General features: G+C 42.2%; 8 protein-coding genes across 11 annotated transcripts in view; all 8 read left to right on the forward strand.

Annotated features, from left to right (window-relative positions):
• Nucleotides 1–1,996: 1,996 nt before the first annotated feature.
• Nucleotides 1,997–2,407, forward strand: LOC308254309 (uncharacterized protein; the record flags this gene model as incomplete). Its single annotated transcript, XM_080680269.1, has 1 exon — nucleotides 1,997–2,407. The coding sequence occupies one exon, from the start codon at nucleotides 1,997–1,999 to the stop codon at nucleotides 2,405–2,407; it is 411 nt and encodes a 136-aa protein (XP_080536395.1).
• Nucleotides 2,408–13,739: 11,332 nt separating this feature from the next.
• Nucleotides 13,740–14,036, forward strand: KRTAP3-1 (keratin associated protein 3-1; the record flags this gene model as incomplete). The annotated part of the gene is made up of 1 exon (XM_080680273.1): nucleotides 13,740–14,036. The coding sequence occupies one exon, from the start codon at nucleotides 13,740–13,742 to the stop codon at nucleotides 14,034–14,036; it is 297 nt and encodes a 98-aa protein (XP_080536399.1).
• Nucleotides 14,037–21,518: 7,482 nt separating this feature from the next.
• Nucleotides 21,519–21,815, forward strand: LOC308254314 (keratin-associated protein 3-3-like; the record flags this gene model as incomplete). The annotated part of the gene is made up of 1 exon (XM_080680274.1): nucleotides 21,519–21,815. One exon carries the CDS (start codon nucleotides 21,519–21,521, stop codon nucleotides 21,813–21,815), a length of 297 nt encoding a protein of 98 aa, XP_080536400.1.
• A 5,090-nt stretch (nucleotides 21,816–26,905) lies between these two features.
• LOC308254315 (keratin-associated protein 3-3) lies at nucleotides 26,906–27,202 on the forward strand (the record flags this gene model as incomplete). The annotated part of the gene is made up of 1 exon (XM_080680275.1): nucleotides 26,906–27,202. One exon carries the CDS (start codon nucleotides 26,906–26,908, stop codon nucleotides 27,200–27,202), a length of 297 nt encoding a protein of 98 aa, XP_080536401.1.
• Nucleotides 27,203–32,826: 5,624 nt separating this feature from the next.
• On the forward strand, nucleotides 32,827–38,109 carry KRT40 (keratin 40; the record flags this gene model as incomplete). The annotated part of the gene is made up of 7 exons (XM_080680256.1): nucleotides 32,827–33,273; nucleotides 33,967–34,049; nucleotides 34,343–34,499; nucleotides 35,545–35,706; nucleotides 35,785–35,910; nucleotides 37,056–37,276; nucleotides 38,010–38,109. The coding sequence occupies 7 exons, from the start codon at nucleotides 32,827–32,829 to the stop codon at nucleotides 38,107–38,109; spliced, it is 1,296 nt and encodes a 431-aa protein (XP_080536382.1).
• Nucleotides 38,110–44,447: 6,338 nt separating this feature from the next.
• Nucleotides 44,448–52,287, forward strand: KRT39 (keratin 39; the record flags this gene model as incomplete). Of its 2 annotated transcripts, none has more annotated exons than XR_013961210.1 (8): nucleotides 44,448–44,888; nucleotides 45,723–45,805; nucleotides 46,464–46,620; nucleotides 47,265–47,426; nucleotides 47,539–47,664; nucleotides 49,028–49,248; nucleotides 50,618–50,957; nucleotides 51,600–52,104. XR_013961210.1 is itself a non-coding variant. In XM_080680240.1 (8 exons), the coding sequence occupies 7 exons, from the start codon at nucleotides 44,448–44,450 to the stop codon at nucleotides 50,862–50,864; spliced, it is 1,437 nt and encodes a 478-aa protein (XP_080536366.1). In that variant the 3' UTR covers nucleotides 50,865–50,873; nucleotides 51,600–52,287. The 2 variants fall into 2 exon arrangements, 1 of the variants encoding a protein (XP_080536366.1); XM_080680240.1 differs by having other exon boundaries at nucleotides 50,618–50,873; nucleotides 51,600–52,287.
• A 16,620-nt stretch (nucleotides 52,288–68,907) lies between these two features.
• On the forward strand, nucleotides 68,908–81,352 carry KRT23 (keratin 23). Of its 2 annotated transcripts, none has more exons than XM_080680262.1 (9): nucleotides 68,908–68,982; nucleotides 69,360–70,104; nucleotides 74,777–74,859; nucleotides 75,845–76,001; nucleotides 77,742–77,903; nucleotides 77,990–78,112; nucleotides 78,497–78,717; nucleotides 79,759–79,790; nucleotides 81,172–81,352. In XM_080680262.1, the coding sequence occupies exons 2-9, from the start codon at nucleotides 69,709–69,711 to the stop codon at nucleotides 81,264–81,266; spliced, it is 1,269 nt and encodes a 422-aa protein (XP_080536388.1). In that variant the 5' UTR covers nucleotides 68,908–68,982; nucleotides 69,360–69,708; the 3' UTR covers nucleotides 81,267–81,352. The 2 variants fall into 2 exon arrangements, with proteins under 2 accessions (XP_080536388.1, XP_080536387.1); XM_080680261.1 differs by having other exon boundaries at nucleotides 68,918–69,073.
• Nucleotides 81,353–106,054: 24,702 nt separating this feature from the next.
• The window catches only part of KRT20 (keratin 20), a gene marked incomplete at both ends in the record, with an annotated part of 7,992 nt that continues 6,780 nt past the window's right edge, over nucleotides 106,055–107,266 (forward strand). For both annotated transcript variants that reach the window (XM_080680257.1, XM_080680258.1), the window contains one exon: nucleotides 106,055–106,450. In XM_080680257.1, the coding sequence (XP_080536383.1) occupies nucleotides 106,055–106,450 (396 nt within the window). The remainder of the gene's footprint in view (nucleotides 106,451–107,266) is intronic.

Raw genomic sequence — 107,266 nt, forward strand, 5'->3', positions numbered from 1 at the left:
ATCATTGAGCTTGTCCACCTTCAGCTGAAATTCAAGAGAAGTGGATCTGCACTTTAATAATAATCTTAAGGCATAAACATAAAGTCTAAACCAGAAAAATACAAATTATATTACGCTTTCATCCATCAGTTAATGAGATGTTCCATGCATTAAATAATACTTGCAGTTATTAAAAAACTTACATGCTTCAAATCTATTAGGATTAAGTCTAAACTAATAAGGCCACTTTTAGCTAAAATGTTCAGGTTGATCAAAGCTATGGGATTTCTGCCGAAACCAGTTTGGCTCAGTGGTAGAGCGTCGGCCTGCGGACTGAAAGGTCCCAGGTTTGATTCCGGTCAAGGGCATGTACCTTGGTTGCGGGCATGTCCCCAGTAGGGGGTGTGCAGGAGGCAGCTGATCGATGTTTCTCTCTCATCGATGTTTCTAAATCTCTATCCCTCTCCCTTCCTCTCTGTAAAAAATCAATAAAATATATTTTTTAAAAAAAAGCTATGGGATTTCTACCTAGATGTACTTCTACGACTTTTAATCTCCTTCCTTTTAATCTAATAGATGTTCTCCTTCATGTATGCCTAATATCTAAAGATATTGTATTACCGACTAAATAGATTTGAAAGTATCTACCAGATACTATCAGACACTATTTTCCAAGAGTATTTAGGCTTTAATTCCTATGCCTTACCCTAATATATTCTTCCCACTGACCCCTCTCTAAGCTTCAACTCCCAACACTGACCTCCATCTATTATAAGTATGTATAAGGTGCATCACTGGTCTAAATGAAATTAGAATAAACAGCTATGTAGATACCCATTGAGTTCCACCATCACCATTTGTCAGACACATGTATTAGAAAAATGAAACAACTATATATTTTGCACTTTGCAATCCAATTTGAAAGATGTTCTCTTAAGAAGTTAGCACAAATCTAGACCCAAAATACCTTTTACCAATTAATTTTTAAGTATTTGAGTGCAGCATACAAAATACAACCTGACAAAATATCAGCACTTTAAAACATCTTTTCCAAGTTATTTACAAGCTCCCAGCACTTACCTCTACCATTTAATTAGTAGCAGAATAAAGTAAATGGCAGTGTATTCTTCAAAATGCCGTAACTCCCAGATGCTTTTCCTGAGCCTTGGTTCAACTATCAAATGCAGAAAACATTGTCAGCATTTCCTGGCCTCTTTTGACAATAACAAGAACTCCTTCATGAGAGGTACTAAGCTTGCAAGTTCTATTCAATCATTATTAAGTGGTACAGGCATCCATGAATCATTCCTTTTACTCCTCCCATTCAAAATCATATTCAATAAACACGTAGGTACTACCAGTAGGTAAGCACTCTGCCAGATACTTTTATATATACTATGTCATTTGGTTCACACGAAAAGATTTTTGGCCTGAAACACAAATAATATTTGCACATTTCAAGTTGGTTAAAATAAAAGGAACTATAATGGGAATCTGACTTGATGTTGGAGTAAATTACTTGGAAACTAAATTATGCATGGCAGAAGGCATGCTTTCAACTCAGTGGTTGCCCTGATGTCCTAAATTCAAGAGAATTTAGTCTATACATCCGGAGGGGGGGGGGGTAGAAATAGTAGTTTTTTTAAAAAGGAGCACAATTATCCTTAGCCCTAGAGGTCTGGACAGAGTGTCATGTGGAATAAATACCTCTATAAAGCACGTGTGTTGACATGGACAAAAATAGGAGGACTCTGAAAACCACAAACCTATTCGAAAGAGCAAAAGACCAATCCAAGGAGTCCAAATAAACTATAAAACAAAGTAATTTCTAAACTGCTGCTCATAATGTGTCATAAGTATTTATATGTAAGCCAATCAGAGGCCCACTGAGGAGCAAATTTAAACAAAAACAAGGAAGATATGTTAAGAACTGTCTAAATGCCAGCTGGTCAGAATATATAAAAGGCCCAACACAGCAGTCACCACCAAACCTCCAAGCAGCCCAACTCCTGACACCATGGCCTGCTGTCAAACTAGCTTCTGTGGATTTCCCAGCTGCTCCTCTGGGACCTGTGGCCCCAGCTGCTGCCAGACCAGCTGCTGCCAGCCAACCTGCTGCCAGACCAGCTGCTGCCAGCCAACCTGCTGCCAGACCAGCTGCTGTGGCACCGGCTGTGGCACCGGCTGTGGCCAGGATGGTGGCTGTGGAGCTGTGAGCTGCCGCACCAGGTGGTGCCGCCCTGACTGCCGCGTGGAGGACTCCTGCCTGCCCCCCTGCTGTGTGGTGAGCTGCACCCCCCCAACCTGCTGCCAGCTGCACCATGCCCAGGCCGCCTGCTGCCGCCCATCCTACTGTGGACAGTCCTGCTGCCGCCCCGCCTGCTGCTGCTACTGCTGTGAGCCCACCTGCTGTGAGCCCACCTGCTAAAAAGCCAACTTGCTGATTTTTCACTGCCCAGGACACAGTATCTGAATAATGTATCTCCTCAACAACCCGTGGGCCACTAACACGTTCTTAGACTTCTATTTGGGTTTCTGTTATGGGGGCTATCAAGTCGGTGAGTTCTATCAGATTCTACTCTACAGTGAATACCTTGACTCTCCACTGCGGACACAGAAGTGCTGTGAGCCCACCTGCTGATCATCAAATTGCTTTGCATCTACTATTCCCGATTTTCCCGCAGGGTTGAAGATTGCTGCCATATTGTGGATTTTATCTTTGAGAGCTGTCCACAAGTCTATTTTTCCCCTGCTTTGTGATCTATTTTTAGCTTCTATTTACCTAATTTTTTTTCAACATTAAAGGCACCAAAGTATAGCCAAGTGACATTCCTCAGATGTCACCAGAGAGAATGGAAGCTCTTCGCCCAACATTCAGCTTCTAAGAAGTAGACTAGTGTTTCCCATATTTCAACATCTGATTCCACCTCTTTTGGGGGGGATCATAATGATCTTTCCTGTTGGCTATTATATCTGTGATGCAGTGTCTTCTGTCATTTCTTAATAAACGTTATATACTAGGCAAAGAAATCATGGTCGGTGTCTCCACTTGTACATAACTGCTTATAGTTCAAGAATGTCCACTTGTAAGAAATACACTTGTTTCTTTTTAAAAAGAGACTGAAGCCATATGTAGTGTATTCATTCAATAAAAATTTATTGACCACCACTTCCAAAGAAGTGATTATGGAAATCAGAAAGATGAAAAATTAATTCCTTCCCTTGAAGACCTTACTATCCAGAAAGAAAAAGAATGTGTGAAAATAGCTACATACAGTGTGATGAGATAAACTGTATTTTCTTAGAAGTTCATAGAAAAAAACTCCCTCTACCTTAGGGATAGATGCTTTTGTGACCAAGATGCCTCAACAGTTCAATTTAAAATAGGTTCATCCACATGGGACATGCATGTTGGCAACCCCAAAAGCTTAAGAAAAGGGCATTAAACATACACATGAGACAAAGAGAGAAATATTTCCTATTGCAGAAAGGGAGTGAGGAGAGAAAAGAAGAGAGTCATGAATATTACTCTATGAACCCTCCACATTAAGCTGTCACACTCACACAATCTGTGGGTGGTCTATTGTCCTATGTAAGGAGCTGAGTTTCATGTCTGGGTTGATTCAAGGGAATGACAGCTGTTCCGCACCGCCCCAGTTGCTCCGGGCCTCTGGGCAGCATGGGAAGGCAGAAAGGCAGCTCTAGGCCAGAGGAAAAAGGCAGCTCCGGCAGGAGCGAAGGTGGTGCCAGCAGCGAGGATAAGGAAGGCCCATTCTTGCACGAATCTTCGTGCATCGGGCCTCTAGTTCTATGATAAAGAGAAATAATTTCTCAAACCACAAATGGGCATGGAAGAATCTTAAATGCCTATTGTTTAATGTAAGAAGCCAATCTGAAAAGACTTCATACTATATGATTCCAACTGTATGACATTCTGAAAAGGGAAAAATCTATAGAGACAATAAAAGTTGCCAACATGTCCTGTCTACTATTCCCTGCAGATGGCTATAGTAGTATAACACTATATATAAGCTTATGAATTTAAAAAATGACAGAAATAGAGAGATATGGCACTGGCCTATGAAATCTAAACTCTGTGCGTTTCCTTTATTGATAAAAGGAAAACGCATTGCTGGCACTCCCACTTCCTCTTCACCCTGACTCTTCTTTGTACTTTACTTGCAGATATGATTCCTGGAGCTACAAAATCCAAAAGAATGGGAGGGACCCGTGATCTTGACATAGTTGAGTCTGCAAACCAATGCTAGCAACTGTCTACCTATGAAAAGAATAAGTCCTTTGATCAAGTCAATATTTGTTGGCTTTTCCAAAACTGGAAATCTAAAACATTCCTAACTGCTACACTATGCAAAATGGCAACTTCCTACATGTGATACCTAAGAGAATTTCAGATGCATAAACAGTTCAGAGATGAAAAAAGGACATCAATTACAAATACTAGAGCAAAAGTGGTGAGCATTTTTATTGAGGTTCATTGACCATAATATGAGTAAATGGATAACAAAAAAGGATAGGAGAAAATAAGAGGGGGTGGATTTGGGGAATAAAAGATGGAGAAAAGAACATCTGCAAAATCCCTTTTGTTCTGTAATGTGTTCATGGGTGTGAAACCAGGGCTCAGAGTTTATGGGAGTAAACAGTCTGCCTACCACAGTGAGTATTAGACACTGCCTTGACACTGATTCCTAGAGACCCAAAATGTCACTCCAATCCACTGATGAAAGTTGTGCCTTATGGTGTCCAGGTCATGGTTAAAGTCTTGGCCCACATTTTAATCACAGTGGACCCAGTAGGTCTACAGATCAATTCCCCAATCTGTGAACGTATAATTGAAATAATCATGCTCGATAATTGGCAGAATCCCCACCTCAGCACTCTGGCTTAAGGAATAAAGCTCATATGGGTAGAAAGGGCCAAGTAGAAACCCCTGGAAGGTCTCCTTGTTACATGAGTAGTAAACTAAAAATGATACTATATCCATGGAGGAACTTGGAAAATGAGCACCACAATCAGACTTGATTAAAGCCAGGGTGGTGATATCTAGCATCTTCCCACTTACAAAATTGTTTGTCCTATGGAAAGAGTAGACAAATCTTAGAAAAATAACAGAATTACTTATTAATTATTCTTTATTGGTTGTCCTATGGAAAGAGTAGGCAAATCTTAAAGAATAACAGAATAATTATTTATTATTGTAACAAAGAACTACTTATTATTACTTATTGTTTGCCCTATGGAAAGAGTAGGCAAATCTTAGAGAATAACAGCATAATTATTTATTAGCATTCACAGAATACCTACAACATGAAAGCAACCCCATCGACCAATGATGAATAAAGAAAATTTAGGTAGTGGCCCCAATTGAAGCTGATGTTCCAGATGAAGTATCTTTAAGGAAACAAAGCAATGTAGCCCCTGGCACCTGGTATGCATCTTTTGACTGAACAAGGCCTTTTCCTCCATATCAGTTCACAAGGACAATCAGAAGCAATATGCTTTTACCTGGTATGACTAACAGTAACTTTCTGAGTGTTGCCTTGGGGCTATGTCAGCTCTCCTCCTCTATCATAATATACTCAGGAGATACCTTACTCATCCTGACATTCCACACAACATCATATCAGTCCACTACATTGGTGACATCGTGCTAATTGTTTCTGATGAGCAGGAAGTAACAAGTATTTTCCATGTCTTAGTAAAACATACAACCCCAGTGAAGTTTCTTGTAGTCAAATGGTCTAGAACCGTGGTTGGCAAACTGCGGCTCATGAGCCACATGGGGCTTTTTGGCCCCTTGAGTGTGGCTCTTCCACAAAATACCACGGCCTGGGCGAGTCTATTTTGAAGAAGTGGCGTTAGAAGAAGGTTAAGTTTAAAAAAATTTTGCTCTCAAAAGAAATTTCAATTGTTGTACTGTTGATATTTGGCTCTGTTGACTAATGAGTTTGCCGACCACTGGTCTAGAACATGTTGAGATTTCACTTCCAAGGTGAAAGCAATATTGCTGCACTTATGAACTATCTATAGTTAAGAAAGCATGGCTTTGGATGGGCTTTTCAGGATTTTGAAGTCAACATATACTACTTTAACCCACATACTGATAACCTGAAAAAGTCAATACCACTGTGAACTTAGACCTCTCAAGAAAAGATTTAAATCACGCCCAGCAGTAAAGAACCCCAGCCAGCGGAGGTCCTGGCTGAGGGTAAAGAAAACATGAAATGGGTAGTGGGAGAAGAGAGTTTAGGTATTAATTATAGCCTTGTAACCAATTAGAAAAAAATATATAGAAACGATGTATATTTTTCTCCTGGTTATATTCCTCTCTTTTTTTCTTCCCTTGTTTAATGTCATATGCTGTACCACAAGCTAAGTAAACTTCATATGGACCTAATTTCATTTAATACTTACATCAGTCCTGTGAAATAGATATTTTTGTCAATGAGTAAATTAAGACTAAAGGAGGTTCAATGAATTGAAATCAGGGTCTCAAAGAGATATCAGCACTCCTTTGTTCATTGCAACATTATTCACAATACCCAAGACATGAAAGCAACCCAAATATCCATCAACAGATAAAGAAAACGTAGTATTTACACACAGTGCAATATTAGTCAACATTAAAAAAGAAGGAAATCATGCCACTTGTAGCAACATGGATGAACCTAGAGGACATTATGCTAAGTTAAATAAGCCAGACACGGAAGAGTAAACACTACACCATCCCACTTACATAAGGAATCTGAAATCGTCAAACATAGAAGCAGAGAGTAGAATGGTGGTTACCAGGGGCTTGCAGGTGGGGAAAATGGGGAGGTGATAGTCAAAGGCTACAAAGTTTTAGTTATGCAAGGTAAGTCTTAGGGATCTACTCTATATCCTAGTGTCTAAGGTTAACAATACAGTACTGTATGCTTCAATATTTGCTAAAAGGGTAGATATTAAGCATCCTTATCACCAAAAAGAGGGCAGGAAGAAAATTTGGAAGTGACAGGTATGTTGATGGCATTGATTGTGGTGATGGTTTCATGCATGTGTACTTAACCCCAAACTCATCAAATTATATATATTAAATATATACAACTTTTGGTATCTCAATCATATCTCAATCAGGAGTTTTTATGAAGTAAATACTAGACGGATAAGTGAAGTTAAATAGTTTGCTTATAGTCACACAGCTCATAAGTAAACACTAACATATGACTCCAACTCTGACTCCCAAACTCAGGAAGAAACAATGAAGTTAAGGGACTGAAAGGGAAGAACGGTGTGGGCAGGTTCGGCTGGCTTAGCGATGGCTATTTTGGGAGGCTGTGGGTTTCAGAACAAGTTCCTCTTGGTGCCAGTTGTTAGGTTATTATCTCACAGCTCCACACCTGCCCTCCATACAGAGGGCGGCTTTGTGATGCCTCCATGGTGCTCTGCAAACCCTGTGGGAGCTTTGCCCGCTGCACCATGTCGGGTTCTGCCACTAGAGGGTGACAGAGGGAAACGACAAAGCTGGAGGAGGAAGGAGGGACTTGTTTCTTCCTATTTGTTTCCTTCTGTTTAATCGGGGCTTCCTGTACGCTAGGGGGGGGTCCCAGGGATGATCACCCCAGTAACACTTCCTCACACAGCAGATCGAGATATGGAGATAAGTCAATACATTACCAAAAAACCACCTGCTGCCAGGTCTCCTTGGCTTTCCATAGCAACACCTAATGTTAGTTTGTTGTTTTCTCAACACTCATCATTGCGCCTGCCACGGAGTCACAGCAGCACCAACCAGCCAGTTCTCTGGAAAACGCCTGAGTTTCAGCCCCACAGGGCAATCTCCTAGCTAAATTCCTAAGTTTTAATTCCTCCCCTCTTCCCTTTAAAGAAACTCTCACTCTTAGGGCTTTCTGCATTTCCTACATTTATATCTCAGGGTTTTCTTTTTTATCCTTTTAGTTAGTTACCTAGCTAACAACCTAGTTTAAAAGTCTTTGTATAAAATTCACTCCATTCAAATAATGGTATGGCTCTTGTCTCAGGACTGGACCCTAACTATTAAGCTCTTACTGCCTTTTAAAACTCAGATTATTTCATGAACCATTGTTCAGACTTTTCACTCACTCCCTTTAATCACAGCAGCTGATTACCAAGGGGGGAAATCAGTCTCTGAGCTTTGGAGGTGGCCACCAAAGCATGACAACATTTTAGGCCTGATAGAACCAGCTGAGGAACTGGAAACACTGCTCAGCACCATTTAGCTTTGTACTTACGAAAGTTCCATTTCTATTAAAAACCTTCCATATAAAATGAGTTGTGCCAGAAAAATCTGACAGCAGATGGTGTGTGTGTGTGTGTGTGTGTGTTGTTGTTGTTGTTGTTGTTGTTAACTACTGACTTATCCCCAAAACCGTAACTCTGATTTAAGAAACCTGCTTGCCATCATGATTATTCAAATTTTATTGAGCATCTACTTTCTCAACCAGGCTTATTTAAATGAACACATATATTTATACCTCATTTAACTGGGTACAAGTCTCTGCTACTACCTGCATATCCTATAGCTTACAATAAATAATACATGATGTTTAAACTGGAAGCGTAAGATCCCCAAGAGAAAGAGGCAACACGTCCGGCCAGCAGAAGCCAGGCTAAGCTCGCATGTGCCCCGGGAGTTTACATGCTGTGAGACCTGCCCTGGCATATTGGAATGGGAACATATATGTCCAAGTGATGCAGCACCCAAGGGTCACCCCCGTTGGGTCACATACACCCACAAAACTATAGCCAATATCAGCTGTCCTCAAGGGGCAAACCAGCACTACTTTTATTTGAAAGAAATCCAATTTGAGAGTAGTTTTCAGTGGCGGCTAATGTACTATCACCACACACTGGAAAAAAATGTCCTGATGCAACTGTAAAAGGCCCCCAAAGTCTGCCGTTCTACCTAAACCCGGAGTCCTCTGCCCACACACTCAGCCAGGGAGACTTCCTGCAATGAAAGGATTGATGTCGATGGCAGTCCTGATGCCGCCTTTCTTTCTCCCCGTGTGTGTATATCATAAAGGAGTTCACCAGAAATTTAAAAGATGGTGCAATTGAGGAAATAAAGACCAAGTGTGTTTACTTACAGGCATGTTTATTAGGATGACAAATTGAAAAGGTCCCTATGTCCTGCTTTTGTGAGGGGATGAAGCGCTTAAGGAAACTGAGTGCCTTGACGTGTGTAACCTCCCGACACTGACATTGCTGCTGATGTGGGAGGTGCCGTCATGGGAGATTGTCCCGACAGCAGCACCGAAATCCACCGAGCTGTTGGGAGATGGATGTTGGTAAGTCACACAGAGGATCACAACACACTGTGACTAACACACATAAACGTGACCTTTGATCTCAGTCAGGAACTTAGCAGTAAGTACATTTTTATGAGTGCACTGGAGTGTCACAGATCTTCAGCCCTGCTCCCTCTCATGGGCTTCAGGCTGCTCACTCTCTGCAGGCCCCACACCGAACTCATCGTCGGTCCCTTCCCTACTACCCTAGATGGCAGCTTTGGGGCTCAGGTCCCCTCACTCGTGAGTAAACCTGAGACCTAAGCATGGTCCTTGGCCACTCTCTTGATCAGCATGATATACCATCTCTACTTACAAAAATGCCTCCTAAACGCTCCCGCCTTTACCCATTCATCAACTGCTGGCATCCCTGTTCATCCTCTCACCTGAACCACTTACTTGTTATGCCTGTTTCCATTCTGGCCAAACTCACATCTTACCACTCCCTGCCATAAACCATCCAGTGGATTCTCAATGCCCTTAAAATAAAAGCTGAATTCTGCAGAACTACCTACACATCCATACCTGTCCTAGCACCTGCCCACCTCCTTGACCTCATCCGCCTGTCGCACTCCTTCCCTTTCACATACTCCAGCCACCTGGCAAAGACTGTCCCTGACCACCCGAACCGAAGCAGACATGCTCCTGAGGGGCACTGCCTCCCATCACTCTCGGTCACTTTACTCTGTATTACTTTCTTTTGGTACTTGTCACTGTCTGAAGTTCTTATTCACTTGTTTTGTTGTTTTTTTTTGTTTTGTTTTGTTGTGTTTTTTTTTTGTCTCATCCACTAGAATGAGCACCTTGACAACAAGGACCTTAACTGACCTATTTATTTCTATACGAGAGGCCCGGTGCACAGAATTCGTGCACAGGCTGGGGTGGGGGTCCCTCAGCCCGGCCTGCACCCTCTCCAATCCGGGACCTCTCGGGGGACGTCTGACTGCCTCTCACAATCCAGGACCACTGGCTCCTAAGTGCTTGCCTGCCTGCCTGCCTGTCTGATCCCCCCTTACCCCTCTTCCTGCCTGCCTGATCGCCCCTAACCACCTCTGCCTGCCTGATCGCCCCTAACCAGCTCTGCCTGCCTGGTCACCCCTAACCACCTCTGCCTGCCTGCCTGATGGTCCCTAACTGCTCCCCTACTGGCCTGATTGCCCCTTACTGCTTCCCTACTGGCCTGATCGCCCCTAACTGCCTCTGCCTTGCCCCGCACCTGGGACCCGGGCTTCCCTCCCTCTGGCCGGTCGCTGGCACCCAGGACCCGGGCTTCCCTCCCTCTGGCCGGCCACAGGCACCCAGGACCCGGGCCGGCTTCACCTGGGCCAGCCATAGCCACAGGGGACCGTGGGCAGGTGGCTTCGCCCAGGCCACAGTCACAGGCACTGGTGCCCAGAACCACGGGGTGGGTGGCTTGTCCCTTCCCCGGGCCACAAGCGCAGGAGCTGGCACCCGGGACCACGGGTGGGTGGCTTGTCCCTCTCCCGGGCCACAGGTGCAGACACAGCCGCTGGCGCCCGGGACCATGGAGCAGGCAGCTTGTCCCTCTTCCAGGCCACAGCCTGGCTGGTCCCCATTCCTCTCTCACGAGCTCATTTTTACCTGGCTGGTCCCCATTCCTCTCTCCCCAGTGTTGAGTGCCTAAGCCATTACGGGATGGGGTTGTGACGACCATTTGCATATTAGCTCTTTATTATATAGGATGCTTAGCACCCAGCATGGTGCTAGGCATTTTGCTTAATGAATTAATAAATGGGGGGAGGAGGAGAATGAACACAATTTACAATTATATAAAATTTAATTCCACAAAAATACTGAGTTTTATTAGCAAGTGTGAGGTACTGTTGTTAGATGAGCCATCATTCACTAACTGTGTGATTTTAAATCATTATTTAATGTCATTACTCTCAGTTTCACTATCTAGGACGTGGGTATAAGAATATTCTTTATCTCATAAGGTTGTAAGGAATAAGAATGCCTGGCACATGGTACACATTCAATACGTGCTAGCTACTAGTGGAGGAAGATCAGGAGATTCATTACCTTAAAAACAAGAATAGTAATTTTATCGTGGAAACTGATGTGCCATCCAGATAGCGGTCCCCAGAAAACTGAATGATGTGATGAGGAATCCCAGATATGCCCCTCTGCTCTCTTCCCACCCAATCGTGATGCCCTCTAAGAGAGAAATGAGGCCCTCCTCATCACTCCCATGGAATACCCACACAGCTTCCCAAACACTGTCCCTGCCTTCACATTATCTCCATTCTACAGAATAGTACTTTGGTTAAGAAAATGGGCTCTAAAATCAACTCCTCCTATGGTCCCAAGACTTCAATAAGCCAGTCCACCCCTCTCAGCAATCTTACACACAACTAATCATGAGGGTCATCCTCACTCTAGTCAGAACACTGCCCCCAGCATGAGAGGGAAGACACACAGGGGCTAAGAGCGTGGAATCAGCTTTGCTTCAAATACCAGCTCCATCTCTTACTACTTACTTCTTAGCCTCTCTGTGCCTCAGGTTCCTCATCTGTGAAATGGCAAAGGCAGTAACACTGTGTACATCATAAGGCTGTGGTAAGAAATGTGTAATATATATAAAGCACTCAGCACAAGACCTAATACTTAGTAAGTGATGATAATGATGATGATGGGCCTCCATTCAAAAACTGCAGTCATCTTTCTAAAATACAAATCCAATCATGTCCCATACGCATTCAAAACCCTTTCAGTAATGCTCATTGCCAATAGGATGTATTTCAAAATCATGAGTGTGGAATACTACCCACAGTCGAAGTTCTTTCCACCGTGGCACTAACCCACCTTTCCAATGCTGTCTCTCATCATTCTCCTCCGACACCTCCCAAAGAGAGACCCAGAATCTGTACCTTCGCCAACCAACACTTCCGCCATCCCAGGAATATACCAGAGCAGTTTTACTTGCTTCAGCACCCATACAAATGTTTTCTTTTCATGAAGTTCTCCCCAAATCTTTCAGGCAGTGACCCCAGCTCTAAATTCCCACTTCTTACCTAGAAAACCTGAAGGCACAACCCTGTGTTGTCATTGGCAGCTTACTTCTCTGTGTTTTCTTCTCTGTGACCTCCTCAAAGACAAAAACCTCTTTGCTTCCTTCTTGCATGCTGTCTGACTTACAGCAGGTACCCAACCAACGAGTGTTTGGTGGGACAGAGAGATATCTATTGAAGCAACAAGCTAATTTCCAGCAGAGGGATCCCAAACCGCAACATCATTCCAGTAAGAAAATCACTTAAATGAAGGCAGTTTTCATGTTAAGCATCCTTTGCATCCAGCATCTTGTTTATTTGCATGTCCTTTGATTTCTGGCTCCTTTATGTTGAGCAATTTTAAATTATTTTTCAAAGCCTGGACCATTTCATCTGAAGATGGGTCAGAAAATATATACATTTTTAAGACTTTCGAATTAACATACACTTAAAATTTTACCAGTTACTATTTTCCTACTTTAAAGTAATTCTAAAACCTCATACTGTTTTATGTCTTTAAAATTAAGTAATTTTATTTATTTATTTATTTTATATTTGTTAATCCTCACATGAGAATATTTTTCCATTGATTTTTAGAGAGAGTGGGAGAGAGAGGGAAAGACCGAGAGAAGCATCGATGTGAGAGAAACACATTGATTGGTTGCCTCCTAAAGGAGCCAGGACCAGGGTCTGGGCTGGGGAGGAGTCTGCAATCACGGTATGTGCCCTTGACTGGAATCAAATCTGGGACCCTTGGGTCCCCAGACCGCCACTCTATCCAATGAGCCAAACAGGCTAGGGCAATCATTTTATTATTAAGGTCTTAGTGGTTTAGATGTAATTTGGGAATCTCCCAAGAGTGTTCCATTGGACACTAACTTATAAAGCTAATCTATGAAAACTAAAATATAACAATGAATAAATCTAAAAATAAAGACTACGTCTACAAACCTTATCATGCTTAAGCCACAAAGCCAGAAGTATCACATAGTTGCTGGTAGAAAAGCAACCAAAAGGCCTACTTCTCTCTTCGTGTGAAAGAAGACGAAAGACATGGGGGTGCGCATGCCAGGCCGTCATTAACCGATGTGTAATGATTAGAAGACGATCACTTGGTGCCTTTGAAGACTGAAAGGAAATGCTGGTGCTGTGACAAACAGCAACGTTAAGAGTCCCAATTTGACAACAAAACAGACTAACCCCCTTTTACGAGGTGAGGAGTGTGTCTTAGGTAATAAACATTTAAGTAATTAGATGGTTTTTATGGAAATAGCTTTAAGCTGAAACATGGGGAAGAAAACCTAGCTAATAGGGTGACGCCCAGGGAGGTGGGTATATAAGAGCCAGAGCAGAAGAGAGAAGCACAGAAACACTAAGAGACTTCTCTCCTCAACCCAACAAAACCCCAAACCTTCACGCCATGGCTTGCTGTGCTCCCTGCTGCTGCAGCGTCCCCACCGGCCCCGCCACCACCATCTGCTCCTCTGACAAGTGCTGCAGATGCGGAGTCTGCCTGCCCAGCACCTGCCCACATGACATCAGCCTCCTTCAGCCCACCTGCTGTGACACCTGCCCCCCACCCTGCTGTGAGCCTGACACCTACGTGCCAACTTGCTGGCTGCTCAACTCCTGCCACCCAACTCCTGGACTGTACGGGATCAACGTGACGACCTGCGTTCAGCCCTGCTGTGAAAGTCCCTGTGAGCCCTGCTGTTAAGCGGCCACGGCTTTGCACAGGTTCCGTGATGAGCTGCTCAACGTCCTACACATCACCCAGCCTTCAACACGCTACTACCTACAGCGGGCTAACTCCATGCTATTCCCTGGGCCATGTTTTCGTGAATTAGCCCAATTTCCTAATTCTTTCCTCCTTTGGGGAGACTTGGAGACCTTCGTTCTGTCTTTTAGGCTATTTTACTGCTCTTTGAGAAATAACCATTTTGACTATCCATTAATAAACTTCATTCTGGCTTAGCAAATATGGCCTTGTGGTTATTGATTCCATGTTCCCTCTCAGAGAAAGTAGAATGCCTACCTAAACCTGAACAGCAGGTCATCCTACTACCCAAGATTCCCCCCCTGCCCCCCCCCCCTCCAGCAGAATGAGAGCTTTCAGGGTGGAATCACTGAAAATTAGATACTGGCTCTTTGTGGTAGGTTAAAAAGTAAAAACTTCAGTAGGTTATGTTGTAGAATCTTCTTATACGATAAATATTTTTTAAGATAATCACTGCACCAAGCACTATGCTAGAGTCTAGAGATTAATATGTTTTTTAAATATTTTATTTATTTTCATTTCTTTAACCCCTAAAAGTGATTTTTCTTTCTTCCTTAACTAACTAAACAAACTACTCACTTTGCTAGTATGTAGACATAATTTTAATTCCTTTAGTCAGAGTCATCGCTGAAATTCCAAGTTCAAAATGCTATGCAATTTTGGGGAATACACACACACACACACACACACACACACACACACACACATATATATATATATATATATATATATTCATTTCCTTATATATGTTGTCTTCTATGAATATTAGCATTTTTAGAATATTCCTTATTTCCTGAAATTAGGCTTGGCTTCCATTAGTCATAACTATATTTATAAACTTACTCGTCCAAATGACATATAATAGCATGTCATTGAAATAAACTAAAAACATCAGACTAGTGCAGTCTTCTCTATACATCAGAAATAGTCACACAATTATGGGAGTGAAAACATACATTTCCTCCTACAACAAACTTTTATGATGAGCAGTAATTCATCTCCTTGGTTGTCCTGGAAAAATCCAAGTGCAGTAAGGCTTTTGCAGGAAGTATACAGAATGCAGTCTAGTTGTATATTCTCTTGGATTTGCCTTGGGACCTTGGGCCACTCGCTTCTCTCCCAGCCTCTGCTTCCTCGTTATTACAGCAGAAATAATACTCTCTTCTCTGTACGTCCTAGGATTATTGTGAGGATCAAACGACCCAAAGCGTCCACAGCAGCAAAGCAGACACAGGGAGAGGCTCCACCATTACCGCCACACACAGGTTCCCAGCCTTATCACCAAAAGACATCCTTTTATTTGTTTCCTTTGTTTTCTTTTCTTTTTTTTAGTTAATCCTCACCCGAGAATATTTTTCCATTGATTTTTTTTTTCTTTCCAGAGAGTGAAGAGAGAGGGAAAGACAGAGAGAAACATCCATGTGAGAGAAACACATCGATTGGTAGCCTTCTGCACAAGCCCTGACTAGGGCCCGGGCAGGGGAGGAGCCTGCCAAGTTACAAGGGCAAGTTACATGCCCTTGACCAGAATCAAACCTGGGACCCTTTGGTCCGCAGGCCAAGGCTCTATCCACTGAGCCAAACCGGCTAGGGCCATCCTTTTATTTCTTGAAAAATGTTTTCTTTTCCCAAATGGCTTTTAAAAATATTTAGTCATCTTATTCATTTTTGTTCATAAATACATTTATAAGTATCAGTGAGAGAGTTTTAGGATTAATAGAGCTATTATTACTGTGCCAAGTTACCTTTTTTTTTTTCAGTCAAAAGCAAAGAAGTTTGAAGTTATATATCTTTGTAAGGGATAAATACTTAGACTTTATTTTTAATACTGAAAATAACTCTAAGTGTCATGGGACTGCCACTGTGGACCTTCAGGCATTCAGGGCTAGTTAAAGAGCCCACCTGCAAACCAGGAGAAGCGTGTCCTAGTCCTGGCTCTGCCTCGGCTGTCTCTATGACTCTGAGCAAATCACTTGAACTCTTTGGGTCTCAGGTCTTAAACCGGTAAAATGGGTTGGTTGACAAGATTCTCTCTAAATTCACTTTAGTTTTGACATTCTATGGTTCTAGATTATCCAGAGCATTTTAAGTAACAAGTACCCCACACCATTAACCAACCCCATCCCACCTTATTAATTGTACTGCCTTCATTCGTCATAGCTAATATTTGGTGAATCTACTGGGCACTCAAGTAAGTGCTTTATGTGCATATGTCCTTTATTTCTAACAAAAACACTAAGAGGTGCCTACCATTGTTCTCCCCACTTTACAGGTGGGGAAACTGAGGCTGAGAAAGCTACTTGCCAACGTTACACAAACTGTGACGGAGACGGGATTAAACTTAAAACTGCCTGAATCCAAAGTCCCTTCTCTTTCCACTTCACCAAAATATCTGCCTCTTCTGCAGACAGAAATATGATTACACGTGGCTCTCTTTGCTCAGGAGAACATATATGCCCCTTGGCAACATTCTCTACTATCCCTCTGAACTGTGTCTTTGGTTATATATAGTAACTCACCTTTCTCTGTGCCTTAAGACAAAACTAGTGTATACAATGAGTCTAGAAAAAAAACTGTTTTCATTTCTAAGGTGAGAGCAAATCATCTTTTTTTTTTTTAAGTCAGACTTTAAATACTGATTAGCAATGTCAGTACAGGAGAAATACTGGCTGGGTCTTTAACCTTACATTGAAGGTTACTTCGGCAACTCAGACACATTTTCAGTTTTCTGATAAGTTTTAATAACCTAGTTCAAGGTAAAAACAAACTAACCTTAAAGTTAATAATTATTTACCCTTGATAATAGAATAGAAAACCAGTCATTTCATTTTTCTCTCAAACTATTCCTGACATCTTTCCTTCCACCTTCACTGACTCTAGCCTAACCTAGACCCTGACCACCACTCCCCTGATGACAACCAGTCTCCCAGTTGTCCCTGAGTCCAGCATTCTCTGCCCCTTCCTCCTCCCGAACAATATTCCTGTCAGACAAGGCTCCTGTCCCTGATATTGTTTAAACTGAATTGCTCAAAACTCTAGGACGACTCAAGATGTCGGTTTTCACTGAATCAAAGCTAAGTTCTTCAGTGTGTTTCCAAAGCCCTCAATAACCTGATATAGTCATTTTCACAAATCTTCCTGGCTACTAACCTTGGGGAAACCTGCAGCCTACATTTTAGTCAGAGCAATGCTGCATACATACTGGTCAAGAGGGTGGTCTCCAAAACTAGGCTGTCACACCTATCACTTACTAGCTATGGGTCCTTGCTTATGTCATTTAACTTGTCTATGCCTCAGGTTCCTCAACTGTTAAATAAGATTAAAAATAGTATGTACCCTAAAAAACACCTGAGTATACCACAAATCTGCCCAGGTGATGAGAAACAAGACTGAAAAACTAATAAAATATATTAAGCTCTAACCTTGTCACAGACCAGAGAAGACTAATAGATGTGATGACTAATGTAATTGGTGCCTCAGTGAGGGTCCTGGAACAGAAAGGGACATTAGTGAAAAAACTAGTGATATCTGAATAAAGTATGACATTTAATTAATAGCAATATACCAATGTCGGCGTCTTAGTTTTTGACAAACGCACAATGGTATTGTAAGATCCTGTCATTGAGGGAAACTGAGTGCGGGGCGTACAGGAATGCTGTACTATCTAATTACACCAGGTGCCGTCCACAGGACAGTATGTGCTAATTGTCAGCCTCCAAGTCCAACCTGTGATACTCTGTGATGCCTAGGTGAAGACCCTGTTTCTCCTTTGGCTGGTTTTCTACTGGGTTCCACCAATACGGGGTGCTAGAAAGAGACGGCAAGGCTTGAGGAAGAATGAAGGGTCTTGTTGCCCCAGCAACAGTTCTTTCTCTGACTGAAGCAATAGATTCCAGTCTCCAGCTGCTTCCGGCACTCCAAAAAAAAAAAAAAAAAAAAAAAAATGCCATCATTGCATCTCCTCAGAATCACCAGCATCAGCAAGGGAGTGACAACAGTAAGCAAGTTTGAATATAGCAACACCAATAAAACTGCAGGAGAGCTCATCCCATGGCTGATAAATAGCAAGCTCGTGAGTTATCTGTATGGGATTATACAAACAGTAAGAAAACATTCTCATGTTCGGATGGACGGCAGCCATGTTCCCTGACACAAGTGGATGTAAGAGATCCACCGAGGACGACTTTGTAGAACAAAACCTCCCTTTGCAATAAAAATCTACCTGACTCACACTGTCCCCATGTCTTGCTGGAAGCCTTGTCTCCAAGGACGATACGGGTGCTGTCAATTTGGAGACAACCTTCCCAGCAGCTGCCCACATGAGATTAGCCTTCTTCAGCCCACCTGCTGTGACACCTGCCCTCCACCCTGCTGCATTCCTGATTCCTAGCGCCATGGTTAGGCAGTTCCACTGCCGCCACCCTACTCCCAACCTGAGCGTGATCTCTGTCCCAACCGGCATCCAGCCCTGTGAGTGTGAAGCACCTTGTGCCAGCTAAAGATGTTTCAAAGGGCTTGCCCACATTGCCCCCAAGGGACTGCAACAGTCATTAAAGGCTGCTCAGCAAATGGTCTTTAATTCGAAGCTCTGGAAGAAAATGTTCTGACACTGTGCCTTCAGTTTTGCAGAAGTGTTCGTTCTGTGTTTTTGAAAGATGATTTCAAATGAGAAGAGAAAAAATGCTATCATGGACCTCCTTAGTACTTTAAAATAAGTACCACTGCTCCCGAAACCACATACTGTCTCAATGTTTAATGCTATAATGACCCCACAACTCTTGACACATGCATACATCATGAACTATGAATGTGTCCAGCGGAAGTACACTTTCTGATGACATCAACATAAATCTCATCCAGAAAGGAGGCCTCACAGGGATATGTAAATATCTGAAGAAAATTGTATGGATAATAAAATATATTAAGTTCTAACCTTAGAATCATTTTAAATTCTGAGTGGTAGTGCCTACTTTAAATTTTTATTTTCCCCCTGCCTCTTTAAGTAATTTACATACATCCTTAAAGGGGCTGAGACACTGACATAGAGATCAACACTCACAGAAGGGGCCCCAAAGACTGAGCGGAGCCATCTTTTTTCATTGTCTAATTTAGGTGAAGTTTTGAATGTAAAACTGTTTTGACAGTGGTAAAGTACTTCACAAGTGAAATGAATCATTTTGCTGCTGTAAAATCTATAATTGTCCTAGGTACTTGGCAGAGACAAAGAAGATTAAGGCAAGATTCCTACTTTTGAGGAGTATGCATTAGAGTGAGGAGGACAGGCATAAGTGAAAAACTATAATATAGAGCAGCATAAAACAAGGCTACATGAAAAGACAGGCAACACACTTTGTGAGAACACAGAAGAGAATGAAAACAACAAGAAGAACCACCTGAAGTTTCTTTCTGAGATATCTGAGCGGATGCTTGAGGGGTAAGAGTTGAGAAGTAGAGAATTAGGAAAGGACATTTTTAAGAAACATTATGATGAGGATCACAGAAGTGTAAAGTACCTAGGGGACTCCAACCTTCCTTTGTATTTGATGTACTTTATGATAAATACTGATATTTAAGCAAAAATCAAACCAACTTCTGTAACAAGCTCTTTTTCTCATAAAATACATGGGCTTATTTACCAGTGCTATTTAGATTTTCCACTGATTTGGGTTAGCCAGCGTTCTTCCCCCTTAGACAGGCCATGCTGGTGTTCATGAATGTGCCCTCAGAAACAACCCACCAACTAATCTGTACTTTGTGTTTATTCAACCATTTGCCACCCAACAAATTGTGTAATTTAGATTCCGCTATCTGAATAGTTTTGTGCTGACAATGGGAGAGTATGTGAAGACGTTGGAATCATAGACTGTTCCACATTGAGGATGATCCGGGTCCACTTCCCCATCTGCCATCCTGAAGGAAGGCAAACCAAGGCCAGCTGAGGTGAACAATGTTGTTTAGGGCATTCCTCAAAGGAATTTACAACCTAATTGAAGACCCAAGATACAAAAACAAACATGCAAAGTAGGAAGCAAGTCAGTGGAGAAATGACTTGTATGAATGCCAACATTCTAAATCACATTTGATCACATCCCTTTCCAGAACCCACTGTATCTTATGATTTCTCCTTTGTCTTATTTTATTTATTTACTTAAAATATATTTTTATTGATTTCAGAGAGGAAGGGAGCAGGAGAGAGATAGAAACATCAATGATGAGAGAGAATCATTGATTGACTGCCTCCGTATGACCCCCAACTGGGGATCAAGCCCACAACCTGGGCATGTGCCCTGACCAGGAATCAAACTGCGACCTCCTGGTTCATAGGTCGACACTCACAAACTTAGCCACACCGGCTGGGCTGTTTCATCTTACTATAAAGTTAAGTATATTATTCATGTGAAAATAAATGAAGACTGAGGGGCTTTTCTTTTAATGGTACATTTAACGAAAGACAGCAACTGGGTGGATCCTTCCTTCCAGTAAACTTACACTTGACCCACTACAAGACTGACATAACCATGAGAATAGAGACTGTTTAAAAAAAATAAGCCAGTCAGAGAAAGACAAATACTATATGATCGCACATGTGGAATCTAATGAGCAAAATAAACTGATGAACAAAATGGAACCAGAGGCATGGATCCATGGAACAGACTGACAGATATCAGAAGGGAGGAGATGGAGGGGGGATAAAAGGTGAAGAGATTAGCCAAAGAACATATAGGCACAGCCCGTGGATACAAACAACAGTGTGGTGAAGGCCAGGGGAGAGGGAAGGGGTTGGGTGGAGGTGGGCAAAGAGAGGGAAAATGGGGGACATCTGTAATAGTGTCAACAGCAAAAATAATAATAATAAATAATAACAATTAAAAGTACAGTAAAAAAAAATTTGAAACCCATAAAGTAACACCACGTTTGGGAACTCACTATAGATTTATTTAAAATAATAAAAAGAGGTTTCATTTTATTCCATTATGGATGTCACCCTGCTTGCTCAACATAACCTGAATTATGTCATCAATAAATAAGGCAAATATGTCAGATGCCTGTACTCATTACCTCTGAAACTATAGCTGAATTGTCACTTGGTCTGATTATCCATAATTTATGTAAGATTTGCCATGCCAGGACCCAGGGAAGGCAAAATGTAGTCATCTTACGACAAAAATGACAAGTCTATGAGTAAAAAAGATGATTACTTTAATAAGGGTAAGAACTCTTAATGGACAAGTAAATACCAAACTGATTAGGGAATCTTAGTGGAAAAGAGTGGCATAAACAAGACAAGGAAGCCTTCTGGTTGGACCAACACCCTTTTGGGCAGAGTATATAAGAGCCCCAAAGCCAGTGGAGACATTTGCATCTCAGAAACCTCATCTCTCTCTCTCGGAAAAACCAAAAGCACACCAGCTTCCCACCGCCATGGCTTGCTGTGCTCCCTGCTGCTGCAGCGTCCCCACCGGCCCCGCCACCACCATCTGCTCCTCTGACAAATGCTGCCGCTGTGGAGTCTGCCTGCCCAGCACCTGCCCACACACCACCTGGTTACTGGAGCCCACCTGCTGTGACAACTGCCCCCCACCCTGCCATGTTCCTCAGCCCTGCGTGCCCACCTGCTTCCTGCTCAACTCCTGCCAGCCCACCCCATGTCTGGAGACCATCAACCTCACCACCTGCACTCAGCCCTGCTGTGAGCCCTGCCTCCCGAGCTGCTGCTGATGGAGGGCTGCTTTACTCAGCGCCTGATGATGAAGAACCCAGAAGCTGTCTGTTCAGTATTCACTTGCCTCAGTAGTTTATGAGATGTCGAGGCAGACCAGAGGGCACAAATACGGAAAACCTACCTTTCATTTTAATGGAAAGAAAAATTTAAAAATTGCTATGGTTATTTGGCTGGGTTGATCATTTGGTTCATTTGGGCAGGTGAATATCATCTATTATCAAAAGACATTAAAATCTGTGAGACTTCAGACAATCTTTTCTTGGTCATGTTGCTTCCTGGATCCCATTTCTTGTCTTGGATATTTCCATAAAGGGAAAAAAATTCCGTAATGGGTTTTCCAATAAACTTTGTTTCTCTGGCAATATGTGTTCTTTATTTGTGTTTTTGGTATATTTTTTCATGTTGTTAAAAAGGTAAAAGTAAGATGATTATTTTGTTATTTTCAAAAAGAATCTATTAGATAGGAAGGACTAAAACGAGCTTACTAACATGGCTTGCTAACTTTTAATTGGTAATCTTTTATGTTCACCTTCTCTCTCCTCTTACTCAGAAAACTACAATTTTGGGGGTGAGCCAACATTTATTTACCTATCCTTTGCTAGGTAAATTACATGTATTAACTCATGTAATCTTTAAAATAGCACTAACAGATGAGAAAAATGTAGCTTTAAGTTATTCAACATTCTCGAAGTCATAAAGTTGGTTACTAAGAAACCAGAATTCAGTTCCTTGCACGTGTGGTTTTAAAGGCCAATTATTTCTACCACGTCACAGAGCCTCCAGTACTAAAAGAGCCAGAAGCTTAATGAACAGAGTTATGACATTAACTTAAAACATGCACGAGAAATAAAAAGTGTAAGAATCTTAACAAAATCATCATATCCAATTGTAATAGAAAAAGATAGATTGGCTCACAGATTAAAAGTGACAGGTACTCAGTTCTAAGATCTGGGTCATTTAGTGAGCCTACCAATTTTGACTTCATTTTTCCTTAGGAAGATCAAATGGTCCCTCTAGTAGCAGGGCACTAGGAATATATCTCTCTACCTCCCACCATCCTCAGCACAGAGGTCTAATTAGCATATTACCCTTTTATGATTATAGATGTAATATGGCATATTGTATATAATATTATATGTAACATGTAACATATATATAAAAGCACAAGTCAAAATCTGAAAAAGCAGTGAACTAAACCAAAACAGTGCATGTGAAATAGAAAAAGGTAGGGCAAGGGAGGGGGGGAAAGCAAATGCCTTTAAATAAGCATGTTTTTAAATGTCCTTAGTGTGACTTCTGGTCAAGATGGCAGAGTAGGTAAATGCGGTACTACTCACATCTTCCCACAACTACACCAAAATTATAACTGAACCACAGAACACCCATCACTGAGAACCACCCGAAGTCCAGCTGAACAGAAGTCTTATAACTAAGGATATAGAGAAGAAGCCACATGAAAATAGGCAGGAGGGGCTGAGACTTGGAAGGAGCTGGCCCCACACCCATGTGTGGCTGTTTAAAACCAGGGGGAGTATCTCAGTTATAGAGGTCCCCCCGCAAAGTGTGGAGTCCCAGCCCTACACCAAACTCCCCAGCACAGGGAAGAAGGAGGAGGAGGAGAGGCAGAAGGGGGAAGGAGATGGAGAGGAGAAAGAGGGGGAGGGGAAGGGAGGAAGAGGAGGAGGAGGAGGAGAAGAGGAGGAAGAGGAGAGGAGGAGGAGGAGGAGGAGGAGGAGGAGGAGGAGGCAGCAATAAATACATATTTATCAACAATTACTTTGAATGCAAATTGATTAAATGCTCCAATCAAAAGACATAGAGTGGCTCAATGGATAAGAACACAAGATCCACACATATGCTAGCATGTCTACAAGAAACTCACTTCAGATAGAAAGACACACAGACTGAAAGTAAAGGCATGGGAAAAAATATTTCATGAAAATGGGGGGTGCGGGGGTAGCATGGGTAGCAATACTGATACCAGACAAAATAGATTTTAAAACAAAGGCAGCCAAAACCGGTTTGGCTCAGTGGATAGAGTGTCGGCCTGCAGACTGAAGGGTCCCAGGTTCGATTCCGGTCAAGGGCATGTAACTTGGTTGCGGGCACATCCCCAGTGGGAGTGTGCAGGAGGCAGCTGATCGATGTTTCACTCTCATCGATGTTTCTGACTATCTATCCCTCTTCCTTCCTCTCTGTAAAAAATCAATAAAATATATTTTAAAAAAAAAAAAAAAAAACAAAGGCTATAACAAGAGACAAAGAAGGACCCAGCAATTCCACTTCTGGGTATTTATCTGAATAAACCCAAAAACTAATTCAAAAAGACGTAAGCATCCATATGTTCATTACATCATTATTTACAATAGCCAAGATATGGAAGCATCCTAAGTAGCCAGAAATAAATGCATAGATAAAGAAGTGGCACATACATACAATGGAATATTACGAGGCTATAAGAAAGAATGATGAAATCTTGGCATTTGTGACAACATGGATGGACCTAGAGGGTATTATGCTGAGTGAAATAAGTCAGACAGAGAAAGATAAATACCATTATTTCATTCGTATGCCAATCAAAAGAACAAAATAAATGAACCAAACAAAAACAGATTCACAGATACAGAAAACAGTTTGACAGTTGTCAGAGGGGAGGATTTTGGGTGACTGGGTGAAAAAGGTGAAGGAATTAAGAAGTACAAATTGGTAGTTACAAAATGGTCATGAGGATGTATAGTATATAGTCAATAATATTGTAATAACTATGTATGGTGCCAGATGGGCACTAGATTTATTGAGATGATGATTTCGTAAGTTATATAAATGTCTCATTACTTGGTTGTACACCTGAAACTAATACAATATTGTACATCAACTATAATTGAAAAATTTAATAATGTTTTTAAAAGTGAAAAATAAATGTCCTCAGTGTGCCTGTCAGTCTCTCCAGAGAAGAATTTCTCAGAGGATCCCACAGCTTAAGTAGCACATCTTTAAATGAACAGAACTTAGAAGCCAGGAGGTAGATGGGACACAACCCAGGGTGCAAGGCAACAAGGGATTTAGTCCACTTACTCACCCCTTTGGCGAGTATTTCCTGAGTGCTTCCCCTGTGCTAGGAACCATATCCATTCTAGAAGTATGAAGATAAAAAATGTGATTACCTAAGATGCCCTCAAGTTTCTCTCAAATCTGAAGGAGTTATTATAATCATGATTTATGTGCTCTATAGATGTTGAGTGAATATAATTAGAATGCTGTGTGATTTCTGCTGTGACTGAGCTGTGAGCAGCAAGCATGCACACATGCACACAGAGTAACTGCAGCCCAGATGTGGTGATTCAGTGTCAGGGTGGTTATGGAAAGCTCCGAGCTATCCAGGCTGAGCATTACAAGATGACTAGGCAGAGGGGTGGGGAGCAGTTGTTCCAGGCAGAGCAGCAGTTTAGTAACGCATAGATGTATTGACCATGGGGAGAAGAGGATGAGGCGAGCAGGAGAGAAGAAATGCAAAGGCCCTGGGGGGTGATGGCTCCCCAGAGGAAGGGGTCTAGATGAAAAACTCAAAGCAATGAGAGATTTGAAGCAAGAGACTAACAATCATATTTTACTTCTGTTTCTTTTTTATTGTCAATCTTTAATTTTTGCCTTCACTGTCACAGATGCCCCTATTGCTTATAGAATGGCATACTTAAAACTGGGCACGTTCCAGGGTGTGTGTGTGTGTGTGTGTGTGTGTGTGTGTGTGTGTGTGTGTGTGTAGATTTTTAGCACTTTGAAAATCTACCATCTAATCAGGAGTCATCATGGTTTTCCCACATTTACTTAAAGGAAAAAAGATACCCTTTGTTTCTAAAAATAAAGTGTTTAGTATCTCTGACACATACTGTACACTTAATTTTAAACCACATAAAAAGTAGCTCAATCCTTATAGGTCCTATATTTAGTGTTTAACAAGTCAGTCACCAGACTACCTACGGCAAATTATCTCATTTCTCTTTGACTCACTATCCTAATGTGGAAACAGAGGAAAGTAATTCTCAGGTCTCTTGACCACTGCAGAGAGAATAAATTTTAATAAACTATTGCAAGTTTTTTCAATAAAAGAGATGAATTTATTACCATAGACTTATTTTACAACTGTTTCTAATGTGTATCCTTAAGTCAATACTTTACACAGAACAGTAACAATTCCTTTATCCTTACAATTTTGACTCAAAGTCACACTGTATTCTAAATAAGAGATTGATATCCTTCTACCATGAAATTCTAATTGTGGAAGTCTGCAAGCCCCTTTGTAATGTTTTCTTAAAATTTTCTAAATAATTTTCTTCTGCTTACTGTTTTTCTACTCTTAGAATCCAGTCTTCTTTTGTTGTATCAAAATGTGTAACAACAATAATTTATAATAATATATTATGTGTGTGACAGACCTTCTATCAGACTCTAAGTTCCATGAGAACAAGGATGGTGTCTGTTTTTTTTAATTGATTTCGGAGAGTAAGGACCTCAGGAGAGAAAGATAGAAACATCAATGATGAGAGAAAATCTTTGATTGGCTGCTTCTTGCACACCCCACACTGGTGGGGATGGGGCTCACAACCCGGGCATGCGCCCTGACTGGGAATCAAACCCTGATCTCCTGGTTCATAGGTCAACGAACACTTCATCAGATCAACTGATGCAGATAAAGGTGAGGAGAATAAAAACTGACCAGCACTAGACTATAGGGGTACTATGATGCAATATTCCCCAGCAGGGCTGTGTTGGGCTTATAATAGCAGAAGGCTTTGGTGATACCTCATAAAGCTTCTGTTCCCGTGACAAACAGCAAGAGTAATCAGCTCAGAATTAGCCAGGAACTCACATAAAGGTTAATCAGGAGAATAGAAACTATTTACAAGCATCTACATGTCAAAGGATAATGGACACACTAACATAAACAAGCACCAGGAAGGAAGCTTTCTGGTTGGACAACACCCATTGGGGAGGGTATATAAGAACCCCAGAGCATGGAGACATCCGTGTCTCAGAAACCTCATTTGTCTTGAAACCAAACCACTAGAAATCACAGAGTCCCACCGCCATGGCTTGCTGTGCTCCCTGCTGCTGCAGCGTCCCCACCGGCCCCGCCACCACCATCTGCTCCTCTGACAAATGCTGCAGATGCGGAGTCTGCCTGCCCAGCACCTGCCCACACACCACCTGGTTACTGGAGCCCACCTGCTGTGACAACTGCCCCCCACCCTGCCACATTCCTCAGCCCTGCGTGCCCACCTGCTTCCTGCTCAACTCCTGCCAGCCCACCCCATGTCTGGAGACCATCAACCTCACCACCTGCACTCAGCCCTGCTGTGAGCCCTGCCTCCCGAGCTGCTGCTGATGGAGGGCCGCTTCACTCAGCGCCTGGCGTGAAAGAGTCTACCCAGAAGCTCTATTGTCCACTCGTCTCAGTATCTGCAACTAATTGACTTTGCTTTCGAAGTTGGAACAAGGATGGCACTCTTACTGACACACCACCACCACCACCCGCAAAAAAAAAAAAAGAAGAAAGAAGAAGAAACCAAGAGGCTTTCAATGCCATGTAGGGATATCAGTAATCAAGGACAATTTGAGCAGGTAGATGCCTAGGAATTTACCAAAGGTGTTCCATTCCTTCATAGCAAAGCATATCTTTCTTTGGGTGTTTGGGAATTCTATTTTCAGTCTTGGATGGCATCTTCCTAGAAATTGAGCAGCTTCTTCATGATCATTCTAATAAATTTTACGTCTCTGGCATAGCACAAATGTTTACAATTGCTTTGTTTTCTGTTAACTCCTTAAATGTATTTATTAACTACAAAAGTCGGCATTTTAACCAGTTATCTGCCACAATATTTTGAATTGAATTGAAAAAGGTCTGCCACTTGCGTCTATAGATGCTTATAGCGTACAAATGGTTAAGAAAAACTGAGAACATCTGCAAGACTGAAAATGGTGGCAGTACAAATATTTCGTGCTTGTAAAAAAACTAAGTATTCTTGCAGAAGAGATGGTTTATTATACTGGCATACATGAAAGTAGACTTTATCTGACTTGTCCATTCAAAAAATGGTTTAAGATAGGTTGGGAAATACTGAACATAATCTGAAGATCAAATATGATCCTATATAATAAAAGGCTTATATGCAAATCAACCGAATGGCAAAACAACCAGTCACTATGATGCACACTGACCACCAGGGGGCAGACGCTCCACGCAGGAGCTGCCCCCTGGTGGTCAGTGCACTCCCACAGGGGGAGCGCTCCTCATCCAGAAGCCAGGCTCACGGCTGGTGAGTGCAGTGGTGGTGGCGGGAGCCTCTCATGTCTCCGCAGCAGCGCTAAGGATGTTAGACATCCCCCGAGGGCTCCTGGACTGCCAGAGGGCACAACCAGGTGGAGGGATCCCCCCACCCCCCAGCAAGTGCATGATTTTCATGCACCAGGCCTCTAGTATAACATATTAACTCATCCAGGTGACCTGATCTATTTATGGCAAAAATCCTATATAATAAAAGAGTAATATGCAAATTAACCATCACTCTGCTACACTCACAAGCCATGCCCACAAGCCAATCAGGAGCAAATACGCAAATAAACCCAACCAAGATGGCTATGGCCACAGAGAGCAGGAGGGAGGCTTGGGTTTCCCCGGCAATGGAGGAAGTCAAGCTTTCCGCCTGCCCTTGCCGGCCTAGGCCTCCACTCAAGGCTACAAAGTTTCAATGATAGAAGATACATAAATCCAAACAGAAATGGCAGCAGCCACAGAGCTGGAAAGAGCAGGAGGCTAGGGTTGCCCCCAGTGATGGAGGAAGCCAAGCTTTCCGCACACCCTGGCCGGCCCAGGCCTCTGCTTAAGGCTACAAAGTTTCAATTATAGAAGATACATAAATCCCAACAGAAATGGCTGCTGCCATGGAGCAAGGAGAAGGCTTGGCTCCGCTCCAGGCTACAAAGTTTCAATTGTAGAAGATCAATAAATCCCAGATACCAGGGCCTCCGCTTGGGTCGCCAGGGGGCGTGGCCGGCCTGCAAACCACCACAGGCCCCTCGCCCAGGCCACCCCACACCCCAAGGGAACCCCCACCCTGATCCAGGACACCCTTCAGGGCAAACCAGCTGGCCCCCACCCATACACCAGGCCTCTATCCTATCTAATAAAAGAGTAATATGCAGATTGACCATCACGCCAACACACAAGATGGCTGCCCCCATGTGGTCAAAGATCCTTCCCCCATGTGGACACAAGATGGCCACCACAAGATGGCCAGCATGGGAGGGCAGTTGGGAGGGACCAGGCCTGCAAGGGAGGGCAATTGGGGGTTATCAAGCCTGCAGGGGAGGGCAGTTAGGGGTGACCAAGCCGGCAGCGGAGGGAAGTTGGGGGGGACCAGGCCTGCAGGGAAAGGCAGTTGGGAGGGACCCAGGCCTGCAGGGGAGAGCAGTTGGGGGGGACCAGGCCTGCGGGGGAGGGCAGTTAGGGGTGACCAGGCCTGCAGGGGAGGGCAGTGGGGGGGACCCAGGTCTGCAGGGGAGAGCAGTTGGGGGGGACCAGGCCTGTAGGGGAGGGCAGTTAGGGGTGACCAGGCCTGCAGGGGAGGGCAGTTAGGGGAAAACAGGCTGGCAGGGGAGCAGTTAGGCATCAATCAGGCTGGCAGGGGTGTGGTTAGGCCAGCCATGGGCAAACTACGGCCCACGGGCCAGATCCTGCCCGTTCGGCTGTTCTTCCGGCCCGCGGAGCCGAAAGAGCAGAGGGTTCTCTTGCTCTCCCCTCCGCTCCTTTACTTTGAATTTATATTAGTTCACACAAACACTCCATCCGTGCTTTTGTTCTGGCCCTCTGGTCCAGTTTAAGAACCCATTGTGGCCCTCGAGTCAAAAAGTTTGCCCACCCCTGGGTTAGGGGGTGATCAGGCTGGCAGGCAGAAGTGGTTAGGGCCAATCAGGAAGGCAGGCAGGCGAGCAGTTGGGAGCCAGCAGTCCTGGATTGTGAGAGGGATGTCTGACTGCCCGTTTAGGCCTGATTCTACCGGGATCAGGCCTAAATGGGCAGTCGGACATCCCTCGAGAGGCCCCAGATTGGAGAGGGTGCAGGCTGGGCTGAGGGACACTCCCCTCCCCTGCGCACGAATTTCATGCACCGGGCCTCTAGTTAATAATATAATGTCATTATTTAATTTCTATTTTTTGAGTATTTACTGAATGTTTTGCATTTTATTGTCCCTGCTTAAAATGAGCTGACAGTCTGGCAGGTTAGGTATATACATACACAATACCCACTCATTCCTTCAGACAATTAACCATTATTTATTGAATACCAGGCATTGAATTAAAATAAGAAAATACAAGTGATTTACCACTTTAGTAAAGTGCTGTGCTACTATAAAATTGAGAACAATTAAGAAATTAAGTTTGCTGCCATGGTGATGAGGAGGAGAAAGACATAGTCAAAGACAAAATGACTGGAGGTAGGGGTCAAAGGGGTATAGAAAAAAAGAGGGCATCAAAGGAAAACTAGGCAGTGGAGTTATGTCACCAACTGAGCAAAGAGTTGGAGAGAAGGGAGTATAGAAAGAGGAGAAATTTTAAAAAATAAGTACCATGTTCTGCTGTAGACATGTCAAGTTTGAGGCACAAGTGGCATGTCTATAATAGAGTTTAGGCAGCTGGAATTTGCACAATGGCACAAGGAAAGGAAGAAGATGTATGAGAAAGGATGCAGAAGTCTGTGTAAAAGTTTTTAATCAAGTAGTTGCAGAGGGCTGGGTTGCATGGACACAGGGTGCAATTCCATAAGGCTAGCAAAGAGAGCCTGCTGGGGATAAAGAGTTCAATGAAGATACAGAAGTCATTCAGCACTAACTGAATATGCCAGCCCATTCAGAGTACCTCAGGCATTCATTCAATGTTCCAGAAAGATATACCAAAAGAGTAAGGATCACAACCTTGAGTAAAGAACACACAAAATTATACCTGCCCTAGAAAAATCTAAAAAGCCAAACCTGAGAGGATCAAGAGGAACTCCCAGTGACTTAACTTCCTATCAGAATAAGACTAAAACTTTGCAATATAATCAAGACTTCCTAAAAGATATCATCCAGAATGTACAGCATGTAATTAAAAATTGTCAGCCATGTGAATAAGCTGGAAAATGTCTTCCACGATTCAGAGAAAAAAGCAGCCAATAAAAACAGGTCCCTAGATACACAGATGTTAGACTTAGCAGACAAGAATTTTTAAACATGCCTAGCTGGCGTGGCTTGGGGGTTGAGCTTTTACTTACATACCAGGAGGAAACAACCAAAGTGTCCCTCAATAGATGACTGGATAAAGAAAATGTGGTACAAACATACAGTGGAATACTCAGCCATAAGAAAAGATGAAATACTGCCACCTGTGACAGCATGGATGGATCTTGAGAATATCATGTTAAGTGAAATAAGTCAGCCAGAAACATCAAGAACCATATGATTCCACTCAAATGTGTGATATAAAACTGAAAGCAACAAATAAACAAACAACCAAAAACAACCAGGAAAAAAAAGACAACAATATGATAGTTGGGAGAAGTAGTAAAAGGCAAAGGGGGACAAATATATGGTGAAGGAAGAAGGCTTTTTGGGTGGTGAGCACACAATGAAATATACAGATACTGCATCATAGAATTGTACACTTGAAATCTATATAACTTTATTAACCAATGTCACCCAATAATTTTTTAAATGAATGACAACACTTCCATATCTCAGAAGAAAAGCCTCCCATAGCTTGATTGACCCTACTCTGAAGTGTAATCACTGAGGATTTCCAAGAGACTAAAATATTGAAACTTACAATTTATATTTCACTCTTATTAGGAATTCAGGAAAAAAAAATAGTATCCTTGATCTAAACAGAGGCATAGGAAATGTGGAGAAGACATGTTTCAGGGCACTGAAAATCACATCTCCGGGTCTTGATAACCAACAAAAGGTCTGCTGTTTCATTTATATGTTGGCCTGGAGGGCACAAATTATGCCCATCAATCATGTAAAGTGACTTTTTAATTTGCACGCAGACAGATGTCATTTACCCACACACAGACACACAATTTAAACCCAGTACACGTCTCCCTCTTCTACCATGTGAGCACAAGCAAGAGCACAAAGGTTTTGCAAATATTGATAATCACAAAGAACATTTTTATGGTGGTGGCACAAACAATATAAATGGTATTTAATGTGTTGTAATCTATAATAATAAAGCATAATATGCAAATCGACCGAACAGCCGAACAGCAGAATGACCGTCCAGACGACCACGCTATGACACCCACTGGCACCAGGCCAGCCAAGGCAGGTGCCATGCAATTGGTCAGGGGCCCAGCCATCACCCCATGATCGCCCTTCAGAGGGAGGCCCAGGCCACCAACCGGCGGGCTGCAGTGGGTGGGCGGGGCCTTCCTCTTTGGGGCAATCCATCGTGGGACTCCCAGACTGTGAGAGGGAACAGGCCAGGCTGAGGGACACCCGCCCCCCGCCAGTGCATGAATTTCGTGCACCGGGCCTCTAGTCTTAATTATAAAAGGAGACATGAACAATTTTCAATGCACAGCATCAAAATCTGTGGAAATATGATTTTCCTTATTTGTGATCACTTGTATTGGCCAATTTCTTTTCTTTCTTTATTCTGCCAAAAGGACAATGCTTCCTCTGAAGATATTCTAAAAAACAAGTATTTTATCCTACTAGCACATGGAAATGGTGTCCTTATTTAGTAACCTGAAGCTATGCCTCTTTTATGAGGCATAAAACTCTTTCTCAGCAAATAAACAACACTAATGAATGTTTGCATGAAAACTGGTACCAATAGTGATAAAGAAAACATCCCGTGCATTCTGTAAATACCCATTTGGGGGCTATATAAAAGTCCCAGGAGGGAAGGAGTCTTTTGGAGTCAGGCAACTTGAGTTTTGCTGCTGATCTATGTTCCTCGCTTCTTAAGATGACTTCCGACAGTTCCCCCACATCCTGCTCTTCTGAGTCCCCTGCGGGGGTTTCTGACGGTGCAACTGCTTCAACTGGTTCCACGGAAACCACTTGTCTGCCCAACACCTGTGCTACATCCAGATGCCAGACTCCTAGCTTCCTGTCCACGTCTCACTTGCCAACCACTTGCTTCATGCCATGCTACCTCGCTGGGGATTGTAACCTTCCATGTGTGGTGGGGAACTGTGCTTGGTGCAAGGATGGGGTGTTCAACAGCAATGAGAAGGAGACCATGCAGTTCCTGAATGACAGACTCGCCAATTACCTGGAGAGGGTGCACGGCCTGGAGGAGATGAATGCCGAGCTGGAATGCAGGATCCGAGAACAGTGTGGAGGGGACATCCCATTGGTGTGCCCCGATTATCAGTGTTACTTCGACACCATTGAAGATCTCCAACGAAAGGTCTGGTGGCTTCTTGTCCTCATGTTCCACTTTGCCAATCTGTGATCAGCTCTCTCTTTACACTAGAAGAGGCTCCAGAAGGAAACCAGGAAAAAGGGACTTCTGGGTGGCGATGTGATGCAGAGGGAAGGGCACTGGACTAAAGGTCGGGAAACAGCTTACCCCAGGGCCGCCACTAATTACTGAGTGACCACAATAAACTCACGTACCTCTAGGCTTTATCATCTACGGAATGAGGAAAAATTGTGCTATACTTAAAATTACTTCTGTAGGTAACACTGTATATCTGTATTATTTTTAACATAGATATTGAAACGTCATTTTTTAAATCAAATTATTTCACCTAATAATAATTTTATTTTCTTACTGGTGAATTTTTATTATCGTGGGTGGGAATGTAGTCATAATATAGACAACGTATGGAGAAAAATGTAACGGAGTTCAACTGCCAAGGAATATTGTAAAATGTCTTGGGTCATTACAAAACTTAGCCTTTCTTCTCTGTTTCGTTTGTAAACTGGTACTCCTTTTTTCTTCATGCAGTGACATGGTCAATGAGAAAAGCAGGCTAAAAGCTATGTTATACTTTCTTACAAAGACTTTTAAAAGGTAAATCATGGCATAGCTGTTACATGTATAGATATTTATGTTTGTTTCAAAGAACCACTTATTACTTAATAACTTACTTCCCAGATTTTGTGCACAAAGGCAGAGAATTCTAGACTCACTATACAGCTTGACAACTGCAAACTGGCGGCCGATGACTTTAGGTCAAAGTAAGTTTAATTTAAATTTAAATATAATGTACAGTCTCTCTCTCTCTTTCTCTTTCACACACACACACACACACACACACACACACACACACAAACACATCACACATGTTCTCTATATAATATTTTTTAAGCTAAGAATGTTCGCAAAGCTCAAATTTATCGTTATTTGGGATGTAAAAGAAATTACAGCTCGTGGCTTCCTTGAGTCCATATGTCATTTGTCAGTAGGCCCTAGCGCTTGGCACAGTGTCTAGTAAAGTAATCACTGGCTATCCCTTTGTTTCTTGTGAAAGGTATGAGTCGGAGCTGTCTCTTCGCCAGCTGGTAGAGACTGATATTGGTGGCCTACGAGGGATCCTGGACGAGCTGACCCTGTGCAAAGCCGATCTAGAGGCCCAGGTGGAGTCCCTGAAGGAGGATCTCCTTTGCCTTAAGAAACACCACGAAGAGGTGAGGCAAGTGGCAAAATCACTGAAAGAATGTAAGAACGACAAACTAAACTGATCGAGTCCGTGTGTGTCTACAAGCTGAACGTGGATAAATGTTGCTAAAGCTGGAAAAAATTTACTCCAGGCACTGTTACTGTTTGGCCTGATCATTCCTGTGTCTCTCTGAATGTAGCTGTGAAATGACCCCTGGCCAGAGGTAGATGAAGGAACCAAACTCTTCACCTGCCATTGCTTTTGTGGAGAAGGTAACTCCACAAATGGCTTTCCTTAGCAGGGGTCCTCAAACTTTTTAAACAGGGGGCCAGTTCACTGTCCCTCAAACCGTTGGAGGGCCGGACTATAGTTTAAAAAAACAACTATGAACAAATTCCTATGTACACTGCGGGCCCGGGACGAGTCGGTTGCTAAGCAGGACAGGCAGCGGCACCCGGCGGGCCAGATAAATGTCCTCGGCGGGCCGCATGTGGCCCGCGGGCCATAGTTTGAGGACCCTTGCAGAGGCTTTACCCCACGCCTAACTCTAATCCATAAGGTATGAAAACCAGGCTGATAAACACAGCGTGCGAAGGTCATTTCAAAAAGGGGATAAAAACTCATACAACATTTGAACCAATATTTTAAAAATATTCTGCATCTATCAACTTTTTAAAATCATAAAACATAAAGTATATGATTATCCAATATTGATGAAGCCTTCAAGTGAAAAGCTAAATGGTGTAACAAAGTTTATTTTCCCCCTTGAACATCTGTTGATGAAAATAGCAGCTAGCATTTATTGAGATCTTACTATATACCGAGGACTTTTATAAGTGTTTTTACACATATTAACTCATATGTCTCACAATAACTCTCTGGAACAAGTAACATTTTTATACCCATTTTGCAGATGAAGAAACTGCGTGATGAAGAGATTCAACAAAGGCAATCTGAATCTAAATCCCACACTCTTACTCACTACTCTCCAAAACAAAGAAGGGATGCCATGGATGTCGAAGTGATTTTTCCCCACCACTCTGTGACATTCTTTACTTCATTTCCACTCTCAGGAGATCAACTTGCTCCGTGGCCAGCTTGGTGACCGACTCACTGTGGAGCTAGACAGTGCCCCCACCATCGACCTCAACAAGGTCTTGAATGAGATGCGCTGTCAATATGAAACAGTGCTCGCCAACAACCGCAGAGACGTGGAAGAATGGTTCGCTGTTCAGGTCAGCACCTAGAGCGATAAAATGACAGGTTTCCAGACTTCTGCCTACTTGCGTTCTCTAATCCTGCCTGTGTTGCAGACGGAGGAGCTGAATCAGCAGCAGCTGTCCAGTGCAGAGCAGCTGCAGGGCTGCCAGATAGAGATCCTGGAACTGAAACGAACAGCCAACGCTCTGGAAATCGATCTCCAAGCACAGCAAAGCCTGGTGTGTAAGGGAAAGGCTGCTAGCTCTGTTTTGTCACTGAAGAATCAGGCCCTAAGATACTACCCCCTCTCCCATAACCCAGAGGAGAGACCACACAGTTCATGTGGCAGGAAGTCTGAATCTCCAGTGTGCAAGGATTATATTTTCTTGCCTTTCCCAAGTAGCAGCTAGAAGCAGACGTGAAGGGTCAACAGCTTGTACTGTCCCAAGTAGGATGCCCCGACCTTTCCTCTTGGGCTTGAGCATGATCCTGCAGCACCCTCCAGAGACAGAAAGAGAGCAGAAAGGGCGGGAGCAGAACGAGACAAAGGCACTCAAATGTTCCAGTGGGTTTTAACTCTCTTTTGATGAGGGCCAATTTTCCAAGCTCACAATCATATCTAAAACAAAGAATGGAATTCATACTCTGCATTCAACCACTCTCCTAAATTTTCCCAGGATCCACACCTCAACCAGACCCTTCACTACACCCTCCTCCACCAAGAATAGTTGCGTTCAAGATGACAAGAATAGCAACAAGAATAGTTGCGTTCAAGATGACATTAACCAGGTCTAGTCGAACACCACTGTGTGTGTCACGTTAGGTCCTATAGAGAGTATCTTGGTGAAGCCTCACAATAACTTTATGGTGGTAAATCCCTTTCCTAATCCCATTATACAGATGAGGAAAACTGAGACTCAGGTAAGTAACAAGGGGTCATGCAATTTTCTAAGAAACAAGAGTGCAAGTTGAATCCCAGTTGTTCAATCCCAGAGCCTCTTCTCTTCACCACACTCTTCCACCCCTCCCTGCCACAAGCCCATACTCAGTGTTTCCTCCCAGTTGCTGTTGATCCTCCTTAAGTTACACAAATATATTGCAGGTTGTGATGGTCCTAGTGGTGGTAGCAATAACTAACACAAAGCCCTGAAAATTCTTTCAGGTACTGTCCTAGGTGCTTTACACATATTAACCCAGTTAGTCCTCACAACCATTCGGTGATGGTACTTGGCACTGCCCACTTTTTATAGAATAAAACTGAGGCTCAGAGAAGCTAAGTAATTTTCTCCCAGTCACATAGCCAGAAAAGGGACATCAGGGGCTTGAAAAGAGGCAGTCTGTCCCCATAGAATATGCAGCCCTTTTTACATCTTTCTCTCTGCAGGCAGAATCTCTGGAATGCACTGTGGCAGAAACGGAGGCCCAGTACAGCACCCAGTTGGCCCAGATGCAGTGCCTGATTGACAACGTGGAAGAGCAGCTGGCCGAGATCCGCTGCGACCTGGAGCGGCAGAACCAGGAGTACCAGGTGCTGCTGGACACAAAGGCCCGGCTGGAGGGCGAGATCAGCACGTACCAGGGTCTCCTTGAGAGCGAGGACAGCAGGCAAGTTCCACACAATCATTCTCAAAATCACCCCAAGTCACAGAAAGTCTTATGTAGGAGAATCCTCTTTCCCCAAGATCTGGCCAAGGTCAAATGTGTTAAAGAATCTTCTTACAGGAGTGATGAAAAGCAGCTGATGCTAATCACATGACCGTAAAAATGTTCAAAAATATCCTAAAGTCACAAAGCAGAATAAATACCATTATATAACTCTTCATACTGGGGGGTTGGAGGGAATCTGTCTCCCTTTGCTCCTGCCTCCCATTAAAGGGAAATCAGGAATATGCATAAGATGGCATTTTTTTTTAAATATATTTTATTGATTTTTTTACAGAGAGGAAGGGAGAGGGATAGAGAGTTAGAAACATAGATGAGCTGCCTCCTGCACACCCCCTACCGGGGATGTGCCCGCAACCAAGGCACATGCCCTTGACCAGAATCAAACCTGGGACCCTTCAGTCTGCAGGCTGACCCTCTATCCACTGATACAAACGGGTTAGGGCCATAAGATGGCATTTGCAAAGTGAAGAAAATATTTGTTCAACTGCTGCTGCTGCAGTGAAATGAAGTGGCAATACTGGGTCCAGGAATGACAGGTTAAGTCAAACATTATTCTACAAAGAGTGTCCTTCAGAGCATAATCTGCAGGGCAAGTTCTGGCATGATTTTTTCTGAGTTGCCATTTTATCCAGCTTTCCCTTGTGAGGCTTAGTTCCAAATGGATTTCCCACAGGCTTCCCTGTAACCCATGTTCCACGACAAGCGCGTCAAGCAACACGGGAGAGCCGTGCTCGGTGTATGTACTTTGCACAGTCGAAAACTGCTGTGCATGACCGCTGAGCACCCAGCCCAGCAAATGGAGGGACTGAAGCCAGCAGGGTCCTAAAAAGAAGATGGGACTTCAAGCAGGAACATCCAAACTTAAAACTCAAGTCAAGAAGGCTTTCATGTCCTAAAAGTGTCCTCTAAGCATCCTCAGTACATTTCTGCTTTATTGTTTCCTCTCCTGCCTGCTTATTTGTGATATCCTAGGAGTTTGTAAAGCTTTCTTGCTAATGTCCCAATAAAATGCATTTCATTACTTCAGCATGGTAAATATAGCTTTGTGGCTTATTACTGTTGGTATAATAACCATTTGATGCCAAGGTAATTGTCTAAACCAGCCTTGGGCAAACTACGGCCCACGGGCCGGATCCAGCTGTTCTATCCGGTTCTCTTGCTCTCCCCTCCGCTCCTTTACTTTGAATTTATATTAGTTCACACAAACACTCCATCCATGCTTTTGTTCTGGCCCTCCGGTCCAGTTTAAGAACCCATTGTGGCCCTCGAGTCAAAAAGTTTGCCCACCCCTGGTCTAAACCCATGCCAATAGTTTAATATTCCATAAATCCAAGCTGAAAGTATTTTTTAACTCCTCAAATGCAAACAGATTAACTAATCCATGCAAAATGTCAATATCATGGAAGACAGCTGTATGTAACTCTTGAAGAGGAAATTTAGAAATAAAATATAATACATTTTATTTTTAATGATAAAAGTACTAGAGTCCTTTTTTGCAATTTGGCACATGAAGGGAGAGGGGGGACCAGTCATAATTCCATACCCTTAACATTGACTGTAAGTATTTTGGGAACTTCCAAGTTTTTTTTCTTATGTAGGTTTGTCCATATACTGTAGCAGTATCATAGTTATATACACATCTACTTGTGTAACCTTTTTTTTTTTTTTCAATAAGTCATCTAAGCATTTTCAATCCTAATAAATGTATAAGATCATCTTGTGGACCATTATTTTAGTGACTTCACAAAATACCACAAGGTACATTGGTCTGTCATTGGACATTAAGCATATATGAGTAATTATTCTTACACATATAAAAAGCAAAGGGAAGAGCATCCCCTTCCACAAAGATGAAGTAGAGGGACATTTCCCCTTTCCTCTCCCTAAGTATGACTAAAAACTCTGGAAATTATGTAGACAAATATAAGCAGACTCTGAAAGGTGGAAGAAAAGACTAAACCAGCCTTGGGCAAACTATGGCCCGCGGGCCGGATCCGGCTGTTCTATCCGGTTCTCTTGCTCTCCCCTCCACTCCTTTACTTTGAATTTATATTAGTTCACACAAACACTCCATCCATGCTTTTGTTCCGGCCCTCCGGTCCAGTTTAAGAACCCTTTGTGGCCCTCGAGTCAAAAAGTTTGCCCACCCCTGGACTAAACCATCTAGGGTTCTTGATATCCAAGGAACAACATGGTGCTGAGTTTCCTGGGCATTCTTTCTTTTGGGGGGGTGGGGGGGTGGGGGGGTGAGGGGGGTTTCTTTTTGTCTCCTATATCCAGTATTGGGAACTGAAGAAACCAAGAACAGAGAAACAACAGTAGCTGCAGACAAAAAAGAAAAAAAATGCTCCAAGATAAGGCAAGTAAAGGGAGGAAGGGAAGTAAGGTCTCTATACTTCACTTGAAGTGACAAAATGTCAGCACCAGTAGACTGATAAGTTATGTGTATGTAATGTAATGCTTTTTAAGTAACTACGGTACTTGAAAAGCTATCCAAAGAAAACTTTAAAATGCTATCCTATCTAATGAAAGAGTAATATGAAAATTAACCATCACTCTGCTACACCCACAAGTCACGCCCACCAGCCAATCAGGGGCGAGTATGCAAATTAACCCAACCAAGATGGCTATGGCCACAGAGCAAGCAGGAGGCTTGGGTTTCCCCGGCAATGGAGGAAGCCAAGCTTTCCACACACCCTGGCAGGCACAGGCCTCCACTCAAGGCTACAAAGTTTCAATTATAGAAGATAAATAAATCCCAAGAAAAATGGTGGCAGCCACTGAGCTGGAGAGAGCAGGAGGCTTGAGTTGCCCCCGGCAATGGAGGAAGCCAAGCTTCTGCTGCCCTGGCCTGCCTTGGCCTCCTCCGCTCAAGGCTACAAAGTTTCAATTATAGAAGATAAATAAATCCCAGATACCAGTGCCTCCGCTTGGGTCGCTGGGGGGCATAGCTGGCCTGCAAACCACCACAGGCCCCTCGCCCAGGCCGCCCCATGCCCCAAGGGAACCCCTACCCTGATCCAGGACACCCTTCAGGGCAAACCAGCTGGCCCCCACCCATGCACCAGGCCTCTATCTTATCTAATAAAAGAGTAATATGCAAAGTGACCATCACTCCAACATACAAGATGGCTGCCCCCATGTGGTCAAAGATGACTGCCCCCATGTGGACACAAGATGGCCAGCAGGGAAGGGCAGTAGGGAGGAACCAGGCCTACAAAGGAGGGCAGTTGTGGGTGATCAGGCCAGCAGGGGAGGGCAGTTGGGAGGGACCAGGCCCGCAATGGAGGGCAGTTGGGGGCAATCAAGACTGCAAGGGAGGGCAGTTAGGGGTGACCAGGCTGGCAGAGGAGGGCAGTTAGGGGCGACTGGGCTGGCAGGGAAGGGCAGTTAGGGGGGACCGGGCCTGCAGGGGAGGGCAGTTAGGGGTGACCAGGCCTGCAGGGGAGGACAGTTAGGGGTGACCAGGCCTGCAGGGGAGGGAAGTTAGGGGCAAACAGGCTGGCAGGGGAGCAGTTAGACATCAATCAGGCTGTCAGGGAGTGGTTAGCGGGTGATCAGGCTGGCAAGCAGAAGTGGTTAGGGGCAATCAGGAAGACAGGCAGGCGAGCAGTTGGAAACCAGCAGTCCTGGATTGTGAGAGGGATCGGGCCTAAACAGGCAGTCGGACATCCTTCGAGGGGTCTCAGATTAGAGAGGGTGCAGGCGGGGCTGAGGGACACACACCCGCCCCCCCTGCATGAATTTTGTGCACTGGGCCTCTAGTAAATAAATAAAAGTGAAATTCTAAAACATATTCAAGTAACCCACACAAGGCAGGAAGAAGAAAACAAATTAAAAACCAGAGGGAACGAACAGCAAACAAAAAACAAAATGCTGACGTAAGCCCTACTATATCAGTAATTACAGCAACGAGAAATCATCTAAATATATCAATTAAAGGACAGAGATTGGCAGAGTGAATAAAAAACTAAATACTTTCCACAAAAAGTTCACTTCAAATATAGGTAGGTTAAAAGTAATGGGGTTGGGGGGGAAATACATGATTGTTCATAACAGCTTTATTTGTAACAGCCCAAACTGAAAACAATCGAAATGTCCTCAAGATCTGAAGACCACTATGGAGAGTGAAAAAGGGCAATCTTGAAAGATCATATACTGCATGATTCTATTTACATGACATTCTTGAAATGATAACATTATAGAGATGGTGGACAATTAGAGAGCATGAAGGAGATCTTTGTGGTGATTAAATAGTTGTATATATTGATTGCAGTGGTGGTTACATGAATCTACACATGTGGAAAAAACTATGTAGAACTAAACACACATATTGTATCAATTTCCTAGTTTTACAATTGTACTATAGTTGAATGAGATATAATTTGCAACTTCATGGGAATCTATAATTATTATAGATTACTTGCCCCGACCAGGGCTGGGTACTGAACCTGCAACCCAGGTACATGCCTTTGACTGGGAATCAAACCCACGACCCTTTGGTTTGCAGGGCAAGGCTCTAATCACTTAGCAACACCAACTAGGTCTCTCAATGTAGTTTAAATTTGCATTTCCTGCCTAGCCAATATGGCTCAGTAGGTTGAGCATGGTTCCATACACTAGGAGTTCGTGGTTTGATTCCTAGTCAAGGCACATGCCTGGTTTGCACTTCCATCCCCAACAGGGGGCGTACAGGAGGCAGCCAATCAATGCTTCTCTCTCACTGATGTTTCTATCGCTGAAGTCAATTTAAAAAAATATTTGAATTTACATTTCCTTTTATTATGAGTAACAATTAGCATTATTTCTAAGGCACTTTTTAAATTTATTTTTTATTTAAAAATTTTAATGTTGACATTATTGTAGGTGTCCCTCTTCCCTCCCCCTTTGCCCATCTTTTATACTTTCTTTCTGGTCACTGTCTGTGGTGTAATTGCAAATATTATTTTCTAGTTTGGTATCTATCTTCTAATTTTGTAGGCTTATTTTTTTACCCATGCATAAGTTATTTGATGTCGACAAATTGATTTTTTTTATAGTTTCTTAAATTTGAGACATTATTTGAAAGACCTTCTAACTGTACATTTGTAAAGGATTCTCCTATATTTTCCTTTAGCCCATTTTGTAATTTCATTTTCCACATTTGAATCTTCGATCAGTTTGTAATTTGTCTTACTGTAAGGTATGATCCAACATTGCCTGCCCTTACCCCTCCCCAAGTGATACAGAATTATCTCCAGACTATTGATAGTCTATCTTTTCCTCATTGATTTTAAATGTCACATTTATCACATACTAAATCCCAGTCTGCTTGGGAGTCTGTTTCTAAATTGCTTATTCTATACAACAGTCTATTTATGCATCAATATTATTTTAATTACTGAGGTTTTAAAATATATTTTAATATCCAAAAAGACTAGTTTCTCTGTGGCTTTTCTTTTTTAGAATTTTCCTACCTCTTCAAATTTGTTTACTTTTTCTCATAAAACTTCAGAATTATCTTGTCTAGTTGAAAAAAGTCACATTTTGAGAGGACTGCAATAAATTCATTGGGCTCTCAGTTTAATTAATGTAAAAATACTTGGTGTTTTTATAACGATGAATATAGCATTTCAGGTCAAAAATATGATATATCTTTATGTTTTTTCTTTATATCATTTGATATGCAGAACAATGGGTCCCCAAAGATGTTTATGCCCTAATCCCAGAACATTTGAACATGTTAGGCTATATAGCTATGGGGAAGTAAGGTTGCTAATCAGCTGACCTTAAAATAGATTATCCTAGATGATATGAGTAGGCCCTTAAATGTGGAAGACAGAAGCAGAAGGGTCATGTGAGAAAGACTCGACTGGCCATTGCAGGCTTTGAAGATGGGAGGGGGCCATAAGCCAAGGAATGTGGGCGGCCTCTAGAAACTGGAAAAGGCAAAAGAAACTATCCTTTCCTAGTGCCTCTATAAAGGACTAGGAGCTAATAAATTTCTCAATAAAATGCTGAGTAAGTATTCCCGAGAAAGAACACACATATCTTTCAACAGATCATATTTAAACATCAAATATAAACCAAGATGATCACAAATTTTACCTAATGTAATACCACAAGCAAACACTGAGCACAAAAAATGTTATCAAATGTGGGCTTTGGAAAAACCGAAAGGTAACCAGCCTCTTTTTCAAGAAATTTCTTGTTAGCAATAAAAACCTATCTGGAAAGCTATGACAGAATTCTGACAACTGCCTTTAAAAAGAGCCTTAGGGCTGGGGAGTGTTGGGGAGGTGGGGAAAGAGATCAACCAAAGGACTTGTACGCATGCATATAAGCACAACCAATGGACACAAGACACTGGGGGGTGGGATGAGGGCATGTGACAGGGGGTAGGAGAGGCTGGGGGAGGGTCAATGGGGAAAAAAAAGGAGATATATGTACTACTATATGTAATACTTTAAACAATAAAATAATTAAAATAAAATAAAATAGCCTTAGTTAGGAGTGACATTTTAATCCATACTCACAATAAAAATGGGAAAACATTGAGTAGAACAAAGATGAAAAAGAAAACAGGAAAATCGATTGGGCAGAACAAAATAAAATACTGATTTCTAAGTTCACACCAAAAATTATTAGATAATAATAGTTTCCCTTTTCTAGAGAAGAAAGAAAAAATATATGCTCATTCCTGGTCCAGGTGGAGAGGTCAACAAGGACTTAATGAATGCAATATACTCATTCCTACTTAATAATGGATGCTGTTAGACCTGTGGCGACAGTTCCTTTTGAAGAAATAATGTGAAGCTCTGAATCCAATGACAAGTAGTAGTTGTGATGGGTAATAACTTAGTAACAGCCTAAATGCACATTTTTATGAGACCAGGTAACTCTTCTCAGGCAAGTAAAAAGCAGACTAATGAGATGTTCCTATGGGATTGGACATAAGCACCAGACAGGAAAACATCCTGTCTGCTGTGACACTGCCTCGAGGAAAGGCTATATAAGCACTTCAAAGAAGAAAAAGCCACAAAAGGCTCAGAATTTAGACTCAGTCACAGTAGCCTGAGCTTTTGATGCGGGGGAAACACAGACTGAAATAAACCACAGCTGGGCACACACTATGGATACCAAGGACTGCTCAACAACTATTTCTTCTTCAACACCATGCCGAGGCTGCTCTCGGATTACAAATTTTAGGATCCTCTCTTCCAACACCAGCTGCCAACAACTTGAAACCAACAAATGCCAACCAACTGGCCATGTTCTGAGAACTTGGCAGTCCCAGGGCTGCCAACCCACTCCGTGCTTCTGCCCTATGCCCATCTGCTTAGTAAACAACGTCGATTGTGGCTGGTGTGGTGAAGGCATCCACAGCAATGAGAAAGAGACCATGCAAATCCTGAATGACCGCCTTGCTAACTACCTGGAAAAGGTGCGGATGCTGGAACGAGAGAACGCAGAACTGGAGTGTAAAATCCAGGAAGAGTGTAACAAAGAGTTCCCTGTCATATGTCCTGATTACCTGTCCTACTTTGCCACCATCAAGGAACTCCAGCAGAAGGTAAGATTCTTGGCAACCTATATAATCAAGTTTTGAATTTACATTCTCCAGTTTCTTTATTTCCTTTTATGCTGAAAAATATTTTATAGAATAAGAAAATGTCTTGAAGGAAATTGTCATCTTGATGCCATATTCAGAGTTACAGTTATAGATTTTCGTTTTCCAGACATATACTCTGCTATTATTTTAACCGGATAACTCAGGACCAAAATGTGTTAACAACACATTGCTGCCATTTCTTTAACAAAAATAAGAAAACAGGGATCTGAGAAAATCAATTTTGTTTTAATAAGTTCCTAACTAGTTTAATTTTTGTCCATGTTTTCCACCATCACCACTTTTTCTATTTTATGCTCATTTCTTCATCTCCCAATTGTTTAAGTAGTTTCTTCCCACACCAAACCTAACGTTCCTATTCAGAGTGATATGCTGCTAATATATGTACTGGGTTTATTCTGCTTCATTAGTTTTACAAATATTTACTGAGCATAACACCAAGGCACCAGACATTATTCTAGCTTAGGGTACATACTGGTGAATTAAAATGTCCCTGCCCTCATGGAGTTTACATTCTGGTGGATCATGTATGTGACACAAATTTAAGGTAGATTTTATATTTTAATGATAAAACATCTACACACGTTTTTAGTAAAGTAATTTTGCTTAATTTTTAGGAAAATGACAAAAACCTTGATTTTCCCCAGTTGTTCAGGCTTTCTAAGCATAGCTAGGAAAAGCCTTCCCCTGTTAACTGAAATACACACCAGCCCCTTGGTTTTTAAGGAAGGGATCTTGGTGTTTGTCTCATTTGTGTGTACAACTTCTTAATTCTAGATCTTGTGTACCAAGGCTGAGAATTCCAGGCTGGTCTCACAAATTGACAACACCAAACTGGCTGCTGATGACTTGAAAGCCAAGTAAGCCCACCCAGCACGTCCTTCCTGACAGAACTCACCTGCGTCTGGGGCTAATGCCCTCAATAAGATTGCACATAAGTCTACCAACCCTCCCGCACCCACCCTGACGGCACTAGCTCAGAGGAGACCTTCGCATTCAATAAAGCATTACGACTAATAACCACGCATATGTATACAGTGCTTGTATTTTCTAACATATAAACCCGTCTGATTACCTTCCCAATAGTTCAGTAAAATAAGCAGGGCAAATAATACTGTTACACTATTTAAAATGAGAAAACTGTGATTTAGTGGGGTTCAGTTACTTATGCAAAGGCATACAACTAGTAGTACAAGACAGAGCCAAATCTTGGATGCCAGTTCTCTTAAATCCTAATCCAATACTCTGCACTTACACTGCATCACTTCTAGGGGCAGGGAGAGGAGGATAAATGCCCTCATCTCAAAGAAAAGCAATGTAGCATCATTCTGGCAAAATAATCTAGGAATAATAATTAAGTGGTGATGTTTATCTAATGATTCCACCTCTAAAGAGAAGAAAACCCACATGAGAAATGCAGAAAATGAGAGGCCCACGAGGCAGTTAGTTCTGCTTGGCTTGATTAACACCACCTACATGTTAATGTCTTTCACTTCTAAAAATGTCTCATTTTTAAAGGTATGAAGCTGAGTTGTCCCTGCGCCAGCTAGTGGAGGCAGATGCCAATGGCCTACAGCGGATCCTGAATGCACTGACCCTGGGCAAAGCTGACCTGGAGGCACGAGTCCAATCTCTGAAGGAGGAGCTCCTTTGCCTCAAAAGCAACCATGAAGAGGTTAGAGAAAGCCCCAGCTAAGCCTCTAAAAATAGCATCGATCCCTTTGAGTTGAACTTGACAAAAGGTGTCCTCTCTAGATAGTCTTCTGTTTTTTAGTCCTGATCATAACTATTACTATTACCACTGGTTCAATGTATTTCACATCAGTTGCCTGTAATACAGTATCTGAAGCCTCCATTGTCCTCTCCAGCTTTTCTAGAAGAAGGAAGTAGCCCAATTTTATTGTCCTCGCAGGTTTCCTCTATTTTAGTAGACATCCCAACACAGATTCTGGGCACTACTGGTATAGGTCAATATTGGCATAAGCCCATATTGGCATCATAGAAACTACGGCCTCTCATTAAAGTCCACCTCTGTGCTGCTTCACCCCCTTATCCATCCCTGAAAATGATCTAAATCCTTTTAACCCCTGATCTTGCCATCAATTCCTTTTAATGTTGCACTTATTTGAACACACAGTCACATCTGAAATAGCCTTAAGTCATTTTATAGCATCTCAAAAGCACCTATGAATCATGTATTCCTTTATTGTGGGTATAGTTCAGACGTGACTAAGCTACATTATTGCTGTTAGACTGAAACAAGAAAGCAAGGAGGTCATCTCTTCACCAAGTGACTTCACACTCTCTTTCTTTCCATAGGAAACCAATTCCTTACAGAGCCAGCTTGGGGACAGACTCAACATTGAAGTGACTGCTGCCCCCTCTGTTGACCTAAATCGGGTTCTACAAGAAATGAGATGTCAATATGAGTCTATCATGGAGACAAACCGCAGAGATGTGGAACAGTGGTTCAACACGCAGGTGGGGAGGGCAGGAAGGTCAAAACCTGTGAGCAGACGTTGCACTTCCAGGGGCCCTTTAATCAAACTTATGTTCTCCACCATCATATCCATGGTCCTTGACTATGTTTCAGATGGAGGAGCTGAACCAGCAGGTGGGGACCAGCTCTCAACAGCAGCAGTGCTGCCAGAAGGAGATCATCGAGCTGAGACGAACCATGAATGCTCTGGAGGTGGAGCGACAGGCCCAGCACCGAATGGTACCCAACGAACTGACCACGCCTAGCACCATATATGGCAATAGCTCCTGACACGTGTGCTGCAATGTTTCCCAAACTGCGCCCCTCAGAACAATAGTCCCTGTTTGTTAAAGAGTCTACGGCCAAAAAAGGACTCCATGGTCAAGTAAACCTGGTAAATGCTGGATTAAACAAAGGTTAAACAGGAGGCCTTCCTGCGGGCCTTTGATAAGCTGATATGTACCATGAATCTCCAAGAAGGGGATATATGGTACTCAGCATTCCAAAACGTACTTGACCGTGGACTCCTTTTTCAAAGAACATCTCATGGCAATAGTGATCCATGAATGCACTTTGGGAAACACTAAAAAAGAATTTTATTTTATGCAAAGCATTTTTATAAAGTATCAACATTTATAAAATAGTCTTCTGAGGGAGGTGGCATAATTATTAAGCCATTTTGACAGGTGAGAGCTAAGATGATTTTCCCAAGCCAAATCCAATATAAGTTTCATCTCACCAATTTTATAGGTGGAGGAGACACTACGATCCTAAGGCATTAAGTCACAAAAGAATTAAGAGTCTGAGCCAGAACTCAGGTTCCCAAGTTAGAACTGATTCCACCACCTACTAACCCTCTGAAGTAGGAAATATCGAAAAGCTCAGATAGGAAGGGTATTAGGACATTCCCCAAAGCTGCTTTTGTCACCAGCTAGTCATATGTCTGGAGGCAGCTCATTTAACCTCTTGAACCTCAGTTTTCTCATCTATAAAAATGGGGATAATCATGCAAGTAATAGGTTATTAAAATATAAAATGCCATTATCCATAAAACTTACAGAATGATAGAGCAGGAAAGAACTTTAATCATCAAAGTTTCAACTCTCATATTTTACATATAAAAAATTGATTCAATGATCAACTTACAAAGTATCAAAATGTATAAAATAGTTTTCTGAGGGAGGTGGCTAAATGCTGCTCACTTCCTTTTTAAGGTAAAAACACTCTTGAGGTACCATAGTAATGGATTTTTAATTCCTAGGTGTGAAATAAGTTGGAGTACTTTTTTCTCATAGGTAGAAAAGTGTGGTAGGAGATTATCAAGTGATTAAGAAAGAGAAATATAAGTAGCACTTAAAAGAAGGCAAAAAGAGAGAGAGAGAGAGAGAGAGAGAGAGAGAGAGAGAGAGAGAGAGAGAGAGAAGCAAGCTTTAGCATAGTTGATAATTTTGGTTTTGGATTTAGTTGCTTAGGAGATTATAAGAGGGCTTGAAATTCATTAGCACCTGTCACAAAGAAACCACTGTTCAGAATGGTACAGATCACAAAGACCTGGGCTTAAAGGAGTCATCATGCTAAATCCTGCTTTCCTCCCGTGAGGCAGAGAGACTCCCAGGAATGCCTGCTGGCGGAGACGGAGGCCCGCTACACAGCCCTGCTGGCCCAGATGCAGTGTCTGATCGATAACCTTGAGGCTCAGCTGGCGGAGATCCGATGTGCCCTGGAGAGGCAGAACCAAGAATACGAGATTCTGCTGGACGTCAAGTCCCAGCTGGAGTGTGAGATTGCCACCTACCGCAGCCTGCTGGAGAGCTCAGACAGCAAGTGCGTAATGTAACAACATCTTTATGAAAAAGACACTTGCAACATGTATGTATGTATGTATGTATGTATGTATGTATGTATGTACTACCACTGGCAGCAGGGCGACAGTGCTTTAATCTGACCAGTGATGGGGCGCTTTGGATCAAAGGGTCCATACACTGTCTTCAGTTGTGCCATTTGGACATCCACATAGTAACCTAGTTGAGCTGAGCTCAGTTTTTTTGAGGAGTTGGTGCTCCTGGTTACTTCCTTATAGGTTTTTAACTTCTTATACTTTTAAAAATTACTAGGGGAAAAGTGGTTTCTTTAAAGATGAACATTCCTGACTTACAGATTTTCCCCATTGAGATGAACGTCTGAATTTCATGAGATTGAACAGTACAACCCTGCTCCCTTTGGAGGAAGCTGCTCAGGCTGAAACCCTTATCCCTGTCCAGCCACTTTCCCTTGATGCCAACAGCATTATGTACATATGCACTTTTCAGCATATTTTTATAGAAGTTGTAATGTTTTTAAATGATAAGAAGCTTACCAACCTATAAGAAACTGATCTAGAGCATGGACTCTTTGAAGCAACCCAGTACAAAGGCAAATTAGTTAAGGTTGTTAAAAAGACCTCCCTCCCCCAAATAATCAGTGAACTCTGTCCATAGCATTCTTTTAACTGGCACACTCACATTACTAACCAACGTTAACCAATTCTACCACCTTGGGGAGCCATAATATAACAAAGAAAGATGATGCTTTCTAAAAAGAGTTCTGACTGCTTCTAACTCCAATTCTCTAAAGAGTATTCACTTATAAATACACCCCGAAGGCACTTTGGAGCTTGCCAATGAAGCACTGAGAATTCTTCCATAGATGGGGTTCAGGCCACCCACCAGTAGTACATACGGTGATTAACTCCCTGATTTAAAAAAAAAAAAAGTATCTTATTAATTTCCTTTCCTCAGATAATAAGCTCCTTGTCTCTTACCACTGTTGATCCTGTAAGTTTAGTTCCCATTATATCCATTCTGCAGATGGAAAACTAAATCAGGGGGTTATCTGAGGGCACCAGCTGGTAACAGCAGAGCTGGGCCCTCTCCCGTCTGTGACTCCTGGTGTAGTGGTCTTCCACGGTGCTGTGGCATTGCCTGTAACGGAAGCTAACATAATCCAATACTTCTGAACCTAGGATGCTGCTTTCCCATGCACCTGGTCTGATTCTTTTCCTTCCACCAATGATAGTACAAAGTGAAACGACAGTATAAGTATTTTGGAAGTATTTGTTTTGAGTGACACGTGTTGAAAAATTAACCACCGCCATTTTTCTCCAGAGCCAGTGTTGCCTTATCTCAATCACAGGTACAATTCTGTTTTTGTGTAGGCTTTCCTGCAACCCGTGTGCCACTAAGTGTGAGCCTTCAGTTTGCACAACCATGGAATGCACGGTCCCAGTTCACACATCATCTTCAGCTCTCCATGGGATACCCCAGCCCAGCTGCGCCTACAGAGACCTACCCCGACTACTCGCTAAAATCTTGACCATCACCAAGGAGATTAAGGATGGGAAAGTCATTTCTTCTCATGAGCATGTGCAGCCTTGCTTCATCATCAGAGCTGCCAAAGTCTAACATCCCAAGGTGATGAAAGTGACCCTCATTCATGAAAGAGAGGCCAATACTTGCTCCTGCCAGAAAGGTTTAAGAATCCCCCAGTCCCTTCAGGTACTTAGTTTCTTTCTACTACAGGGGGTCCCCATTGACATTCTGCTCCTGTCCCAAGTCTCTGCGGTCAGCGTGATAAAAAAACTGACATTCTCTGGAAGCACATTTCATATTTATCTGAGGAACAAGCACTGCTTTGTAAGTGCCCAGGAAGGTGACCTACATTACTGCCCGCGAGTGATGGGCAGGTTTCTCTTTTGTTTATTCAGGTCTTATTTACTTACGTTGCTCCTTAGAGCCAGTCAGACAAGTTCTGGGCTTGTTTTTGGCTGTGGCACATGAAGGTGAAAAGCTACAACCTTCCCTTCTTAACTCCCTCTTTGGATATAGAAAGCTTTTATGGGCACAGCATGAATAGAGAAAAAGATCCTTAACATTTAGTTTCCTTGAATAGATTGTCATGAGTCTAAATCCTATTGAACTCTGTTGTCTTAATTACTATTTACCCACGCGTATATACTTTATCTTCCCCGAGATATTTTGAAAGATGTCATGTTCTCCACAACTCTGGGAAAACATTAGGCTCTCCAAATATTTTCACTGAAAATTGGGAACAGTTATGGGGAGTGAAGCTAGAGCATTTTGAAGAAATAGCATGGATCGTCTCATTAAATGTTCGCTATTTCTCCTTCTGTTCTTTAGGGAATGGGATTTGGTTCTGATTGCTTTACAAGGGACATGTCGCTGGAACGCTCAAGACATCACCTTGCTCCCCTGTCTCCCCGTGATGGGTCACTATGGAAAAATAACTTAGGGGCCTGCTTCAGCCTATCCACCAGAGAGAATGGGCTTAATATTCACAAACTCTACAGGACAGTAATCAGGAATGATTGCTATGTGCAAGCACGAGGCAGTCCCAGAGTGAGAAGGTTCACTTAGGTCACAGCCATCATCAAAGCTTCTCACAGTCGGGGTCACAGAGCGTGTAGGTCATTCCCTATGAAAGTTACTTGACATTTCCAGAGGTTGGAGTAAATAATTCTGAATCAAACACAGAAAGGGGAGTCAGAAAGCCTGAAGTCCTAAACTTGCCACTTCCCAGGGCAAAACATTCAGCCTTCATCCCATTTAATTTCCTTGTTTGTTAAATGAGGGTCAGGCCTACTTCACACGGGTATTATGATGATCAAATGCAACTGTTTGTTTTCAGCCATGGCTCTAGACCTGTGTCATTATTATGTTAAGTTCAAATACTTTCTCTATGAATTTATCTATCCAGTCACAATTTTGGAGTTTTAACAGTGTTTGGCTTTGGGGGACAAAGAATAGAACAAGCTCCCCTGTGACCAAGCCCGCAATTGTAGTCAATAAAGCATTTTTGAAGTCTTAGGATATGTATCAGGTATCAGTTGATGACTGATGCCCACATCAAAGACAGAAGCATTAACTCACAGCTCAGCAATCCACTCCCTCCACACAAGTAGCAACTTACACTACGCAAGTGGAATGCAGAACTTCCAGGGTGATCTCTTTTCTATCAATAATTTCTCTCTCATCTGAATGCCCAGGTTAGCCCTGGTAGCACTTAATTGCATACTATCTCAAACGGAGGGTGGAAATGTGGACAGAGCATGCGACTTGGACTCAGAAACCTGAGGGCAGAGTCACAACCGAGCCGTTGTGGGTGACCTTGAATAAACGGGACATAACAACTCGGGCCCTGCCTCCCATGCGGCTGGAAGGATTAAATGGGATAATGATGGTGAAAGGGTTTTGTGAGCTGTGAAGTGCCCTGCAGAAGGGAGTTTACTCCCTAATTGGAAAGCCGGGCATATGTCATTTCCTTCCATGCCGTCTTCCTTTGTGTTGGTTCAGTGATGGCACCTGGTGGACCCCATACATAACATCAACAGACTGGAAGACCAACTGGTGAGAGGCCAGAGCTGCTCAGCCTGCTCTGAGTTTTAATTCCAACAGGATTCAGGGTTTCAGAACCTCGCTGGACTCAGATTAACCTCAGGCTGATGCAGCAACGCCACTGTCAATCTATCCCAGAAAGAGGACATTTCCATCCCACTTGGCAAAGTATCCCACATGCCTTCCATGATAAAAAAAAAAAATAAACTACAGACTGCATAGGAAAGAGGGGGGTCTGACCACTCAGGTGTACAGATTCTTTAAGTGTCTTCTCTATGTAAGGAATGTAAAGCCATCTGCTAGATGTTGTGAATGAGTGGTCAAACAATGAGGGGCCCAGATTTTTACCAGGAAGCTAAACCAGTATCCTATGCAGCCACAGGAGGGAGTTAAAGGTGGGTGTTTTGTTTTGTTTTTATATACACAGTTCAGCAAAGGTCAGCAGCTAGAAAAGGAGCTGATGGAGCGGGAAAGGGAGGAGTCAATACAAATATAATTTTAGCACAGAAGACAAGCATGAATCAGGAAACAGCATGGTCCCTGGAGCCTGAGTTCAAATCCCACCACTGCTTCTTCACTGTGAGATCTCAAGTGGGTTACTGAACCTTTCTGAACATGGCTTTCCCCATCGGCAAAATAACTAGCATCAGATCACTGTGAGAATTAAATAAACTACAGCATGTAAAGTACTTAGAGAAGTATCTGGCACACAGCACATATTCAATATATATATTAGTTATTCTTATAAATATTGCCATTATGAATATAAATGTAACACCAATGTGAACCTTCTTGGGAGACAAGTGCTATAGAGTACAATAATGCCATTGTTATTATTAATAATAATAATAATAATAATAATAATGGCTGTGATGTGCTGAGCATCTCCCACGTATCAGGCCCTGTGTGGCAGAGCCTTTCACCTCACAGCCTCTCATCCTCAGCACAGCCCCACAAGGCAGCTCTTTTTATTCCTCTCTCCATACAAGGAAAGTAAACCTTAGACAGAATAAATGGCTTTCCCAGAACTAGATAGTGACAGAGCCAGGACTCCAACCCAGATCTCTCTGACCCCCAGACTCATGCTCTTAACCACTAGGCCAGTGGTCGGCAAACTGCGGCTCACGAGCCACATGCAGCTCTTTGCCCCCTTGAGTGTGGCTCTTCCACAAAATACCACAGCCTGGGCGAGTCTATTTTGAAGAAGTGGCGTTAGAAGAAGTTTAAGTTTAAAAAATGTGGCTCTCAAAAGAAATTTCAATCGTTGTACTGTTGATATTTGGCTCTATTGACTAATGAGTTTGCCGACCACTGCACTAGGCCAAATTACAGACACTTGAAACCAAGGCATCCGTGAGTCCCAGTCCTGGAGGGCAGTTGTGATGCCCGGTTCCTTCCTCCAAGCCCACGAAGTCCCAGTGAGACACTCTCACTGAGCACTGACTCCAAGGAGCCAGGTGGTCTCTTGTTTGCTTGTCTCGGACGGAGAAGGGATATCAGCACCCATTCGTATTTATAAACAAGGGAATATATTTTCTCTACGTTTTGTCTTTTTTCATGTTGACTCCACCTTCATATGAGAGCTAGTTTAAACCCCTTCGTACACAGGGGTAACCTTACTTCGACTTCTCTCCTCCCCTTCATCTCTCACCCATTCACTGCACCTCCACCCTTATACATGGCCCACGACCTCTCCATCCTCATCCTCCAGGATCACTCCATCATTTTCTGCTTAGAAGAGGACGCCCAAAGATTTTTCTCAAGAGTTCGGTCAGGCCGAAACCGGTTTGGCTCAGTGGCTAGAGCGTCGGCCTGCGGACTAAAGGGTCCCGGGTTCGATTCCGGTCAAGGGCATGTACATTGGTTGCGGGCACATCCCCAGTGGGGAGTGTGCAGGAGGCAACTGATCGATGTTTCTCTCTCATCGATGTTTCTAGCTCTCTATCCCTCTCCCTTCCTCTCTGTAAAAAATCAATAAAATATATTTTAAAAAAAAAAGAGTTCGGTCAGTTGTAACCCCTCACACTACTTCCCACCAGAATTTCCCTAACTCAGCCCAGAAACCACCTACATCCAAATCCCCTGGGGAGCTTGTAAAATCCAGATTCTTGAGCCCTACCTCAGACCTCCCTCCCGCACTACAATCTCCAGGTATGGGGCCCGGGAATCCAAGTTTTAACAAAATCCTCAGCTAAAGCATGTGTGCTGTGTTAAAAGCCACTGCTTTCTAATTGGTTTAAAGATCTGGATGACTCGATGTCTTTTTAAGGTTCTTTTAGGTTCTGACATTAGCTTGAGAGATGACCACACTTGGCAGATGATTCTTCCCCTACATGCCTAATCACCTGTTTATAAAGTGGGGTGGTTAATCATTAAGTTAGTAATTATTACAAACTCATTTAATCCTCACAACACCACCATGAAGTAGCTACTATTAATATTCACATTTAAAAGATAAGAAAACTAACAGAGCCCTAACCCAGTGGTCAGCAAACTCATCAGTCAACAGAGCCAAATATCAACAGTACAACGACTGAAATTTCTTTTGAGAGCCAAAAACAGACTTCTGCACATGGGCCACAAAGTTTCAATCGCACTGTACGTGTGCGCCCGCACGTGGTATTTTATGGAAGAGCCACACTCAAGGGGCCAAAGAGCCGCATGTGGCTCACGAGCCGCAGTTTGCCGACCACTGCCCTAACCGGTTTGGCTCAGTGGATGGAGCATCGGCCTGCGGGCTGAAGGATCCCAGGAAACATCGATTCCGGTCAAGGGCATGTACCTTGGTTGCGGGCACATCTCCAGTAGGGAGTGTGCAGGAGACAGCTGAATTGATGTTTCTCTATCATCGATGTTTCTAACCCTCTGTCCCTCTCCCTTCCTCTCTGTGAAAAAATCAATAAAATATTTTTTTAAAAAAAAGAAAACTAACAGAGAAGTTAAATGATTTGCCCAATGCCTCACAAAAATTAGACTGAACTTTCAGTACTTTGATTTCCTTAGCAAGGTCAAAAAATGTACCTGATACACTATATAATCAGTCTCCAAGAACAGAAGCAGTATTTTTATCCATGGTCACAATGCTGTAGAGCAGATCTCTAGAACTTATTCATTTTGCATAACTGAGACTTCAAACCCCTTGATTAGCAACACTTCCTTTTCCCCTCCCTTAAGGCCCCCCACCCCCCCCCACCCCCCCCCCACCCCCCGTTAACCACTACTCTATTCCTTATTTCTATGTGTTTGTATGTTTTTAGATATATTGTGTAAGTGGAATCATGCATTACTGTCTTCCTATAATTGGCTTATTTCACTTAGCATAATAGCCTTAAGGTTCATCCTTATCTACTTGATATCCATGGCCATTAGAGAAGCCACTTAACTCTACTGACCCAGAAGACCTAGAGAGAGAGACCATACTTTGGGCTGAATTTCTCCAAATCCCTATAGTTGGTTGTAGAGAACTGCCTATCCCCAACTTGTATGCAAGAGTAGAAAAGTCTTCTTTCTGCACCCCAATGGGGAATAAGTGTTTGTCAGCTCATGTTCCATTGACCCATCAGATAAAAAATAACTGTGCCTCCCCTTACTGCCACTCTCCGAGAATCTGCCCCCATTCCCACCTGTACCCCCAACAAAACTTTTGTTAGTGCAGAGCGAAGTCTCAAAGTGGAAAGCAAATAAAAATTACAACCCATTTAAGAGGCCTCTATAACTTGAGGGAGAAAAGAAGAGTAGGATGAAAATTCAGAACAAGTGGCCTCTACTAAGGCATTAGGAAGAGCCAGAAAAGAACTTTGGCCATCTCTGGTCAAGAAGCAAAATCACATGCTGATTAAGAACAGATACTTGAAGCTAGACCAGCTGGGTCTGATTCCTGGCCCTGCCTCTTCTTGGTGGGAGATCTTGGGCAAGTTACTGAACCTCTCTATCTCCACTTCCTCATCTTTAAAATGTGGCTATTTATAGCATATACTTCATAAGGTTGAGATGATGACATTAATTAATGCATACAAAGCTCTTAGAGCATGCCTGGCACCCAATAACAATGCAAGTATGATTTCATTGTGCTGCTATGAGAGACTTACATTCCATTGGCAAAACAATCACACTCAAGCTAATGAAGTATTTCACTTGAGGTAACAATGGCCAAGGTCACACTAAGCCATTCTGATAAGAATAGAACATTTCTCTTTTTTTTTACTTCATTAGTTATTTTTTAATAAAAATTGTATATACTTGAGGTATTTTTGATATACACATACACAGTGAAATGATTACCACATATAGGTCCAAATCTTCTCCCATCCAAGCCAACTCTTACATTTTCCAGAGTGTTATGGAATTCGGTTGGAAAAAAACTTCCCCATAATATATCAACCTTCACACTCTTTAGCAGCCAATAGGACAAAGATGGCCCAAGAGAAGTGAGAACAATCTGAAGGCAGACCTTTAAATAGGATCACTTTTGTGGAAAACAAAAATGACAAGGCAGTTCATATAGGACTGGCGGCCCTTCTTCTAGTACAATACCTGTTTCCCTTGTCTCTCATGGCCCCAATGTTCCTGGAGTCGGGAGATGGGCTCAGTAGGGAAAGCATCAAGAAGGCTCCTGCAGAACTCTCAGAGTTAACATAGTACAGCCAACACATAACCAAAGCCATTAGTTATGTGCAGAAACCACAGTACCACCTAGGACCAACAAGTAGAAAGAGAAATGTTTCTTCATTCAATTAAAAATCGATTAACTATTATGCCTCAGACACTATGTAAGTGCTTTACATGACTTACCTGACTCAATTCTCACAACAACCCTATAATACTATTATTATTCCCACTTTACTAATAAGTGAACCAAAGCTTACAGAAGCTGACTAACTTAGCATCATATAGTTAGTAAATGGTCATGTTAAAATTTGAACAAATTCATGTCTTCTGTACTCCAAATGCCCTGGTCTTAATCACTTAAGTGTGACAATATAATATCTGCAGTCCACTCAAAGGCATAAATAGTTAAAGAAATAATTCTTGTCATGGAGTTCAGGAGAAAGTGAGCCCAAAAGCAACTCAACAGTGTTTCTATCCAGCCCAATGCAGGAAGCAGCTTCTGGCTGAGCAGTGCTTCCCCTGTGGGAGTGCACTGACCATCAGGGGGCAGCTCCTGCATTGAGCATCTACCTCCTGGTGGCCAGTGTGCATCATAGCAACTGGTCATTCTGTCGTTTGGTCAATTTACATATTAGGGTTTTACTATCTATATCTATATATATAAAAGCCTAAGTGACTGTTATGACAGAATGACCAGAATGACCGGTCGACCAGTTGCTATGACGTGCACTGACCACCATGGGACAGATGCTCAACGCAGGAGCTGCCCCCTGGTGGTCAGTGTGCTCCCACAGCCAACCTCCCACGGCCCTCCCACCTCCCCATAGGCCCCAATTGGGGGGCTGGCCAGCCAATCTCCCGGGGTCCTTCCCTCCGGCCGGCCGGCCCCCCTGATAGGCCTCAATCACTGGCCAGGCCGAGGGACCCTACCCATGCACGAATTCATGCACCAGGTCTCTAGTATAGGATAAAATTAACAGAAAGAGCCATAGGCTAAGATATGGGAAGCAACTCCCCACCCCCAACACCTTTGCATACAGGCTACAAATTGTTGAAGGGTAGTAATCAGAAGAGACATCATTTGTATTTGGTTTACACAGTAAAATGTATAAGATAGTATGTTTGTGAATTCAGGGGAAAACAGACAAAATAAGAAAAGAGGAAGAAACAAAATAGCTATGCTCCTGTGGCCACCGAGTAAGATGATCCAAGAGGTCACTTGGAGCTCACCCAAACAGAGGAGAATCTAGTTCAGTGGGACTACATTGCAAGCATCATGTTCACTACCCCGGTTACAGCACCATCTCTTCATACTAACGATATGAAGCTTATGTAGTAAACAGCAATTAGTGTGGAGAAGCCCATGGTTCACATAGCTCTACCTGAGAGGAAGGTCAATGGAGGAGTTCAAGAGCTGAGGACAGAGGACGAGATCAGGAAGGAGATAGGCTTGGCTCATAATAAAAGACAAGTATTCACATTGCCCTAACCATGATAACTGTTTGCCCTAGATATTCAAGAAAAGCTTTGTTTTATGTGATTTTATACTTTTCAATAAAAATCACTTGTGAAATGTTTAATTAAATGTGATTTATATTCCACAAATTTGCAAGGTATATTATATAGATTAATTTCCAAATAATAAAAAATCTGCCTACAATTTGATTATACAGGGTTGATAAAATATAGTCACTATAACCATCTTTGCTGTTATGCTGATAATTAAAAATTCATATTAAAATACATATAAATTATTTTTAAATTACATGGAAAATTTTTCTATTCACCATAATTTAATCTGCGGGGGGGGGGGGGTCAATCACTAGAGTTCCTATTTTTATGTCACACACAGACACTTGCTATATTAATTTTCTATTTCCACTGTAATAAATTACTAGGAATTTGGTGGCTCAAAACAAAATAAATTTATTCTCTTACAGTTCTCTATTTCAGAAGCCTGACATGCGTCTCAATGGGCTAAATTAAGGTGTCAGCAAGGTGTCACCTGGAGGTCCCAGTGGAGAATCTGTTTCCTTGCCTTTCCCAGTTTCTGGGGCTGCTCACACCCTTTGGCTTGTGTCCCCCTTCCATCTTCAAAATCAACAATCTCATCACTCCGAACTCTGCCTTCATCTTCTTGCTCCCTAACTCTTCTACCTCTTTCTTCTACTTTTAAAGACACTTGTAATTATATTGGGCCCACATGAGTAATTCAAGCTACTATCCCTACTTTGAGAGCAGTTTATTAGCAACCTTGATTCTCTCTGCAACCTTTATTCTCCTTTGCCATGTAACATACATAGTCAGATTCTAGGTATTAGGAGATGGACATCTTTAAGGGGACATTATTCTGCTTACTATACTCACCTACAATTAAACCAAAGAAAATTAAGAGAGAAGGGTCATGAATTATCGCCATAAAACACCAAAACCAAAACTGGAGATTGATGCATACATAATGAAGTCATGAGTATTTAAGTCCACCAACCAATCAGGTTTCCCTGTTGTACTTCAAGCCTCAGGGAACTCAACTGATGTAAAGATAATATATATTAAGGCTTACACCTTAACTAGTAGTTTGAAGATGTAAACATACCCCACCACCTTCTGGGGGCCATCTTTTTATAGCAACAATAATAACAATTAATGTTTACCGAGGACTTCCAAAAGGCCAAAGTGTTCAATGCTCTCTGTGTGCATTTTCTGCACAACCGCTCATTTTACCAATGCAGAACCTGAGGCATGAGCCACTCAGACATACCCAAGCCGCATGGATATTTAGGGTCGGAGCCACAGAGCAAAGCCAGGACTGTGCGACTTGAGACCCTGCACTTTTAACCATCATGCAAAACTGCCTCTTCCTTTTTTAACCAATATACACTTTGCAGGAATTTATTCCCTAATTGAGAGAAAGTTATAAATAGGAAATTAAGTCAGAAGAATATCACACAAATATAGAAAGGAGGAACCTAGAAATAAATCTGAAAAGCTACTGTAAATACACATTAAGTCACCATAAACCCCATGGATAAAATGTGAAGCCAATGTTACGTAGGGCTGGGCTCCATGGACCTCTGCTATTGACTCACTGGACAACCTTAGGCAAGTACTTCTCCTTTCACTGCTTTAATTCTTTCATCTATAAAACAGTGTCCATCATAGTAGTTACTTGTTCATAAAACAAGTTAAGAGCCGTGAACAAGAGATGATGTTAGCAAAATATATGATTACTCCTGTCTACGTGCATATTCATTAGGATATGCATCAAACACGTGCAGTTTCAGACAGCATAATAAACACTGTGTTTATGATATAATCCTGTAGAATAGACAAATGTGACATATACGTAACATGGATGCCATAAAAATAAATTTGATTTTATTACAATGTCTTCTTTTTCTTGGCAGAAGAGTAATGCTGTGCTTTTCCTCTAATATCCCTGCATATTTTACTAAATCATTCTTCTACAAAAAATAACTTAAAAAAACATCACAGTCTGTCACCTGGACAGGTGCAGTAACCTCCCAGCTGATCCCCACGTTTACTCTTTCTCTCACATATTCCTCACAAGCCAGCCAGGGTTATCTTTTTAAAACACAAATACAATCACGGCACAGCAATCCACTGCTTAAAATCTTTCTGTGGTCTCCCATGGCTCTTATGTTGAAGATCAAAATACTTAGCAGAGTTGAGAAAGCCTGGGACACCCAGCACCTAAATGCATTACCTGATTCATCTCATCCTATTTCCCCCCTTGCTCTCTAGGCTGTGGCCACTTAGATTAAGTATTCAATAAGTATTTGAACCGATGGATGGATGGATGGATGGATGGATGGATGGATGGATGGATGGAAGACTAAATGAATGAATGAAAAGGTGAACAATACATTAAGGTGTTGTTGTTTTTTTAAATAGGAAGCAATATTTTGGTGAACCAAGAAAATAAATGGTTAGATTTTAGACACCAACAACTGTCAAGTGGGTAAGACCCCTGGAGTATAAAATCTTCCCATTCGCTGACCCAGACGCCACATGAACGACACTGGGCTAAAGGTAAAACCTCCAAAAACAAGATTTCAGCAAATTGCATGAGATGATGTCTCAGCAAACCAAAACCAGTTACTCAAAATGTCTCCCTAAATGGCAAAAGAAAGCAACACCAGAGAGCACTGAAGCTAACGTGTGGTTAATTCAAGGATTATCAGTGACAACAGCCCTTTCATAAAGGATTTACTTTATTACCTATCATGTTATTCGGATTAAGATGATAATGAGGAGGGGGAAAAGGAGTGAGATCATTGCAGTCTTGCACTAGCACTCCCCACCCACGCATGGGGATCGGTTTTTCTTGTGTAGGCTCAAATGAACAAGATCACCCCAACAGGCCTGGTGATGTGCCAAAGGTAGTGCAAAAGGACCTAAAGCATCTGTCTAGTAGAACCACACTGTCCTGGCAACTCCTTTCAAAGATGATATCTGGCTGGAACATCTACCTTCTCAGAAAGGTTCCGTGTCAGATGGGAAAGAAAACTGGAAAAGGGGAGGAGATGCGGCTCCTTTCTTAGAAGGTGACAGTGATAAACGAGGTTCATTCAACTCCCAGTTTCGTGGGATAGGCCGACCCATTCTTTCCAAGCTTCACACTAAAGTACTGAATGACAAACATGTCACTCAAATGATGATGACTTCATCACCACCAGGTGAAAAGATTCTGACAACCTGGAAAACGAGGTTTTCTCTCTTGGTGATAATGTTAAATTGCCATGTCTGCCTGAGAACTGGCAAGAATTCAAAATAAAAAAAGGTAAAGATCAGTGACTGCTCCTAAGCACCCAGAACAGACTCTCACCTAACTGGTTGTGTCATTTGGCAAAGTACTGAATTAGCTAAATAAATAAATAAATAAATAAATAAATAAATAAATAAATAAATAAAATTAGTATATGTGCTTCCCAAGCATGTACACCAAAAAAAATAATAATAAAATAAAACCTTATGTCCATAGACTGAAGGATCTTTGAAGGCAGGAACTGTGCCTTATTAATCTCTCTAATCACAGAATCAGAGCAGCTCCAAAATACATTGAATTAAATTAGAGGATTTTAACCCTAATTATTTGTGGCTATGGACTTTAGCCAACAATAAAATCAGAGGCAAAATGCATAGTATGGGGGTAGGAGAAAAAAAGTAATAGAAAACATTTGAGACATAGCCAGCCATTTGTAAATGAACATGTATCAGTATCCCACAACTGCAAAATGTTTAGTGAACCTAGAATGTCATCTCTATGGCTTTAAAAATAATAATAGAGAGGCAGTGCCCTCGGGGGTCCTAGATCTGTCTCTTGCTTCAACAGTGTTTGGAGAGAACAGACCCAGGGATGCCCTTCTTCCAGCCTCCGACCACCCTCCCGCATCTTATCCAGTCACCACCTTCAGAACCACCTCAGCCTCCGAGACCAGCCAACACTGTGTGTTTTTTTTCCCTACCTTAATTCTTTATTGCCAAACAACCAAGAGCTCCCAAATTCGTCAGAATTATTCCACCGAGTTGGAGGCTGCAGTCAACCGCCTGGCCAACCTGCATCTGCGGGCCACCCACACCTACCTCTCTCTGGGCTTCTTTTTCCACCATGAGAATGTGGCTCTCGAGGGCGTGGGCCACTTCTTCCGCAAGTTGGCAGAGAAGCAGCAGCACAAGGACACTGAGCGTCTCTCAGAGATGCAAAACCAGTGCGATGGCCGCATTCTCTTCCAGGACGCGCTGATGCCTCCCCAAGGTGAGTGGGCAAAACTCAGGACACCATGGCAGCCGCCTGGCCTTGGAGAGGAGCCTGACCCAGGCCCTTTGGAGCTGCAGGCCCTGGTTCTGCCTGCGCAGTCCCTCAGCTCCGTGACTTCCTGGAGAACCACTTCCGGGGTGAGGAGGTGAAACTCATCAAGAAGATGGGTGACACCTGACTCACCTCCACAGGCTGCCGGCCCCCAGGCTGGGCTGGGCCAGTATCTCTTCCAAAGGCTCCCCCTCAAACAAGACTAGGAGCCTTTGGAGCCCAGAGGCCTTTGAGGGGCCCCTCTGCATCCCCCTGGTGTCTGGCTTTAGCCTGAGTCTCTCTCCAAAACCACCTGCTATTCTTTTAACCACCCTGGAGCCCTCTCCCATGCATTGGACCAAATGGAAACAATAAAGCTCTATGCAGCAAAAAAATAAATAAGTAAATGATAATGATAATGATAATAATAATAATAATAATAATAATAATAGAGATAAGAAGAAACTATACAACAAAGTAATGAAATCTTACTCTCCCATCACCTGGCCATGGGTCTGTCTGTAAAGTTATGAGTATGAGACAGATTATAGTTAATTTCAAAATCTAATATTATGTTCCTATAAAATATGAAAATCCTAAACATTCTAGTGGTAACTAGAGGCCAACAGAGAAAAGGAACCTTTGCAGTTTTACACCACTGGATCCTAACTTTTTCAATATATATACTCCCTCAAAAAGTTAATGAAAGCTGTGACCTCTCCCCAGAAGAGTGAACATATAAACATGCACAGAAAAATTTGCACACAGTTTTAGAGATTTTACCACCTTCCTGAAGTCTGTCCACTGAGTTCCCAGGTACAAAACCTCAGAACTGTCTTGTTTTTTCAGTTGGGAGATTTTCACAAGGGTTACAAAAGCTACAAGAGCTTAAGCATCAAAGGTCAAGTGAGGTGGATATGAGAAATGTTGTTACGGCATGAACATTAAGAAGTACTGCACACAACACTCCCGCTGAAGTGGTCTTGCCAATAATGGCAAACCTAAATCTAATAAAGCCTTTATAGCTACCTTACAAGTAATATGGGAGTCAGAGGAACACATTAAAAATACCCTGGGGATTCAATCAGCAAAATTTAGAATTTGGGAAATTCTACAGGATTTGTGTTTCCTTTCCAGCCACTCTTTCTGACTCTATTAACTAAGACCTCTTCATTTTTGACTGCACTTGCCCACAACCATCTTTCTTTTTCATCTCATTTCTATCTCACTCGGTTTTTCACACAATCCACTAGTGCTATATATTCTTCCCAAGACCGAAGTTAATAACATTGATGGAGGGCCTGCCACGGCACTCTACGAACTGGAAGTAACTGAGGGATTAAAGGTAAGCTGGCCATAGCCTGGCCTTTCAGCTTCCTTACAATTAAGGGCTGGGATAACGTTGCTTGATGTGCAGTCTGTGCAGCAAAGGTGTCTTTCACTTTTTGTATGTTTCAAATTGCTCAGAAATATGCTTCCTGGAGAACCATTCCTGGATGAGGTTCTTAATAAACAGATTAGGATCTCAATAAACATTTACCAACTTGGATTTCTGTCAACACAGATCTTATTTAACTAAAATGTACTTTTTTTTTATTCTGATATATTCTCTTCTTCAAATTTCCTAACTCTTAAGGCCTGAATGCTATTCATTTGTCATCACTTACAGGCTCCATCTACCTCTGCATCCTTACTTAAATCTTAACTGCTTTTAAAAAAATCAGACTAATTTTACTTTTTCTGTCTGACTTATTTCACTTAGCATGATATTCTCAAGATCTATCCATGTCACAAATGGCAGTATTTCATCTTTTCTTATCGCTGAGTAGTATCCATTGTATATATGTACCACATCTCCTCTATCCAATCATCAAGAAGCATATTATTTCAGTCATATGTGGGGTATTAAAACAGAAAGCAACAAATACTAGTAAGTAAATAACACAAACAAAAACTCAGAGACACAGACAACAGTAGGGTGGTTACCAAAGGGCGAGGGGGTGATGGAGAGGTAGGAGAGAGTAAAGAGGGTCAGATACATGATGACAGAAGGAGCTTAACTTTGGGAGGTGAACACACAATGTAATATACAGATGATGTATTATAGAGTTATACAGTGAGAACCTACACAATCTTATTAACCAATGTCACCCCAATAAATTTAAGAAAGTATTTTTTTAAATATATTTTATTGATTTTTTTTACAGAGAGGAAGGGAGAAAGATAGAGAGTTAGAAACATAGATGAGAGAGAAACATTGATCAGCTGCCTCCTGTACACCTCCTACTGGGGATGTGCCCGCAACCAAGGTACATGCCCTTGACTGGAATCGAACCTGGGACCCTTGAGTCCACAGGCCGACACTCTATCCACTGAGCCAAACCGGTTAGGGCAGAAAGTATTTTTTTTAAATCAGATTAAGAAGAGTTTCCAACACAGCCGTCTCATTATCTACCCTTTAAGAGAACTTCTGTGATCTTTTTTTAAGTTAAAATACCTTTTTTTCTTTATTTTATTTTTTCCATCACCAATTATCCCCCTTACAACCTCCTCCACTTCCACTCACCACCTCCCCTCCACAATACTGCACTGTTGTCTGTGTCCATGAGTTCTTTCTTTTTTTTCTTTTTTGCTCAATTCCTCCACCTCCCCCACCACCACCCCTACACCATTGCTATCTGCCTGCTCTCCATCTATCAGTCTGTCTCTATTTTGCTTTTTAGTTCAGTTTGTTCATTAAATTCCACATATGCGTGAAATCATATGGTACTTCTCTTTCTGTGACTGGCTATTTCACTTAGCACAATGCTCTCCAGATCCCTCCAAGGAGGATATACAGATGGCCAATAGATATATGAAAAGATGCTCAACTTCACTAATCATCAGAGAAATGCAAATTAAAACCACAGTGAGATATCATCTCACACCTGTCAGAATGGCTATCATCAATCAATAAACAAGTGCTGGCGAGGATGTGGAGAAGAGGGAACCTGTACACTGTTGGTGGGAATGAGGGTTGGTGCAGACACTGTGGAAAACAGTATAAAGTTTCCTAAAAAAAATTAAAAACGGAACTGCCTTATGACCCACAATTCCACTTTTGGGAATTTATCTGAAGAAACCCAAAACACTCATTTGAAAAAAATATATGCACCTCTATGTTCACAGAAGTGTTATTTATAATAGCCAAGATTTGGAAGCAGCCCAAGTGTCCATCAGCTTGAGCAGTGTATGATGAAACAGCTATGGTACATTTACACAATGAAATACTACCTGGCCATAAAAAGGAAGAAAATTTCACCCTTTGCGACAACATGAATGGACTGTCTGTGATCTTAAAAGTCTTTTTGCCTATGTGTGTTTTTCATTATTTTTCCTTGTATGTCAGTAAATAAATACAAATACTATTTGGAAGCAACTTTAAGTTGACTTGTCTTCCCCTCTGACTCTAAAATACCATACTGAATGCTTCTTAACTTGAACCATCTATATATATTGGCTCCCTTTTCCTGGAAAGACCAAAATATAAGAAAATTGTATTGTTATTTGGCTACAGTATGATAAACTTAGGCACTTAGGAAATGTCTGACCTGGTGTCACTGCAGAAGCTGTGTTTTATTTCTATAAATGGCTAATCTTTTTATGTAACCCTCCAAATCACAGGATAATGACATAGCAATTTTGCCTGGAGACTTACTACTCATCTGTTCTGAAATGTCATGCATAGTAAAATCTATCTGAGGATTGTTTGGCCATTGTTCTCTCACTATAAACAAGAGGGTGCCCTTGGAATGCTTCGGGGATGGGACGATTGTCTTTAAAAGGCACAAACACATTGTGCTCCCAGTTAATGACAGCTAACTGTGGACAGGCCTCCTATCTGATCCCTGACACACCCACAAGCAACCCATTCGTTCAATCCCCAACCAACCTCTCCTGCAAAGTATTACTTCCCTTTTAATGACGGCATCTCAGTTTACCAGAAAGATGAACCAAATGTGAAATGGCGTGCCGCCTGGCCCTTGCACATCCTACAGATGGATGTTCTCACGGATGTGGCCGGATCACTGTGAACACAATCCGATCCTACCCTGAGTCAGGACCCATCCACGTCCATCAGCTCCCTGCTCATAACCACACAGCTCAGTAAGTCTGTTTCTCTCATTTGCTCTTTTTATCTCGTCTCCCTTTTTTCCCTCCTGCTCACAGATGTAAGTGGCTGTGGGACACTGTAAAAGGGCACCCCTTCCAAGCATCCCCAAGGCTTCCTTTAGTCTTGACCAATTTGTCCATCTTGCACACAGCGAGATGAGGAAAGTCCAAGGACGTGAGCAAGGCTTTGTTGCCAGAGCGGACAAGGAGAGCTGGGGTGTGCTGTAGTGATGTTATTTGCAATTCGGGATGATTTTGCCTTTGCGGTTGGCTAGTTCACCCCTGGGAGAGGCTTTTTCTACTCTCTGGTTTTACAGCTCACGCTCCTAAGAAGGGCAGGAAATGATGGTGTTGGAGAACCTGAGTTAAAATCATGATTCTATGGAGGAAGAGGGGAGAGAGAGTATAGGCTGGATAATGGGGATGGGTGGAGACTTGACTTGGTGACACACAATACAGTGTACAGATGATGTGTTGCAGAACTGTGCACCTGAAACCTGGAGAATTGTGTTAACCAGTGTCACCCCAATAACTTCAATTAAAAAAATCATGACTCTAAAAAGTTCAATATTGAGTTAACACACATTTATGAAATGCCTACAAGAAGCCGGACTTTGGTGCTTGAAAGATGGGAGACAGAATCCCTGCGTTCATGCAGCCTGCAGACCCAGCGGGGTGTAACAGACACAGCACAGCATGATCAGTGCAGAGCATTTGAGATCTTGCCTCCTGGCATGTATCATCACTTTGGCTCCAATAAACTCTTATAAAAATTTTTTTAGCCCTACCCAGTTTGGCTCAATGGTTAGGGTGTCAGCCTGCTGACGGAAGGGTAGCAGGTTTGATTCCAGGTCAAGGGCATGTACCTGGGTTGCAGGTTTGATCCCCAGGCCCCAGTCAGGGAGCATGCAGGAGGCAACCAATCGATGTGTCTCTCTCTCACATGATGTCTCTCTCTCTCTCTCTTTCTCTCTCTCTCTCTCTCTTCCCTCTCTCCTCCCTCCTGCCCTCCCTCCCACTCTCTCTAAATATCAATGGAAAAAAAATATCCTCAGGTGAGGATTAACACACACACACACACAAAAAAAAAGAATATCAAAGGGCTATGTAAACTGGGAAGTCCCATTATCACCCTTATGAAAGAGAAGTATTGCATAGGATTCTGTCAAGATTCCACTCAATGATAACAGTGCCACGTGGCAGAAAGGACCCACTCTGGCTTTGCCACTCACCCACCATCTGTCCTCTGACATACCCCCCAAAGACTCAGCTTCCCTGACCTGTAAAATTAGTGGCTTAAACCAAGGAATGAAAGTCCCTTCTGCAGCTGCCATTTTATTTCTAAGTCCTCTTTAAATCTAATTGCCAGTAACCAGCACGTGGCTCCCCGCCCCCAGACTATTTCTTTACTCACTCCTAACCTTTACCTTGGCAGACGAAGCGTACAATTCATCGAGCATGTTAGCCAATCCATGGCATATTTCCTGCCCCCCCTGCCCCACCCCTCTGCGGGTCACAGACACAGAACCCAGCCTTTCTGGGGCTCAGCACGGCTGCTGGCTGGGACAAGGGAGCCAAGGGAAGTCCTGAGCGCAGGTCAGGGTTGTTTGGTTTTGAGGTGTGCTCGGGATGAAAGGCACCTTGAAAGCGGAAGGCTCGGTCATTCATTAATTAATTATAATTGAAGGTTTGTTCTTCAGAATGATTCCTTTGAAACTACTTTCCATCAAACACTGACTGCCACAAAGGCATCAGATACTCAGGGCATTCTTCATTTCCTCAGCATGAGTATTTTCACTCCGAGATTCTGTTCTGATCTGAACAGTCTCTGACCCCCCCCCCCCCACCTTGCTTCAGAGCTGGGATTTATTGGGGGCGGAGGGGTGTCCGTGTGTTTAATGTCTACTTTTTAAAAGAAAAATCTATGCTACATCAAATAACCCTTTTGTGGACTTTAATCTGACCCTTTTCAGATAAATGAACAATGGAAAAATGCCACGGAAAGATTAAAAAGACACCCGAGACAAACATCCACCTAACGTCGTGGCCACTCCTCCGGGTTACAACTGGAAGGGAGAAACAAACTGGTATATCGATGTGGCTCTAAACAACAACAGTGTGTGTGGAGGCCTGGGGCGCTTCGGGGTTGACCAAGAGGAAACACATGTTGCACAATGATACGATCTTGTTGGTACAGTTGTCAAAGAAGGGAACTCCCACAGCAAAGGGCATAAAACCATCCAGGGCAGTCTGGGGCGGCTCAGTTCTGCGGTGCCAGGGAGCAGAGCAGAGCCCAGCCCCGCCCCACACACAAATGGGACCATGAGCTCCAGCCACAGCTTCAGCCAGATCCCCTCTGGCTCCCTCCCTGGCACCAGAGGTGGCTGGGGCAGGCCGGGGGGCTTCCCCCGGGCTCCCAGCGTCCACGGGGGTGCAGGGGGCGTCCGCATCTCCCTTTCCTTCACCTCCCCAAGCTGCCTGCCCCCTGGAAGGTCTTGGGGGTCCAGAAGAGGCAGCTCCCTCCTAGGTGGAAATGGGAAGGTGACGATGCAGAACCTCAATGAGCGCCTGGCCTCCTACCTGGACAAGGTGCGTGCTCTGGAGGAGGCCAACGTGAAGCTCGAGAGTCGCATCCTGAAGTGGCACCAGGAGAGAGATCCTGGCAGTAAGCAAGATTATTCCCAGTATGAGGAGAACATCAGGCGCCTGCAGGAGCAGGTAAGATCCCGGGTGGCCCTGGGAGTCAGGGTGGGTGGTGCATTTCCAGGAAACCCACCATCTGGCCTCTGACATACCCCACGGGAGGAGAAATCAGTGTAAAAGACAACTGCCAGGAAAATGGCAAAAGAGCTTAAAGTAATTGTGAGCAAAGGTATTTGAGGATATGTTTTTATTTTACCTTACATTTGGACTTTGGAAAGTCTATTGTATTTATTTAAACCTGTACATAAATTATGTGGGGAAAAATCTAAAGAGTCTAAGGCAGTGGTCGGCAAACTGCGGCTCGCGAGCCACATGTGGCTCTTTGGCCCCTTGAGTTTTTAGCAAAGGCCAGCTTAGGAGTACCCTAATTAAGTTAATAACAATGTACCTACCTATATAGTTGAAGTTTAAAAAATTTGGCTCTCAAAAGAAATTTCAATCGTTGTACTGTTGATATTTGGCTCTGTTGACTAATGAGTTTGCCAACCACTGGTCTAAGGCAACCAGCTGCTGTCCAGTGTCACCCAGCGATATAATAATAATGACAAAGGCTGGACTTCATGCCTCGTGTTCAGCGCACAAGGCACGAGACAGCCTTTGCTTTCTCATTACATCAGTTCTGCTCCATCTCAAATGGCAATAGTGTGATTATCTGGCAAAGAGAGGCTGAGTTATACTATTTTGGAGATCATATCTAGAAGCCGTCACTCCACAGGCAAATACATAATTGTGACATCCCTGGATACTTCTTCTTGGGGGCTACTAGAGGTTCTGAGTTTCTAGATGCTAGTAGTTCCAAAAATGTCATATTGCTAGAAAAAAAATAATAAAAAGAGAATACTTTTTGGAATCTTAGAGTTAGGATGGGTTATGGAGACTTCTTCAAAAAATAACTTTTCAACCAAATATTTTAAAAGCTAAGCTTATACCTTCAGGGCATCTCATAACATTGGCTAGAGTAGAAGGAATCCAGTCATCTCATAGGTTATTTTTTAGCTATGTAACTTCCCTCTATGTAAAGCAGTCCCCCAAAATGTCCTGCAGGATCATGATTTAACCTACCCTGAAAAGGGCATCACAGGTTTCCAATATGCATATGATGTTACTTCTCAACACTCAGTCATCCTTGCGTGAATGTAGGAAGGACCAATCAAGATAATATAAATCTGTCCTCATAATAAACCCTAATTATTGAATAAGCAACCTAATAACTGACTGTGTAATTACCTTAACTATATAGTACATGGCTGTCTTTACAAAAAAAAACAAAACAAGGTGACTCAACAAACCTCACCATACTTTTTTTTTTCATTAATAAAGTTGCTTTGGTTTTAGAATGGAGAGAATAGAAGATTTTTGCAAATGGACAGCTGAGAATATAACTCCCAAAAGAAATCTGAGGTTAGACCTGGTCAAATAATGTATTAGCTGACAGTGGAGAGGAGGAAAAGTGAGAGAAAGGAGGGAAATATTTGTTGAGCACTTACTATATGCCAGGCATCATGCTGGTTATTTAATACACTTATCAGCACCATCCGAAAGCTTTCTGCAATAATGGAAACGTTCTATAGCATCTGATTTAATTCTCACAACAATCCTGGAAAGAACCGAAGCTCAGGAGGGTGAAATAGCAACCCAAAGGCACTGGAAAGAGCCAGAGATGGGATTCTAACCCAGGTCTGCTTCCAATGGCCTCAATTTCCACATAGTACGGTGCTAACTAGCCTACCTCATACAACAATGATGCTGCTCATTAATAAAGATATTGCATTGCATTTGCATTGTTAATTATACAACACATATTTCATACACATCATTTCATTCTGTAAAGCAGGTACTTTTATCTCCAGTACACAGGTGAGCAGACTGAGACCAAGTGGCTGCCTAAATTCATTACAGCAGAATTGAGAAAAGTGAGTGGGGCCAATGACAGGGAGGGGGCAGCTTGCCCATTGTTCAGGTGTCCCTGGAATCCAAGTTCTGACATTAAATAGGAGTCTTCTTCAGCTTTGAATTACACGCTTTTCTGGATTTCTTACTTCAGTTGTTACATTTTCTCCATGTTGGAAGAAAACAACTCTTTGAAGCTGAGGTTGACTCTCTCCTGTTTGCAGCTGAGAAAACAGAGACCAGACAGGTCCCACAAGTACGCTGACTTCTTCCTGGACCTTGATGAAATGTTCTGAGTAGATATATCATTCTCCCACCCCCACTCTAGGGATATTAAAGGTTATTCAAAAAGTCTATAAGAAATTGTGTTCAAAAATTAATCCACTCCTTTTGAAACACAGAGTTGGACAGAGATATTAGAATAACTCATAACAGAACTCTACTTGGCGCTTTGGATTACAGTAAAATATTCTACGTCCCTCTCCCTGGTAGGAGATTACACGCCCTGGAGCAATGATGCTGTACTACTAATACACCAACTAGATTATTTTAAAAGAATTAACTCAGGGCTTTGGGGAGAATCCAGATGATTAATTATAACACACAATGCCAAACCTATGCCTCATATTATTTCTTAATCCATCCTCATCCATTATTGCAAAGTATGTCTCAGAAATAGTGGCTGTGTCACAATGTTGTATCAGGCAACCCAAACAGTGGGAAATAGTTTCCATTTTTAAATGTGCTCTATATCAAGTGCATTTCAGAGCTCACCACTCATGCACTCTGAGAATACTGGCTGGGAGAATCAGAGTTTTGATGTGGGGGCTTTGCAATTGATAAACTATCAGTTTAATTCACTAAAGATGGTATTTTTATTCTGTGGAGTCTATAGGGAATGGTTTCTCTACATGTCAATCAATACCTCAGTGTACAACTAAGGCTAACCCGAGGGGTCCCCAGGCCTTTTTGGATGGAGCTACTTTTTATTTCCCATGAGCTTAAATAATGCAAAGAATAAAAAGTCTGGGAATTTGGTAAGAAAGTCCCTAAGAAACACTGTAGAGGAAAGACAAGGAAATATCTACAGAATCTTTTTGTAGCGCAAAGGAAGCAGTCATAGTACCATTTGGAATCCATCCACCAAGGGAAGAATGAAGGTGGACAGGGGAAGCCAACCTGGCCATCTCCTACCACAGAGTTTGAGGGTACATCTCAACATATAAATCCTGAGATTTATCCAATGCAGACATTGGCTCTAGTTACAAAAGTGTTAGATTTTAAGGAAGAAAATTTTGAACTAATTTTTCACAGTGTCTACAGTATGCCCAGAAAATGATAAGGATTTTACAACATTATTTTCTCTCTTCTAATCTAATTCTCATAACTTCATTGTCATTTTATGAATGAAGAAACAGACACGTGGCAAGCTCACTCAGCTGGTGGAGTTCAGGCCCACTGTTGTCAGTACCTCTGAATCCTGCTATTGTACATTCATAATACCGAATTCCATCTAACCAGTGAAGCTTTGAATAGGACCAGATTTTTTAAAGGTGCCTTTGTTTTCAAGTATAACTTTGTCCTAAGAAAATCCTTTCTAAAGAAAGGAATTATTTGTATAAATATAATGGGAATGTCACAAGATTGTCTGGTCCCAAATAAATTACAGAAGTTTAAAGCTATGACCTCTAAGGTCACCTGTTTCTAGTACAAACTCCTTATCTATCAAGTGATGGAACTGAAGCCCAAGGAATGGAGTGACTGGCCAAAGTTCATGCTGATGGTCAGCAACAGAAAGGAATCTCCCAATACCTAGTTCAGCACAATATTTGATACAAAAGTAGTATTATACTTTTGACACTGAGACATCTTCCACCCAATTTTCCCGAAGACAGAGACATACAGCAAATGTGGACTACTTCTCTGATTAAAACGTCCTAGAAATGTTTACAAATCCTATATGTATACACAATTGCTCAAGTAGATGAACTTTCAATAACATTTCTCCTTTTAAAGTGAAAAGGTATATAAACATCTAGTGAAAGTGTTTGACAGGAGGCTTTAACACAATTAAAGTTTACTAAGCTGGCAAAGAATCATTTCATTGAATATTTTACTAGTAATAGCTACAATTGGGGCATTCTCATCATGGAATAATTGACAAACACATACCTACATGTTATGTACATGACTATAGTTACTTTGGACAAAAATTACTTATGGTATGTGATGACCATAATAAAATACATTTAAAACTAGTTTCAAAAACTATTATCAGTTGACATTTTGTACCAAGTGATACTTTGCTCAGGAGTCACAGGTCAGAAATATGAATGCTATCATGAGGAAGAATTATGTTCATTTAAAATAATTATTTTACTTTAGGGGAGCCAAACTAATAATCAGAGTAAGAAAAGGATCAGAACCTAAACCACTTTTAACATCTTCAATGTGGGTGCACTTGAGCAAAACAGTAAGATATGTTTATAGTACTAGAAAGTTAGAAGGCATTTTGAATAATTACACTCTTTCCTCTTCCTTTTGGCATTTGCATCAGTCCTAACCTGTCAAAACCCCATGTGAAAAAAGACAATGTAGACCATATCCTTACTATAAAATCATTTTATGCTTTGCACCTAGTAAGTGCTCAATAAATATTTATCGATGTGATGGCTCCACTGCCAGGAAACAAGTCATCTGTTCTAACAAATCATATAACCAGGAGGCTAGAGAACAGAAATGCAGCTTTCCTGTGTCATGTGTCCCACGGAAATGATTCTTGGTGCATCTCTTACAGATAGTGGATGGTAAGCTGACCAATGCTCAGGTGTTTCTTCTCCTTGACAACTCCAGGATGGCAGTGGACGACTTCAACCTCAAGTAAGTCCCTTCCTCAGTGTTGTGGAGGGCCGGGAGAGTATTGTTTGTTGTTCGTTTTGTTTTGTGGGTTGTTCTTGTTCTTGTTCTGCAGAGGAAAACTTATCTCACCATTAGCTACATGTAAAAATCTTACTGAAATATAATTAAAAGGCAAACAAGAATAAATACTTGGCTGGACCCTAATTTAAACAAATCAGATAATAAAACACACTTTTTGTTGTGAGGAAATTTGAATAGAAACCAAGAATTACATGACATTAAAGAGTTGTTGTTTGCCCTAGCTGGTTTGGCTCGGTGGATAGAGCACTGGCCTGCGGACCGAAGGGTCCCGGGTTCGATTCCGGTCAAGGGCACGTACAGAGGTTGCAGGCTTCTCCCTGGCCCGGGCCTTGGTCAGGGCACGTGCAGGAGGCAACCAATCGATGTGTTTCTCTCACATCACTATTTCTCTCTGTCTTTCCCTCTCTCTTCCATTCTCTCTAAAAATCAATGGAAAAATATCTTTGGGTGAGGATTTTAAAAAAATAAATAAATCTTTGCAATAAACCTGGAAGGTGGGGGTGTTTAAAAAAGGGAGTTTTTAATGTTTTAGGTGAGATAATGTTATTATCCTTATTTAGAAAGATGTACTTTTCTTAAAAGATGCATTCAGAAGCATTTAGGGGTAAAATGTTATTTCTAAAATTTACATTAAAATACAAAATGGAATACAGATAAAGCAAATATGGCAAACTGTTAATGACTGCTAAAGCTAGGTGATGATCACATGGCTGTTTATTATTTTATTCTATTTTTTAAAATAACATTGAGTCACTATTATAGAAAAATGTACATGAAATACACATATAAAGAATAAATAGTATGTATTAACTGTTTTTCCATTAAGCCTAAAAAGTATGAGCATCACCTCTAAATGAAGGTGAATCCTCACAAAGACCACAGCCTTCCAACAATGGGTGTACTCTTTACTTTCTTCTAACCAAAGGTATGAAAATGAACACTCGTTCAAGAAAGACTTGGAAATTGAAGTGGAGCGTCTCCGAAAGACCTTGGATGATCTAACCATTGTCACAACAGACCTAGAACAGGAGGTCGAAGGGTTGAGGAAAGAGCTCATCCTCATGAAGAAGCGCCATGAGCAGGTAGGACTCCCCAGCAATCACCAGCACAGCTCTTAATTAGCACATTTTAGGTGATCCAATAGCTACAGAAGAAACTACTACCTCTATGCCAGTTCTATTGTCCTTGAACTTAAATAATCATAAGGAACCACATAAGCATCTAATTTTTCCAATTCCAAGGTTATCTACTCAGATTTCAAATACAACAGCCAAATTACAATCACAATTAACAATAGATGGGTCAACAATTTTAATATGCAATGTTTACCCAGGTTTGTTTGATAATATGATACTGCCCAGCTGGGGTGCTCAGTGGTTGAGCATCAACCCATGTACCAAGAGGTCACTGGTTTGCCCTAACCAGTTTGGCTCAGTGGATAGAGCGTCAGCCTGCAGACTGAAAGGTCCCAGGTTCGATTCTGGTCAAGGGCATGTACCTTGGTTGTGAGCACATCCCCAGTAGGAGGTGTGCAGGAGGCAGCTGATCGATGTTTCTAACTCTCTGTCCCTCACCCTTCCTCTCTGTAAAAAATCAATAAAATATATTTAAAAAAAAAAAAAAAAGAGGTCACTGGTTTGATTCCTGGTCAGAGCACATGCCCCGGTTACCAGTTCAATCCCCAGTACAGGTTGTGCAGGAGGTAGCAGCTGATAGATGTTTCTCTCTCATTGATATTTCTATCTCTCTCCCACTCCCTTCCCCTTTCTCTAAAATCAATAAAAACATTTTAAAAATATTGTAGGAATAAATGTGTGAGACTTATCCTCCTTCATTGATCCAATGTGCAGCAAATTGAGGGCCAACAGAATAAAGAGAATCTGCTACTAACCAAGCTATATATGACTAGTAGCAAAAATTAAGAATCCTAATTTCCAGAAACATTTAACCGACTTTTGAAAAGTTACCATCCATCTAAAGTCCCTGAGACTTTGATAAAATGATAGAAAAACAATCCCTATGTTAGGCAAACAAAATTGATTATGAACATCAAAGCTAGTTAGACAATGATTGTTAAACCTTTCCTGTGGTTCCTTGGTTTTCATGATATCCAGTGGGTTGTCAGCCCTACAGAATCCTAATGCACTGATGAGATTTTAAAAGCCTCTGTACCTTTTGGCTTTGGATTACTGAACTGCTTCCCAAAAGCTTTGGTCTATATCCTGAAATGTTCAACTGCTTAGGTGTGCCATCACTTCACCCCTAAACATTTGCTAAAGAGTACTTTACATACCATGGAAGTGTAATTCTTTTTTTTTTTTAAATATATTTTATTGATTTTTTACAGAGAGGAAGAGAGAGGGATAGAGAGTTAGAAACATCGATGAGAGAGAAACATCGATCAGCTGCCTCCTGCACACCCCCTACTGGGGATGTGCCCGCAACCAAGGTACATGCCCTTGACCGGAATCGAACCTGAGACCCTTCAGTCCGCAGGCCGACGCTCCATCCACTGAGCCAAACCAGTCAGGGCGGAAGTGTAATTCTTGCTGAAATATATTCAATCAGGGATTAAGTCAGTAACCATAGGGACCATACAATTACCTGTCTGGTGCTATTCTTTCTTTTACAAAAGTGTAAGAGGAAAAATTCACATCATGTTTTGTCATCGATAACAAATATCTGAGAAGCCAAACCAAACCAATGAAAGAGCAGCAACCACATGAGCTGAAATTTTTAAAAGATCCATTAACCGCTGCCAATCAACACACTTCCCGCTGATGGTCACAGTCGATTCATTCTCTTTCTCTGTTATTAAACAGGAAATGGAGGGGCAGCATGTGCCAAATGACTTCAAGGTCAATGTGAAGCTGAATACAACTCCAGGGGAAGATCTGGTTAAGATCCTGGAGGACATGAGGCAAGAATACGAGTTTCTGATAAAGAAGAAGCATCGAGACTTGGATGCTTGGTATAAAGAGCAGGTAAAAGGAAAGTGTCCAAACTTCCCAAAGGTTCCGTTTCCGTGTGGTCCCATGCCAATGCCTCTGCTCTCTGCTCGGTCTCACAGTCAGCAGCCATTGCCCAGGAGACCGCCAGTCCCACAGCTGTGCAGAGCAACCAAGGCAACATCCATGAGCTGAAGCGCACTTTCCAGGCCCTGGAGATTGACCTGCAGGCGCAGCGCAGCAGGGTGAGTCTGAGCTAGGACTATCCCGAGTCGGGTAATGTCAGCGTAAGGAGGTAAGGAACAGATCAGGGCAGGCACCTTAGGCCCCATCCCAAATGAGCAGCATCAACAATAAATGCCACGGAGGTGCGGCAGAGTTGCCAGGAGAACCCCGACACAAAGGTTTTATGCCAAATGGGCTTCAAAAGTCCAGACACTGCTCAACTCCTGGCTGCCCACGTCCCAAACCTATGAGTCAGCCTGCCTGCTTCTCCTCTTTGCGTTCCCAGCAGCCACCAAGACACCTCGCAGAGTGGCCGGCGGATTCTAACTACTCAGCGAGCACACGTTACTGAATCAATCAAGCCGTCAGCCAATTAATGTCAGAAACACCATTTCCTCTTTCAGAAATCTGCTTTGGAAAACATGTTATCGGAGACCCAGTCTCGGTACTCCTGCCAACTCCAGGACATGCAACGCATCATCTCCCACTACGAGGAGGAACTGCAGCAGCTGCGCCATGACTTGGAGCGGCAGAACAGCGAATACAAGGTCCTCCTGGGCATCAAAACCCACCTCGAGAAGGAAATCTCCACCTACCGCCAGCTACTGGAGGGCGAGAGCCAAGGGTGAGGCAAAGGCTGGCAGGGGAGGGCGCAAAGGGCACCCAGCTAGCATATGTACCTTCATGTATCCTATGGTTCTGTTTGCAATCGTCACTTTAGCAGGGGTGGGCAAACTTTTTGACTCGAGGGCCACAATGGGTTCTTAAACTGGACCGGAGGGCCGGAACAAAAGCATGGATGGAGTGTTTGTGTGAACTAATATAAATTCAAAGTAAAGGAGTGGAGGGAAGAGCAAGAGAACCCTCCGCTCTTTCAGCTCCGCGGGCCGGATAGAACAGCCAAACGGGCCGGATCTGGCCCGCGGGCCGTAGTTTGCCCACAGCTGCAGCAAAGAGGTTTATGTTGAATTTCTCCTGAAGACACTTAGATCAGATTGTATTTCGTTAAGCGGAAGGTGTGAATTAATCAGGGATTACTCCCAGGACACTGGGATTTGAGGTCAACCATTGAAATTAATATATTAAAATCTCTAGAAAGAAACAATCAAGAAGGTGTTGCTCTAGTGTTTCCCAGTGAGAATACACACAATTCGGGCTCCAAAAAAAAGGGGGAGATTGGGGACATATTTTAGCCTAACAGCAGGAAGAGATTCATAAGAGATTAAGGTCCCTAGATTTTCAATCTGTTATTTCTGACTATCTTGGGAAGTAGCTGTCCCCAAATAGGGCACAGACATTTTATAATCCAAGAGAAGGAGTTATAGTTTTTTAAAAATGCATAAAGTTCTCAAGAAGCCCAGGGTTCTGGGCTTCAGACCCAGACCCTGGAAAGGATCCTGATGAAGGTGAAGCCTGCAGGTGGCTAGAAGGATGGAAGTGGGTCATGAGACTTCTCTGCCCCCAGGGTTAGTGGAAGGCAGCACTCCCTGCCTTCTGGGTCCAGGAGGGTTCTTCCATGACCCCATGACCTTGAGACTAGCTCAGAGAATCATCCTCATTAAACGGGTACAAATTTACAAGCAGGCAAAGGAAGGCGATTCAATGTAAGATGTTTTATGAATATTGCTAATACTAAAATGAGCTTTAATCTTTATTACTTTTATAGAACAGCAGAGGAATCTAAGCTGAGCGCGAGAGGTAAATACATTTCTTCCATTGTTTGAATCTACTTTTTAAAAATAAGTCAACATACTTATCCATTCTGTAGTATTCATCATCTTTAGGGTACTCCCAAATGTTCCGTATTCAATTTTTCTTTTACTCCCAAATTTTGAATTAAATTAACATATTAGATGATGCAAAGTAAGCTCTCAATATTGTCCTCAACAATATATATGAAAGCTCTTTGCAAGTGGTAAAGTAGATAAAAATAATCATTAATGTTATTATGTCTCTATTAACTAATGGAGGCTGTTTATTACACTCCGAAGAGAATACAAGGAAATGGTTTTACATAATTTCCCAAACTGTCTTCTGTTGAGCATTAGTGTCCCATGAGATTTTAATTGTGTATTATGAAAGACGTGTTCTATGACCAGTTAAGATGCATCCTCTTTGTGAAGAGCCATGTTGTGTTTCGGTACATTAAAGATGAAACAGTGTTGGAAAGGCACTTTTCAGGGAAGGAAAGGAACAAGAATGGAAAAGAACGACAAAAGTTCTATTTTGTTTAACCCAGTGGTCCCTAACATCTTTGACCTGGGAACTCTACTTTCTCAGATAGCCTTTAACATCTCACAGAAAAATTCCAAGAAACCAGTCTGGAACAAGTGGCACTTTCTGAGTAGTTTATGGTAAAAATATCCTAAGGCATATTAGAGATTCAGAGAATCAGAGTTCAAGTAACCATTACAGAGCAGGTGGTCGAACGGCTACCCCTCTGCAAGATCTCCATAGATGGTCCCTCAGCCTCTCTCCTTACCCAAACCCAGGGATGCAGAACCCAGTACTGAATGGGGTGGCGCAATTTACTGTTGGAGAGGTTTGATTTTAACCAAGTTCTTCCTGTATCTCTGTTAATGGTTTCAATTCTTCCCTCCCCCAACACCCTGGTTTAGAATCAATTTATTGATGTGTCAACAACTTATTCAAATCAATCGTATTTTTTAATATGGTGAGCAAAATAAAAATCCCTGGCTCTTTGCCATCCCTCACATGGGAATCTTGCTAGATCTTAAAATGAGGTACCCAGAATGGCTTTTAGTACTCTATACACTCACAGAGCCCTGGTACACGTGCTACAAAACCCAGATAAGCAATCGGACTCCTCCAGTGCTGTGGTCAGTGATTAGATTTTGTATCAGGCATGCCTAGATTAAAGGTCTTGACCCCTAGAAGATGGCACTGCCCAGACACCCTCATTCCTTAGAGGGTGGGAAGGATAACATTTTCACTCCAGCAGAGACCGCCATATTGCAATCATTTTGGAAGGCACAGAGAGCCTTAGGGTGCTGAAAAGAGCACAGTTCAGATGGTGGGGGGAACATGGCACTGACCTCTTCTTTGCTCTTTTCCTCAGCGGCCGTAGTGCCCAAGATCAAGGCCATCACACGGGAGAGCATCAATGGAAGAATAATTTATTCTCAAGTGAATGAGATCCAAAAGTATGCATGAGGCTAATAAAAGTTTCTGCCTGTTGTAAAAACTATTTTTCTGCAATGGAAAGTCATTCCTTGCCCAGACACAAACGGGTGAGTCCTAAGAGGTATCCTTGGAGTTATTAAACTCAACGTTTTTCTCTGTAACCATCTCATCAGACATTCCATAATGATCTTAATATACTGCTGTACTTTTGAATCAGAGTATGAGTTCATGAGCTTAAAGCTCTACTTTCCCACTGCAGTCTTCAGAGTCCATCCTTGTGTATCTGTTTTATAGCTAACAAACCTCCATAGCAGCTGCATCATGTCTCTTTTATGTCATAAGGCAAGACAAGACCTCAAGGTTTCCTCCTAACCAGGGATACTCGGAGCATTGTCCATAAAAGACCCACTGGGACCGGAATGCTCTGAACATGTCCGCAGCAGCCAAACACTGGGTAGACCTGTTACCCTGCAGCCATGTGACTTAGGGACAAGATGTGGCTCGTGAGCCTCTCCAGACTTCTGCCAACAAGAAGGACGGAAACAGAGAAAAGGAGGCCCAGAAAGCCTCCCTTGGAATGAGAGAGGACCAAAAATTATTTTAACTCACATAAAAAAGTATTAATTAGTTAGATCAAAGCTTAAGGGCCTAACAGAGAGTTAACGTTAAAAAAGGAAATTCCGGAAAAATAAATTCTTATGACAGATAGAAAGACCCAAAAGGGGAAGTGACTTGTCCAATATTCGAAGTATAAATATCAGGATCCGGAGTATTGTACTGAGGTGTAGCAGGGGATAAAGCACAGAGACTATGCACCTCTGTCCCCTGAAGAAAGTGTTACTTTCTCAAATTGTAGCTGCGAGACCGTTGTTCCAAGGCTGGTTCAGAGGAGGAATGCTGGAGAAAAGGTAGCTAGAAATCCACATTTCCGCTAAGACATCATCAGAATTTGTATATGGAATTACCAATAGTTCAAGGGCCCATAGGCACAGGCTAATCAAAATCTCCCATTTTACAAATAAACTGAGGCCCAGAGCAATAAAGGCATTTACCCCCACACTCACTGGAATGCTGCAGTTGGGTCTAGATCTAGCTCTCTTAGCTCTGTTAATAGTTGTTAAACTAAAAGGGGTATAATTTAATTCCACTGCCATGTGAAACACTGACAATGTGTCCTATATTTTTTGTCTCTACGTTTTAATACTCTTTTAGAAAGGATTGCTGTTGATATTTTCTGAATTGGATATCTGCAAAAACTAGGTTAGTCTTCCCTTTAAGGCAATAATTGGCGTTTCTTATTCTTAATGCCCAAAGGATCTGAAATTAGGCAAAAGGAACCCAGAATAATCACAGCATTGCAAAATATGTTACTGATTTAATTGAAATACTCTAATCCTCTGGGGTAAAATTATAACTTCATCTTTACTGTGTAATTAGTTCAAAGATTCTCAAAAATAACCAATACCCCAACATCTTCAATAAGTTTTCTTTGTGGTGACTTTTGGTGTTTTTTTGGAGTATGGGGAGAATGGATTCATATCAAACATCATTAGTTCTTTTTCTATTTCATTTTACTACGAGAACTTCATGTCAATAAGATACTACAGTTTCAAAGCATATCAAAAAGTATGTTTTTCTCTATTGCAGCACCAATTCACTCTGCCATTTTAATATTATTATCTCTCTCTTGAAATCTAGAAATCATGCTAAAAATATACATATTTTCTCAAGGTAAAGTGTGAGCATTGCTAGCAAAATCTTTTGAAGACTATTCAAAAAGAATGTGACAAGCTGGAGGGTAAGTTATAATACTAGACCCAGGAAATAACCACTAACCTTCCATTGACCATCATAGTTTTGGTAACCTTCCATATGATTTGGTAATAATAAATTTTAACATATAAATAATTTTTCATTTAAGAAGCCAAATGTCCTTAAAGTCTTATTAATTTTCACTGTTTGCCCAGGAAACCCCTCAGTCCCAGGCAAACTGGGTGGCCGGTCAATCTATCAATAAAAATTGCTGTCTTAGTCTATTTGGGCTTAACAGAATACCATAGACTGGGTGGCTTATAAACAACAGAAACGTATTTCTCACAGTTCCGGAGCCTGGGAAATCCAAGACCAAGGCACCAGCACGGCTGTGTTCTGCTGAAGGCCTGCTTCCTGGTCCTCACGTGATGGACAGGGCTGGGGAGCTCTTTTGTAAGAGCATTAATCCCATTCATGAGGGCTGCACCCTCATGACCCAGGCACCCAAAGGCCTCACCTCCTAAAACCATCACCTTTGGGGGGTTAGAATTTTAACATATGAACTTTTCAGACCATGACATCTCTGTTTCACTGAAGAGAGACAAGTAGAGATAAACTAAACCATTTGCCTGAATAAAGAGGCAACTGCATAACATAGATAACCTCTCTCCGCTTCTAAATCTGCCCAAAAATCTTTCAAAATACCCATTACACGCAGAACCAAAACAGACTCATAGATACAGAGAACATTTTGACAGTTGCTAGATGGAAGGAGGGGTGGAGGCTACGTGGAAAAGGTGAAGGAATTAAGAAGTACAAATTGGTAGTTACAGAACAGTCATGAGGGTGTAAAGTACAGCATAGGGAGCATAGTCAATAATACTGTAATAACCATACGGAGTGTCATATGGGTACTAGATTTATCAGGGTGATCGCTTCCTAAGTTATATAAATGTCTAATCATGAAGTTGTACACCTGAAGCTAATATTATACATCCACTGTAATAAGTAAAAAATAAAAATATTTTTTTAAAATACCCATGAAGTTTTCATTTGTATTTGGTTTTAACCAACACACACCTAATCCACATAAAGGAGTTGGTAATAAATTATATTGTTTTTATTACAGAAACATTTTGAGTAAATAGCAGCTACTCAATTACCCAAAACTCAATTAAACAAATAGTGTTGGCTAATCCAGAGAGGTATAAAGTATTACTTTGGAATTTAATATTTATGTCAACGTGTTTTTCAACAGTATTAAGACACTAGAGGCTCAGCGCATGAAAATTCATGCACTTGGATGGGTCCCTCAGCCCGGCCTGCACCCTCTCGCAGTCCAGGTGTCCTCAGGGGATGTCCGACTGACAGCCTCTGTGGGAGGCAACTGGCGTGCCAATCAGGGGACGGTGCCAGCAGCAAGCGGCCGGCCCCGCCCCCCATCGCCCAGCCGCTGCCACCACCAGCCTCCCTCTGCGGGAGACGACCTTGGCGGCCGGTCTGGGGATGGCGCTGGCCGGCCCTGCCCCGAATCGCCCCACCGCCGTCGTGGGTGGCCTCCCTCTGCAGGAGGCAACCCCAGTGGGCCCATCTGGGGACGGCATCAGCCCCACCACCACCACCCCCCTATCACCGTCCCTCCCGCTTGGCCTGACACCACCAGCTCACCGGCCCCACCCCCCCACAGACTGGTTGTTCCACCGTTCGGTCAATTTGCGTATTACCCTTTTATTATATAGGCAACTTAGCCTTTCACAATTGAAAATGAATGCTAAATAATAGTATATTCTGAGTATGCAGTAGTTATTGGTGGGCCCAATGAATCCATACCACCAGGACTCATGCTTTTCAGTATTCTCTCCCACATTTACTCTGGGCTTGGCCATGTGGCTTGATTTGGCCAATGGAATACCAGGAAACATGATACAAGCAGAGGTTTAATAAATGCTTTCACATTGGGGCTTATTTCCTTGGAATGCTCCTGCTAAGAAGCTAGCTACCATGTAAGTTCATTTACCCTGAGACTACCATGCCATCTGAAAGCCCAAGCCAGCCTCCTGGAGGAGCCACATGATGGAAAACTGAGGAACCCAGCCAACAGCCATACTGAAGCTCCAGATTGACTCTGATCAAGCCATTCCAGCTGGTTCCCAGACAGTCAAGCCAACCCAGCTGAAGTCCCACACATCACAGAGCAGAGATAAGCCAGCCCCGGTATTCTAAATCTGAAATTCTGACCAATAGAATTATGAACAAATAAAATATGTTGTTGTTCTAAAACAGTAAGTTTTGGGGATTTTTCATGTGGCAATGGATGAGCAAAACAAAGTATTTAAAATATTAGAGTCTATTATTTGCTCAGTGACAATAGCTGATTTAAGGCTAGTTCACTAGCATCCCACCAAACTTTTGACCAGAATTTTAGTCATTTTAACACTGAAATGGATCTCTACAGAGGTCATGGTCCAATGATCACAGATAAAGCACCAAAGTTTCCAAGAAAAAAAACCCAAAGCCTTCCCTCTTCAAAGATGGCAGAGTAAAGCCATTGCCCATGAATGGTCATAGCTACCCTCTCTGCCTCTTCACAATTGGGAACCAAGCAGTGTAACTACAACCAGGAGAATAGGACATTCCCTGCTCTTCACTAGAGCATGCTGGGAATGGACAGGGCTGGGGAGCTCTTTTGTAAGATGGAGAGTTTTTGTAAAACTCCTTCTTATCTTGGAGTTTCGATTCCTTTTGATTCTGTCTTTAAGTTCCTCATTCCAGGGACATTAACAACTTCTCTATAAATATTTATGCGTACAGTAAGTATCACACATATCAAGAGTTTCACTGAAAGGTGACCTCTTTTCAATGTAGATAAGAAATGCTCTCCTTCGCCAAGAAACTGTAAGGCCTTTACAGAGTAAGACGATCTTGATTATCAGGTAGCTCTTAATTATAATGTTTAAGTTTTTTAAGTCATTAAGACCCTTGACTATTGACCATTCACTCTAGGTATATTTCTTCACAATGGTGTACTTTAAATGCTATCCTCTTACATGGCCTTTAATCAATAAATATTTTTAAGATTTTTGGTGTTTTTATACATCCCCTAGGTGTTTTATTGGTTATTTGTGATCATAATAATGTTGGTTTCTCCATCATACTACATTCCCTTTGTGTGACTCATTCCCCATTTCATGTATTCTATTACAACATCTACATGTCACCACCATCTTTCTGAAAAGGATTCAAGAATTTCTAAAAAATATTTGCAGTTAGGTCATGCAAAAAAAAAAAAAAAAAAGACAGTGTCTCTGACATACTTGACCATCTGATGACCTAACCATACTTAGGAGTCTTACTGAAGAACTGTGCATGTGTGTGTGTGTGTGTGTGTGTGTGTGTGTGTGTGTGTGAGTGAGAGAGAGAGAGATACCAACACATGTACTGTCCTACCCACCAAAACCAGTCTTTGAAATTTAAATTAGGAGCCATCTAATAAAATTATGAGTCATCTAACAAAAACTACAAGTCAATTTATATTAAATTTTGAAGTGTGCATACACAACATAACACTCATGCATGTGATATACATACACACATATACTAGAGGAAATTTTAACAATAACAACTATTGTGGGGTTTTTTTGTTGATTGATTTTAGAGAGGGGCGAGGAAGAGGAAAAGGAGAGAAACATCAACATGTGCCCTGACAGGGGATCAAACCTGAAACCTGGGTATGTGCCCAGACTGGGAAATGAACCCACCACCTTTTGGTATATGGGATGACACTCCAACCAACTGAGTCACACAACAATAACAACTATTCTTGACTGGCATTTGCATTCCTAATCTCATTTAACATTTGTCACAACACCGCAAGGTATTATTATATTCATTTTACAGTTGAGGAACTGAGACTCACATAGAGTGAATTACTTGACCTATGGTCATATAGCTTAAAAATGGTGGAATCAGGATTTGTACCCAATGTACTTGCTCCTTCTACTGTGTCACACAGTTATAAATAGTTGCTAAAGAGTTATGTGAAACCTAAGCATGGGCAACACGTCTTGAAGCACTCTTGCTAATGGCTTTTATCTTAAGGTGAGAGTCCAGGGATGAGAAATCTGAATATACATGTTACTAGAATAATGCACAGGAGTCAGAAATCTGTAAGGACTAGGGAGGGACAGGGTTTTATAAACAAGAGCTATCACCCAAACCCAAGAGTCATCTTCCCATTACCCAAACACAAGCATTCAATCCTCTGTGCACAGAAGTAGTCACTTAACTTGCCATTCCCTTAGCCTAAAATTCTATCAGTTAACACGAGGAAAGGGTTTAGCAAGTTCAAAAACCAGAGGACCTCACCCCTTAATCTTTCCAGTTAGACCTTTCACTCATGCCTAGTTTCTATCAAAATGATCGCTCCCCATGCACTTAGAGAACGAAAAAAGAAGAGAAAGGTAAACGGAAGACAGTAATGATGGACAGGCCATACTTATACAAAATATGTTCGAGTCATCAGTTGGAAATATTTTATCAGTCTCATCACAGAAACATATTGTGAAGATTTCTGTTTACCATTTCCAGCACTCTAGGAAGCAGTAGTTTGGGGTCAACATCTAATTCCATCTTATAAATATATCAGTGCTTCTTAATTTTTAATGTGCATATATATAGACCACACTGAGTAGCAAGATTATAGATGAGTTCAATCCACCGCCATTTGCCATATCCCCTAGAAGATTAAAATTCTTACCTAAAAGCCAGCCTCAGTAGGTTTAATACAGATTGAACTAGGTGAAAAATATAGCAGGTAAGGTGGCATCACTAGAATCCCATTAGCATTGTCTTGCTCAAAGCAAGTGAAACTTGCACGAACACTGATTAAGGAAGGCTTTGAAAGAAGGTGTTTCTTGGTTCTGGTCAAGAGTAGAAAACAGAATGAAGTCTGTAAACTAAAGGGATCGATCACCTTGTCCCAAACTATTCCTGGCTTCAATGCATTGGTATAGCCATGGAAAGTACACCACTGCCAGACTCACTGGAGCTGATGAAAATCACCTGTCCAATGTCATCTATTGTGTTGGGTAACACAGCACTAAAAAGTAGGCCACTATTTACATGTGATTATTCACTTACAAAATTCTAAATTATCTTCAGTTAACTGAACAGTGGTTGAAGTTTTCAGAAAAACAACAATAATTCTGTGAAATTATGTCCTTTTCCACACTAAGCTAATCCAGCTCGGACTGGCGGCTTTCATTAGTGTTACTGATGTTATTCTTACTTTTCAAGAAATTCGCATATGAGTTGGAATTAAGGACCAGTGAAAGAATATTTAGGCTCCTAACATGTGTCTACTATGGAGCCAGTCACTATTAGGAAGACAAAATAAGGAAGTTCATGAAGTCAGAACTTCAGAGAAGGAAATTAAATATACAAAACAGTCCCTTTGCCCAACTGCAATTCCTGTCACCCATAATCATGATAAGTAGTCATGATAATTATTACCTTTGCTGGTGTTATAAGGAAATTGATTTGAGCTGAGAGACAAAAAAGGAAGCATATCCCCTCAGTAAAGCTCTTCCTCCTTGAAATTTTCTCCCACACCCAACAAAAACTTCGTAAAGCCATCCTGAACCTCTTACCCAGTTCTACCACATCAACTCCTAGGACTGGCCTCACACCCTTCTCAAATACCCAGTATTACCACACAGCCTTCCCCTGGGGAGGCCCCAGCTTGTTTTTCCAGAAGGCGGCAGTCATTACCTGAATGGCAGGTTTGCAAGCTGCCTTAATGTGGGGTTTTGTAGACATCACGCCTGGGTTGTCATTAGTGTCCTCTGAAAATAATAATCAGCTGGCAGACCCAAAAAGGGCATTCCAAGAAAACATTAATTCAAGTGTTTGGGGAAGCCATGGAAAATCTAAATTCATTTATGTTTTAGCTATTCAAAGGAAGATCTAACATACACACAAGGACAATCAGCTAAAAGTTTATGAACTATACTTGCTACAGTGCTGAATTGGAAGAGGTTACACACCTATGGGTCGGTAGTTCTGGGGAAGGGGGTAGGGTCTTCAATCATTCCTGCCTGTACAGGGGGCTGAGCCTTATTGTAGGGACATGGGTGATTCCATTTCTCACACTGTCCCTTCTTCGTTCTTCTACAAGCTAGGTGCTTAGAAGGCTTATCTACTAGTATGTCCTCCAGGCATCCTTGCCTCTCTACAGGAGACCAGGCATCATCTGGCTTCCTCCTCTGCCCCCACCTCTAGGTGTGGCTACACCTAAGGTCAATATGGCCCAAGGGACATGACAGCACTCAAGTCTCTCTTCCCACCAGTCAAACTGTCCCTGGGCCAACCAGAGGTTAACGTGCACAGAAAAGGGTTCTGTCAGACCACACTGAAGCTGCCTCTGAATAGCAGATGTCTAGAGTCAGTTCCCTTCCCCATCACAGGAAGCAGAAGGAAGAAATACGCCCCCCAATGACAAGCACAGCCCTGCTAACTACTCGTCCCACAGGCCAAGACAACCACAGCTCCAAAAAGGCTCTTGCAGATGCTTCCAGCACCTGGCGGAAGGAAGCTGGGAGCTTGCACCGCTGGGCAAGACAGAGACCCACCCAGGGGTCCAGACACTAGGCAGGCTGGGTCAGAGGGACCCACAGACACCTGAAGTGGGGGAACAATAGAGGGTGGAGTCCAGGTCAGGGAGTTCAAGGTGGTGATACACAAATATGTTCTTCCAGGATCTTCCTGGTAGTGGTTGGAATTTGGTCCACCCTTCTTCCTCTTCCAGGAGTGTGTAAGGAGGAGAATTCAGAGCTGACTCCTATAATCCTTTGGAAAGAAAACTTTCTAAGTGTTCTCTGCCACACTTAAAGGATCTGACACTATGTGGAAGGTGCTCCTGTGCTTGTTTGGGTTTCCTCGCAGGGAAAGCTTGGGAGCCTCTCAAATTTGCTTCCTACTGGCCCCCAGATTTGTTCTAGTGCCTCCAAGTAACCTCCGACAAGTACATGTTTATATAAAACTAGAGGCCCAGTGTACGAATTCATGCACCAGTGGGCTCCCTCGGCCTGGCCTGCAGGATCAGACCGAAACTGGCTCTCTGACATCCCCAAGGGGGTCCCAGATTGCAAGAGGGCACAGGCCAGGCCAAGGGACCCCACCAGTGCATGACTGGGGTTGGGGAAGAGACGTGGGTGATTGGCAGGCCAGGGAGGGACCAAAGGAGGGCTCCAGGGCCTGTCCAGCCAGTCTCGCTCAGTCCCAATCGGCCAGACCCCAGCAGCAAGCTAATCTACCAGTCGGAGCATCTGCCCCCTGGTGGTCAGTGCACATCATAGCGAGTGGTTGAGTGGCCTTAGCATATCATTAGCATATTACACTTTGATTGGTTCAACGGCTGACCAGTCAACCAGACACTTAGCATATTAGGCTTTTATTATACAGGATTGTCTTGATATAAAAACACCTTCAGTGCTTCTCCTCTTAGTCACTTCTTGTTCCCTCCCCTCTGTAGTCAGCCCCAGCTAAACATTTCTTTGAAGAGAGGGAAAGGAGCAGGTAACCCCTGGCTCTCAGAAGTGGAGAGGGGAAGGGAAAGTAAAGAGGAGATGAAGAGGGACTAAAACTGCAGGCAGCAATTGTTACCTCAGTTTCCCCCAAATCCCCTCAAACTTGGAAGAAACAGAAACCACACACAGAAAAAGTACAAAGGTGGGTTTGAGGTCAGGCCGTAGATAAAATGTTCCAGTTCCTGCTCTTGCAAATATCCCTTCTCGAAGTGCTGGCTCCCTTTACCAGACAACTTGTCGCAGTTTCTTTCGCTATTGGCATCTATGACCTCCAGGCATCCAAGTATCTTGTGTATCTTTCAACAGATCAAAAGGCAGAAAGAAAAATGTTCTTGGATCAACTCCTAGAAAACTCTGAAACCAGATTTTCCAGGGATCTTTCAGGCCAGTCAGTGCCTGTTATATTACACTGTGGCATCTTTCTTTTAAAACGATAAATGAAAAGATGAAAAATTCACAATTCCAGCAGCATCGGTTTCTAAACCGTTCTGTTTCCTACTTAAAAAGGGCTGTGAACTTTCATCATCTGCTCTGCTTCCCGGGCCCCTGCCTTTCTTTCACGGAAAACAGAAAGCCTGAACTCTCCAACCACGGGGCAACGGCGCTTGTGTGGAACACTGTAAGGGGGACAGACATCAATTCCAATAGTAGTGGAACCAGATGGACATTAACATTTAATTATTTTCCTGTTAATTAGAAAGAGTTGTGTTTTTTTTTAAAAAAAAAAAAGGAAAGTATTTGTGTTTATAAAGAATATAAAATAACAGCTATATGGAAGATATTAACTGGTTTTTCAATATTTACAGATAGCTATAGGATAGCCAAATAATAAACTTTCATTAGCACACAGCTACCCCACTTGTTTACATGGTTTCTGCAGCTGCTTTTGGGGTTACAGAAGCAGAGGTGAGTAGTTCTAAGAGTCCCTCTGACCCACAAAGCCTAAAATATTTTCCATCTGGCCTTTTCAGATAAAACAATTGCCAACCCCTTCTATGCATACTAGGGTGGGAGAAAATGAGTTGAAATGACATCAGGAAGAGTAAGGCCCATCTGTATCTACATCTCTGCCAGGGCACGGGGACCGGCCTTTAAACCTTTCCTAGAACTAGAGGGCCTTTGACCCCTTGCCCGCTACTAAACATTAACATGACTAATTTCAAGAATACCTGGGTAGTTCAGGACTGGTGTAACAATTTAAAAGATTGAAAAGTATCTGCTGTTTCCCAGGTGATTCATGCTTATTGCAAAAAATAAAAATCAGATAAAGAATATATTTTGCTTTTTACTTTAAAATTTTAGAGCTTCCCAAATACTTTGGTCAACTGTTGCTCACCAAAAAGTAATGCTGTCCTTTGCAAGATGCCAACTGAACACAGAAAGAAGGATGGTTATGACTCACAAACTTGGGTTTCAATAGGAGAACTGGAAGGGTTGCGTTAGCCTTTATTAGATAGGAAGAGAGTGCCCTCTGCTGCCCAGGAAGGCCACTTGAGCCTGAACCCAGTATTTTTCCGGATCAGGGCTCTCAGGCTGGACAAGGATCAACAGAGCCTTGTGAAGAAATAAAGGAATATCACACATTCACAATTCATGGCCCAAGGCATGACAGCAACTTTAAATCTCAGCACATGGTTTGTAGAACACAGTGGTCGGCAAACTCATTAGTCAACAGAGCCAAATATCAACAGCACAACGATTGAAAATTCTTTTGAGAGCCGAAAACCGACTTCTGCGCATGGGCCACGAAGTTTCAGTCGCACTGTACGTGCGCGCCCGCACGTGGTATTTTGTGGAAGAGCCACACTCAAGGGGCCAAAGAGCCGCATGTGGCTCGCGAGCCACAGTTTGCCACCACTGGTATAACATGTATGGTAGCAAAGAACACCCCCCCAAAATGAAATCACCAGGTTTTTGTTTCTTTCCCTTAAACCTGCCTCCCTACTGAAAATAAAAATAAAACTACATACTGTCTTCTACAACCACTAATTGAACACAAATTCCCTTAACAATGAATAAAGAATTTAATTCCTCATTTTAGAAAGAATACTGGCCAAGGGTTTTGTTCACAATAGGTTGCCAATATTCCACTAATTTGATCCATAGAAACAGTAATTTCATGTGGTTCTACCTGAATATTATGAGCCCATCAACAATTGACAAAGATATAGAGCACAGCCTAAAGGTGTGAAGTCGGGAGCAGGCTTTCCTTTCTGACCGATGGACACGGTGACTGGAAGCTGGGGATACTGTATATAAGCTTTCTGGTCTCACATTTTCCTCTGAATTCCTCTGACCAATAAAAGTAGAGGGTGGGAATTTAAAGTATCTTCTTGTCATTTAGGTAACACTGTTCCATGTTTTAATAAGTTGTAAAATAGTATTTGTTTTCTTTTCAACATAATCATCCTAATAAAAGAGATTCAGGAAAGAGGAGATTTTTAAATCATGACCTCACCATTGCCTCACTCTGACATTCTACTGAACAGGAATGTTTGCTAACAGGTGCAGTAAAAGGCCCATTGACTGTAACTGTGGGACTGCAATGGTTGACTGTGCTATGGAGACCAGTGGTAGTCAAGGACTGGGGCTGGGATAGACACAGACCTTGTCAAAGACCAAGTGCTAAGAGGGCAGGGACTGCTGATTTGAAAGTGGGAGACTCTGGAAAGCAGAACATTTAAAAGTTCTGAATGCTAAACAAACTTACGTGTAGACTTGTAATCCCTTAAAATGTCCATGATGATTTAAGGCAATAGTCCCTAGATTAAAAACACAAAGAATCATGGTGTCTGATTTCTCAGATTTGAAAACACTGGTCAAATGCCCTCCTCCAGGACATAAACACCAAACACAGTAAAAGCCTGAATTATATTCTTAACCTTTAACATCAAGCGCCAACCCCCAAGATGACAATGTGGACCTTAAGGATGGAAACCATGAGTTGAAGTGTTTCTCGTGAGTCTAAGTATAATTCTGTATAATCTTGGGGATTTTTAAGGACAAAAGCAAGAAAAAAAACAAAATCCAACACCTATACAATACATTCAGTATAAGACCAAAACAGAAAGCCAACCTTCCAGCAGAGGGAGCAAGAGGTAAATAAATACTTTTTCTTTCTTTTTTTTTTTTTTTTTTTTTTTTAATATATTTTATTGATTCTTTACAGAGAGGAAGGGAGAGGGATAGAGAGTTAGAAACATCGATGAGAGAGAAACATCGATCAGCTGCCTCCTGCACACCTCCTACTGGGGATGTGCCCGCAACCAAGGTACATGCCCTTGACCGGAATCGAACCTGGGACCCTTTAGTCCGCAAGCCGACGCTCTATCCACTGAGCCAAACCGATTAGGGCAATACTTTTTCTTTTTAGTCAAAACATGGAAGCTTAACAATTCCGAACCCCAGTGGTTCGTTTTATCTTCAATGGTATTATTTCCTGAAGAGTAAATAAACTTGGTCACAGTAACACAGAGAATAAAATCTTCCGTCCCTTGACTCGGGGTTCTATGTTCTTTCCCAGGGCAAAGCTAATATGAAGTGAATTTTTTATGTTAATTGCCCTACAGAAGTACGTATCAAATTCCTTATTTAGATCAAGAACCATGGCAAAGTACATTTTAATTGGTAGCAGACATCATAATAACAGGAAGGATTTTTAAGGAAAGTACAAAGACATCTTCCTCTTTAAAACAGATCCACTGGACCCCTCATTCATTCATTCATTCATTCACTCACTTATCATAGTATCAACTGTGTACTTACTATGTTAGACATTGTGTCCACACTTCACCTAAGATCCCTTTACACTCCTGTATTGAAGTCTGGATTATATGAGCCCCTTCTTCAGGTAGCCCATTTCCTGGGATACACTACTAGGCATTATTGTGCTGTTTCCTATGTGATTGCTGATGTTATACTTGTACAGTTGTATTTAGTGGGTAAGATGGACAGAATATTCCCAGGTGAGTCTTCCAGACTCACTGCACTTTGTACCCTTACTCACTCAGCACATATTGGTTGGCAGAGGTCCAGTGATCAAACTTCATGGTTCAGAAATTTGACTTTATCAGTCCACTCAAGGCTGATCAGGAGCTAAGGAAATGGAATCATATAAACCCCATTAACAAGAGATCCCTATTCATTTACAATGAAAGTGTCGTTGGTGGTGTTTTACCATTATCCAGTACACCTTTGTCTTGTGATTGATATGCCTACAAACTAAACTGAGTATCAAAAATAGTTTGATAATCATGGAATAAACACAAAGATTTGAGAGGCACTTTTCTAAGGAATGGGGAAGCTCCAAATAACAGTATTTTGTGATAAGAATACTATCTCTGCCAGATGGCATCTGTGGCACAATATTCATGCTGCCTGTTCCAGTCTCCACTTATACCGCCTCCTGCACACCCTAAGCCAGCCTCTCCGGCTAGACTGTGAACTCTTGAGGAGAGAACAGACTTACTCATATTTGTACCTAGATGATGCTAGGTTCTTGGAATTTCTAATGATTAGATGGGTGGGTGAAAGGATGGATTGGGTGGATGCATGAACGAAGGCAACTCAGTTACTCAGACTCTTACCAGAGTCCAAAGCTTCTCACTCTGAATCATTATGAGTTTGTTCTTTAGCTTTAATTTCCTTGCATTCAAAATTGTGTATGTTACCACCAACACTACTCTACTTTCTCAAATAACTGTAAGGAAAAATATGCATTTGAAAATGTGTCTTATCATCTATTCTGTGCATTTAAAATCAGTATTTATAAAGTGTGGTCTTTATGTCTCTTTTCAAAAATATAGGGGATTACTTCACAGGCATAGGGGATTAGCTTCCCATATTATATGGATTAAAAGCCAGAGTCCTTGAAGGACAATGCCATCAACACAACATTCCCATTTACCTCTGACCTCCTTTCCTACCACTCTCCCTCCCACTGCTCAGCACCAGCTCTGGGCCCCCCACTGCTCACAGCACCAGACCTTTGCATCTAGAAGGTTCTGCACCCCAGATTTCTACATCACTCTTCCCTCTCCATGAAACTTCTGGTTACCACTCAGATATTGCCCTCACAGTGAGGCCAATATACAAGTGCACCCTCCCTACCCCTACCCCAACCTCAGGCCCCTTCATTTGTCTCCACTGTATGGATCATCCTCCGGCATGCTCTCTTTACTCAGCAGGTCTGAGGTGGAGCCAGGATCTGCATCTCTAACCAGTTCCCAGGTGATGTCAATGCTGCTGATCCACAGACCAAACTTTGAGTCCAAGGCATTACAACTTGTACCCAGTAGATTCACATTAAATTAAATAATCTTCTTAGGTCTCTAAGCTTTGCGTTGGTTCAAAGCATTTGATTTTGGGCCTGAGTACTAAAACTACAAATATACTTTTATACTCTATTAAAATTTCTGACAAAATAGAAGCAAGTTAACATTTCAACTTTTACCCATATGAAACTTCCAACATAAACAGGCCCAGCTGACACCTTGGCGCTGCCCAGATGTAGCCAAGCTCTGTTCAAACAGTGCAGATAATTGTAAACCTGATGGAGATGGTTGGAAGGGTGGGGCTACTTATCCATGCTGATTTAGAAATGTGCTCTTTGTCCTGTGGTGAGTGGAGTTGTGTTGCATAGTTATAGCATTTAGCCTTCATTGACATCTGGCTTTAGAACACCATTATCTAATGCATTATTGAGTCCTGCCCTACCCCTTCTTTCACCACCCCCATCCCCCAAGGCCTGGGTTATCGCTTTTTTATTTTTTATTTCTTAGGCTATAAAAAAGATTGTGGTGATGGGGATGTGAAAGAGAGCATTAGCTCCTCCCAAAACCTACCTAATCCACTTACTCTCTTATAGCTGCACTTAAATAGTAAGTACACTCTTAGTGGAGGGGAAGACAAACTACAAAATTTGCAGGGCCCAGTACAAAGTGAAAATGCAGGACCTCTTGCTCAGAATTATTAAGAATTTCAACACTGTGACAGCAGAGCATTAAACCAAGTGCTAGGCCCTTCTAAGGTCATATGCTCATGAAACCAATCATGGGGGAGAGACTGACATAATGAAAACCCATAAATTAGGAAACTGACCAGACGTCTTTTCACTTTTTCTCCCTTTCAAAACAAATGTCAAAAGAATAGCTATGATGAGATGGTGGTAACATTCGTTAGATTGTTGACATATATATATATATATATATATATATATATATATATCCTATCTAATAAAAGAGTAATATGCAAATTGACCGGCACTCCAACACACAAGATGGCTGCCCCCATGTGGACACAAGATGGCCGCCACAAGATGGCCAGCAGGGGAGAGCAGTTGGGAGGGACCAGGACTGCAAGGGAGGGCAGGTGGGGGCAATCAAGCCTGCAGGGGAGGGCAGTTAGGGGTGACCAGGCCGGCAGAGGAGGGAAGTTGGGGGCAACCAGGCCTGCAGGCGAGGGCAGTTGGGGGGGACCAGGCCTGCAGGGGAGGGCAGTTGTGGGGGGACCAGGCCTGCAGGGGAGGGCAGTTAGGGGTGACCAGGCCTGCAGGGGAGGGCAGTTAGGGGTGACCAGGCCTGCAGGGGAGGGCAGTTAGGGACAATCAGGCTGGCAGGAGAGCAGTTAGGCATCAATCAGGTTGGCAGGGGAGTGGTTAGGGGTTGATCAGACTGGCAGGCAGAAGCGGTTACGGGCAATCAGGAAGGCAGGCAGGCAGGCAGGCGAGCAGTTGGGAGCCAGCAGTCCAGGATTGTGAGAGAGATGTCCAACTGTCCGTTTAGGCCCGATCCTACTGGGATCGGGCCTAAACGGGCAGTTGGACATCCCTCGAGGGGTCCCAGATTGGAGAGGGTGCAGGCTGAGCTGAGGGACACCCCCCACCCCGAGCACGAATTTCATGCACCGGGCCTCTAGTGTGTGTGTGTGTGTGTGTGTGTGTGTGTGTGTGTGTGTGTGTTATCTTTGGCCTGCCTTTCCTTTCCTTTTTGCTAAAATATCTCAACTTTCTGATTAAGAAAAACCTAACTAGATGCTAACTAGATGTCACTGAATCCAACCAGGGTGAAACTGAACTCTACCTTTGGTCTGATTATGATAAAATGGTTTACCTAATCTATGATTTTAAAAAAATGTAACAGCACAAATATAATGGGAGGAGAGGGTGTGTAATCTCAAACAATAAGCTTCTCAAGTCATCAGGCAGCACATCTCAAACTTCAGTGACTCACTAAGGATCTTACCCTGAGACTGAAGACCACACTTGAGAAGCTGAGTGCTAGAACTGCCCTATTCATTAAGGTAGCCACTAACCTCATGGACCTATTGAGCACTTGAAATGTGGCTTGTCCAAATGATGATGTGCTGTGGGATATGCAAACTGCATTTCCAGAACAGTCCAAAAAAAGATAAAATCTCATTAATAATTTTATATCGATTATATTTTTTTGCATATATTGGCTAAAATGCAAAATGATGGAGACAAAATTATCACAACCATAGTGACAAAGCAGTTTAAGAATCATGGTTTTAACACGACAGTGTGACAGGCCAGAAAAATTGGTTTCCATTTTCACTCTTTGATTAACTGGATATTGCTTCTAGGATCAATTTTGCTGAAGTTTTTCCATTTTGACAATGCTAAGGCACTATGTCAGTGTAATCTGAGGGGGTGAGGGATCTGAATTAGAGGTTAAAAGCCTGAACTCTGGTTGAATGTTATACTTATTATGTTCGATAAACATAACTGATGATTGAACACATACCATAGTAAATGCTATGCTTTTAAAAAGCCACCAGGTAAACCTTTAATAAAGCCTCAAATGACTTAGGAACAAAACAAATACTGCAGTAGAAAATAAAGTGAATTATTGGCATAGATCAAATTGCCCAGAAACATCATGTGTCAACATTAACGTCAGTTCCTCAGAACCAATATATTGCTCCTTATTTACTCCAGGCTTCCAAAACCTAGAATCCTTCTGACAGCTCATTCCACAGAGATGCATTTATTTAGAAAAAGTGTGTGTATCTACCAGCCTGTCCACTCTGTCAATGTAAGACTTGCCCATAAAATCCTGTTATATTTTGCTCTGGGCAGCAAATATTAAGTATCCCTAAACACATGTGTCAACACATAAGATATTGCTCCAGGCTCTCTACCTTTTCATGGCTTAAAAAAGCAAAAAACACCAAACAAAGGAGCCTTTGTGGAACTTGAGGCATCAGAAATATTAGTTGTGTTGTGTGAGTCAAAGAGTAGCAATTTATTCTTGATAAATATTAATAAACCAAGTTTCCATTGACACCGAGTAAGTCCCCAGAAAGGTGTAAAGCCCTGAGTTGAGTATAAGGACAGGAAACATCACAGAAACAAAACGCAAAACTGCGAAAAGCTACACTAATGGCAATGGTTACTGTCACTTGCTACAATGACTGGTTCTCTGCCTTCACTTTTCTAAATCAGGTTAAATGGGGCTCCTTGCCATAGGGTTGTATTATATAAGGATTTATTATCTTACTAGAGGCCCAGTGCACGAAATCCGTGCACATTAAAAGGGGGACCCAGAGTCAAGTCCCTGCCTACCCACATGCCCCTCAAAATCATGTGAGACCCAGACCCAGCCACCGCCCCCACCACCGCATTGGTCTAGATCCAGACCTGCCCAGTCCCACCCTTGTCAAGCCCTGCCAGGCAGCAGGGGGGGTAGCCTCAGGTTCCCTGCCCCAGCGCCAGGGTGGGAGGGTGTGGCCTGAGGTCCCCCGTCAAGCCCCGCCCAGTGGGGGGCGTGGCCTGAGATCCCCCAGCCTGACACCAGGGCAGGGGGCATGGCCTGAGGTCCCCTGTCAAGCCTTGCCAGGTGGGGGGCACAGCCTGAGGTCCCCTGTCAAGCCCCACAGGGGCAGGGGAGGGCATAGCCTCAGGTTCCTTAAGGGAACTTGGCCTCAGCTGTGTGTGCAACCATCTTTGTGATGGAGTGATGGTCAATTAGCATATTCCCTCTTTATTAGATAGGATTATAGGCTAGCATCCCACCTCTGTTATTAATACATAACCTGAGCCCCAGAGCCTGCAGACTGACAACTCACCTAATTCTCTATCTTCAGGGTTCCCTGGGTCTCAGTGTTCTGCTCTCACATCTCACACATCCATCGTTCTTATCCACCCACTTGAAAATGAAAATGAAAATCCCTGTCAGTATTTCCTCTGCTAGACCACAAACTCCTTGCAAGCAGTGTCTGACCACCCTTTTTGTTGAATGTAGGCATTCAATGAATACTTGAAGAATACATTATTTTATTCATTTGCCTAATTATTTTTCCACTTTTAAAAGATAGCTGTCGCAACCTCATTTCGTGCTTTGCCAACTGCCTGCTTCAGACAGTGCTAATCTTTATAGGAAGCTTTATTGAAACTTGTAAAAACAATTTGCTGTTAGATCCATTTTGACAGAACTCTAAAATGAACAAAGTCCAAAATTCAACAATAGGAAAAGCTAATTCATTCTCTCTCTCTCTCTCTCTCTCTCTCTCTCTCTCTCTCTCTCTCTCTCTCAAGCATCTAGGGGTTCTCTTTAATCATATTCTGCCTTGTATAGTTCTTTTAACTTAAATGCGTGCACATTAAAAAGTAATGACATAGCACCCAACTGAGATGAAATGAGAACACATCTGCCGTTCATGTTCTGAAAGACGAATTAATAATGCATCTCTTCATCTGGTCTAATGTATCTGTATACACAGTGCCTTGCTCTAGGCATACTCTGAGGCCAGTGATCACTGCCCCATCTTAGAGAATCTATTTCAATGGTGTGTTATAGGAGCAAATGAAGGAAGATATTGAAAGAGTAAGTCTTTAGCCCCCAGAGTGGAAACTAGGATGTGTGGGGCATATACCTTACATTAGCCTTTTAAGCAGTAATTTAATTGGTGAGAGTTTTATTTACACATCGGGGTGGTGTTGGTAAGGCAGCTTTCCTGGGTCAGGCAAACTTACAGGGAATCAATTTAGAGAGCAAACATTATGTTGATTCATCTCAACTTTCTATATTTGTATTGTTGCTACAGGCAAGTCATTCGATTTATGAACCCCTCTGCTTCCTTGTCTATAAAATGAGAAGGATGGCCTGCATGATTTTCACGGTCTCTTCCAGGTAGGAGAGCCTACAGTTCTTTGTGTTGAAAAATAAGCACCATGAAAAATAAAAACACATGGTGAGTAACTGCCACTTGCTTACTTGTCTTCAAAGATACTAAATTTAGGTTGTTCAAATAACACAAAAGTACATCATAAAATGGAAACACTGATCACTTCTTCCCTTAAATTATAATCCAAAAAACTCAATGCTAATTGGTTATTACCATTTAGTTAACTAAATCCAGTCTAGATTTTCTGGATCTTGCACAAATTTCACTCAAGCACCGTAAATCTTTGGTTGTCGCCATGAATGGAAGGCTCGGTTATGTGCTAACGCAGCAGGGCAGTTTGGAGAAAGAGGAACCCTTAGGCAGCGACACTAGGCCAATGCTTCTCCCAGTCACTCTGGTCTGTCCGTGCAGAGCTTTGACTCTGGAGTTCTGAAAGCCACTGAGTAAACAAGAATTACAGTGGTCACTTTATGAGGGATAATGTCACAACCAACAAGAGCGGAGGCAACCTTTCCTGCATCTTATTACACACCTCCAGCCCAGGTCTCTCCAGACCAGAATATACAACATCATCTATAGACCTTCTACATTTGATCTAGTAATGCAGGCAACACAAATGGGGCATGTCCACAAACAAACATGCCATGTACCCCTTTGCAACAATCCCTGCACAGACCTTCTCCTCACCTTGTCCAAGCGCCCCTCCCCCCTTTCAGTAAAGGACACCACCATTGCTACCCAGTCACCCAAGTCAGAACTCCAGGAGTAATCCTTATCTCATCCTATTCCTCATGCTCCACACCCACTCAGCCAACAGAGAACAGAGGAATCAGGGCCGAAGAGTGTGCACATGCTGTACCAAGTAAGAGAAGTGTACAGGAGAGATGAACAGGATGACCAACTGTCCCGGCTGGCCTCGGCGTGTCCAGGTTTGAACAATGAAAGTCTCACATCCCAGAAATCTTCTCAGTCTCAGGCAAACCAAGACAACTGGTCATCTTGGAAAGGAGGAAATTTGGGAAGGCAGGGATGGCTTCCTGGAAGAAATGACGCCCAGAAGAGAATAGGACAGTATGTGCAAAAGTACCAAATGGAGGAGCATCAGTAGCATGTGTTAATGAAGTGTCAAGTTTGAGGCATGGAGGGTGGGAAGGGGACTCTAAAAAGATAGGCAGGAGCTGGGTCTTAAAGAGCGATGTATTGGACTTGACCACTTAAGTGTCACAAGTTTCTCAGAGAGGTAAAATAGTCAGATCTGCATTTGCAGGCAGGTGTTTTGAGACGGAACCTTAACATTTATGAACTGTTGATGGCTTGAAGCCAGGAGCTAAGCTGTTATTTTTCAACTAGAGGCCCAGTGCATGAAATTTGTGCATGGGTAGGGTCCCTAGCAGCTACCGGCCAGAGTGCCTCCCTTCCCCTGGCCGCCTGCTGCTGCCGCCACTGGCCCCACCCCCTGGTCAAACTCCTGGTTGAACTCCCGGTGGAACTCCCAGTCGAGGGGACAATTTGCATATTAGGCTTTTATTATATAGGACTGTCAATTATTTATTAACTGTGGTTTTAAAGACAGAAGCTAGAATTTCTCTTGGGGACAAACTTTTCCTCTGTTTTGGGAGGAAGCTGGTTGGGCTCTCTCTTAGTCAAGTTGATATAAAATAAGTACCCACTTGTCCCTGGTATAATCTCAAACTTGGGTGAAATAATCCAGGGCCAACTACAGGGATGAGGAGGTCCATTCAGTCTGTCAGGCTTCCCAGTAAGAGATTTTGGGTGTTACATTATTTTAGAGAGGATCTGAACTTCCTGCTGCCAGTTGGCTGAGGGCATCACTGATCAGGGACCACTTTAAACTAAATTCTCCATTTAAGGTTTTCAGATTACACACAGACCTGGGTAAATACAACAACAAACTGTGTCAGGCTAGCTGTGGCTACAAATTCTCAGGGAAGCTTTTTTTTCCCTCTGCACAAAGCACCAAGGTTGAGACAGAAAATTTTTCTTAATGGACCCTCCTGCATGGTGGCTTTCTTTATCATGTACCCTTATTCTGAAGGCATAGTTTTTCAGTATACTAAGTTTATGTGGATATTTCCTGTTAATCGTCCCACTTTAGACAAGCCCTAGACTCTCATCTCCTGTACCTTTACAGATACCATAAGGGAAGCTTAATATCTCCATGACTGAGCAGAATCCCACAGGGTGAAAGACAGCTTTCTCACTTACTTCTCTCCTAAGGTTCCTGTTTTCATTTCCTTTTTTATCTCTGAGGAGTCTTTCTTTTCATAATAGGTCTGTAATACGTTTTTAAAAATACATACATACATATATAGACACATAGGGAAGAAGGAAGGAAGGGAGGGATGGAGGAGGGAGGATGGGAGAAAAGAAGGAAGAAAGGAAGGAAGGAAAAAAGGAAGGAAGGAAGGAAGGGAGGGAGGGAGGGAGGGAGGGAGGGAGGGAGGGAGGGAGGGAGGGAGGGAGGGAGGGAGGAAGGAAGCAGATAATGCATTTTAGTTGTTTCCACTAAGAACATCTGGGATAGTGGCATTAGGAGTATCCAGTCTGCCATACTCCATGTCATTGAACTCCTGGGTTGCAACTCTTACTTTCTTAACATGACTAGCAGAAACAGCAGCCAATGGGCACAGAGAACCCCCCCACAAATGCTTCTTCTCTCCTTTAAATTGGGCATCAGCACTTTTATTCATTCACTCATTTGTCATTCATATGGTAAGTGAATATCAAGTGCCTACTATGTCTGAGCCACTCTGAGACAACAAACTACCAACTCACTGAAGTACACCAAATGAGTACAAATCAAAGCTTGAAAGTGCCAGATTAACTATGTAAAATACAATAATGAAAGTTCATTGCACCCGGATCTTAAAATGTCTTATTATAGAAATTTTCAAACAAACACTAGAGTAGTTAGAACAGTATAACAAATCCTCATATACCCATTTTCCAGCTTCAACAAATAACTCATGGCCAAACTTCCTTCATCTATACTTCCCCCCTCCCTCTTCCTCCATCGCATTTTATTTGGAAGCCAATCAAAGACATCATATCCTTTCACTTGTAACTATTTCACTAAGTAAACCAGGTTTTAAAGCACAGAGACCATGACTTTTTTCTGACTTAACTCTGTGTTATGTCAAGTATCTAGAACCACAATGCATACAAACACCCACAGTTTATAGGTGCCACCCTTCTCAACCAATCAGAGCAAGTAGCCTGACTGAGATGTCTGGGAAAGACAACTCTTCCCCACAGACTGCAGATTCTCTATGTGTCACATCTGGGCTGCAATAGCTTATCCATAATGAGGGGGGAAAGTCGAAAGTCCTCTTAAAACGACAGTGCTTATGATAGCTCCCCAAAATCCCGGCCATACTTAACATTAATCATTAACACCCTCAGCAGAGTCTATCTATGAGGTAAAAATGTGCCTCCCATTAGTCATAAGGACGTTTGGATCTGATAAATATTTTGCAGTCATCCAACAGCCTGGAATATCAAGAGCTGTAAATTCATGACTTACGTATAAATAAGAGTCAACAGGATATGTATCTAGTCCTCAAGTGTAATTCAGAAAACATAACTGCTGTGAAATGCTACCCTGATTTCCTGTGATCATATTATAAGATATAAAAACCTACCAAGGCATAAAATTCAACGTGATAGAGAGCCATCAGATTTTTCTGTCTTTACGTAAACATGTAGAAGTCTTCACAACAGAAACTGTTCTACTCAACAAAGGAGTAGATTGGATGACTGAACCCCATAAAATAGTGCTAATGTCCCATATTTAATTTAAATTTGAAATCTCAAAAACCTACAAACACTAGCCAAAAAAACTGGTGGAGTAACACATAGACAAAGTTATTTCTCCAAAATATTCAAAATGATTTTAAGCATCCTAATGAAATTTTAGCTCACTTAAACATAATTGGATCCAGACATAAGGAAGAATTGTGCTAAAGAAGAGCACTTCAAAAATTATTATGTTAAACAACTGCACTTATATTCCTTTTTAGTTATAAAGCTAATTCTTTATTTAAATAATGCTTCTGCACACCTGGATCATATGCCTTAGTGTATGAACCTCTTAGCTGAAACTAAATCACTGTAAAATGTGTGTAATTTAAACAGTACAATTTTCCAGTGACTTTAATCAAATCTCCTTCTCCCCCACTAAGCAATAATACAGATTAATTTTGTGAATACACGTATACAGAACATGTGTTTATAAAAAGTTCTTCACTGCAGGTTTTAACTGTGACATCCATTTTCAGAGTAATTTACAGCTTTTTAATAAGCAGTAAGATCTGCTTATGACGTATCCAGTCATTATTGGTGAGCTCTCAGTGAGTGCTGGCTGATGCATATATATACACATATATATAATGTTCCATAGATATTATATTCCATAAATAGCATATTCTATATTACCATATTCCATATATATATCATATTCCATATATACATGGAGTATCATTCGGCCATAAAAAAGCAGGAAGTCCTGCTATTTGGAACAACATGGTGGACCTTGAGGCATTATGCTAAGTAAATAAGCCAGACAGAGAAAGACCAATACTGCATGGTATCACTTATTCGTGGAATCTGAAAGAGGAGGAGGAGGAGAAGGAGGAGGAGGAGGAGTTGTCAAACTCACAGAAACAGAGAGTAGAAAAGTGGCTGCCAGGGGCTGGGGGGTGGAGGAAATAGGGAAATGTTGGTAAAAGAAGACAAATTTTCGGCTATAAAATGAATAATGTCTGAGTATAAAATGTAAAACATAGTCACTATAGTAGATAACACTGTATCGTATAATTACGTTTTATTAAGAGAATAGAACTTAAATATTCTCGCCTAAAAGAAAAAATAATAATTGAAAAAAATTTTAAGCATTGTTCTTTATTACCACTGTGACTTATTATGTAGCCACATCTGTCTTTTTAGGTACCCAAATTATTCATGGAGATTGTGAATATTCTTCATGGATATATTAGGATGAAAAAATGTGCCAAGGCAGGTGCACCCTTTCTTATTTCCGTTTGTTACCTCTGTTGAAAAAAAGAAGCCACCCCTGAGAAAAGCCTCTGAGAAATGCCTCTAGTGGTAATTTCTAGAAAGGAATTAAACAGATTGCTGTAAAAGCGTTGCGGGGAGCAAGGCAAGGTGGACTGTGGTGTCAGTCCTCAGGTGAGATGTCAGCAGAGGAGGAGTCTCTTTCCTGTGAACACTATAAAAGGCAGTTCACTCCCCACAGAGGGACAGACTCTGCTCCACCCACCCTGAAGCTACAGGTGCTCCCTCCTAGAATCCCCAATGGATTTCACACGCAGAAGCTTGCAAAGAAGCCTGAGTTCCTCCTCGCAGGCCTCTATGGTCAACATGTATAAGACCGGGAGCAGGCAGCTCCTCGGGACGGCACCCAGCGTTTATGGGGGAGCTGGAGGCCACGGCACCCGCATCTCAACCTCCAAAAGCTTGGTGAGCTATGGGAATGATCTCAACAGAGGCGACCTGTTTTTTGGCAATGAGAAGATGGCCATGAGAAACCTCAATGACCGCCTAGCAAGCTACCTAGAAAAAGTGCGGTCCCTGGAGCAGTCCAACCACAAACTTGAGATGCAGATTAAGCAGTGGTATGAATCAAACGCGCCCAGCACCAGTCGGGACTACGGTGCATACTACAAACAAATTGAAGAGCTGCAAGCTCAGGTAAGGGATGATGCTGTGTTTTCTACTCCATTATTTAGCTGCATGATAGATCAAGAGGGCATATACATTAGGTGGGTCCAAATGGATGTTGTAAAGCAAATTAGGCTGAAATGCAACATCTATAAAAATGGTATATTCTATCATCTACCCTGACTACATAATAGGATGACTGTAAATCATACTTCTTAATGTTTTAAAAGCTAATTATATATAAAATATAAAAATTTTATCCTCCAATCTTACACTCTGTATTTTTTGTCATAGTTTACTAAGTCAGGGCTAAGAGAATAGTAAGCCTTTTTTCTGAAAAAGCTAAATTTTTAAGTGATAATAAATCTCTCTTATTTTTTCACCAACAACTCTTGAAACCCCCATCAATTTAGAGAGTTTGCTCCTTTCATTTATATAAATGGTACAATATAAGTATTAGAATGCTGTATCATAGATTTCAATGATAAAGTTATTCAGGGTAGAAATGAGGGGGAGGGAGATGGGTCTTAAAGATACCTGGATTTTTAAATGTCCTATTTAATAATCTGATCAACAGCAAGCAGTGCAGACACGACTTCTATAGTAATAAAATGTTCTATTGCCCCCAATTAAAATTTATGGCAATTGTATCAGAACCATGTCATCCAAGAAAGGTGGAGTTCTCAGTTTTGATTGTGTGGAATAAAAGAAGACTTTGCTCCTAACTGAAGATTTCAGATATGACTCAGAGCACTAGCACTGCTGTAATATTCTTATCTAATCAAGAAAAGTATCCTTTTTCTTTTCCTTTCTATTTTAACATTCGTTTCCCTTTAGAGCAAAGGC

The sequence above is a fragment of the Plecotus auritus genome (genome assembly GCF_963455305.1).
Source record: "Plecotus auritus genome assembly, chromosome: 7".
In the NCBI taxonomy this organism is placed as follows: Eukaryota; Metazoa; Chordata; class Mammalia; order Chiroptera; family Vespertilionidae; genus Plecotus; species Plecotus auritus.

Coding starts and splice junctions, on each gene's coding strand:
- KRT23 (XM_080680262.1), top strand. CDS start 69,709: ATGAGCTCCAGCCACAGCTTCAGCCAGATCCCCTCTGGCTCCCTCCCT. Junction 77,904..77,989: donor ATGCTTGGTATAAAGAGCAG/GTAAAAGGAAAG, acceptor TCGGTCTCACAG/TCAGCAGCCATTGCCCAGGA. Junction 78,113..78,496: donor TGCAGGCGCAGCGCAGCAGG/GTGAGTCTGAGC, acceptor TTCCTCTTTCAG/AAATCTGCTTTGGAAAACAT.